Source organism: Cryptomeria japonica, chromosome 8 (genome assembly GCF_030272615.1).
Source record: "Cryptomeria japonica chromosome 8, Sugi_1.0, whole genome shotgun sequence".
Taxonomy (NCBI): Eukaryota; Viridiplantae; Streptophyta; class Pinopsida; order Cupressales; family Cupressaceae; genus Cryptomeria; species Cryptomeria japonica.
In genome coordinates this window covers 631,191,407-631,335,585 of record NC_081412.1, presented here as the reverse complement: position 1 = coordinate 631,335,585, position 144,179 = coordinate 631,191,407, and the positions used below count along the sequence as shown (strand labels likewise).

Sequence of the window (144,179 nt, the reverse complement as noted above, 5' to 3'; positions counted from 1 at the left end):
AGAGAGGAGAGGGTTGATCTCTAGGAGTTTTTGGTGTTCAAGTTGGTGGTGCTAGGGCAGAAAAGTGTGGAGGTGAGGAGGAGAGATAAGCTCCTAGGAAGGTGAGACAATAGAGAGATGAGAAAGGAGGTAGAGAGCCTAAGAGAGATCAGGGTGCAGCAGATGGAATACGGTTTCTAAGGGCCAGATTGACAGGTTTGCAATCATAGTTGATAGTAGCGCAGATGCATTTTGCAGAGTGAGACCGACAACTTGCTGAGGTCAAAGAAAAGTGAAATCAACAGCTTTCTAAGATCAGAGAAGAGCATGATACTCTTTAGCAAGAGGTTTTTCATCAGACGAGTCGGGTAGCCTCTTATGTTGTGGCTTACAGTGTAGCATTCCTAGTAGCACAACAGGTTGTCCCATATTCTTAGTATATGGCTGGCTCTAAGGGTGCTAAGGCACCCAGATAGGACGTCGGTCAGCAAGAACCACCTCCCCCTCCACCTAGCAATGAGGGAGAGGTAGAGAGCTAGCTTGTTATATCTCTTAGATTTTGTTATATACCCTATTTTTGTAGAACCTACGATTCTTGCTCTGATGAGACATTGTATATGATAGTTGATATCATTTGTACTATGAGACATTTATGATGATATATACGAGATCTTGATTTGATTTCATCGTACTTGTGTTGATTGGTTATGAGATGTCTTTCTATATACTTTATTCTCTATGTATGCATATCTCTTCAGTATGGATGTATGTAATGCAGATGAATATGGATGTTTATTTTTTTGTTTCTTTTCATATACAAATAAATGATGAAAATAAGTAATAAGTAATGAAAATGTTTATTTTTCTTATGTAATAATATGAATGTAAATAAGTAATGATAAAATGTATGGATCTATATAGGATGTTTATGTATGCAACTAACATCTCAATACACAAGTACTCGATCAGAGAAATGATGATGAAAAAGAGACCACTTAGCTGAGAAATGATGATTCTTCAAATTATCATTCAGAAGATAAAGAGATCATTGTTATCATGCCAAAATCACTCGATATACATAAAATTTAGAATGAGTGCAACATAAACCTAGTCACCGGTTTTGGAATAATTAATTTTCATCACTGAGCATTTACAAACATAGTAGGCAAAATAGAGTTCCTTCCCTTTCATATGAAATATTAATTATCTTGTCTGCAATGACCCTTTTTTTTGTTCAAATCCTTGGACAAATTATGCATGCATCTAGATTGCACATTAAATAAATTCCCTCAAAACAGACAAAGAAATGATGCCAACCTCCCCATAGCATACAAATAAGTGGAGTCGAGGTATGTGTGGAGATTTCACCTTGATGTGAAGGCACTTATCATAGACACCCAACTGATTAAATGTTTCTAAATCATCAGAGTCATTCCTACAAGCAGAAAACAAAGAAAACTATAATTCTCCCAATCCTTGCTCTTCTTAGTCAAGATAGACTTCCTCGAGTTACTCAGAGGGAATAATAATTGAAAACCAATAGAAAAGATAGCACATAGAAAATTTCATGCATATCTCAAACTGTTTAGTGATATTTTTCAGTAATCTGTTTTTGCTTGTTTACTAAGTGATAAAACTCTTCAATAGTTAGGAGATAGGTGACTGACTCAAAGTGGATGAATGAGTACCACTGATAGAAATATGAATTGATTGATAATTAGGAAATTTAAATTGATGAGTCGATTACCCTAAGACTAGGACATTGATCGGTTTCAAGCCATGAGGGTTCCAAAAGAACCGGGATATCACAAAAGCAACTTAAAGATATGTACAATCAAAATCAAAGATGCCAAAAAGAGGGAATGAAAAATGGGAAATGCCAACATTGTGTTGATAGTTGGAGCACTTGAGTACAAAAGGCGTCTGTTTACCAAGTTTTCAATTGCTTGGCAAAGATTCTTTTTTTCTCTTTTTTATTTTTTTTCCAAGACATTTTATGATTTTTATGATTTTTTTAAGGAAATTTTAGCTATACAAGTTACTGGAGCAAAGAATACTAAGTGAAGAATTTCTTCAAGTGGATGGTGTTGATTGGTTCATGGAATTGTTCTCCTTCCGATGTTGAGAGTTGATAGGCACTAGAGCCAAAGACTGCAGTAACAATGTAGGGACCCAGCCAATTGGGTTCAAACTTCGCTTTGTTATCTCAAAACTGTTGATTTTTAGGGTTTTCTCTCAAAACAAGGTCACAACCGTGAAATTCTCATTGTCAAAACTTCTTGTTATAAACTTTAGATATTCTCTTTTTATACGCTCTCAGATGATCAAATTCCACTTGCTGACATTCATCCAACAACTCGAGTTCTTGCAATCTATATATTCTATACTCCTCTTCAATAATGAGACCTTGCAAAGAAACTATTAAAGATGGTATTTCCACATCAATAGGTAAGACTGCTTTAGATCCATACACTAAATAAAAAGGTGTAGCCCTAGTAGGTGTTCTGATACTTGTTCTATAAGCCCATAGTGCAGGATTGAGTTGTAGATGCCAATCCTTTCCAGATTTATTTACTGATCTGTGTAAGATAGTCAGTAGATTTTTGTTAGATGCTTCATCTTGTCCATTATCTTGAGGGTAATATATGGATGACCAGTGTTGTTTAATTTTGAATTTTTCACAGAGCTCATCTAGATCTTTGTTTTTGAATTTTCCTCCATTTTCAGTCCTAATGGATGAAGGCATACCATACCTATAGATGATATAGTTAAGGATGAACAAAGCTACTTGTTTATCAGTTGCTTTGATGAGTGGGACTGCTTCTTCCCACTTAGTGAAGTACTTAGTGGTAGTTATAATAAACTTGTGCACGTTAGATGATGCAAAATATATTTGGCCAATGAGATCAAACACCCATTGTTGAAAAGGCCAATGTGTGATGAAGGGTATGAGATCCCTTGTTGGAGCATGTATGAGATTCCCATGTAGCTGACACTTCTCACAAGTTTTAGCAAACTTAATAGCATCTTTATCCATATCTGGCTAGTAGTAGCCAGACCTTAGTAGTTTCTAAGCTAAAGTTACACCATTTGAATGAGATGCACAAATACCTTCATTGACTTCAGATAATGCGCGTTGTGACTCTTCAATTTCTAGACAACTAAGAAAAGTACTATCCAAACCTCACCTAAATAGATCATTAGCAATGATGATGTACTATGAAACATTTCAGATTAGGTTCCTTTTCTCATTATGGGTAAGATTAGCAGGGATAATTTGGTCATGCAGGTAAGAGTAAATGTGGTTGTAGTTAGATGAGTCATGTCCAATAATAGAATAGACCATATGGGACTCAAGAGAATCATAGGTAGGATAATGTAACTCTTCTACCAATAATTCAAAGAAAAAATTAAATTCTTGTAACTCTGGTATAGATGCCAAGGTGGCCATAGCATCTGCTACTCTTTTTGTTGATCTGGCAATCTGTTGAAATGATACAAAAGTAAAATATTTCTTGAGATCATCAACCATTCTCTTATAAGGCATCAGTTTCTCATCTTGAGTTTGATATGTATCATTGATTTGGTTGATGATTGGCTGAGAATATCCATAGATGTGTCATTCAAAACCCTTCCATCTGATAGCCATCTTGATCCCATTTACCAAAGCTTCATATTCTGTAATGTTGTTTGTGCAAGGGAAGATAATCTTGTAAGCCTTCGGGATTGAATATTTTTGAGGAGTAATAAAATTATTCCAGCACTAGAACCATGTTGAGTGATGATGCAGAGGTAAAGGGGACAATTGAAAACTTTCAATTACATGTATGTTTAGGACCCAAACCCCACACTCCTAAGGTGATTCTAGTGCATCAAATGCCTCCAATAGGCTCCAAACTAGTCTTCCACTAAGACAAGTCGATCCTCTACCTGTACACCAATATAAACACTCCCAACAAAATGTATCCAAGGTTCATAAAGAATCAAGACTCCATTTATCAAAACAAGTCAAGTATTAGCCTTCAACTAGGCCTAGGCTCCTACTAGCCCTACAATCACTGTTTTAGATGAATATATCATGAAGGTTTCAAATCCCTAGAAAAATAAATCACATATCTGAATACCATTTTTGACCAGTAATAACATACCCAAAGCTCAGTTAGTGATGCTTTGAACCAAAAATCCCAAAAACCCACTATCCTTTATACCTGGTAGGCTAATTAGGCCTATTTTTCAAAGGAAGTACTTCCCAAACATATCTCCATTAAACACCCTTTTGTATAGTCATTTTTTATGATCCTAAACCAAGTATTTTCTAGGTTTTATGACTAGGTAATGCTTCTATATTCCCTAACCCCAAAACCCTCACTAAAACACCCTCTAACCTAGGGCTTCCTCAAAAACTCATCAAAATCCACTTCTAGAATCAAATGAGGGATGAATCAACATTTACTCAACATATACTTACTACATCAAACACAAAAATATCCCCTCCTTAAGGTCGATCTGCTACTTCTATAGTTGTGGCACTAAAATCATGCATTTTCAATCAATTTCTCATAGTGTACACCAAGCATAATCACCTTCCTATCATTAAATTGTCAAGAATTTATGATACATGTTAGAGATGATCCAATCCATAGGAATCAGGGTCCTACATCTATGGTGGGATCATTGTGTCAATGGAAATCAACAAAACAGTTTATGAGAAACTACAAATTCAATAATGTACAGAGCAAGGTTTGTGTTTCCAGATTTGTTGAACCCTTAGCAGATTGAAAACATGAAAAGATGCATAGACACTATCCTCATCTCATCACAAAATCAAAAGAAAGCTACCTTAGTGCAAAGGAAACCATAGACTAGCGGGAAATAAATGAGTTTTATTGTTGTTTGGGTACAATCCATACAACCTGTACTTGCTTGTGCTCACACCACTTGCTCCCCCATCCAAATGCCTTTCAGGGATTTACATAAACCTTCAACAACTTCCCCAACTGATCCATGGATTTAGTTGTGATTACAAATGCTTAACAAGCCGGTTTTGTCATTTCCCACCAAAATGGCACTAGTAGTTGATATTCAAACATTTGACTTAGAAACTCCTATTAAACACCCTATTTTTATTTCCACCACAAATGAATGACTCTTAAAGGATTAAAATTCTTTACTCAAGAGTTCTAAACACTCTTAAGACCATGGCCAATCCTATAACCTTTAAATCCCATATTTGGTCCTATGGTCTTATTAGGCCCATTAGGACAACTAACCATTACATTAGGATCATTACATTGAAATGCCATAATTGGCTTTAAAACATCAAAATTGGGTCTATTAGACCCATACATCTCCTTGTCATTCCTCCATGGTGTCCTCCAAGTGATCTTCATGTCAGGTGCTCCTACACCATACTCCCCTCCAATGAAAAATCTCTTGTCCCAAGAGAACAAATATTTTGTGTTCACATCCAGTGATTGTTTGGTACATGGTTGCACCTTATTCAACTGCTCAAAGGAAACTCTTCAACTTCTACAACTTGCATCAATATCAAACCAAGAATTAGTGCTCAAGAACTTATGTTTTTGTCCCCTCATGGGACTATCTTTTGTCTGCCCTTGCTTCCTTCTTTCATTTGCTATTTTATCTGCCCTTTGGTGAACACCAATGCCACCATTAATGCCTTTCTTCTGCACCCCAATAGGACACAATATGGATCCCACCATTACACCATCCATAGAACTAGTCCATGGTACATCTGTACTTACTAACTTTTTGTCATCAACCACCATCTTTTGCTTCACATGTGGTTTATCTCCCACCTGCAAACTCACATATATTGGATCTCCAAAACATATGACACTTTTGTGTCATTTGAGTCAACAACATTCAAAGGATTCATCAAAAAATTTAGCCCATATTTATGCACAAGGTATATATTAGTGTATCCATCATACATTGTCTTTCTTCCATACTACCAAGGTCTTCCTAGGATTAAGTGTGCACAAGTCATACGAACCACATCACACAAGACCCTGTCATGATATTTCCCAATTGAAAAACTGACATATGTGTAGCGTCCTAAAATTGCGACACTTGCAATTTCGACTGCATTTCGGTCTTCACGATGGCGACGCAACACGGAACCTGAATGGAGACCCCAAAACTTGCTCATGGCACCAAAAATTGCATTTTTCAAGCACCCTGGCTTGATCCTCCTTGCACCCTGCTATCTCGGGAGGTGGGACTAGAGCGCCCAGCGCCCTGGTCCCCCAAGACCATGGCACCCAGCGCCCTGGTCCCTGGCCCTATTTTGGGCCCGGTCTCCTTTGGGACTTCGAGTCTTTTTGTTTGCAATTTGGAAAATAACATTTCCTGGTCGGCCTAAGGTCGGGAAAATCAGTCTATCAACCCTAATTAGCAAGTATATAAACTACATTTTCTCTCTCATTTTGGGTAGAGGAAGGACATATGTGTACAAGGCGTGGAAACGATACTCAAACATTCAAGCATTCAAGCATTCCTTCAAGCAATTGAGCATTCTAAGTCTCCATTCAAGGCTAAGTGTTGCATTCAAGACAAGGATTCAACCATTGAAGAGGAGATCACTTACTACATACTACTACAACATACAACAAACAACAACATCTATACCTTCGCACATAAGGATACAAACATCCTTACAACAAGGTATTAGTACTTGTTTTACATTACAGACATTTACATTTACAACATTTCTCATTTCTTGGTTAATTCCAAAATCGGGGTTTGACCTAAAGGCAAACCCCTAATCCCTAACCCCCCAATCGTCTTCGCTTTTCTGTGTGTAGGTTACAGGTACGCGGCTGAAATTGAAGATCTGGAATCCTTGTGCAGAGACAAACAGATCCCCCTTCGTTTCGCGGATTTTTCGAAGGACCGTGTGCACGCCGGGCGCCATCGTCTCGTCAACTTTTACTCAAATTTGCAGGACAGCGCCGTATCGACATTTTACTACTAATTCCAGGTCCGCAGCTTCATCCTATATCCCTATCTCAGTTTATAAGTGAATCTTTCTCACTTTCTATGCATTCCTAGCTTAATCATTCTATCCACATTCTTTACAAAAGAGGGTAGCCTTGCTGTCTTAACCCTTGAAACTCATTTAAAATCCAATCTTGCATTGTGTGGGATCGGATCTTGTGGGTTTCAACCCCTCTTTTGAATGTAAAGTCTCCCAAGTGAAAACCGTCAACCCTAGCGACCTCCCTTCTCTCTCCTTGGAGTTGGAAGAGGGGAGAGCAACTAGGGTTCGATCATTTTCCGCTTTACATTTTGGTGAACCCGACGTGAACATCCTTTCTGATTTTTTCATGGTTAGATCTAAAAATTGGCTTCCTTGATTACATTTCCATGTTTGATCTTTTGCAAATTTTAGAGGTTAATTGCATAAAAACCCTAAATTTTCTTTTTAGTAATTAAGCTTGTGAAATGTTTAATTGTTAATGCTTGTTTCAGATCTGCCCTTCTATTACAAATTATCAATTCATATCTATGCTTTAATTTTGAAAATTAAGTGGTTAAGTGTCAAAACCCTAATTTTTGAAACCCTCTTGATTCAACCTTTGTCCGACAATTTCACTGATCAAAACATCTCCAAATCGGATGTAATTTTGGATTCCGCAATAAAATCATAATATCTTTCATCCATGAAAATTTGGAAAAAAGTTGCGAGGACCGTGTGCACTCCGAGCGCCATCGTCCCTGACATTTTTTCTGAAATTTTGGGAGCTAGATCTTACTGTATTTTTCTGCTAAAATCCAGAATTTTGGCTGATTTTATCAATTCTAGCACTTTCAAAATTAAAGTCAAAGTTGGTCTTGTGGTTGCTTGGATTAAGGCTTCTAATCATTCAAAAATTGTTGAAATTGGAATTTTGTGTCAAAATTGTGTTCTTACTATCCTAAATTTGAAAAGTGTGTTGGCATTCATTCGAAATTTCAGTACTTTATTCAAATTCTTGCAATTTGTGACTTTTGAAATTAAGTGCTTAATTACAGCAACTTTGATTTTCGCTTTCAAAATTAAATTTTGCGTGAAATTGAGTCAACTTTTGAATTTCAAAACTTGCATTTCTTTTGACATTCCCTCTAAAATCATAAAATTCAAAATTTCAGTTTCCCTCTCTTTTTCAAAATTCAAATTTTGCATTTTTCGACAATCTTGGTAGGGTTCAATTTTGAGATTGCAACTTTAATTTGGCCTATCTACAAATCATAAAATCACTCAATTTTTTTAGGTTAGCTTTAAAATCATCATAACTTTCATCCCTGCAAATTTCAAAAAAAGTTGCAAGGACCGTGTGCACTCCGAGTGCCACAGTCCCGGACATTTTTTCTGAAATTTCGGGAGACTGTCATGATTGCATTTAACAGCTTAAATCGAGAAGATTGGCTGATTTTACTGAGAATTGCTACCTCTAAAAAATCAAAATCTTCTCTCCCTCTCTAGTGCATGAGTTTTACAAGAATAAGCCCTACTTACACTATTCCCGTTAGACGAAGCCGTAGAATTAAGTCTTTCCGAGGTTTAATTACTGAGGAGATGGAACCTAATTTGAATAGCCTTTTTAACGAGGACATGGGTAATTCCTCTAATCCTCCTAATGATGAAGAAGCTCTCCATGAGGTTTCTGTAGAACAACTTTCGAAATTGGATAATCAATTTGACGATTTTCGATAATGGATGTCTCAAGAATACCCCGATAGTCAAGCTCTTCCTTTAATTGAGGGTCTGAAACATATGCTTCAAAGTGATAAGAATGGAATTGATATTTTGCGTGGTATTGCACACATTGTGGATTCGAATGTGATGCCTATAAAGAGTTGTGCCGAATCTTTAGGTTATACACAACCTCCCACTCAAGTCAATCATTCTATTCCTTTGACAACTTCTATTGCTAGCATACCTACCTTTACATCAAACTGTAGCGTCCTAAAATTGTGACACTTGCAATTTCGACTGCATTTCGGTCTTCATGATGGCGATGCAACATGCAACCTGAATGGAGACCCCGAAACTTGCTCACGACACCAAAAACTACATTTTTCAAGCACCCTGGCCTGAACCTCCTTGCACCCTGCTGTCCCGGGAGGTGGGACCAGAGCGCCCAGCGCCCTGGTCCCTCAGGACCAGGGTGCCCAGTGCCCTGGTCCTCTAGGACTATGGCGCCCAGCGCCCTGGTCCCTGGGTCCTATTTTGGGCCCGGTCTCCTAAGGGGTCTCGAGTCTTTTTGTTTGCAATTTGGAAAATTAACTTTCCTGGTCGGCCTAAGGTCAGAAAAATCAGTCTATCAGCCCTAATTGACAAGTATATAAACTACATTTTTCTCTCTCATTTGGGATGAAGAGGATATGTGTACAAAGCGTGGAAACTATACTCAAACATTCAAGCATTCAAGCATTCAAGCATTCCTTCTAAGTCTCCATTCAAGGCTAAGTGTTGCATTCGAGACAAGGATTCAACCATTGAAGAGGAGATCACTTACATACTACTACAACATACAACAACAACATCTAAACCTTTGCACATAAGGATACAAACATCCTTAGAACAAGGTATTAGTACTTGTTTTACATTACAGTCATTTACATTTACAACACTTGCTCATTTCTTGGTTAATTCCAAAACCGGGGTTTGACCTAAAGGAAAACCCCTAATTCCTAACCCCCCAATCGTCTTCGCTTTTCTGTGTGTAGGTTGCAGGTACGCGGCTGAAATTGAAGATCTGGAATCCTTGTGCAGAGACGAACAGATCCCCCTTCGTTTCGCAGATTTTTCGGAGGACCGTGGCACCGGGCGCCATCATCTTGACGAATTTTGCTCAAATTTGCAGGACAGCGGCGTATCCCAGGTCCGCAGCTTCATCCTATATCCCTATCTCAGTTTATAAGCGAACCTTTCTCACTTTCTATGCATTCCTAGCTTAATCATTCTATCAACATTCTTTACAAAAGAGGGTAGCCTTGCTGTCTTAACCCTTGAAATTCATTTAGCATCCAATCTTGCATTGCGTGGGATTGGATCTTGTGGGTTTCAACCCCTCTTTTGAATGTAAAGTCTCTCTCCTAAGTGAAAAACCATCAACCCTAGCGAACCTCCCTTCTCTCTCCTCGGAGTTGTAAGAGGGGAGAGCAACTAGGGTTCGATCGCGATTTTTTCGCTTTACATTTTGGTGAACCTGACGTGAACATCCTTTCTGATTTTTCATGGTTAGATCTGAAAATTGGATTCCTTGATTACTTTTCCATGTTTGATCTTTTGCAAAACTTTAGAGGTGATTGCATAAAAACCCTAAAATTTCTTTTTAGTAATTGAACTTGTGAAATATTTAATTGTTAATGCTTGCTTCAGATCTGCCCTTCTGTTACAAATCATCAATTCATATTTGTGCTTTAATTTTGAAAATTAAGTGGTTAAGTGTCAAAACCCTAATTTTTAAAATCCTCTTGATTCAACCTTTGTCTGACAATTTGACCGATCAAAACATCTCCAAATCAGCTGTAACTTTGGATTCCGCAATAAAATCACAATATCTTTCATCCCTGAAAATTTGGAAAAAAGTTACGAGGACCATGTGCACGAGCGCCATCGTCCCCGACATTTTTTCCGAAATTTCGAGAGCAAGATCTTACTGTATTTTCCTGCTAAAATCCAGAATTTTGGCTGCTTTTATCAATTATAACACTTTCAAATTTACAGTCAAAGTTGGTCTTGTGATTGCTTGGATTAAGGCTTCTAAACATTCAAAAATTGTTGAAATTGAAATTCATGTCAAAATTGTGTTCCTTACTGTCCTAAATCTGAAAAGTGTGTTTGCATTCATTCGAAATTTCAGTGCTTTATTCAAATTCTTGCATTTTGTGACTTTTGAAATTAAGTGCTTAATTACAACAACTTTGATTTCCGCTTTCAAAATTGAATTTTGCGTGAAATTGAGTCAATTTTTAAATTTCAAAATTTGCATTGCTCTTAACATTCCCTCTAAAATCATAAAATTCAAAATTTCAGTTTACCTCTCTTTTTCAAAATTCAAAATTTTGCATTTTTCGACAATCTTGATAGGGTTCAATTTTGAGATTGCAACTTTAATTTGGCCTATCTATAGATCGTATAATCACTCAATTTTTTTAGGTTAGCTCTAAAATCATCATACCTTTCATCCCTGAAAATTTTGAAAAAAGTTGCAAGGACCGTGTTACACTCCGAGCGCCACGGTCCCGGACATTTTTTTCGAAATTTCGGGAGACTGTCGTGATTGCATTTAACAGCTTAAATCTGGAAGATTGGCTAGTTTTACTGAAAATTGCTACCTCTAAATTCAAAATCTTTTCTCCCTCTCTAGTGCATCAGTTTTACAACAATAAGCCCTACTTACACTATTCCCGTTAGACGAAGCCGTAGAATTAAGTCTTTCTGAGGTTTAACTATCGAGGAGATGGAACCTAATTTGAATAGCCTTTTTAATGAGGACGTGGGTAATTCCTCTAATCCTCCTAATGACGAAGAAGCTCTCCATGAGGTTTCTGTTGAACAACTTTCCAAATTGGATAACCAATTTGATGATTTTCACCAATGGATGTCTCATGAGTATCCCGATAGTCAAGCTCTTCCTTTAATTGAGGGTCTAAAACGTATGCTTCAAAGTGATAAGAATGACATTGATATTTTGCGTGGTATTTCACACATTGTGAATTTGAATGTGATGAAAAGTTGTGCTGAAACTTTGGGTTATACACAACCTCCCACTCAAGTCAATCATTCTATTCCTTTGACAACTCCTATTGCTAGCATACCTACCTTTACATCAAACATAATGACTACTTCTATACAAGACATTCCCCCTGTGATCACCAGTCATGGGGGTAATCCCTCTTCTTCAATTAACCCTATTCCTCCATTCAATCCAACTTCTTCATTCATTCCTTCAATGAGTGTTCCTATTACATCTCTGCAGATGAACATGACGCAAGGGGGCAATTCATTTAATCATTCTATTCCTCCTTGTAGTGTTCCTCCTGTCCAATCATCCCCTATGACTAACTATCATAGAGTCCCACCACCTTACTCTTTGCCTTCTTTCAATAACATAACACCTCCATCTCAATCTAATACACCTAATATGAATTCTTCGACTGAAGCGACCATTAATAATCTTGCACAAACTGTCTCTTCTTTACAGCAACAAATTGCCTCTATGAATCAATCTAAGTTTAGTGTGCCCACATTTGATGTTGCGAGCCCACTTTCTCTTGACATTGTTCGAGCTATTCCTCCTAAACATGTTGAAATCCCGCATTTGGAGCTTTATAATGGTAAAGGTGATCCTCTAACACATGTTAAGACTTTTCAAACAATTTGTACCAATTTTGCTTATGACCAAAGGTTGCTTGCAAAACTGTTCACTAGAACATTAAGAGATAAAGCCCTACAATGGTATTGCTCGTTGCCTTCTTATTCTATTACTTCTTTTGAACAACTTGCAAATGCTTTCATTCAACAATTTCAAAACAATATAAGTCCTAAAGTTACTTTGATTGATTTAATGCATTGTAAACAAGGTGTTAAAGAAAAAGTGACTGATTTCATTTGTAGATATAAGCATTTGTATGCTCAAATTTCTTTTCCAGTGCCTGACAATGATATTCAAAGAATCTTTATTTCTAATTTACAAAAAGATAATCGAGACAAACTTCTGTTTTCTGAGTTTACTTCTTTCCAACAGTTGTGTGCAACTCTTCACAATTATCAACTGACTGTGAGTCAAATGGAACAATCACATCCTATGGCTCCGAGTGATAAGGGTGATAGCAGTCAACAACCATTTGGGAAGATTAAACCGAACAGAGATTCCATCAAATTCAATGAAAACATCATCAACAACAATGTGAATGCAGCAACAGGTGTGCCTCCTATTTCTAAATTTTTCAAGAAAGAAAGAAAGTATACTACTTTGAATGAATCATTGCATAGTATTATGAATAAGTTATTGGAACAAAATGTGCTTACTTTTCCTCCTGTAAGACAAATTGATCCTGCAAAGATTACTTCACCTTATTTTGATCACAAAGCTTTTTGTCACTTTCATTGTCAACCTGGGCATGATACTGAAAAATGTTTTTCTTTAAAGGGTAAAATTCAAGATTTGATTGATAATAATACTATTTCTGTTTCTGGAGTGAATGATAAAGGCAATACATCTGTAGCTCCTCCTAACCAAAATCTTCAAATTTTCACTGATCCATTACCTTCTCATACCTCTAATGCAATTGAGGCTAATGATTCCTCTCTCTCATCTGATGGTCTTGTGTCTATGACTTCGAATGTGATTAACTTTGTAGAGCAGCAAGAAATCCCTAAAGAACCTTCCATCACATTTGATTCTAGTGAAATCATTAGAGCACCTGATGGTCCTTTATACATAGTTGCAAAAGTCAAGAATACACCTTGCCGTGGAGTGCTTATTGATCCTTCGTGCATGGTTAATGTTATTACTGAAGAATTTCTTTTTACTTTGCAATTGAATCAAGTGATCTATGACAAAACAGATGTGGTTGTGAAATTATTTGATGCATTTTCTTCTCCTACAATTGGTTCTATTACATTACCTATTGAGGTCCATAACAAATCTCTTGATGTGAACTTTTCTATTATTCCATCTTCCGAACAATTTCATGTGAAGCTTGGCTATCCTTGGCTATCTTCCATGAAAGCTATTGCCTCTCCTATACATAAGTGTTTGAAATTTCCCCATAACGGTGAAGTTGTTACTGTCAATCATAGTCTCTTTAAACCAGCTGAAAGAACTTCTAGTGTTCCTATTGATTACTTTTGGCCTAAACAATTCCAATCTCTTCCTCCGCGAAGTGATCATCTGTTCAAATCTTATCAAAAGTGGAAAACAGATATGATCCTATCTCTAAGTGAACCTAGAACACCTAAACTTGACATTCCTATCATTCTTGAGAAGGAAGTTCTTCCTTTGAAAGACAAAACTAATGTCTTTCCTCAAGAAGATTCCCAACCCATCCCTATGGATGTGACTATGTCTATGCCTAAAAAGCTTTCTAAGAGTAGACCTATACCTCCTCGTCATGATGGACTTGGTCTCCTCCCTAAACCAAATATTCCTCCTTTATATGGAGCAGTTCCTCCTTCTTTTTATAGAGAGAAGAGACCTTCTTCTTCTCCTATTATCCAGCCTAAGAGACCACAACCTAAACACCCAAGTGATAAGGATGAGAACATTCCTCCTCCTCAATCTTCTCCACTTCCTACTAAGACTAGACGAAATCGATCTGCACGTGAACGCCGACGAAAGCATCGTCTTAGGGCTCAAGCAGCTGCTTCTCAAACTTTACAATCTCCAAAAACACCTTCAACAAGCATTATTCCATTTTCTCCTCAGCCGGACATTGAGCCTAAATCTCCTAAACATAAGATGAATGATGGTCTTGATCCTGTGCGAGTTAAAGATCCTATTTTTATAAATCTTGATGATGATCTTGATGAAAATGTTATTCATGATGAAAATGTTACTCCTCTTGCTTTTGATAGTGAATATGAACTTGTTGATGTTGATAACCATTTATCTAATGAATTTTCTAAAGCACTTATCCTAGCTCCTAGACAAGAACAACGTGGCTTGGAACATGAACATAGCCCTTGTTTGGATCTTGTGATAGCTCCATCTGCTATGTTGGATGTTCCTCCTCTAGCGTGTTCCCTGCCTTCCCGAAACATTGATCAGCAAGATCGGGAGGTAGATGACATGCTAGACTAGGTACATTAGCATAGCAGATTCTTTCCTCCTCTCTTTTGTTACTTCTTCTATGTGTTATTCTCATTCTTCTATTTGTTGTCCTTAGTGTTGTCTACTTGAGGACGATGCAAAGCATTGAGATCTCTTTTGGTCTCTCTCATGTTGACTCAAAAGACACATGTGTTCCCTTCTTCTAGGTGACCTTCCTTGATTGGGGAATGAAGAACAATTATAAATACATATGATATATATCCATGACTTATCATACAGTATACTGATCCCGAGGAAAGCGAAGTCACCTCGTGCTTTTTGTCTATTATCCTTGGGTTTATCTCACACTTGGGGGCTAAATCCTTGCGATAACGTGCTCCTTTCCTTTCTCATTTCTTATGTGTATCACTACGTTAAAACAATCACCCCCATTGAGGCATGTGCGATCGCTTTAACGTAGGGGGGCATACACCCTGTCTATCCCTTCAGGATACTTGAAAATCTCTTGGTGAACTTAGCTTTGCCTTGAAAATTTTTGGTATTTCTCTTGCATGACTCATAGTGAGGGAACCTTACTACTGACAGTCATGGTTCTCCCTCATGATCTTCCCTTTTACTTTGTCAATCAAAGTCGTAAGAGCCTTAGTCCACTGGGGGCTTGGTGTGTCTTGCCTCCTTGACGTGGTGAAAGTCTTTCAATATTGTTTCCTTGTACTTTACCAGAAATATGAGCATACATACTCCCGCTAAAGTGGGGGCTAAATGTAGCATCCTAAAATTGCGACACTTGCAATTTCGACTGCATTTCGGTCTTCACGATGGCGACGCAACATGCAACCTAAATGGAGACCCCGAAACTTGCTCACGACACCAAAAACTACATTTTTCAAGCACCCTGGCCTGAACCTCCTTGCACCCTGCTGTCCCGAGAGGTGGGACCAGAGCGCCCAGTGCCCTGGTCCCTCAGGACCATGGCGCCCAGTGCCCTGGTCCCTGGGTCCTATTTTGGGCTCGGTCTCCTAAGGGGTCTCGGGTCTTTTTGTTTGCAATTTGGAAAATTAACTTTCCTGGTCGGCCTAAGGTCGGAACAATCAGTCTATCAGCCCTAATTGACAAGTATATAAACTACATTTTTCTCTCTCATTTGGGATGAAGAGGATATGTGTACAAAGCGTGGAAACTATACTCAAACATTCGAGCATTCAAGCATTCAAGCATTCCTTCTAAGTCTCCATTCAAGGCTAGGTGTTGCATTCGAGACAAAGATTCAACCATTGAAGAGGAGATCACTTACATACTACTACAACATACAACAACAACATCTAAACCTTTGCACATAAGGATACAAACATCCTTAGAACAAGGTATTAGTACTTATTTTACATTACAGTCATTTACATTTACAGCACTTGCTCATTTCTTGGTTAATTCCAAAACCGGGGTTTGACCTAAAGGCAAACCCCTAATCCCTAACCCCCCAATCATCTTCACTTTTCTGTGTGTAGGTTGCAGGTACGCGGCTGAAATTGAAGATCTGGAATCCTTGTGCAGAGACGAACAGATCCCCCTTCATTTCGCGGATTTTTCGGAGGACCATGGCGCCGGGCGCCATCGTCCCGATGACTTTTGCTCAAATTTGTAGGACAGCACTGTATCGACATTTTACTGCTGATTCCAGGTCCACAGCTTCATCCTATATCCCTATCTCAGTTTATAAGCGAACCTTTCTCACTTTCTATGCATTCCTAGCTTAATCATTCTATCAACATTCTTTACAAAAGAGGGTAGCCTTGCTGTCTTAACCCTTGAAATTCATTTAGCATCCAATCTTGCATTGCGTGGGATTGGATCTTGTGGGTTTCAACCCCTCTTTTGAATGTAAAGTCTCTCTCCTAAGTGAAAAACCATCAACCCTAGCGAACCTCCCTTCTCTCTCCTCGGAGTTGTAAGAGAGGAGAGCAACTAGGGTTCGATCGCGATTTTTCCGCTTTACACAAACATAATGACTACTTCTATACAAGACATTCCCCCTATGATTACTAGTCATGGGGGCAATCCTTCTTCTTCAATTAACCCTCTTCCTTCATTTAATCTGACTTCTTCATTCATTCCTTCAATGAGTGTTCCTATTATATCTCCACAAATGAACATGACGCAAGGGGGCAATTCATTTAACCATTCCATTCCTCCTTGTAGTGTTCCTCCTGTCCAATCATCTCCTATGACCAACTATCATAGTGTCCCACCACCTTACTCTTTACCTTCTTTCAATAACATAACACCTCCATCTCAATCTAACACATCTAATATGAATTCTTCGACTAAAGCGACCATTAACAATCTTGCACAAACTGTCTCTTCATTACAGCAACAAATTGCCTCTATGAATCAATCCAAGTTTAGTGTACCCACATTTGATGTTGCGAGCCTACTTTCTCTTGACATTGTTCGAGCTATTCCCCCTAAACATGTTGAAATCCCGCATTTGGAGCTTTATAATGGTAAAGGTGATCCTCTAACACATGTTAAGACTTTTCAAACAATTTGTACCAATTTTGCTTATGACCAAAGGTTGCTTGCAAAACTGTTCACTAGAACATTAAGAGATAAAGCCCTACAATGGTATTGCTCGTTGCCTTCTTATTCTATTACTTCTTTGGAACAACTTGCAAATGCTTTCATTCAACAATTTCAAAACAATATAAGTCCTAAAGTTACTTTGATTGATTTAATGCATTGTAAACAAGGTGTTAAAGAAAAAGTGACTGATTTCATTTGTAGATATAAGCATTTGTATGCTCAAATTTCTTTTCCAGTGCCTGACAATGATATTCAAAGAATCTTTATTTCTAATTTACAAAAAGATATTCGAGACAAACTTCTATTTTCTGAGTTTACTTCTTTCCAACAGTTGTGTGCAACTCTTCACAATTATCAACTAACTGTGAGTCAAATGGAACAATCACATCCTATGGCTCCGAGTGATAAGGGTGATAGCAGTCAACAACCATTTGGGAAGATTAAACCGAACAGATATTCCATCAAATTCAATGAAAACATCATCAACAACAATGTGAATGCAGCATCAGGTGTGCCTCCTATTTCTAAATTTTTCAAGAAAGAAAGAAAGTATACTCCTTTGAATGAATCATTGCATAGTATTATGAATAAGTTATTGGAACAAAATGTGCTTACTCTTCCTCCTATAAGGCAAATCGATCCTACAAATATTACTTCACCTTATTTTGATAACAAATCTTTTTGTCAATTTCATCGTCAACCCGGGCATGATACTGAAAAATGTTTTGCTTTAAAGGGTAAAATTCAAGATTTGATTGATAATAATACTATCTCTATTTCTAGAGTGAATGATAAAGGCAATACATATGTAGCTCCTCCTAACCAAAATCTTTAGATTTTTACTGATGCATTACCCTCTCATACCTCTAATGCGATTGAGACTAATGATTCCTCTCTCTCATCCGATGGTCTTGTGTCTATAACTCCGAATGTGATTAACTTTGTAGAGCAGCAAGAAAACCCTAAAGAACCTTCCATCACATTTGATTCTAGTGAAACTATCAGGGCACCTAATGGTCCTTTATACATAGCTGCAAAAGTCAAGAATACACCTTGCCGTGGAGTGCTTATTGATCCTTCGTGCATGGTTAATGTTATTACTGAAGAATTTCTTTTTACTTTGCAATTGAATCAAGTGATCTATGACAAAACAGATGTGATTGTGAAATTATTTGATGCATTTTCTTCTCCTGCAATTGGTTCTATTACATTACCTATTGAAGTTCATAACAAATCCCTTGATGTGAACTTTGCTATTATTCCTTCATCCGAACAATTTCGTGTGAAGCTTGGCTATCCTTGGCTATCTTCCATGAAAGCTATTGCTTCTCCTATTCACAAGTGTTTGAAATTTCCCCATAATGGTGAAGTTGTTACCGTCAATCATAGTCTCTTTAAACCAGCTGAAAGAACTTCTAGCATTCCTATTGATTACTTTTGGCCTAAACAATTCCAATCTCTTCCTCCGCGAAGTGATCATCTTTTCAAATCTTATCAAAAGTGGAAAACGGATATGATCCTATCTCTAAGTGAACCTAGAACACCCAAACTTGACATTCCTATCGTTCTTGAGAAGGAAGTTCTTCCTTTGAAAGATAAAACTAATGTCTTTCCTCAAGAAGATTCCCAACCCATCCCTATGGATGTGACTATGTCTATGCCTAATAAACCTTCTAAAAGTAGACCTATACCTCCTCGTCATGATGGACTTGGTCTCCTTCCTAAACCAAATATTCCTCCTTTATATGGAGCAGTTCCTCCTCCTTCCTTCTATAGAGAGAAGAGACCTTCTTCTTCTCCTATTATTCAGCCTAAGAGACCACAACCTAAACACCCAAGTGATAAGGATGAGAACATTCCTCCTCCTCAATCTTCTCCACTTCCTACTAAGACTAGACGAAATCGTTCTGCACGCGAACGTCGATGAAAGCGTCGTCTTAGAGCTCAAGCAGCTGCTTCTCAAACTCTACAATCTCCAAAAACACCTTCAACAAGCATTATTCCATTTTCTCCTCAACCAGAAATTGAGCCAAAATCTCCTAAACATAAGATGCATGATGGTCTTGATCCTGTGCGAGTTAAAGATCCTATTTTTATAAATCTTGATGATGATATAGATGAAAATGTTATTCATGATGAAAATGTTACTCCTCTTGCTTCTGATAGTGAATATGAACTTGTTGATATTGATAACCATTTATCTAACGAATTTTCTAAAGCACTTATCCTAGCTCCTAGACAAGAACAACATGGCTTGGAACATGAACATAGCCCTTGTTTGGATCTTGTGATAGCTCCATCTGCTGTGTTGAATGTTCCTCCTCTAGCGTGTTCCCTGCCTTCCCGAAACATTGATCAGCAAGATCGGGGGGTAGATGATGTGCTAGACTAGTTTCATTAGCATAGCAGATTCTCTCCTCCTCTCTTTTGTTACTTCTTCTATGTGTTATTCTCATTCTTCTATTTGTTGTCCTTAGTGTTGTCTACTTGAGGACGATGCAAAACATTGAGATCTCTTTTGGTCTCTCTCATGTTGACTCAAAAGACACATGTGTTCCCTTCTTCTAGGTGACCTTCCTTGATTGGCGGATGAAGAAAAATTATACATACATACATATGATATACATGAATTATCATACAGCATACTGACCCCGAGGAAAGCAAAGTCACCTCGTGCTTTGTGTTTTGTGTCTATTATCCTTGGGTTTATCTCACACTTGGGGGCTAAATCCTTGTGATAACGTGCTCCTTTCCCTTCTCATTTCTTATGTGTATCACTACGTTAAAGCAATCAGCCTCGTTGAGGCGTGTGTGATCGCTTTAACGTAGGGGGGCATACACCCCGTTTATCCCTTCAAGATACTTGAAAATTTCTTGGCGAACTTAGCTTTGCCTTGAGAATTTTTGGTATTTCTTTTGCATGACTCATAGTGAGGGAACCTTACTACTGACAGTCATGGTTCTCCCTCGTGATCTTCCCTTTTACTCTATCAATCGAAGTCGTAAGATCCTTAGTCCACTGGGGGCTTGGTGTGTCTTGCCTCCTTGATGTGGTGAAAGTCTTTCAATGTTGTTTCCTTGTACTTTACCGGAAGTATGAGCATACATACTCCCACTAAAGTGGGGGCTAAATGTAGCGTCCTAAAATTGTGACACTTGCAGTTTCGACTGCATTTCGGTCTTCACGATGGCGACGCAACATGGAACCTGAATGGAGACCCAGAAACTTGCTCATGGCACCAAAAACTGCATTTTTCAAGCACCCTGGCCTGATCCTCCTTGCACCCTGCTGTCTCAGGAGGTGGGACCAGAGCGCCCAGCGCCCTGGTCCCTGGCCCTATTTTGGGCCCAGTCTCCTTTGGGACTTCGGGTCTTTTTGTTTGCAATTTGGAAAATAACATTTCCTAGTCGGCCTAAGGTCGGGAAAATCAGTCTATTAGCCCTAATTAGCAAGTATATAAACTACATTTTCTCTCTCATTTTGGGTAAAGGAAGGACATATGTGTACAAGGCGTGGAAATGATACTCAAACATTCAAGCATTCAAGCATTCAAGCATTCCTTCAAGTAATTGAGCATTCTAAGTATCCATTCAAGGCTAAGTGTTGCATTCAAGACAAGGATTCAACCATTGAAGAGGAGATCACTTACTACATACTACTACAACATACAATAAACAACAACATCTATACCTTCGCACATAAGGATACAAACATCCTTACAACAAGGTATTAGTACTTGTTTTACATTACAGACATTTACATTTACAGCATTTCTCATTTCTTGGTTAATTCCAAAACTGGGGTTTGACCTAAAGACAAACCCCTAATCCCTAACCCCCCAATCATCTTCACTTTTCTGTGTGTAGGTTGCAGGTACATGGCTGAAATTGAAGATCTGGAATCCTTGTGCAGAGACGAACAGATCCCCCTTCGTTTCGCGGATTTTTCGGAGGACCGTGTGTACGCCGAGCACCATCGTCCCGTCAACTTTTGCTCAAATTTGCAGGACAGCGCCGTATCGACATTTTACTGCTAATTCCAGGTCCGCAGCTTCATCCTATATCCCTATCTCAGTTTATAAGTGAATCTTTCTCACTTTCTATGCATTCCTAGCTTAATCATTCTATCCACATTCTTTGCAAAAGAGGGTAGCCTTGCTATCTTAACCCTTGAAACTCATTTAAAATCCAATCTTGCATTGTGTGGGATCGGATCTTGTGGGTTTCAGCCCCTCTTTTGAATGTAAAGTCTCCCAAGTGAAAACCGTCAATCCTAGCGACCTCCCTTCTCTCTCTTCGGAGTTGGAAGAGGGGAGAGCAACTAGGGTTCGATTATTTTTCCGCTTTACAATATGCTTGTTCCCTAATGAGGATATGTTATTCTTTGTTGACCCAAGTAGCATAATAAGGAAAACTATGAGGAAATATGTGTAAATGAAGTTTGTTGACAATCTCATAAGAAACCAAGTTATTATGTGAACCTCAATCTACAATCAATTTACAAATTTTACCTTGACTCAAACACTGAGTTTTGAAAAATTGATACCTTAGGCTCTTCTTGTTGCTGCAACTTACCTTTGTTAAGCATGAGGAATTCTCCTTCCAGCACTAGACTTGCTTTCAATGGTTTATTTTCTTATTTCTTTTCTTCTTCTTGTGTCAAGTCGACTCTCCTATCTTTTCCTTTATCTGATTGTTCCCACTTAGGACATTTAAAAGAAGGATGCCCCACTTCAATACAATTTAAGCATCTGCCTGTGAACATGCCTCTACCTGCCCCAAATCTTCCACTTCCTCTGTATCCTCCACTTGAATCAAAAGTTGCCTCTTTTCCTTTCTCATTGCTTTGTCCTTATTCCCAATTTATTCTACCACCTCTTCCTCTTCCTCCTCTTCCACCATTCCCTTGTCTTTCCTGCTTCCTCTTCAACTTCTCTTATGCTCTAATGGCCAACTAAAAACATTCTCCCAATTTCCTAGGCATCTACAATCCTATTTCATCTTGAAGGTTGAATCTCAACCCATTCATGTACCTTGCTATCTTCTCTTCTTCATCCTCTAGACCCCCTCTGATACTAAGCTTATGAAATTGCTTAGTATAGGACATCACATCCATGTTCTTTTGCCTCAATTTCTGCCTCATCTTCTTCACATGAATTGTATAATCAGATGGTACAATTGATCCTTAATTAAACCCTTTATTCTAGTCCATGTTGTGATATTTTACAGCCCTCTAGCCATCCTATCATTCTATATATCAGACCACCATGTCAAGGTTATACCTCTCAACTTAGTTTTAGCAAACTTCACTTTCTTTTCTTCATCCATTATATCAAATTCAAAGTAGTTATCTAAGGCATATAACCAACCTAAGAATTCTTCACTATCCATCCTCCCTTGGTAAACTAGTAGGTCAATGTTCTTCTTACCTCCACCTTGCACTTCTTTTAGCAATCTCACCAATCTCCTCTCTTCGAGATCTTCTTCATTTCTTCTAGGCTCTTCATGTCTTTCCCCTTCATCATGTGCTTCCACTTCTTCACTCACCTCCTCTCTTCTAGATTCTCCCCTTTCTTTCTCTAAGGCTTAAATCCTTTCTATAAGTTGTGGCCTCTCTCTCCTTTGTTTTCTATTCTTCCTATCCTTTGTTTCTTCCAACTCCCTCCTTTCCTTCTTCTCTCTTTCATGGGCTTCTCTCAATTCCTCTATCTCCCTAGCCATTTGATTCTTATGTACCATCTTATCAAGACCTTCCCTCAAAGATCTACTCATTTCTCTGATACCAATTTAATGCAGAGGCAAAGGGGAAAATTGCAAACTTTTAGTTACATGTATGTTTAGGACCCAAACCCCACACTCCTAAGGTGATTCTAGTGCATCAAATGCCTCCAATAGGCTCCAAACTAGTCTTCCACTAAGCCAAGTGGATCCTATGCCTCTACACAAATATAAACACTCTTGAAAACATGTATCCAAGGTTCATAAAATATCAAGACTCCATTTGTCAAAACAAGTCAAGTATTAGCCTTCAACTAGGCCTAGGCTCCTACTAGCCCTAAAATCACTATTTTAGATGAATATCTCGCGAAGGTTGCAAATCACTAGAAAAATAAATCACATATTTGATTACCCTTTTTGACCAACAATAACATACCCAAAAATCAATTATTTATGCTTTGGACCAACAACCCCAAAAACTCGGTAGGCTAATTAGGCCTCTTTTGCAAAGGAAGTACTTCCTAAAATTATCTCCATTAAAAACCCTTTTGTAAAATCTTTTTTTATGATCCCAAACCAAGTATTCTCTATTTTTTATGACCAAGTAAGGCTTATATATGCCCTAACGCCAAAACCCATACTAAAACACCCTCAAACCTAGGGCTTGCTCAAAAACTCATCAAAATCTACTTCTAGAATCAAATGATGGATGAATAACCATGTCCTCAACATATACTCACTACATTAAACATAAAAATAGCCCCTCCTTATGGCCGATCTGCTACTGCTATAGCTGTGGCACTAAAATCATGCATTTCCAGTCAATTTCTCATGGTGTACACCAAGCATAATCACCTTCCTATCATTAAATTGTCAAAAACTTATGATACATGTAAGAGATGATCCAATCCATAGGAATCAGAGTCCTACATCTATGATTGGATCATTGTGTCAATGGAAATCAACAAAACAATTGATGAGAAACTGCAGACTCAAGAATGTATAGAGCAAGGTTTGTGTTTCCAGATTTATTGACCCTTGATAGATTGAAAACATGAAAATATGCAGAGACACTATCCTCATCTCATCACAACATCAACACAAAACTATCTTAGTGCAAAGGAAACCACAGATCAGTAGGAAATAAATGAGTTTTATTGATGTTTGGGTACAGTCCGTAGATCCTGTACTTGCCTGTGCTCACACCACTTGCTCCCCCATCCAAATGCCTTTCATGGCTTTACATAAACCTCCAACAACTTCCCCAACCAATCCATGGAGTTAGTTGTCATTAAAAATGCTTAACAAGTTGGTTTTGTCATTTCCCACCAAAATGGCACTAGCTGTTGATATTCAAACATTTAAATTAAAAACTCCTATTAAACACCCTATTTTGACTTCTACCCCAAATGAATGACTCTTAAAAGATTACAATGATTTACTCAATAGGTCTGAACACTCTTAAGACCATGCCTAATCCTATAACCTTGAAATGCCATATTTGGTCCTACAGTCCTATTAGGCCCATCGGGACAATTAACCATTACATTAGGATCATTACATTGAAATGCCATAATTGGCTTTAAAACATCAAAATTGAGTCTATTAGACCCATACATCTCCTTTTCATTCCTCCATGGTTTCCTCCAATTTGTCTTCATTTCAGGTGCTCTTGCACCAAGTGAAAGACCCATCTGAAAAGAACATCTTCCATGATCATTGAGTAAGGTGCATGATGGATTCATCTAGAAATTCTATGTGCAAAGGTTAATTGTCTTCAAGTGGAGCATCAGCAAGTTGATCTGCAATGACCTATCCTTTGACGATGGCTTTGCATTCTACATATTCAGTATCAAATTCTATAAGAACCATGACCCATTTAGCCAATCTCCCTATAAGGGTTGCTTTGCTGAGAAGATATTTTAGCGGATCAATCTTAGCTACCAGCTTAACTGAATATGCTAACATGTAGTGTCTCAATTTTTGTGATGCAAAGACTAATGCCAGACAAGATTTTTCTATTATAGTATAGTTAATCTCATAGGACATCAAAGTTCTACTGAATAATATATAGCTCTTTCCTTTTTATTCTCATCATGTTGTGCCAGAAGTGCCCGCAGTGATGTATCAGTAGCTGATATGTATAGAATCAATGGTTTACCCTAAATTGGTGGTATCAATATTGGTGGATTAGAAAGAAATTATTTAATTTGTTGAAGGTGTTTCTCACATTCCTCATCCCAGTTGTATGTTACTCCTTTCCTTAATACTTTTGTGAAGGGTTTCAGTTTATCTGCTAGCTGAGAAATAAAGCATCTTATTGATTGGAGACATCCTTGTAAACTTCTGATTTGACTGATCTTCTTTAGAGGTGGCATTTCCATTATGTCTTGAATCTTCTCTAGATCAACCTCAATTCATTTCATTGAAATAATGTAACCAAGCAATTTCCCTAATGTCACTTTGAATGCACACTTTTTAGGATTTAGTCAGAGCTTGAATTTTTCCATTCTATCTAGTATGAGGCCCAGTTCTTGGATATGTGTGGATCTCTTTATGGTCTTTACTAAGGTTTTATCAACATAATCTTCCATGTTTTTGTGCATCATATCTTGGAATATAGTGGTTACTGCTCTTTGGTAAGATCCTCCTGCATTCTTTAGCCCAAATGGCAAGACGTTCTAGCAAAAGGTTCCCCATGCATAGGTGAAGGTTGTCTTTTCTTGATCCCTAGGAGCTATTTTGATTTGATTATAATCGATGATTCCATCAATTAATGAGTGCACCTCATACCCAACAATCATATCCACTATGATATCAATGTTGGGCTTGAATGGAAAATCGTCCTTTGGACATGCTTTATTGAGATCCCTGAAGTCTGTGAAAACCCTAATATATTTGTTTGCCTTTGATATAGGTACTCTGTTTGATATCTATTCTGCATAGTCTATAGCTCTGATAAATCCATCTTTTAGCAATTTTTCTAGCTCAACCTTGACTAGAAATGCCACATTAGGGTGCATCTTACAGTTTTTTTGCTTGACTAGTTTAACTCCTAGTGTAATAGAGAGATGGTGCATGATGAGATCAAGATCTAGGTCTGGCATATCAGAGTATGTCCATGCAAAGTTCATCTTCTTTTCTAAAAAGAGGTTGCTGAAATATTTTAACACTTCTGTTGATAGTGATTGAGCTAAGTGGATGATATGTGGTGTCTCTTGACTCCCAATATTTACTAGTTGAGTTGGCTCAATCAATATTGAAGACCTTTCTTTGAAATGACTTGGTAGTATATCAAGTATCTCACCTTCAGGTGCCTTAGAGAGGTTTTCACCCTTAGGTACATCCTTTATTTTCACTATTTTTTATTGTGACACTGCCATAATGTGGTTTACGCCATCAGGTCTTTTGTTTTTCTTTTTTTCCTTTTTTTTGCGACTAAGATACTTGATGTATGTTTCAGTCATGTTCCCACTTTACTCACTGGTGGAAGAGTCCATTGGTTCAACTGCATTAAGGTAGTAGGCTAACATGTAGTCATTGGAAAAGATAGGTACATTTATAGGTTGGTTTAGGAGACTACAATCAATTAGTTCAGGGTGTACCAAGGATAAATTTTGGACAGGTTCAAGGAAGTTCACGGTATTATCATCATAAATTCGGACCAATAAGTCGAGTTCCAAAAGACTACCTTGCGTAAATGTCTTGAGACCAAGAAGAGCTACAACATGATCATCAAAATGGATGTTAATATTTAGTTGACCTAATCCAACAGACCTAGTCCTAGCACTGTTCTCTATCCCAGACTGGACTGCATATCGCGGTTTGACAGTAACAAGGTCAGTAGACATATTCTCGACATTCATGACGGAGTAGTCATAGTTTGATATCGAATAGGTATTGTCATAAATAAAACTTATGTCAAAGTTATCTAAGTCATAAGAGGAAGTTTCTGACTCTTCTTCAAGTGATTGAGTAAAAGTATGTATAGTGTCAACACCTACATCTTTGATGGTGCAAGTTCCTTTGTGATTTGGTTCATCGATCACTTGTATTTGACATACATGTTGACATAACCTTGGTGGCTCTGTGAATCTCTATCATCTTTTCCATTCAACTTCTTCTAGACTAATGACTGGCCCTTCTTTGGTAGCTTCTAATTCTTCTTGTGTAGTTCCATACATGATTTGTTTTGTCTTATTAGAGGGAGATATAGTAGGTGAAGAATTTTCTTGTGTTCTTCCTTCTTTCAGTTGTTGTTCATAGTCTTCTTGTCTTTTTAGTCTGATTTCTTTTATTTTCTTTTGTATTTTTAAGCGTATCAACTCTTGTGTGTCATTTGTGATATCACTAGATTCTTCAAAGGTTTATGTAGTAGATGTATCTGAGAGATGATATGGACCCCATTCATACTCATTTGAGTTAGTTTTTGAATCATTTGTTTTTTTCTACCAGTATATGTGACGGGAATGTTCAGTGGTGCAAACAATTCTCTGATTCTTTCTACCTCTTCTCTCATATCCTCTGGGACTTCTACTCCTTGTAATGTTATTGCTGATACAAATTGAACTTGATTACCAGTTGCTTCCTCTCTCTTGATTGCCATTTTTTCTTGTTCATTTTCATACTCTTCTTTAGTTTGTTGAGTGTTTACTTCATGTGATGTTGAAGGTAGTATATTTTTCCTCCACTTAGACTGATGATGAGAAGTATGTTTCTGATCAGATGACTTTCTTGGATTATATCCCAGTCCAACTTTATCATTTGTAGACTTAGTTTGTAGCTAAATAGGTTCAATAGTACCTTCTTGATGCTTGCCTAGAGGATCAGTACCTGAATATCCCATGCATCGAATCATCTTATAGCCTAGAGCATATTGTGTTGGGGAAATCTCACAATGTCGTACTTCTTTGTTTTCTCTATCTTCTTTGAAAAGACATTTGAGAATAGCATCCTCTTCTATTTCATCTACAAGGGAAGTAGACTATTGTACAAAGAGACCATCATAAATGACATTTGGAGTTGAATTTTGTGGCCTCATAACCTCTGATGGTTTTCCCAACTATCTTGGTGATAGAGGAAGATAGATTAGTGAAAGTACATGTTCTATCTTGTATCCATCCATGCTAGTATCAGTGATTTTCAATTTATTTTCTAAATCTTTCATCAAAGTTTCTAAAATTTCAGTTGTAGAGGCTTCTCTATTATGAGTTACAAAGGTATCAACACACTTTGTTAATGCATTATAGGTGTATCTTGTATCAGCAAGAATACTAACTTCAACTCCATGGGTAAGTGCACCAAGTTGTGGTACCAAAAAGGTGCCACTTTTTACTTTTTCATAAAAATACGTCATTGGCATGAAAAGGCCATCCAAACCTACAGGTTGGATGCCCAAGGAAAATTCAACCCAAAGGGTTGGCATTCTCCCAAGCAAACCATTTGGCGAGTGCCAAATATGGCGCTTACCCTATTTGGCACTCGCTAAATGCAAATTTTTGAATTTTCACATTTGGTGCACACCAAATTTGGCACTTGCCAAATGCAAAAATTTGAATTTTCACAACACACACCAAATTCGGTGCTCGCCAAATGTGAAAATTCAATTTTTTGCATTTGGCAAGCATCAAATTTGGCGTATGCCAAATGTTCTGCATTGTCCAATGTGAAGTTTTTGTGAGTGTATATTTTCCAATATGGGTAGAAGTTAAATCCACCCTCGAAGGAGAATATATACATGAAATATAACATTTAAGTATATCTCTATAGGAATTATAATGTAGATTCTAGTTTTTAGAGGATCATATAAAATTTCAATAATCGACATGTCAAATTTCAGTAATCAACATGCTCCCATTAGCATTCTTTATCTATGTATCTCACTCTCTTTATCTTCCCCAAACTCTAGACCTATCTCTCTCCCTCTCTTGTCTCTCTCACTTCTCTATCCTTGACTCTCTCCCTCTCTCTTCTCTCTCACTCCCTTATTGTTTCTCTCCCTCCCACTCCTTTCTCTTGGTCACTACCTATCCCTTTTATCCTCTCTCTCCCCATATCTAGGGTTGTCCCTCCCTCACTATTCACCTCACTATCTCTCCCTCCCTATATTATTATCCACCTTTCTCTCCCCCTCTAGGTTTCTCACTTATCTAATTGTCCACCCTATAGTTCTCTCCCTCCCTCTCCACCTTTCTCTCCCTTCTCCTTACCTCTATCTATTTATGAACTCTCTCCCTCTCTTCTCTCTCTCTTCAAACCTATATTTCTCCTCATCCTCTAGGTCTCACACTCCCTCCATGTCTACCTCTCTATCCATCTCCTCTTACTCATCTCTTTGTTCTTCCATCTCTTCTATTCTCCCTCCCTCCCCTCTCCATGTCTCTACCTTCCTTTCTTCCTCTCTCCCTCTCTATCTCCCTCTCCCACTCTCTCATCTTCTCTCTTCTTCTCTTATTCTCTATATTCATTGTCTAGGTCATTACCTCTCCATCCCACCCTCTCTCCTCTCTCTAGGTTTATCCCTCCCTTCCTCTCCACCTATCTACCTCTGCATATAGGTCTTGTTACCCACCTCTCTTTATCACCCTCTATCTATCTCACTCCTCTCTGGCCATCTAGGTCCCTCACCTATCTATATGCCCCCTCTATATTTCTATATGTCCCTCTCTACCTCTCTCTCTCCTCCTTAACCCTATCCCTTTATGAACTCCCTCCTTTTCTCTTCCTCCCCTAACCTCTTTATCTCCTCCTTCCATAGGTCTCTCACTCCCTCCATGTCTACCTCTTCATCCATCCCCTCTTACTCCTCTCTTTGTTCTTCTATCTCTTCTCTTCTCCTTCCCTCCCCTCTCTAGGTCTCTCCCTTCATTACTTCCCCTCTCCCTCTCTACTTCCCCCTCCATACATACCCCCATATATATCTCACTCCCCCACTTTTTTATTCTCTCTTCCTCTTTTATTCTCTCTCTCTACATTCTAGGTCATCAACTCTCTCTCACCTCTCTAGGTTTATAACTTCCTTCTTCTCCACCTATCTACCTCTGCATCATGTCTTATTACTCACCTCTCTCTCCCCCCCTCTATCTATCTCATTCATCTCTCTTGTCATCTAGTTCTCTCATCTCTCCTTCCCAATATAATTCTCTCACCTATCTATTTGTCCCCTCTCTAGTTCTCTCCCTCTCTCTTCCCCTATATCTCCTTCCCCCTTTACCCCTATTTATTTATGAACTCTCTCCTCCTCTTCTCACTTTCCCCCCACCTCTCCATCATCTCCTTCCCTATGACTTGTACTTTCTCCATGTCTACCTCTCCCTCAATCCCCTCATACTCTTCTCTCTCTTTATTCTTTCATCTCTCCTCTTATACCTCCCTCCCATTTATAGGCATCTTCATTATTTTCTTCCCCTCTCCCTCTCTATCTCCCCCTCCCTCCTTATCCCCATATCTCTCTCCCTTCCTTACTAATTCTTATTCTCTCTTTATCATCTACATCATCAACATTCCATCACACCCTCTCTACCCCTCTCTAGGTTTCTCCCTCATTCCCTCTCCACCTCTCTACATTTCCATAAATATCTCATTACAAACCTCTCTCTATCCCCCTCCATCTATCTCAACCCTCTCTCTCTCTCACCCTATCTAGGTCTCTCATGCCTCTCTCCCCCTCTAGGTATCTTATATCTCTATATAACCCATCTAGGTATGTCCAGGAGAACTGTGGGTCATATGACCCCTTAGGAAATGATTACTATCTATATTAGGACACCATATGAGCCCTAACGATACCATATGGTGTCCTAAGGGGTCATATGGTATCCTAAGGGCTCATTTGATGTTTTATGACCCCTAAGGACATTATATGACCTGTTAGGACACCATATGACCCTTAATGGCATCATATGACCCATAACGACACTATATAGTGTCCTAAGGGGTCATATGGTGTTTTATGACCCCTTATGACACCATGTGACCCATAATGATACCATATGGTGTCATTAGGGGTCATATGGTGACTAAGGGGTCACATGGTGTCATTAGGGGTCATATGGTGTCCTAAGGGGTCACATGGTGCCCTAATGGCTCATAGAATACCATATGACCCCTTAGGACACCATATGATCCCTAACGACACCATATGACCCCTTAGGGCACCATATGACCCCTAAAGACACAATATTGGGTCTTGAGGGGTCATATGGTGTCACAAGTGGTCATGTCATGTACTAGGATGTTAAAGGCTTCATATGGTGTCTTAGGGGTTCATAGGATACCATATGACCTCTTAAGACACCATATGGTGTTGTTAGGGGTCATATGGTGTCCTAAGGGGTCATATGGTGTCGTTAAGGGTCATATGGTGTCCTAAGGGGTCATATGGTATTCTATGACCCATTAGGATGCCATATGACCCCTTAAGACACCATATGATATCATTAGGGGTCATATGGTGTTGAAGGGGTCATATGGTGTCATAAGGCATCATATGGTGTTCTATGACCCCTTATAACACCATATGACCCCTAAGACCACCATATGGTGTCTTGAGGGGTCATATGGTGTCGTTAGGGGTCATATAGTGTCATTAGGGGTCATATTGTGTCCTAAGGGGTCATATGGTGTTCTATGACCCCTTAGGACACCATATGACCCCTAACAACACCATATGGTGTCCTAAGGGGTCATATGGTGTTCTATGACCCCTTAGGACACCATATGACCCCTAACAACACCATATGGTGTCCTAAGGGGTCATATGGTGTCCTTAGGGGTCATATGGTGTTCTATGACCCCTTAAGATACCATATGAACCCTTAGGACATGTCATATGGTGTCTTAAGGGGTCATATGGTATTCTATGACCCCTTAGGACACCATATAACCCCTAACGTCACCATATGGTGTCTTGAGGGGTCATATGATTTTCTAAGGGGACATATGGTGTCTTAAGGGGTCATATGGTATTCTATGACCCCTTAGGACACCATATGACCCCATACACCATATAATTCGTAATGACACCATATGGTGTCTTAAGAGGTCATATGGTGTTCTATGACCCCTTGGGACACCATACGGTCCCTAAAGACAACATATGTTGTCCTAAGGGGTCATATGGTGTTCTATGACCCCTTGGGATGCCATGTGAGTCCTCAGGACACCATATGACCCCTCAAAACACTATATCCTAAGGGGTCATATGGTGTCCTAAGGGGTCATAGAACACCATATGAACCCTAACAACACCATATGACCCCTTAGGACACCATATAGTGTTCTTAGAGGTCATATGGTATCCTAAGGGGTTAGACAGTGTCCTAAGGGGTCATAGAACATCATATAACCCCTTAGGACACTGTATGATCCCTTGGGACACCATATGAACCTTAACGACACCATATGGTGTTGTTAGGGGTCATATGGTGTCCTAATGGGTCATAGAATACCATGTGACCCCTTAGGGCACCATATGCCACTAACAACGCCATATGACATGTTCTAAGGGGTCATGTAGTGTCTTAAGGGGTCATAGAACACCATATGACCCCTAAGGACACCATACAACTCCTAAGAACACCATATTGTTGGTATTTTGGTATGGTTTTGTCATTGATGTCAACACCTACTAAAACACTAGCACTCTAGAGATCCAACAACATTCACTGGCAAGCAAGTAACTATTGCATAGTTACTGGAATATGGTTCACCGATAGGATATAATGACCACCGGCACTTGGAATGATATGGAAGACACCTGGTAATGTCGAAGACATCATGTGGACACTATGTTTTGAAGAAGTAATCATTGGTATATTCATATTTGCATATTTGCCTTTACCGGCAAATAGGTACAGGGTTACCTAGGGTTACACCAGCAAGTTTATCTTTTCCAGATCAGCATGGCATGCTATGGAGATGATTTATTATTTTCATAAATGCATTAAGCTGACATGTTTAATTGGTTATTGCATCAGATATCATATTGTTTGTAAAATGTTTTTATTGTAATATCTTGTAGAGCCGACCAACTAAAATTGGTCTTAGGTTATGGTATAAATGTAAGATCTTATTTCTAAGATCGAATGTGAAATGCAAAAAAGAATTGTGAGAAGGTATATGCGAGATTAAGCAAAGCTATACACGAAGACATTATTTGAAGGTGAAGCTAGGTTTTTGTAGAAGCATATCAGCATTACACTAGTACTGAATCCAGCATATGAAGATGCTATTTTGTGCAGTACATTCTTATCGGATTTAACCATCCAACTGTAGTTAGTGTGACTCCCTTTTTGTGATTGAGCAGTGAGCTCTAGGTTGTTGGCCTTTCTGGATGTGCAGACCCCATTTATGTACACTTACTATCTGTAGTAGTATCATCTGATTGTGGGTAAGGTTTCCCACCATGGTTTTTCCCCTTACAGGGTTTCCACGTACAAACATTCGTGTTATGTGTTGTGGATAACTTTATGTTTATGTTTCATGCATTAATATTGTTACTACTTATCAAGCTGCCATTAGTTTTATGTTCAAAGTTATTCTATATACTCTAGTTGGTTACTACTACTAAGATATTCAGTCGGTATGCACAGTCTAGTCGGTTACAGAAGAAAGTAGTCTCAGAGCGTAGTCTACATTGAACTGTCTACCGAGCAGCAAAGATGACACACCAAGTTGATATAAACCAAGTTAAACATGTTACCATATACATTGAACCTAGACATACTTATGAAAACGTGTTACAAGATCGAGGCACATAGAACCACTATCACATTGGAAATTGCACTTGAAGATTGTGTATGATTTTGAGGTCATCTAACCAATGAAATATCTTGCATGGTTATTCATTTGATAAATCATATTTGTAAGATCAAAGCAATGAATGGATCACCGACATAAGAGATCTATTTATATAGCATGAGTTAAGAATTAAAAGGTGTGTGTGCATTAGTGTAAGAAGACTATTACAAAGGCACAGAGGTCACAGAGAAGGTTTTTAGAGAATAGTCGAAGAACAGAGTAAACAGAAGGGTTTACCGAGTTACTATATGGGTTACCAAGGTATGCTATAAGCAAGGTAATCTATTCTGAGCACATAAGATCTGCTATAACATTCTAGATGTAAAGTTGTAGATATTTGTAATGATTTATTGTAATATTTTTGAAGTTGTAAGAGAAACCTTTAATAGGGTAAAAGACTCTAATCAAGTCTATAAATTGTAAAGCCTCTAACTAGGTGCAACATTTAGATTAAGTGTTGTAAAATCCTTTAGCAAGGTAGATCTAACAAATCTTGTTACTCCTAACAGGGTAAGCTATTAGAAATAGCTAAACATGTAGCTCTAACCGAACACTCTTTATCATTGCAGTAGTGAAGTTGTGGGTGCCATCCCCACCACAGTTTTTCTCTCTAACCAAGAGTTTCTGCATAACCAAAATATATGTGTTATGGAGTGAATCATGTATGATTGTTATCTATTTGTTTTATCTTTATATTATGTTACTGCACTATTCAGTTTATGCATTACAGTAAATTTATTATTGAAGAAAAGTTTTGAAGTACTGATTCACCCCTCCCCTCTCAGTACATTAGCTTTCCATATTAGGCCTAACAATTGGTATTAGAGCTTCAATCTTAGAAAAGGGTTTAACTACCTAAAGAGAAAGATCTTATCAATGGAAGGCTATAAACAATCTCAGAGGATTGTATATCTGCAAGAAGAATTGGATCATGCTAATCAAGTGATTGCAGACATGCAAAGGCAAATGCAAAAATCTCTGAAAGTGAGAAGAAGATTATCTGATGATTTATAGGATTCTCAAGATTTAGTGGAACAAATTGAGACATCATCTAAGAATAGTATATCTGAAGAAACTAAAGAAATGATTGGAGTATTGAGAGAAAAGAACAAAACATTGGTTGATCAACTAAAAGCAATGAAAAGAGAACATGAACATTTCAGCACACAGATGAATGAAAATCTTGATGCATTGAGGACAGCCGAGGATAAAGTAAGAGATCTAGAAAGAGAGAAACAACAACTTGAAGCTTTAGTATCTGATAAGAATGATGAAATCACAAGGATGACTGGAATTCAACAAAATCTATCAGATCAACTAGGTTATGCACATCATGAAGCAATTCTAAAGGATGATGAGAATCAAGCATTGAAACTTGAAGTGTCAAGGTTGACCGATGAACTTGAAATAGAGAAGAAATCCAAAGAAACACTGAAGAAGAGTTATGAAGCATCAAAGATGTTGGATGAGCAACTGAATACAAGAAGACCCAACAAGGATGCAGGACTCGGTTACAAAGGAAAAGACTCTATCTTGAAGGGAATACATACTACCGAGAGAGGAGAATCATCAAAGCAAGTTGGATTCAAAAATAACATCAAAAGAAAGAAGCCTATTTGCAACTACTGTGGAAATCAAGGTCACACTACCAACATGTGCCAAATCAAAAAAGGTAAGCAATCGAATGTCACTAAGTCTAATGGTTATTATTACAATTGCAATAAATATGGTCACACATCTAGTGAATGTAGGACAAAGTCTGTAAACAATTATCAGAAGGCAAAATTCAAAGGGTTTTGTAAAAACTACAATAGATATTGACATAGCACTGAGAAGTGTTGGTTTAAGCAAAAGAACTATATGTGGTATGCACACCGAGCAAATGCTAGAGGTTACTAAACTCACATAGATCCTTACCAACAATATTCTGCAGTACCATGGGATTACAATACAAGGATACGGTGTGAATGTTGTGGAAGATATGGACATATAAGTGCCAACTGCTTTTTAAGGTTTGGAATGAACAACCGAAGATCATGGAAAAATCCCGGTATGGCATGTTTTCATTGTCGCAAAGTTGGACACTTGGCTGGAGATTGCAGAGATCAACCTAGAAAAGACACTAAGGAAATAAAAGAAAAATTAAAGATGATTTGAAAAAAGAAGGAAATTGTGTCAAATGAAGAAAGCACCTTACCTACCGAGTTAGGTGCACCTATTCCAAATTAATCGGTAAAGGTATGAAGGGACTACATTCTCACAAGCCTAAATCTTAACAGTTCCTATTTTATTATGTACTTAATTGAAAATCTACATAATTAAGATGTAATAGTAAATTTTGAAATTCTATCAAAGTCTTTTAAAGCACTATACAGGAAAACTATCAAGTTGGTGAATACAAGAAACCTATCTAGTCGGTGAATGAAGTTTGGTTACTCGGTTAAAGCAGAAAAAGGAAAGAAAGTTAAAGTGAACCGAGAGAATTTAATGTTTTTGACCTAACCTGCATGGAGCCCGATAAGGCATATTGTGTACTTAAAAGCATTTTCGCGATCATTTTCACTTACCAAGTCTTTGAGAGAGCAGAGCAAAGCGAATCTAAGGCAATCAAAACCTCCTACAAAGCAAATTCAAGGTATTTACATCAATCTTAATACATTACTAAGTTGATTTACCAATCATATCTAGTTGCCATTATCTGCTAAGTATAAAGCGTCAATCATTTGAAATCCTGAAACCCTAAGGATCCTTTGTTAGCTTTTATTTGAAATCTAAAATGGCACCTAAGATCCAAGATCCCATTGTTGTCAAGAATGTAGAGTAGCCCTGACTAAAATACTCTTTGACTCCCAAAGTTGCTTCTGAACCGGATGACAAAACCGCTTTTTCACTCATCCCAGATAGAGTGTTATTAGTCGAGGATGTGAGATTCTTCACCAAATGTTGTGTTGAAGAACTCGGTTATGTTGAAATCAAAGACACCTATGATGAGTTGTGTACCGATGGTAAATTGAACAACAAGTATGAGCACATCAAGATCAAGGGATTAACTGAAGCCCTAACCTATCCCCATGTGTTCAAACCCCAGTGGATCAAGTTTGTTCTACGAAGAGTTCATGATGATTTCATGTGGCTAGAAGAGCAACCATTTAAGATTACCAAGGAAATCATTCATCTGATTACCAGTTACCCCATTTATGATCATGCCCGAGCCCCAAAGATTTTATCACAGAAGGAATTGATCAATTTAACTGGAGTGGAATCAAATTGCAGAGGATTGAAACTGAATAATGTCACTGATGAAGAACTAAAATTTGCCATAAGAGTAATGGGTTACTGTTTCTTCCAATTAGCAAGGGAAAATAGTGTACCCTGTGCAGCAGTAGACTTGGCATACAAAATTGTGAAAAAGGGAATGAAAATTGATCTATGTGAGGTGTTGCTGAAGAACCTGTTTGAAAATCTAAACACCATCAGGAAGCTGAAGAAGAACAACTCAACTAATACACTAAAGTTTGGATCATTACTTGTATGGATATTTTTCTATTTTAAAAAATTCTTTCCATCAGTGGGTAAAGTTGTTTTGGAACTACATTGACCAATCACCCATCAGATAAATGACTTCATCAAGAAGTTAGGTGATAATTTTAGTGATATCATAAATGACTACTTCAGTAAATTTCAAGAGAAAATGCATAACAGGTACCGGATTCCACCCCAGCTAGTGGAGAAATACAAAAATGACATATGTTTTGAAGTTGATATTGATTACTGTTATGTGAATGTTGTGGAACCGAGAACTCAATCTTTGTCATCTATGGGTTACGAGATTGATCTTGACATCACACAATAGCAAATTGATGCATTTCTTACATTATCGAGGCATGCTACTAAGCTAAGGTATGGAACCTATGAGGAAGTGAAGGAAAAGGTAAAGATGAGCCTTGTAGTACCCAAAGCTACAAGAAAGGCAACAAAGATGATAAAGGCATTGTCAGAGAAATTCAGAGAAGACTCTTCCTCTACACCTGTCAAAGGCACCATTGCCATTACTGAAGAGGAATCTGAAGCCCAAGAGGCAAAAATAACACTAAGCACTGAATTGCCTAAGGGAAAAGTGTTGAAGAGAAAGAAACAGGACACATCAAAGGCCTCACCGACTCCACTCCAAAGCGACCTAACACTAGAGCGTCTGTAGCTTCATTGAGTAAGAAAACAAAGAGTGTTACTGCTCCCAAGGTAACAAAGACCTACAAGAAATCTACTCGGAGACTCATTTTGGAAAAAGAGTCTAGTGATACCAAATCAGAGGATGTAAGCAAATTTCAGATTGTCAAAAGCAAGAAGGTAAATGTACATAGTGTTGAAAACTTTTGTGCTAATCTGAAAGAATATGGAGGATTTGGTTCATTCAGATATGCAGAGTATGAAACCACAAATAATGATGAGAAGAGACAAATTGAAGAAGCTGTCATCTGCACACTTCTAAAATTTTGGTTAGCTCCATTGGAACTAGCAAAGTCACTTCCAAATGAACTTTACTTGCATATTGATAATAGGTGGAAGTATGCAATGGACTTGGAGAAATAGATCAGAGAAAGAAGTCTGGTTCATCTATTTCCTGACATGTCAGTAGCTGAAATAAAAGAACATCTGACAACCTACAACTCAAAGTTTCTTATCAAACAAAGAGCCTTAAAACTGATGAATGGGCTGTACATTGAAGTTGAAAATGAGACAAAATCAAAGTGGCAGGAAATCTTTAAAATCAAGGATGCTGGTGAGCAAGCTGAAATTGAAATTGTTGATGTCACCAAGCAAGTTCTTGATGTTACCGAGAAAGACCCTGCTGACACCATTCAAATAGATGAAGATGCCATGGATACAGAGGCACCGGAATAGGAAATGATAGAAGGCAATGCATATGCAAAACTTGTATCTAGTGAATTAGTCTTGGAACAAGTTCAGCCTTATCCACCGGTCAAGCAACTTGTCTCAACCGAAACCCCTCATGACACAGATCAAGGCACCAAAGGTCACATGTCTACAACAGGAGAAGGTACTACTCAAGAACAGACATCTCAAGCACCTTCTAGCACTAAGAATGTTGCAACTGAGACACTGAGTACCGAGACACCAAAGGAATCTATAGAGGCTAAAGAAACCGATGAAAATGTTGCCTCTACCAAGCAACCTACCGAGGGTCATCAAGCCTCACAAGCCATTGTCTTAGTTCCATTGGTGAAAGGTAAAGAAAAGAAGATGAAAAAGCATAGTTTTAAAGTTGATTTGTCAAAACCAATAGTGTTGCCCAATGTAGACATATCAAAATTAAAGGGGCAAGCACTCATTGATTTCAATGAACTATGCAAAGCAAAGGCCAAACAAGAGAAGCAAATGGCCATTCAAAAGAAAATTAAGGTACTTCAGAACATGAAAGCACTCTTAATAGATATGCTACCTGAAGCTATAGTATCAACTGATGCAGCCATCCACACTCAACTGGATGAACTCCTAACAAAGATAGAGACATCTGGAGTCGATGCATCGAAGTATTTGAGCAAGCTAAAAGACAAAGAGCTCACTGCAAAAATGATAGAAGAGGTAGAGAAAGCTATAGCTATTGGCAAAGTTAAACTTGTCAAATTTATTACTGAGTTGACTCCTCAACTCAAGCACATTCTTTATTTATTTCAGAAACTCTGCACGTTTTCTTTATTCATTAAAGACATTAAAAATAAAATAGAGGCAATTGAGAAAGAGATCACAGATCTCTCAAATAAGTTGACCATAGAGCCAAATTCAATTCAGAATTTTTATACAAAGCTACAACAGCTCATGGCTCAACAATTGGACCTAAGAAATGAAGAACACAAGATCAGGATGGACATAATGACACTTCAGACATTATTCCTTCCTCATCTTTCATCCATCCAAGAACAGATCAACCAAGCCACCTCCCTATCTATTACACAAGAGGGAAGCACTCTAGATGGCTTAATATCATTATTGGTTGATATTCAAGCACACAATTCATTAATGGATAGTGTAAAGAATGTACTCTCTGTCGCTCTCACTGAAGCATGGACCAAGTACAAATCCATTTTTGATCAGTTACCACCCCCGAATGGAAATTAAGTTTTGATGTTTGTCAAAAAAGGGGGAGTAATATAGTATTGGGGAGTGATATAGTATCAAACAAAAGGAGTAAAGTATATAGGGGGAGTATACCAAGTAGAGCAAGCAGAGTATCCAAGAGTAGTGAACCGAGTAGTGAACAAGACAGTAAGAAAAGATCAAGAGCAGCACACAGAACAGATCATCGAGCATGCAAAATCAGAGTTTTTTATAGTATATCGATAAGGGGAGTATATCTGGATATATTATTTCATTGACTATTGTATATACTATCAGTATAGTCAAATTTTGCAAGTATATAGATTAATGAGTTATAACTTTGAAATTAGCTTTTGTCAAACATCCCAACTAATGTCAAAAGGGGAGATTGTTACTACTTATCAAGTTGCCATTAGTTTTATGTTCAAAGTTATTCTATATACTCTAGTCGGTTACTACTATCGAGATATTCAGACGGTATGCATAGTATAGTCGGTTACAGAAGAAAGTAGTCTCACAGCATAGTTTACTTCGAACTGTCTACCAAGTATCATTCCATGTCTACCGAGTAGTAAAGATGACACACCGAGTTGATATACACTGAGTTAAACATGTTACTAGATTCATTGAACCTGGACATACTAATGAAAATGTGTTACAAGATCGAGGCACATAGAACCATTATCACATTCAAAATTGCACTTAAAGATTGTGTATGATTTTGAGGTCATCTAACCAATGAAATATCTTGCATGGTTATTCATTTGATAAATCATAATTGTAAGATCAAAGCAATGAATGGATCACCAACATAAGAGATCTATTTATACAGCATGAGTTAAGAATTAAAAGGTGTGTGTGCATGAGTGTAAGAAGACTATTACTGTAGCGTCCTAAAATTGTGACACTCACAATTTCAACTACATTTGGTTCTTCACGATGGCGATGCAACACTGAACCTGAATGGAGACCCCGAAACTTGTTTATGACATCAGGAACTGCATTTTTCAGCACCCTGGCCTGATCCTCCTTGCACCCTGCTGTCCCTGGAGGTGGGACCATGGTGCCCAATGATCTGGTCCTTCAGGACCATGGCACCTTGGTCCCCCAGGACCATGGTGCCCAACGCCCTGGTCCCTGGCCCTATTTTGGGCCCGGTCTCTTATGGGGCTTCGGGTCTTTAAGTTTACAAATTGGAAAATAAGGTTGCTAAGTCGGCCTAAGGTCGGAAAAATCAGTCTTTCAACCCTAGTTGACAAGTATATAAACTACATTTCCTCTCCCATTTTGAGGAGGAGGGACATATGGGTACAAGAGGCAGAAGCGCTAGGCAAACATTCAAGCATTTAAGCATTCCTTCAAGCAATTGAGTATTCTAAGTCTCCATTCAAGGCTAGGTGTTGCATTCAAGACAAGGATTCAACCATTGAAGAGGAGATCACTTACAACATACAACATACAACAACATTTACACCTTTGCATGTAAGAATACAAACATTCTTACGACAAGGTATCAGTACTTGTTTACATTACAAACATTTACATTTACAGCATTCTCATTTCTTGGTTAATTCCAAAACTGGGGTTTGACCTAAAGGCAAACCCCTAATCCCTAACCCCCCAATCGTCCTCTCTTTTCTGTGCGTAGGTTGCAGGTACGCGGCTGTAATTGAAGATCTGGCATCCTTGTGCAGAGACGAACAGATCCCCCTTCATTTTGCGGATTTTTCGGAGGACCGTGTGCACACCGAGCGCCATCGTCCCGTCAAATTTCGCTCAAATTTGTAGGATAGCGTCGTCTCGACATTTTACTACTAATTCCAGGTCCGCAGCTTCATCCCATATTCCTATCTCTGTTTATAAGTGAATCTTTCTCACTTTACATGCATTCCTAGCTCAATCCTTCTATCTACATTCTTTGCAAAAGAGGGTAGCCTTGCTGTCTTAACCCTTGAAACTCATTTAGAATCCAATCTTGCATTGTGTGGGATTGGATCTTGTGGGTTTCAACCCCTCTTTTGAATGTAAAGTCTCTCCTAAGTGAAAACCGTCAATCCTAGTGACCTCCTTTCTCCTTGGAGTGGGGGGGAACACCTAGGGTTCGATTTTCCACTTTACATTTTGGTGAACCCGACGTGAACATCCTAATTCTGATTATTCATGGTTAGATCTGAAAAATTTACTTCCTTAATTACATTTCCATGTTTGATCTTTTGCAAATTTTAGTGGTTAATTGCATTAAAAACCCTAAATTTTCTTTTTAGTAATTGAGCTTGTGAAATGTTTAATTATTAATGCTAATTTCAGATCTATCCTTCTATTGCAAATTGTCAAATCATATTTGTGCTTTAATTCTGAAAATTAAGTGGTTAAGTGTCAAAACCCTAATTTTTAAAACCCTCTTGATTCAACCTTTGACCGATAATTTCACTGATCAAAACATCTCCAAATCGGCTGTAACTTTGGATTCCACAACAAAATCATAATATCTTTCATCCTTGAAAATTTGGAAAAAAGTTGTGAGGACCATGTGCACCCTGAGCGCCATCGTCCCCGACATTTTTTCCGAAATTTTGGGAGTTAGATCTTACTGTATTTTTCTGCTAAATTCCAGAATCTTGGCTGATTTCATCAATTCTAACACTTTCAAAATTAAAGTCAAAGTTGGTCTAGTGATTGCTTGGATTAAGGCTTCTAATCATTCAAAAATTGTTGAAATTGGAATTTTGTGTCAAAATTGTGTTCTTACTGTCCTAAATCTGAAAAGTGTGTTGGCATTCATTCAAAATTTCAGTACTTTATTCAAATTCTTGTAATTTGTGACTTTTTGAAATTAAGTGGTTGATTGTAACAACTTGGATTTCCGCTTTCAAAATTGAATTTTGCATGAAATTGAGTCAACTTTTAAATTTTAAAGCTTGCATTACTTTCAGTATTCCCTCTAAAATCATAAAATTCAAAATTTTAGTTTCCCTCTCTTTTTCAAAATTCAAATTTTGCATTTTTCAACAATCTTGGTAGGGTTCAATTTTGAGATTGCAACTTTAATTTGGCCTATCTACATATCATAAAATCACTCAATATTTTCAGATTAGCTTTAAAATCATCATAACTTTCATCCCTGAAAATTTCAAAAAAAGTTGCGAGGACCGTGTGCACTCCGTTCGCCACGGTCCCTGACATTTTTTCCGAAATTTTGGGAGATTGTCGTGATTGTATTTAACAGCTTAAATCCAAGAGATTGGCTGATTTTATTGAAATTTGCTACCTCTAAATTCAAAATCTTCTCTCTCTCTCTAGTGCATGAGTTTTACAACAATAAGCCCTACTTACACTATTCCCGTTAGACGAAGCCTTAGAATTAAGTCTTTCCAAGGTTTAATTACCGAGGAGATGGAACCTAATTTGAATGGCCTTTTTAACGAGGACACGGGTAATTCCTCTAATCCTCCTAATGATGAAGAAGCTCTCCATGAGGTTTCTATAGAACAACTTTCAAAATTGGATAACCAATTTGATAATTTTCAGCAATGGATGTCTCAAGAATACACCGATAGTCAAGCTCTTTCATTAATTGAGGGTCTAAAACGTATGGTTCAAAGTGATAAGAATGGAATTGATATCTTGCGTGGTATTGCACACATTGTGGATTTGAATGTGATGCCTATGAAGAGTTGTGTTGAAACTTTGGGTTATACACAACCTCCTACTCAAGTCAATCATTCTATTCCTTTAACAACTTCTATTGCTAGTATACCTACTTTTACATCAAACATAATGACCACTGCAACACAAAACATTCCACCTATGATCACTAGTCATGGGGGCAATCCTTCCTCTTCAATCAACCCTCTTCCTTCATTCAATCTGACTTCTTCATTCATTCCTTCAATGAGTGTCCCTATGACATCTCCACAAATGAACATGACGCAAGGGGGTAATTCATTTAACCATTCCATTCCTCTTGGTAGTGTTCCTTGTTTTCAATAACATAATACCTCCATCACAATCTAACATGTCTAATATGAACTCTTCGACTGAAGCGACCATTAACAATCTTGCACAAACTGTCTCTTCTTTACAGCAACAAATTGCCTCTATGAATCAATCTAAGTTTAGTGTGCCCACATTTGATGTTGCGAGCCCACTTTCTCTTGACATTGTTCGAGCTATCCCACCTAAACATGTTGAAATCCCATAGTTGGAGCTTTATAATGGTAAAGGTGATCCTTTAGCACATGTTAAGACCTTTCAAACAATATGTACCAATTTTACTTATGACCAAAGGTTGCTTGCAAAACTGTTTAGTAGAACATGAAGAGATAAGGCCCTACAATGGTATTGCTCGTTGCCTTCCTATTCTATTACTTCTTTCCAACAACTTGCAAATGCTTTTATTCAACAATTTCAAAACAATATAAGTCCTAAAGTTACTTTGATTGATTTAATGCATTGTAAACAAGGTGTTAAAGAAAAAGTGACTGATTTCATTGGTAGATATAAGCATTTGTGTGCTCAAATTTCTTTTCTAGTTCCTGACAATGATATTCAAAGAATCTTTATTTCTAATTTACAAAGAGATATTAGAGAAAAACTTCTGTTTTCTGAGTTTACTTCTTTCCAACAGTTGTGTGCAACTCTTCACAATTATCAACTGACTGTGAGTCAAATGGAACAAGCAAATCCTATGGCTCCGAGTGATAAGGGTGATAGTAGTCAACAACCATTTGGGAAGTTTAAACCGAACAGAGGGTTCGCTAATGAAAACATCATCAACAACAATGTGAATGAAGCATCAGGTGTGCCTCCTATTTCTAAGTTTTTCAAGAAAGAAAGAAAGTTTACTCCTTTGAATGAATCATTGCATAGTATTATGTAAAAGTTATTGGAACAAAATGTGCTTACTCTCCCTCCTATAAAGCAAATAGATCCTGCAAAGATTAATTCACCCTATTTTGATAACAAATCTTTTTGTCAATTTCATCGTCAACCTGGGCATGATACTGAAAAATGTTTTGCTTTAAAGGGTAAAATTCAAGTTTTGATTGATAATAATACTATCTCTGTTTTAGGGGTGAATGATAAGGGCAATACATCTGTAGCTCCTCCTAACCAAAATCTTAAGATTTTTACTAATCCATTACCTTCTCATACCTCTAATGTGATTGAGACTAATGATTCCTCTTTCTCACCTGATGGTCTTGTGTCTATGACTCCGAATGTGATTAACTTTGTAGAGTAGCAGAAAATACCTAAAGAACCTTCCATCACATTTGATTCTAGTGAAACTATCAAGGCACCTGATGGTCCTTTATATATAGTTGCAAAAGTCAAGACTACACCTTGCCGTGCAGTGCTTATTGACCCTTCTTGCATGGTTAATGTCATTACTGAAGAATTCCTTTTTACTTTGCAATTGAATCAAGTGATCTATGACAAAACAAATGTGGTTGTGAAATTATTTGATGCATTTTCTTCTCCTGCAATTGGTTCTATTACATTACCTATTGAGGTCCATAACAAATCCCTTGATGTGAGCTTTGCTATTATTCAATCGTCTGAACAATTTCGTGTGAAGCTAAGCTATCCTTGGCTATCTTCCATGAAAGATATTGCTTCTCCTATTCACAAGTGTTTGAAATTTCCCCGTAATGGTGAAGTTGTTACTGTCAATCATTGTCTCTTTAAACCAGTTGAAAGAACTTCTAGCATTCCTATTGATTATTTTTGGCCTAAACAATTCCAATCTCTTCCACCGCGAAGTGATCATCTTTTCAAATCTTATCAAAAGTGGAAAAAGATATGATCCTATCTCTAAGTGAACCTAGAACACCTAAACTTGATATTCCTATTGTTCTTGAGAAGGAAGTTCTTCCTTTGAAAGATAAAACTAATGTCTTTCCTCAAGAAGATTCCCAACCCATTCCTATGGATGTGACTATGTCTATGTCTAATAAACTTTCTAAAAGTAGACCTATACCTCCTCGTCATGATGGACTTGGTCTCCTTCCTAAACCAAATATTCCTCCTTTATATGGAGCAGTTCCTCCTCCTTCCTTTTATAGAGAGAAGAGACCTTCCTCTTCTCCTATTATCCAACCTCAGAGATCACAACCTAAACACCCAAGTGATAAGGATGAGAACATTCCTCCTCCTCAATCTCCTCAACTTCCTACTAAGACTAGATGAAATCGTTCTGTGCATGAACGTCGATGAAAGTGTTGTCTTAGAGCTTGTGCAGCTGCTTCTGAAACTTTGCAATCTCCAAAAACACCTTCAGCTAGTATTATTCCATTTTCTCCTCAGCCGAAAATTGAGCCAAAATCTCCTAAACACAAGATGCATGATGGTTTTGATCCTGTGCGAGTTAAAGATCCTATTTTTATAAATCTTGATGATGATATAGATGAAAATGTTATTCATGATGAAAATGTTACTTCTCTTGCTTCTGATAGTGAATATGAATTTACTGATATTGATAACCATTTATCTAATGAATTTTCTAAAGCACTTATCCTAGCTCCTAGACAAGAACAATGTGGCTTGGAACATGACCATAGCCCTTGTTTGGATCTTGTGATAGCTCCATCTGCTGTGTTGGATGTTCCTCCTCTAGCGTGTTTCCTACCTTCCCAAAATATTGATCAGCAAGATCAGGGGGTGGAGGACGTGCTAGACTAGTTTCATTAGCATAGCAGACTCTCTCCTCCTCTCTTTTGTTACTGCTTCTATGTGTTATTCTCATTCTTCTATTTGTTGTCCTTAGTGTTGTCTACTTGAGGACGATGCAAAGCATTGAGATCTCTTTTGGTCTCTCTAATGTTGACTCAAAAGACACATGTGTTCCCTTCTTCTAGGTGACCTTCCTTGATTGGGGAATGAAGAACAATTATGCATACATACATATGATATACATGAATTATCATACAGCATACTGACCCCGAAGAAAGCGAAGTCACCTTGTGCTTTGTGTTTTGTGTCTATTATCCTTGGGTTTATCTCACACTTGGGGGCTAAATCCTTGTGATAACGTTCTCCTTTCCTTTCTCATTTCTTATATGTATCACTACCTTAAAGAAATCACCCCCGGTGAGGCGTGTGTGATCACTTTAACATAGGGGGGCATACACCCCATTCATATCTCTTCAAGATACTCAAAAAATTTTTGGCAAAAATTTCTTGGCGAACTTAGCTTTGCCTTGAAAATTTTTGGTATTTTTCTTACATGACTCATAGTGAGGGAACCTTACTACTAACAGTCATGGTTCTCCCTCGTGATCTTCCCTTTTACTTTGTCAATCGAAGTCGTAAGATCCTTAGTCCACTGGGGGCTTGGTGTATCTTGCCTCCTTGATGTGGTGAAAGCCTTTCAATGTTGTTTCCTTGTACTTTACCGTAAGTATGGGTGTACGCTTATACTCCCGTTAAACTGGGGGCTAAATGTAGCATCCTAAAATTGTGACACTCACAATTTCGACTACATTTGGGTCTTCACAATGGCAACGCAACACTGAACCTGAATCGAGACCCTGAAACTTGTTTATGACATCAAAAACTGCATTTTTCAGCACCCTGGCCTAATCCTCCTTGCACCCTACTGTCCCTGGAGGTGGGACCATGGTGCCCAGTGCCCTAGTCCTTCATGACCATGGCGCCCAGTGCCCTAGTCCTTTAGGACCATGACACCCAATGCCCTAGTCCCCCAGGACCATGGCGCCCAGCGCCGTGGTCCTTGGCCCTATTTTGGGCCCGGTCTCTTATGGGGCTTCGGGTCTTTAAGTTTGCAAATTGGAAAATAAGGTTGCTAAGTTTGCCTAAGGTTGGAAAAATCAGTCTTTCAACCCTAGTTGACAAGTATATAAACTACATTTCCTCTCCCATTTTGAGGTGGAGGGACATATGGTTACAAGAGGTGGAAGCGCTAGGCAAACATTCAAGCATTTCAAACATTCAAGCATTTAAGCATTCCTTCAAGAAATTGAGTATTCTAAGTCTCCATTCAAGGCTAGGTGTTGCATTCAAGACAAGGATTCAACCATTGAAGAGGAGATCACTTACAACATACAACATACAACAACATTTACACCTTCGCATGTAAGAATACAAACATTCTTACGACAAGGTATCAGTACTTGTTTACATTACAAACATTTACATTTACAGCATTCTCATTTCTTGGTTAATTCCAAAACCGAGGTTTGACCTAAAGGAAAACCCCTAATCCCTAACCCCCCAATCGTCCTCTCTTTTCTATGTGTAGGTTGCAGGTATGCAGCTGTAATTGAAGATCTGGAATCCTTGTGCAGAGACGAACAGATCCCCCTTCGTTTCGCAGATTTTTCGGAGGACCATGTGCACGCCGGGCGCCATCGTCCCGTCAACTTTCGCTCAAATTTGCAGGACAGTGTCGTCTCGACATTTTATTGCTAATTCCAAGTCCACAGCTTCATCCCATATTCCTATCTCTGTTTATAAGTGAATCTTTCTCACTTTACATGCATTCCTAGCTCAATCCTTCTATCTACATTTTTTACAAAAGAGGGTAGCCTTGCTATCTTAACCCTTGAAACTCATTTAGAATCCAATCTTGCATTGTGTGGGATTGGATCTTGTGGGTTTCAACCCCTCTTTTGAATGTAAAGTCTCTCCTAAGTGAAAACCATCAATCCTAGTGACCTCCTTTCTCCTTGGAGTGGGGGGGAACACCTAGGGTTCAATTTTCCGCTTTACAGTTACAGAGACACAGAGGTCACAGAGAAGGTTTTCAGAGAACAGTCAAAGAACAGAGTAAACAGAAGGGTTTATTGAGTTACTATATCGGTTACCGAAGTATGCTATAAGCAAGGTAATCTATTCTGAGCACATAGGATCTGCTATAACATTCCAAATGTAAAGTTACAGATATTTGTAATGATTTATTGTAATATTTTTGAAGTTGTAAGAAAAACCTTTAATAGGGTAAAAGACTCTAATCAAGTCTATAAATTTTAAAGCCTCTAACCAGGTGCAGCATTTAGATTAAGTGTTGTAAAATCCTTTAGCAAGGTAGATCTAATAGATCTTGTTACTCCTAACAAGGTAAGCTATCAAAAATAGCTAAACATGTAGCTCTAACCAAGAACTCTTTATTATGCAGTAGTGAAGTTGTGGGTGTCATCCCCACCACAATTTTTCTCTCTAACCAAGAGTTTCTGTGTAACCAAAATATATGTGTTATGGAGTGAATCATGTATGATTGTTAACTATTTGTTTTAGCTTTATATTATGTTATTGCACTATTCCATTTATGCATAACAATAAAGTTATTATTGAAGAAAATTTTTGAAGTACTGATTCACCCCTCCCCTCTCAGTACATTAGCTTTCCATATTGGGCCTAACAAATATTTATCATATAGCAATTAACTATTAACACTGTCTACCGGCATACTTAACTAGTTTACCGGTATTAAGCATTAAGTTGATTAAGTTGTTTTTGGTTTGAAATTTGTTGACAACTCACCCCCCCCTGCACTCTTAGTTGTCTCCAGGACCTAACAATTGGTATCAGAGCTTAGTCCTCTTTTGTAGAAGTTTAACAACTTGAGGAGATCCAATGACTACTAATTATTTCAGGAAGGACAGTCCTAAACTTGATGGAACCAACTATGCGATATGGAAGATCAGGATGGAGACACATCTGAATTGCATTGGTAAAGACATCTGGGAAGTTACAAAGAATGGCTATGCTGCTGTTGTAGCTAGTCAGACCGCTCCAACTACCTTAGCTAAAGATGAGGAGAATGATTGCAAAGCAAGAGAACCACTTTTGAGTGCATTATCACATCAACAAATCATGGGACTATCAAATAGGTCTACTGCTAAACATATTTGGGATCATTTGGAAACACTGAATGAAGGAGATTCCATAGTCAAGATTGCAAAACTTGAGAGCTTCCGAGTCGGGTATGAACATCTGAAAATGGAAGAAGATGAAAGGATTTCTGCTTTTATGGAAAGAGTAAATGAAATTGTTCTGGGTATTAAATGTTGTGGAGGAACCTTGAGTGAGGATGAAATTGTTTCAAAAATCTTAAGAGGATTGCCACCGACATATAAAATGAAGGTTACCACTATAAATGAGTTGAGAACAATGCCTAATACATCAGTAAGTAGGGATACATTGATTGGAAAACTTTTAGCCTTTGAAATTGAGGAATTTGGTCCTGTTGCTACTATAAAGATAGATTTGGCCTTTAAAGCATCAACATCATCTGCTCCATCATTTGACAAATCAAATTGGAAAGCCTTTTATGCAAGAGAACTTGAAGAAACTAGGAAGGAGAATGAAGAGCTTGAAGAACTTGAAGCACTATTTGCAAGGAAAATGCCTAAAGGTCCAGTTGGAAGTAAGTATGAAGGTAAAGCACCCTTTAAATGTTTTAACTACAATAAGATTGGTCATATGGCTTTGAGATGCCCTGATAGACATGCTAGACTAAGAGAAGAAGCTACAAGAACATACAAGCTTAATCCTGAATATCAGAGATAGAGATTTAAGAAGAACAAAGACAAATCTTGTTACATTTCTGATGAAGGTGTAACTGATGATTCTTATGAGGATCCAATAAACAATGGATGGGTTTTTGTTGCTATAACATAAGATCAACCGACACCTACTGCTCAACCAGTAGAACAAGCCCCAGTAGCTAAAGTTGAAGTAAAGGATGAATGGATCATTGACTCAGGATGCTCACATCATATGATAGGAGATAAAGGTAAATTCTTGAACTTTCAAGAATACAACGGAGGTTTAGTAAGATTTGGAGATGACAAAGCCTGTTCAATCAAAGGTAAGGGTACAATATCTCTTGATGGTAAGAATAACACAAACAATGTCTACTATGTTGAAGGATTAAAGCATAATCTTTTAAGTGTTGGTCAATTGGTTGAGAAAGGATTTCAGTTACAATTTAAGAATGCAAAATGCAAAATCATGAATAGAACTGGTTTAGAAATTGCAACCAGTAATCAGACTAGAGGTAATATCTTTCATTTGAATAATAATGAAAAGGCATGCTTGATTGCACACATAGATGAAAGTTGATTATGGAATAAGAGATTATGTCATGTAAACTTTGATTACATGGTAAAAATCAGTACTTCTAAGGCAGTTACAGATCTACCTAAAATTGTGAAACCTCAGAATACAATATGTAAGGAATGTCAATTTGGAAAACAAGTTATAGCTAGTTTCAAAAGTATTTCAGAAAAATCCAATAATGCTCTTGATTTGATTCACACTAATTTATGTGGTCCAACTAGAACTAAAAGCTTACAAGGTGATAGATATTTTATGCTAATTATTGATGATTATTCTAGAATGTGCTAGGTTACTTTTCTCAGAGAAAAATCAGAAGCACTTGGAAAGTTCAAACTGTTCAAAGCAATGGTTGAAAATGAAATTGGTAAGAAAATCAAATGTTTAAGATCAGATCAAGGAGGTGAATTCACATCTAAGGACTTTAATACACCCTGTGAGGTGAATGGAATCAGAAGATAGTTATCAGCACCTCAAACACCACAGCAGAATGGAGTTGTTGAAAGAAAAAATAGAACTATCTTGGATGCAGCAAGAAGTATGTTATCTGAAGCAAATTTACCACATGTATATTGGAAAGAAGCAGTCAGCATAGCGGTCTATACATTCAACAAAGTTCACATCAAAGGTGAAATTGGTAAAACCCCTCATGAACTATGGTTTGGTAATACTCCTACTCTTAAGTATTTCATAATTTTTGGAAGTAAATGTTATATTAGAAGAGATGTGTATATTGGCAAATTTGATCCTAGAAGTGATGAAGGAATATTTCTTGGTTATTCATCTAAGAGCAAGGCATATAGATGTTTTAATAAGAGATTGCAGAAAATTGTTGAGAGTACAAATGTAAATATTGATGAACAATTCAGAGGAACTTCAAGGTATATAGACTCTAAACCAGCAACAAAAATTGTGACAAATAAACCTACACTAAATCCATCGGTACAAAATGAAGATCCGGTTACCCTGGTACCATCAGAGGATTCCACGGTAATTGAAGAACAACAACAAACTAAGACACTTTGGTATGTAAAATTGAATCATTCTGAAGATCAGATAATTGGAAACAAATTCAAAGGAGTTATGACAAGAGGAAGATTGGAAAATGAAGAGGTATGTCTTATTTCTCAAATAGAACCATCATCTATTAATGAGGCATGTGAAGATAAATTTTGGACTAAAGCTATGAAAGAAGAATTAGAACAAATTGAGAAAAATAATACTTGGACATTAGTTCCCCGACCTAAAGATAAAAATATAATTGGAACCAAATGGGTATTTAGAAACAAACTTAATGAATATGGTAAGGTTGTCAGAAATAAAGCAAGACTAGTGTGTAAGGGATATTCTCAGAAAGAAGGAGTTGATTACAATGAAACCTTTGCACCGGTAGCTAGAATTGAGGCAGTCAGATTATTCTTGGCTTTTGTAGCTCACAAGAACTACAAAGTTTATCAAATGGATATTAAAGGTGCATTCTTGAATGGAGATCTTGAAGAGGAAGTCTATACTGAACAACCTGATGGATTTTTTTTGACAGATGACAATGATATAAAGCTCTATATGGATTGAAACAAGCCCCAAGAGCTTGGTATGCAAAATTGGATAAGTATCTTTTAAAAATTGGTTTTACTAAAGGAAATGCAAACAACAATTTATATTACAAAATAACTAATGATGATATTTTGATTATAGAAGTATTCGTTGATGATATAATCTTTAGAGGAGAAGATGGACTATGTAAAGAATTTTCTATTAAAATGCAGCAAGAATTTGAAATGTCTATGATTGGAGAAATAAAATTCTTTTTAGGATTGCAGATTTCACAGACTAACAAAGGTATATTTTTGAGTCAATCCAAGTACTTGAAAGAGTTACTAAAGAAATTTGGGATGGAGAACTCTAAACTGGTAAGCACACCTATGACTACAAATGACAAATTATCTCAAAGGGATGAATCTACACCTATTAATCCAACTAGATACAAATTTATGATAGGAGCTTTACTGTATTTGACACAAACCAGACCTGATATTATGAATGTAGTATGTATTATTTCTAGATTTCAAAGTAATTCTAGAGAAAATCATGAATCAACAGTAAAAAGGATTTTCCGGTACTTACAAGGCATGGCAAATCTTGGATTATGGTATCCTAGAGATGAAAATTTTGATCTATGTGCATATACAAATGCAAATTGGGTGGGAGATGTGGATGATAGAGAAAGCACCACTAGCGGAGCATTGTTTCTTGGAAAGAGATTAGTTTCTTGGTTAAGTAAGAAACAAAGTTGTACATCTTTATCAACAGTAGAATCAGAATATGTTGCAGCAGCAACTAACTGTACACAGGTACTATGGCTTAAGCAAATGTTGAAAGACATAAAGGTAAAATGCAAGGAACCTATTACTATATATTGTGATAACACTATAGCAATTGATATATCTAAGAATAGGGTATTACATTCTAAAACAAAACATGTTTCTATCAAATTGAATTTTCTAAGGGAAAAAGTTGAAGAAAAAGAGATAAAACTGGTTTATGTGAATACTAAAGAACAACTTGCAAATATTTTCACAAAACCTTTGCCTAAGGAGACTTTTGAATATCTTAGAGATCAACTTGGAGTCATACCACCACCGGTAGAGACTTAGACAGTAGATGATTGTCATCAACCGACAGAACTAATAGACAAATCTTTTACTCCGATCTTTGATGAGGAAGCTACTTCTCAAGGGGAGTAGTTGGTATATTGAATTGATTGGTATTTAGTATATGAACTTGGTATTATTATAACTTTGGCATTTGATGTCAAAGGGGGAGAGATATCTATGGAGAAACACATTATCTTTTAAGAGAACTTTGAATAACACATGTTGCTCTGAGGGGGAGAGATTGTTGTTTAGGAGAGATTGTTGGTTTTTGGTTTTTGGCATTTCTATTTTGACACTTTGATGGTTTTTCCATCTTGTGTTTCCATCAATGCCAAAGGGGAAGATTGTTGGTATTTTGGTATGGTTTTGTCATTGATGTCAACACCTACTAAAACACTAGCACTCTGGAGATCCAGCAACATTCACCGGCAAGCAAGTAACTATTGCACAGTTACTGGTATATGGTTCACCGGCAGGATATAATGACCACCGGCACTTGGAATGATATGGAAGACACCCGGTAATGTCAAAGACATCGTGTGGACACTTTGTTTTGAATAATTAATCAATGGTATATTCATATTTGCATATTTGCTTTTACCGGCAAATAGGTCCATGTTACCTAGGGTTACACCGGCAGGTTTATCTTTTCCAGATCAGCACGGCACATTATGGAGATGATTTATTATTGTTGTAAATGCATTAAGCTAACATGTTTAATAGGCTATTGCATTGGGTATCATATTGTTTGTAAAATGTTTTTATTGTAATATCTTGTAGAGCCGACCTACTAAACTTGGTCTTAGGTTATGGTATAAATGTAAGATCTTATTTGTAAGATCGAATGTGAAATGCAAAAAAGAATTGTCAGAAGGTATATGTGAGATTAAGCAGAGCTATACATGAAGACATAATTTGAAGGTGAAGCTAGGTTTTTGTAGAAGCATAACAACATTACACCGGTACTGAATCCAGCATATGAAGATGCTATTTTGTGCAGTACATTCTTATTGGATTTAACCATCCAACTGTAGTCAGTGTGACTCCCTTTTTGTGATTGAGCAGTGAGCTCTAAGCTGTTGGCCTTTTTGCATATGCAGACCCCATTTATGTACACTTACTATCTGCAGTAGTATCATCTGATTGTGGGTAAGGTTTCCCACCGTGGTTTTTCCCCTTACAGGGTTTCCACATACAAACATTGGTGTTATGTGTTGTGAATAACTTTATGTTTATGTTTATGCATTAATATTTACCGGTATATCAATTAACTGTTAACACTATCTACCGGCATACTTAACTGGTTTACCGGTATTAAGCATTAAGTTGATTAAGTTGTTTTTGGTTTGAAATTTGTTGACAACTGATTCACCCCCCCCCCCTCTCAGTTGTCTTCAGGACCTAACACATATGACCCCTTAGGACACAATGGTATCCTAAGGGGTCATAGAACACCATATGACCCCTTAGGACATAATATGACCCATAATGACACCATATGACCCCTAATGACACCATATGACCCCGTAGGACACCATATGGTGGTCTTAGGGGTCATATGGTGTCCTAAGGGGTCATAGAACACCATATGACCCCTTATGACACCATATGACCCCTTAAGACACCATATGACCCCTAAGGACACCATATAGTGTCTCTATAAATCATATGGTGTCCTAAGGGGTCATATGGCATCCTAATGGGTCATATAATAGCATATGACCACTTAGGACACCATATGACCCCTAACAAAATTGAATGGTGTTGCTAGGGGTCATATGGTGTCCTAAGTGGCCATATGGTGTTCTATGACCCCCTTGGACACCATATGACCCATTTTAACATCCTAGTATATGACATGAGCACTTCTGACACCATATGACCCCTCAAGACACAATATGGTGTTGTTAGGGGTCATATGGTTTCCTAAGGGGTCATATGGTGTCGTTAGGAATCATATGGTGTCCTAAGCGGTCATATGATATTCTATCATCCATTAGGATACCATATGATCCCTTGTGACACCATATGACCCCTAACCACACCATATGGTGTCATTAGGGGTCATATGGTGTCCTAAGGGGTCATATGGTGTCATTAGGGGTCATTTGGTGTTCTATGACCCCCTAGGACACCATATGACCCCTAACAACACCATATGGTGTCCTAAGGGGTCATCTAATGTCGTTAAGGATAATACGGTGTTCTATGATCCCTTAGGAATCCATATGACCCCTTAGGACACCATATGGTGTCGTGAAGGTGCATATGGTGTCATATAGGGTCATATGGTGTCTTAAGGGGCATAAAACACCATATGACCCCTTAGGAGACCATATAGTGTTTTTAGGGGCCATATGGTGTCTTGAGGGCTCATGTAGTGTCCTAAGGGGTCATATAACACCATATGACCCCTTAGGACACAATATGTTGTCATTCGGGGTCATATGGTGTCCTAAGTGGTCATAGAACATCATATGACCCCTTAAAACAACATATGTTCTTTCTAGGGATTATATGGTGTTGATTGGGGTCATATGGTGTCCTAAGGGGTCATAGAACACCATATGACCCCTTAGAACACCATATGATCCCTTAGGAAATCATATGACCCCTTAGGATACCATATGGTGATGTTAGGGGTCATATGTTGTCCTAAGGGGTCATAGAAAACCATATGACCCCTTAGGACACCATTTGGTGTTGTTAGGGGTGATATAGTTCCCTAAGGGGTTATAGAACACTATATGACCCTATGGGACACCATATAACCTCTAACGACACTATATGACCCCTTAGGGAACCATATGGTGTCATTAGGGGTCATATGGTGTCATGTGGGGTCATATGGTGTCCTAAGTGGTCATAGAACGCCATATGACTCCTTAGGACATCATATGACCCCTTAGGAAACCATATGACCCCTTTGGACACCATATGGTGTTGTTAGGGGTCATATGGTGTTCTAAGGGGTCATAAAACACCAATTGACTCTCTCATATATCTTCCTTACTCTCTTATTGTATCTCTCCATTCTCAAGGTCACCATCTCTCTCTCTATTCTTAAGGGGTCATATGACACCATATGACCCCTTATGACATCATATGACCCCTTAGGACATCATATGGTGTCATTATGGGTTGTATAGTGTCCTAAGCAGTCATTAGGTGTCTTATGACCCTTTAGGACACCATATGAGCCCTTAGGATACAATATGGTGTGGTTATGGGTCATCTGGTGTCTTGAGGGGTCATATGGTGTGTAATGACCTCTTAGAAAACCATATGACCCCTTAGGATATAATATGGTGTCGTTATGAGTCATATGGTGTCCTAAGGGGTCATATGGTGTAGGAAACCATATGAGACATCATACGGTGTTGTTATGGATCGTATGGTGTCCTAAAGGGTCATATGGTGTCCTATTACCCTTTAGGACACCATATGGTGTCATTATGGGTCTTATGATGTGCTAAGGGGTCATATGGTGTTATATGACCCATTAGGACACCATATGATCTCTTAGGACACCATATGGTATCATTATAGGTCATATAGTGTGCTAAGGGGTCATATGGTGTCATATAACCCCCTAAGGGGTTTTGGGGGGTCATATGGTTTCCTAAGGGGTCATATTGTGTCCTATGACCCCTTAGGACACCATATGACCCCTTACAACACAATATGGTGTTATTATGCATCATATTGTGTCCTAAGAGGTCATATGGTGTCCTATGACCCCATAGGACACCATATCACCCCTTAGGTGTCATTAGGGATCATATTATATACTAATGGGTCATATGGTATCCTATGACCCCTTAGGACACCATATGGTATAGTTATGGGTTTTACGGTGTCCTATGATCCCTTAGGACACCATGTGACCCCTTAGGACACCATATAACCCCTGATGTTTCATTAGGGTTCATATTGTATCCTAAGGGGTCATATGGTGTCCTATGACCCCTTAGGTTCCGTTAGGGGTCATATCATGTTCTAAAGGGTCATATGGTGTCCTATGACCCCTTAGGACACCATATGACCCCTTAGAACACCATATAGTGTCAATATGGGTCATATGGTATCCTCACGGGTCATCTGGTGTCCTATGACTCCTTAGGACACTATATGGTGTTTTTATGGGTTGTATGGTGTCCTAAGGGGTCATGTGGTGTCCTATGACACCTTAGGACACCATATGGTATCATTATGAGTTGTGTGGTGTCCTATGACCCCTTAGATGTCGTTAAGGGTCATATTGTGTCCTAAGGGGTCATATGGTGTCATATGACCCCTTAGGACACAATATGATCCCTTAGGTGTCATTAGGTGTCATATCGTGTCCTAAGGGGTCATATGGTGTCCTATGATGATTTAGGACACCATTTAACCCTTGAGGACATCATATGGTGTCGTTATAGGTTGTATTGTGTCCTAAGGGGTCATATGGTGTGCCCTTAGGGCACCATATGACTCCTTAGGTGTTATCTGTTAGGATTCCCAAAGATACTGAGGGGGGGGTGGGGTGAATCAGTATCTAACTGGTTGATGGATTTTTTGAACTTGTTAAATAAATTGCATTCCAAAACAGTGTACCACTAAACTAGAATTAATACAATAAATAAGAGCATTAAACACAACATAGAAAGCACACCATAACACAATATTTTTGGTGAGGAAACCCGGTGTGGGAAAAACCTCAGTGGGATTTGTGACCCATAATATTAGCTCACTGGCCAATAAGTGAATATTACTTATAGAATGGGGGCCTGCACATGCAGGAAGGCCAAGTGCCTAGAGCTCACTGCTCAATTACAAAAGGAAGTCTCACTAACTTATAAAAGAGGATTATAGAAATCCAAAGTGATGTACTACTATAAAAAGCATCTTCTATGCTAGATCTAGTACTAGTTTAAGCTCTTGCAATAATCATAAACCTTACTTCAAAATCTGCCTCAATATTCACACATAATATCCATCTATGCATATATCCTATATCACAGATGTTCTACAAGATCTGATACATATATATGAGCCTTATTAAAATATTCCATGTCGTCTTATAAAAAGATATTACAATAAAATGCATTATGTAATAAACAAAATCTTGTCAGCCAGGGTGCCAGTAATCATCTTTTCGGTGCTGGTGAACTGTATGCCAGTGTAGAGTTTGTCGGTGTTGGTGCCTGCCAGTGTCATAGGATTGTAAGGTTGCCATCAATGACAATATCTTCAATCACCTACAATTTCTCATTGGAGTGTGCATTTTCCAACAATCTTCACCCTTGCCATTGATGGAAACACTCGTGAGAAAAAGCCAAAAAGTATGTCCAAAAAGTGTTGTCCAAAACTCTTACCAAAACTGTCAAAACTATGTTACCAAAATTGTCTGCTCCAAAAATGTGTGCTCCCCCTAAGCAAATGATCTTTTCTGTCATACATTTTCTCATCCTCATTCCTTTTTCTCATCCTCTACTACTCCCCCTTTGGCATCAATGACAAAGGCTATCATTCAATGTCAATTGAGTGTAGTTCTTATTTGGTTCCTTGTAACCAGTGGGTTACAATCTGATAAAGATCTGCTAAAACAACATTCAGACTATTGTAGAATCTTTCACTGTCCTTTAGTGCTACTTCATTCCTCTAAACTATATCAGTGAGTAAGTGCATTTTCTCTTCCGGTGTCTTAAGTCCTGGAACAAGAGCCTCAGAAATCACTTTTCTCAAAGAGATGAGGATATCTAGTTTAGGACCTAGTCTACACTTCAGTTCTTTTGCCTTAAGCTTTAACCTTTCCTTATCTTTTTCAAGTTTTTCTATTTCTCTTCAAATGTTGCAATTTCTTGTTCTACTACTGATATTGAATATGATGAACTTATTAAATTGTCAGCAATATCATTGATTTCCTTCTATGCTTTGCTGATCTCATTATCTATATCTTCTACCAAAATGTTTTCTTTACATGTATCTCTGTACAATTTCTTGAACTCCAAGATTATCTTGCCTAGTATCGGTAATAATGTAGCTATATGTTCCTTATTCTTCTTGACTATCTCCTCAAAGAATTTTTCCTTCTCTTTATTCATTTTCTCTCTGAAGGTCTCCTCATTGATCTGATCAATTGTTAGTAGGTTGCATGTTATGTACTTAGACAATGTGTCTAATTGGCTCAAAGAATCTTTATTCTCTATATTACACTTGGGTGCTACTAATTTCAAAATTGGTACGGTATCATCAATAGCCTTATGTGCTAGAGAATTACAATCTGTTATCTTCTTGATTGAATCTAATAATACCTCTATCACATTGGTTGGCCTAAATTCAGTCATAGAGGTTCCGGATGACTGTCCAACTACCTTCACAATTTGTAATCCGCTGGTGCTAGTAATAGATTTTCTTTCCTCTTTCTCTAGGCAGTCAGTTTGTGTCTACATTTCCACTACCAAAGGTTTAGGTTTTTCAATTGAAGCCGGTGGCACTGTACGTGTAAATGAGCATGTTGCTCTACCTGTATCTCTATGTGTTTCTTAGTATGTGTCTCTACCAGTTTCTCTTTTCTCTCTACTAATGGTTTCTCTAATGATGCCTCAGATGATTTTAGAGTGGTATCCACTACCGGTTTTTATGATTGTGACTCTGGGTTTTCTACCAGTTTTTATTTGTTTACCTCTGTACTATCTACAACCGATGACTCTGTAGGTTTTTCAGTGTCATTAGTTGTCGGTTGCTTAGTAGATACATCAATATGTACACCTATGGTATCTACCTTTCATATATCTAGGGGATCATTTGACTATTCAGTTTGTTGGTCATCCCCAATTTCAATGTTTCCAACTAAAATATTTTCTACCAGTGGCTTTGTTGCCACATCTCTCTTTTCAGTTGTTTCCTTATCCACAACAATGTTGACTTCCTGTGTGTCAATATTCATTGTGTGCAACACCTCTGAATCAGGATTTGTGTCATCATGTGGTGTTTCCATACTCTCTATTACTAATGGTGTGTCAATAGTTTGTGTTGGTGGAGTATCAGAAGGAGGTGGGGGCAAGTTATCAGTTATCTTTATGCTAGGAGGACCACCTAATTTTCCTTTCCCCTTATCTTTTTCCTTTTGATAGACTCTGAGAGTCTTTGGTCATTTGAGCTCTTCTTGTTTTTCCTTCTCAACAAAGAATATATCCCACTTGTTTGCAGTTTCTTCTAATATCTCATTAACTCTGCCTACAATTAGTGCTACATGTTGGTGACTGGTTGAAAATATTGTTCGGTTAGCCTCACTTATTAAATCATTTGTTTCTTGTGTTGAGTTCACTGGGTGAACTACAAGTAGTTTTTCTATCTCGGTCTTTTTATCCAATTTAACAATTGCTACCCTTCTTGCTTCTAATCTTCTATACAAGTCATTGGGTATATCATCAACAATTTCCATCAAAAATTTCTTATAAATATCAAGATGTAAGATAACGCTATTTTCTATACTCTCTTTTTAATCATTTGAAAGTGTGTTATACAACTTGCTGATATTTGTCAATTTGTCATCTTGAGTTATCTCATTCAAAAGTTTGTCAAGTGGAGGAACAACTTGTTTTTCTTTCCTTTTCTTTGGTATCAGTTTCTTTGCCGAAGGCCTAACTTCCTGTTGTTTCTGTCTTGTTCTTTTTGGTGCAAGAGGGTATTGTTGAGGGTTTTCTTTTTCTTTCTACCCTTTTGAACTCTGCTAGTATTTCACTATCAGAGGAGGTAGCAACTGGTGAAAGATGTGCTTCCAGTTGTAGTCCTTCCAAGTCACTCTCCCTAATACCAGTTTTATTCAATACATCTTCTTTGATTGCTTTTGCTTGCCTTGTTCCTTTTCTAACTATCTATTCAATTTTCTTTATTCTTTTCTGAGATTGAACAATTGTTTCCACATTTCCAAATACTTTTTCTATTGGTTCTTTAGGGGCTTCTAAGAGGGATTTTACATAAGTTTCAATTATATTCTCATCTGCCTCATATCCCATTTCAGTAACCCAAATAGTCCTTGGGAATACTGCCTCCATCCAAATCTCATCCTTATTTATTATAAAGCATATCTCCTTTTGATATTTGTCAACAATAGCTTGAGATAGCCTTATACTTGTTTTCATCCTAGCTTTTAATGCCTAAAAAGTTCATTTATGTTCTTCTCTCTATCATCTCCCATGTTGTTTAGAATATCCAGTAGTTGTTTTCCTACTGATATGTCAAAACCAAAGTCCTTTTTACCAATACCGGGTACTTTCTTGGTGATATACAACATTAAACACACAAGTAAGTTACCAAATCTGAATGTCCCTTTCTTGTCACCTTTGATTTTCTTTAGATTGTCTATCGGTTCATCTTTTAGCCATTCACATATGTCAATCTTGGCACTGTTGTTTACCAAGTCATAAGCACTTTTGATACATAAGCTAGAAATAGAGTTTAATCTATTGGCATGAGTAGTCTTGTATCCAAGAATCATGCTAATGAACCTTACATTGATATCCTTAACATTGTTAACTCTCAAGGATCTCTTATCAAAGGTTGCACCGGTTAGGGTCACTACAATGTCATTTGAAACCTTTTTAGTTTTATTAGGCCTACTACCGATGGAAGGTAAGCCTGTCACTGCCCTAACTGCCTCTTTGGTTATCTTATGGATTGAATCCAACCCAAAGAACTCCCCATGTACTCCTCTTAGCACAATCCTTATAACATCCTTGGGAAAATCAGGAATACTAAGAATTTCCACAAAACCTAGGGTTTCAACTATCTTATGTTCCGGTTTAACATTTCCATTTACATCACATATAAAAGTCATGTACATGTTCTTAATTTAATCATCTCCTAGTTCTTCTATATGACAATGTATGTAGATTCTAGGATCCTCGACATATACAACTCCTTTAGGTATTTTTGAGAATGCTCCTAGGGTATCATCTTTCTTTGCAATTTCGAGAATAATCTTAAATACAGGTCTAGGGCACTTAACAACTTCAATCACAGTAGGGTTTGCAATGAATTCAGGTGCAGAGGAGGAAGCCATTGTTATAAATACCTTAATCTACCTTTAGGTATGAGTGCTTGAATGATTTGCTTCACTTCTCACTATGGATGCCTTCGCTTAGGATTTTCACGCTCTTAGGAAATTTGAATGCTCGATGAATGAAAAAGAGCCATAAACACTTGCTTTATAATGTCATTTCCTTCAACTACCATATTTAATGCTTGTCCGTTAAGTGAAACTTAACACATCTACCGGTAAAGAAGTAATTCAACTTCTCACCATCAACCAAGGTTAAATTAGCATGTTTTTCAATTTGTTGCCATACCCCCAAAGGATTTCTCTTCAGTTAGATGAAGAACCTCCTACTAGTGGAGTGATACTTTGTTCTACCGGTGAAGGAAAAGCTTCACTAACACTCTAATCTAACTTTCTAATCCATTATTTTGAAAATTCTTGCTTTACCTCTTCAAGATTTTCTTTACCTTTCAAACTGGGTCCTTTGTTATTTGCCGATGATGCCTTACTTCTACAAAATTTTGCAATATGTCTAGTTTTGTTACAAGCATAACAAGGCACATTGTTTTTCTTAATAGCTTTTCCATATCCTATGCTAGTATGTGTTCTGCATTGATTAGATAGGTGTCCAAATCTTCCACAAACATAACATCTTACATTCATTCTACAATTTTCTGAGTTATGACCAAGTTTGTTGCATCTAGAGTATTGATCAGTGGGTGCATTAGTGTTATGGTAGTTTCTAGATCTACACTGATTTGCTTTATCACCATACTTATTATAGTTAAAGCATTTCCCATTGAATTTGTAAGCATTAGGTTATCTTACCAGTTTACTATGATCATGATTGTTTGCAGTACCAGAGATTTCACCAGCTTCAAAGCCAAGACCATTTGTATCTCCATTAGGTTTCTGATTCTTTAGCATGTTATCAAGTTCCTCTGAGCTTTCCTTGAATTTCTCTTTGTGTTTATTTGCAGCAGCCAACTCATTTTCCAAGATTCCTTTCTATCTCATGAGTTCAGTTCTATCATTTTGTGTATGCATTGAATTTGTCTTCAACATATCATTTTCATGACTGATTCTTGTGTTTTCATTTCCAATATCATTTAGTCTTCTAACCAAGTCATCTTCATTCTTCATTCTATCTTCAATGTCTTTACCAAACCTCATAGTCATATCTTGCATCTAATTCTTTATTGTACTATTTTCTTGTCTTAATTTGTTCACAAGATCATTAAGAGTTTCTTTCTCATCATCATCATCACTTTGCATCTTCTCAAAAATTTCTCTTCTTTTGTTCCTTGCAATAGTGAGATTTTCTTGAAGTCCCTGAATGATTTCCCATGAAGCCTTCAGATCATCTTCAAGTTTGATATTCTTCAACTTTTCTACATCATAGTCTGAAAGAGTTGTTTCCAATTGCTTTCTCAAGTTTTCCATCTATATCATTGTCAAAATCTTCCTCAAATTGTTAGGATTTTGAAAATAGAGGACCAGCCTCTAATACCAATTGTTAGGATTCCCAAAGATACTGAGAGGGGGGGGTGAATCAGTATCTAATCGGTTGATGGAGTTTTTGAACTTATAAACTAAATTGCATTCCAAAATAGTGTACCAGTAAACCAAAATTAATGCAATAAATAAGAACAATAAACACAACATAGAAAGAACACCATAACACAATATTTTTGGCAAGCAAACCCGGTGTGGGAAAAACCTTGGTGGGATTTGTGACCCACAATATTCGCTCACTGGCCAATAAGTGAATATTACTTACAGAATGGGGGCCTGCACATGCAGGAAGGCAGGGTGCCTAGAGCTCACTACTCAATGACAAAAGGAAGTCTCACTATATTACAAAAGTGGATTATAGAAATCCAAAGTGATGTACTACTACAAAAAGCATCTGCTATGCTAGATCCAGTACCGGTTTATGCTCTTGCAATAATCATAAACCTTACTTCAAAATCTACCTCAATATTCGCATATAATATCCATCTATGAATATATCCTATATCACAAATGTTCTACAAGATCTCATACATATATATGAGCCTTATTATAATATTCCATGTCGGCTTATAAAAAGATATTACAATAAAATACATTATGTAATAAACAAAATCTTGTCGGCCAGGGTGCCGATAATCATCTTTTCGGTGCTGGTAAACTGTATGTCGGTGTAGAGTCTTCTGGTGTTGGTGCATGCCGGTGTCATAGGATTGTAAGGTTGCCATCAATGACAATATCTTGAATCACCTACAATTTCTCATCTGAGTGTGCATTTGCCAATATTGTCTTGGGTCATATGGTGTCTTGTGACCCCTTAGGACACCACTTGGTGTTTTTATGGGTCGTATGTTAAGGAGGAGGGAGAGAGAGATAGAGAGGGAGAGAGAGAACTATAGAGGGGACATATAGATAGGTGAGAGACCTAGATTTCAAGAGAGGAGTGAGATAGATATAGGGGGATAAAGAGAGGTGGGTAACGAGACCTATATGCAAAGGTAGATAGGTGGAGAGGAAGGGAGGGAGAAACCTAGAGAGGGGAGAGAGGGTGGGTCGGAGAGTTCATGAAATAGACAATGAAGATAGAGAATAAGAGAGGGAGAGAGATAATGAGAGAGTGGGGTAAGGAGATATAAATGGAGAGGGGAAGAAAGGAAGGGAGAGATCTAAAGAGGGAAGGGAGAGATAAGAGAAGAGATAGAAGAACAAAGAGATGAGTAAGAGGGGATGGATGGAGAGGTAGAAATGGATGGAGCGAGAAACCTAGAGAATGAGGAGATGGATCTAGGTTAGGAGAGAGAGAAGAGAGGGAGAGTGTTCATAAATAGATAGAGGCAAGGGAAAGGGAGAGACAAGTGGAGAGGGAGGGAGAGAACTAGAGGGTGGATAATTAGATAAGTGAGAAACCTAGAGGGGGAGAGAGAGGTGGGTAATAATATAGGGAGAGAGAGGTAGTGAGGTGAATAGGGAGGGAAGGAGAGCCCTAGATATGGGGAGAGAGAGGATAGAAGGGATCGGTAGTGAACAAGAGAAATGAGTTGGAGGGGAGAGAAATAATAAGAGAGTGGGAGAGAAGAGAGAGGAAATGAGTCAAGGATATAAATTAGGGTACAAGGAAGGGATGAAAGGTAGAGAGGGTGGGATATACCTAGAGAGGGGAGAGAGAAGTGAGAGAGACAAGAGAAGGAGAGAGATAGGTGTAAAGTTTAGGGAAGATAAAGATAGTGAGATACGGATCTAAAGAATGCTAATAGGAGCATGTTGATTACTAAAATTTGACTAAGTATGAAAGTCAATATGATCCTCTAAAAACAAGAATCTACATTATAACTCCTATAGAGTTAAAACCACTCTCAAACATCCCTCCAATATATACATGAAATATAACTTAAAGTGACTTATACTTAAATATTATATTTCATGTATATATTCTCCTCTCAGGATGGGTATAACTTGTGCCCAAGTTGAAAAATTTGCATCACAAAACCTTCAAACTGCACATTACAGGACATTTGGTGCTCGCCATATGAAAAAAGTTGACTTTTCTCATTTGGCGCACACCAAATTTGGCACATGCCAAATGGGAAAAGTTAATTTTTTTCATTTAGCGAGTGCCATATTTGGTGCTCGCCAAATGATCTACATTGGAAACCACCAACCCTTTGGGTTGGATTGTACTTGGGCATCCAACCCAAAGGGCTGGACGACCATTTCAGGCCTGAGATGTGTTTTTGATAGAAGATTAGAAAAATTTCACATATTTTTGGCTATGCTCTCCATCAGGTTTGCACGTGTTTCAATAAAACTAAAAAAACACCATAGAGACCTTGATCTCTCTCTTAACTATCCAAGCATGTAATTATTTTAAAATTTTGATTTCATTAAGGCTTTCATCTATAATTTCTTTTGTTACTGTGTTTGTTTTTGGTCAAAAACCAACATGCGCTATTTTGGGTATAGTTTTTTACACGTTCATCAGATTTTGAAGAAACTTACATTTCTAGAAACTAGACTCCATTCTACACAATTTTTTTAAAAATATGATTTTTGATTTGTTATCAATGATTTTAGGGGGAAGCATGCTCAAATTTCTATTTTTAAAGATGTATCCACTTCAAAAATTAGTAAAAAATCATATACTCGTTAAAAAATTAGCTAAAAATCTAGCATAAACTACAAGGTGTTAGCTAATTTCTCATCAAAGCCATTTTAAAAATTCAAAAAAAAAGTTAAAATTTTAGGGGAGCCACAACAAATGCTATGTTATGTTTTTTGCATAAAAAATAGGACCACTTTTTGTGGCCCCCCTTTCTGAAGCCCTTAATCTACACCATTTTCAAAACAAATTAGTAGTTTAGAAAGTAGACTCGAAGAACTCTGACCCTTGTTCTTGTTGCATCTTCAAATTTGGAGTCTAACTATCCTCAATTTGTCATTGAAGTTCAAACTTTGTTGATTTCAAAAAAAAGTGGCATCTTAAGACCCCCTTTTGGTACCACAACTTGGTGCACATACCCCCATTATAAGGAAATTTCAAGCATTGATGATATGTAGATGGTACGGCCTTCATTTTGTGAATCTGTGGCTTGCCCAGTAAGATGTTGTATGAAGGAGGAAGATCAAGCACCTGAAAAATAACATCTCTTTCCACAGGTCCTACTCTGATCAGTAATAGTACTAGACCTTTAGAGGTTCTTTCTTCTTCATCATAGGCTTTGATTGTTATTTTCTTTGTTAGATCAATGACATTTTTAGAAAATTCTAGTTGTGTCAGTAGATTATAGGTACAAATATTCAACCCAGTGCCTCCATCTATCAAAAAATGTTTAACTCGGTGTTTATGGATCATAGCTTCGATGCGAAATGGTTGGTTATGTGGGTGATTCAATGAGTTATAATCTTCTTCAAAGAAAGTGAGATAATGAGGTGAAGTTAGGTGACTCACAATAGATTGAAACAAATCGACATCTAAATATTTTGGGACATTAGTAGTGAGAAATGCTTTGTCCAGGATCTCTTTATGAGCAAAAGAGATTTTAAGCAGTTCAAAAATGGAGATTTCAGCATTCGTTCTCTTCAACTATTCCACAATGCTATAACCAAGAGAGAATGATGTATCCAGTTGTTTAGATTTAGCCATGATTGTATTAGTTTGTCTGTTTGAAGAAGTTGGTAGGTTTGATGTTGTTTGAGTAGGAGTTGAGGAACTAGCTCCTTGGAGAGTAACCTTCTTTTGAGCATGGGTCATAGCATTTGCATTTTGTGCTTCATTTTGTTTATCTTTGATTATGATCACATTACAATATTCAAGTTGGGAAGACTCAATCATGTTGATCACATTTTCATTGTTAGTGTAGGTGTTGTATACACCTAAAAATGGTGTAAAGATAATTAATTAAATAAGCAATTATTTAATTAACCCCCCTCCCCAATTTAATTGAATTCATTAGAAATTTAATTAAATTCTCCCTTTCATCTACTTATTAATAAATCTAAGGATTTAGTTAATAGGTTCATTTCAAAAGTCTCCTTTGATTAATTAATTCAAATTAATTAATCCTCCCCATTTAAATTCATTCATTCTAATCCCCTAATTAATTAAAACAAATCAATTTATGAGTTGTTGAGAATTAATTAGTCTTTTCCTATTATTTGAATTTTTAAATTCAAATATCCTAACCTCCTATGGTGTGGATATTCTTCCCTTGAGACACATGACACTTTGGCCACATGTCTCCTCTCTTGGACACTTTCCCTTTTATGAGAAAGGCTCCTTGACACTTGTCACCACAGAGATGACAAGTGTCCCATCTTCCAACCTCTTCTCCAACCTCCTCCAATTTCACCCTTGACATCTTCAGACTCAATCTTGACAGTTGATTCCTGCCACCTCATCCTTGGCCTTGGAAATCCTATAAATATCCCCCACTTTGGAGCACAAAGGATCCCATCTCATTTCATCTTATGCATTGTTACTATAAGCATATATCTTTTAGCATATCATTTGAGCATTGTTATTATAGGAAATTGCATCTTAGATTTGGCTTAATTTGATCATTTTTCCTAGAATAATTGTTGAATCATGTAGGTTAATCAATCTCTTTTCTAGCATAATTGCATCATCATCATAGCTTAATCATGCACATCATTAACTTAATTAGTCTCTTGGATCAATCTAGATTAATCAATCTTATCTTTTCATATCATTATCATTTCAAATCCTCCATCTAGGTGTAGTCAAGTCATTGGGATTGCTTATCCCGAGCTGAGAGCAAACCCATACTCACATCTCTTAGGAGGCGATAGGTCACTTTGTCATGGTTTTATCTTTCTTCTACTTATAATTTTATAACCATGCTTGTAATGATCTATTGAGTGTTTTGTGTTGCAGCTGTAGGTATCACACTTCACAGGCACAACATTTTGGCGCCCACCGTGGGGTGAGAAATCTTATTTTTGGCCTCTCAAGCATCATCAAATATTCATTTTTGGCTAGGTCTGAATTAAAATCTCGTATGAGTCCCTTTTCAATCTCGTATGAGCTCCTTTGTGCACTGATACGATAATTCTTTCTTACTTGTATGAGCTTTTAAGGAGAACAAATTATCGTACGAGCTCCATTTTTCTCTCATACAGTCACAGAAGGATACTTGTATGGTCAGGTAAATAGTGTCATATGAAATTCTGCTTCTGTGTTTTCAAAGCTGATTGCATTTTAGGGTTTTCATGCTTCAATTTGATTATTACTAATGCTAACCCTGTCTGTTTCTGATTTTTTTGGTAGCCTAACTAGTTTTTGTAGGACAATTGTCGAAGATTACACTTGTCAAAGCTTCATTTCATCCAAACATCATGACTACTAATACATCTATTTTGCAGGTTTCCTAGGAGGACTCAACCAAAATTTATGTCTTCTTTAAATTTTCTAGGCATACTTGATTGTGCTAATGGAAATGAACAATCATGTATTATGTGTTTTGATGATAGGCGAATATGCTCTCACCTTTCTTAGGTGATCAAAAAGCTAGACTCGTCCTTTGCTTTCATTAGTGCATATCTTTAGCGGGCCTGCCCTCCTAGTGAGCTAATAACTCTTAGCCATTAAGGTTGGTGAGAAGAGAACAATCTAAGTGGGAACGGCTAACGCCAAGTAATCCAACCCACTATAAAATAAATGTGATTTGATTAAAATATGTCAATGGCAGTGCTCGGAATAGATCTCCTTTATACCTTCGGGTATATCATAGCTTAGTTTTCAAGGCTGGGAGACCTCTTAATTGAGTTTATACCCCGATGTGCTAAATGGATCACTTACTAGTTCCAATTAAAATTAGAAGCTACCTGATTCACCTTCAAAAGGGTGATAATTTTTGTGCAAGATAAATAGTAACTCTCCCAAGACACTTTCCATATCGTGCCCCCATTAGCATTTGGAGTTGAATAATACAGTGTTGAGAATCCATTGTGTGAGACTCAACAGCCATAATTTGATTAGCCAACTTCCTTAGGTAGCATAATGTGCTTGATATCACTTATCATATCACGTGTTTTCTATGTCTTCATACCTAAAAAAAGAAAATTAGACATTCAAAAACTGGAAAACATAAGCAAAACATCAAACTTCAATGATAAAAAATCTATCCAAACAACACTTTTTACCTCTGTTTTATCTTGAGTCGTATGAGCTTGTGTTTTGTCGTACGAGCCTTCCTATTTGTCATATGGTTTAGAAAGTTTTGTCATACGAGCCTGCTTGTTTTTCATATGGTTTAGAATTTTTTTTCATACGAGGCTTCTGGTTTATCATTTTGTTCAATGGGAATTGTCGTACGAGCTTGTGCTTTGTCATATGAGATTCCTGATTTGTCATATGGGCCTATATGTATTGTCGTCTGAAGTTGGTTAAACTATCATACAAATTTATGTCTTTGTTGGTCCAGAGTTGTCTCTTTGCACATCTTTTTCAGGTCTAGCATATTTGCTTGGTCAGTTTGCAATGATCATAAGCACCTATTATTTGTCATTTTATGCTTGGATTGTCTCCTTTGTTCGCTTGGTCAAGTTATCATCTATCAAATCAGACTCTTGAAGATAAACACCTCAATATTTTCAAGTACTCACCCTCAACAAGTTCAAGATCTAAACATCTCAAAGTGCATTATCACCCTCTTTGATAAACTGGTCACTCCAACATAGTTTCTCATCAAGATCTATCATCCTCTATCACGAAACTACAATGCTTGGTCAGGACAACCTTGTCCCACATCATAGGATATATTGTTCCTATTGGACTTGGTTTTTATCAAAATCATCATCATTGCACTCTAAAACTGAAGATCAAAAAACTTGCAAACTTTTAAACACTTGAATTATCTATTCGTATCATATCATTTTATCACATCTACATTGACAATTGATCACTTATCAAAAAAACTTTTAGACAATCGAACCCTTGAAACATAAACAAAAAAATTTGAAATAGCTGAAAATCATATTAACATGACATACTAAAGCAAAATACAAGTAACAAGACAATATATCAGAAAAATCAAACAAATCCAAAATCAAAATCCAACTATGTCAAAACCTCACAAGGATTCAAACACATCTCCAAAGAAAGGTGGCTCTTTTATGCAACTCTTAAAGAGATCCCTAAAATATTTGGCTTAGAAAGATCAAAATCATGCACCTATGTCTAGCAATGGCTCATCCCCCCATAAGAAAATTGACTCCCCAAAGACATATATTCCTACAACTCTTGAAAACTTGCAAGAACCTTCCATAGCATCCTCACCAAACAATACACCCAAAGATGAAGTTCCCCAAGGGATATCCATGATTGCCATAAAACCTATTTTAGAGGATCCTATTCAAAGCTCATCTCCTTCATATCCAAGCATTGATTCCTTGCAAATCGAAGTCCTCATTCATATAATGCTCATTAAGCATGTCCTAATAGATGGAGGAACTAGCTTAAACATTTTTTCTTTGGGTCTAATCCGTGCTCTAGGCTATTCAAAAGACGCAGTTGATCCTGGAAAAAAGATAAAAATCAAAGCATATGGTGAAGAAGAGCGTTCCTCTAAAGGAATTGTGATATTACCAATCAGAGTGGAACCTTTGCAGAAAGACATAGCATGCCAAGTTCTAGACTTGGACTTATCATACAACATACTCTTGGGAAGACCCTAGATACATGACATACAAGTTGTTCCATCCACATATCATCAGTGTCTAAAGTTTCCCTACAATGGGCAGGAAATCACAATCTCAGCAGATTCAAATCCATTTCAGTATTGTAGTAATCTCAAACCATCTCAAGAAGTCATTGTTCCTCATAATAGGGAGGCATCATCCTTGAACACACAATCCAAAGAAAAATCATTTTCTTGAATTTTGTCAAGTATGGAAAAACAAATGCAGCTAAGAGATCGAGGTAATGAAGAATATTCAATCTCCCAACTACCACTTTCTCCTAAATCCTTTGTAAAACCATCAAACTCTAAACAACAACCAATTGTGAAACATCTTCCGATATTTGATGGAGCATTCATTAGTGCTAGGACCTTATCAGAGGAAACAAAAGACAAAGTTGTGCCACAATGGCTATAAAAAGATGAAGAAGTTCAAGAAAATGTCAACAATGTCAGAATACCTATAGAAAAATATGGAAAAGGATTTAACATTCTTCAAAAAATGGGACACACTAGAATAGGTCCTATAGGAAAAATAAAATAAGGTATCTCAGAACCTATTCAACCTCATACTCATCAAGCTATAGACAAAATAGGCTTAGGGTATGGACAAGTCAATCTACCAGAAGACACATCTTTTAGCCAACAACAAGAGGAATATGAAAACAGACAAGAACAACTTGCAATTGAAAGGGAAGAAACATCAGCTAAGCAACAAGCAATAGCAAACATGAAATGGGAAAAGAAGTAGGTTTCAAATCAACAATAAAAACAAACTAATGGTACCTCTCAGGTAGCAGTAACTCTCAATCAAAACAAGCACGAACCTAATATTAATCAAAGAGAGCTCATAGCAAGATTGACAGAACTCAATCTCAGTCCCAAAGAAGCTAAATATGAAAGAAGAAAAGATATAGAAAGAAATGGAGAATAAATACTATACGACCAAATATGTAGATTACAAGTTGCAAGTGAGATAGATTCTAATGAATGGGGATGGGATTTCTATCATTCTAAAGAATCAGATGAATAAAATTTCTTTGAAGAAGACATAGAAGTCGACATAGTTCACACGTATGTAGGGCAAATATTAGAATCTAGTTCACTTGAATTAGAATCACATTCGGCTAACTTGGACTTAATCGAGGACGATTAGGAACTCCTTCTACGAGGTCATTCTGTTGAGGGTACCATTCTAGACATTGACATACATATCGAAGACTTCGACATATCTATCATGACCCTTGATACCCTTGAAAAATCTCAACCTAAGGACCCCTTACCTCTAATCCATCCTGAACTTATTGATTGGGAAAATGAAGGATATACTACCATTGATACCTTTCTGAATGACCATGCTATATCTGTATATCTTAATGCAGTAAAACCCATAACAACTCTCACCAGGAATTTCAGCAATGCATCTTCTAGTCAAGTGGGTGCCAAATCTCCTAGTCGCAAAAAGAAAAATAACGAAAATAATATCAGGACTAATGTTGAAAACCATTTATTGGCAACATTAGATTTGGGAAAAGTAAAATGAAAGGATGCATCTAACGGTGAAAACCTCCTTGAGGCACTGGAATATGGTAGATTTGACACTTTACCTACGCACTATCAAGAAAGGTCATCCATTTTGATCAAACCAACAGGGGCAGTTAACATTGGGACAATAGAGCAACCAAAGATCCTACATCCAACAACTTCTCTATCAAAACAAGAAATGCAACAATATATGGTATTCTTCAAATGATGGCAAATCAATTTCGCCTAGTCATATGCAGACATGCCAGGGTTGGATCCAGAGCTTATTATGCATCACTTAAATGTTAGTCTAGGAGCCAAACCAGCCAAAAAAAAATTAAGGAAAATGCATCTGTATATTTCTCTTCTAGTCAAAGCAGAGTTAAAGAAATTATTGGATGTTGAATTCATTAGACTTGTAGCTTATCCTCAATGGGTATCCAACATCGTTCCTGTTTCCAAACTAGATAAAAGCATCAGAATATGCACATACTTCAGAGATCTTAATAATGCATGTCCAAAGGATGACTTTTCTTTGCCTAACATTGACATCATTATAGATTTAACTATTGGACACTCCATGTTTTCTTTAATGGATGGTTTCTCTGGATACAATTAGATTAAAATAGCACCTGAAGATCAACAAAAGACAACTTTCACATGTCCGTGGGCTACTTTCTACTAGAACGTCATGCATTTTGGACTAAAGAATGTGGGTACTACATATCAGAGAGCTATGACAACGATATTCCATGATATGATGCATACATTCATGGAAGATTATGTGGATAAAATCTTGGCCAAATCATACAATAGAAAAGAACATATAGAGATAATGGAAAAGATCTTTGACTGATTAGAATAGTACAATCTATGACTAAATCCTAATAAATGTGCCTTTGGTGTCACTTCAAGAAAGATCTTGGGATATATTGTTCCATCTAGAGGTATTGAAGTAGTTCTAGCTAAGATTAAAGCAATCATGGAAATGGCATCTCCCAAGAATATCAGTCAACTAAGATCACTTCAAGGAAGACTACAATCAATCATAAGATTTGTTACTCAACTAGCAGATAAATGTCAACCATTTACTCATCTATTTCATAAAAATGTTCATTTCAAGTGGGACCATCAATGTGAAGACGCATTCAACAAGATCAAGGCCTATCTCATGCAACCACCTATTCTAATGTCACCAATTCCAGGAAAACTGATATTACTTTATGTATTGACCACTGAAATATCATTAGGAGTTCTACTTGCATAAAAAGATAATGAAAGAAAATAATGAGCCATCTACTACATCAGCAGAACATTAGTGGGATATGAGATCAACTATTCACCAACAAAAAAAGCATGCTTGGTGGTTGTTTTTGCTTCTCAAAAATTAAGACACTATCTATTATCTCACTCCATCAAGTTAATAGATAAAATTGATCCACAAAAATATTTGCTCATCAAGGCAACATTAACGGGACGACTAGCAAAATGGATTATGATCCTAAGTGAATTTGATATTGAGTATATAGATAGAATAGCTATCAAGGGACAAGTCATTGCAGACCAACTAGCTAAGACATAACTTCAAGATGATCATCCTTTACACATTGATTTTCTCGATGCTGATATCCTAACAGTCACAACAAAAACATGGCAATTATACTTTGATAGCTCATATACACAACACGGATCAGGAGCAGGTATTCTATCCATCACACCACAAGGTCATACAATTCCAAAAGCATACAAATTAAGCTTTCCATGCACCAACAATACAGAAAAATATGAGGCTTTGGTTACAGGTATCAAAATGGCTACAGAATGGAACATTACACAACTTCAAGTCTTTAGAGAATCTCAGCTCATCATTAATCAAATTAATGATTAATCAAATTAATGATGATTATCAAACAAAATATGAAAAACTAATGCCTTATAAAAAGATGGTTGATGATATCAAGAAATACTTTGTAGAAATAAGTTTTCAGTAGATTCCAAGGAATGACAACAAAGCAACAACCATGGCTAAACTTGCTTCTCTCCTTTAGACACAGGAAAATCAACAACATTATGAATTCGTAATGGAAGAGTTGTTTTACCTTGCTCATAATTGTCCTCATTCCTAAACTATTTGTCACCTTGTTGGGCATGATTCCTCCCTCTATGGCCAAACTTACACATACCTAAAAGATAATATCCTCCCTCTTGACTTATCAAAAAATCAAAGGAAAAACTTTATTCACCAATCCTCCCCTTATACTCTTGTCGCAGAATCCCCTGTTTAAATGAGGTCTAGATGGTACACTTTTAAGATGTCTCAAACAAGAAGAATTTGATAAGGCCTTACATGAAGTCCATAACGAAATTTGTGGCACTCATTCAAGTGGTCTTACCCTTTCGAAAAAACTCATACACTTGGGCTATTATTGGCCAACTATGGAATGAGATTTTTTTCAGATAGCTAGAACATGCAAACAATGTTAGATCCATGGTAATTTCATTCATGCACCAACACAAGAACTTCATGCTTTGGCAACATCTTGGCCTTTTTTCCAATGGGGTCTTGATCTAGTAGGAAAGATAAATCCTTCTTCATCTAATGGTCACAAATTTATCCTTGTAGCTTCACAAAATGGATTGAGGTAGTACCTCTCACAAATATCACAGGAAAACAAATTGTTGCATTTATCTTGAACTACATCATCTATCGCTATGGAATACCAATGACCATTATCACTGATAATGGGAGACCATTCAAGAATTAGGATGTACAAGAACTATGTGAGAAATTCAAGATCCGACACAAATTTTCCATACCCTACTATCCACAAGGGAATGGGCAAGCAGAAGCATCAAACAAAACTATTTTGAAAATCCTCAAAAAGACAATGAATGATGTTGGCAAACATTGGCATATTCAATTGAACCTTTATCTATGGGCCTACTGTACTAGTATCTGAACACAAACAGGTGCCACACCTTTCTCTCTTGTTTATGGATTAGAATAAATACTACCAATAGAAGTACAGATACCTTCTCTACGAGTATGATTAAAAGGTCTTATCCCAGATGAAGAAGAGCAAGTATCTAGATTACAGGAGTTAGAATTGATGCATGAACGAAGACAAAATTTCTTTGATCACTTAAAGGTATATCAAAAAAGAATGTGCCAAAGGTATAATCGCAAGGTCAAACCAAGAACATTTCAAGTTGGGGAACTAGTACTAAAGGAAAATCCACAAAAAATAGTCAGATCGAGAAAAGAAAGGAAAGTTTGAACCAAACTGGTTAGGTTTGTTTGTGGTCACAATCATATTTGGGTCAGGAGCATATCAGCTATCAACGCAAGATGGGGATCAGCTTGAGGAACCTATCAATAGCATACATTTGAAAAAGTTTTATGTCTAAAAAAGCAGAAACTCAAAAAAAAGTGGAAAATTAAAAAAAAAAGTGAAAAACTAAAAAAATCCAAAAACAACAAAAAAAAATATAAGAAAAAGTGCAATAAAAAACCACAGTGAAAACTTGGCAAACAGGCGTTATCTATCTGCTATCTCTTCCATCTATTAGTTCATGCATCCTTCTACTTGCATTCATTCATTTTCCATCAGCGATGTTCATATTCATAAAAAAGCCTTTGTACATACGCAGGCATCACTAGTGGCTTCTCGCAATGGTTTAGATCATTAGGTCTATTGTAATGCCCCACCAGGAAACCCCAAAGGGATTAAACTAAAACACAAGAGAAGAGTGCAAATAATTATTTTTTTTAAATTAAACACAACACAATGATACAATGAGATATCAAAGGATAGATTACACAGTGGAAGACTTCAACTAACAACTAAAGAGTTTCCCAACATGATTACTTAATTCCACATTTAACTTATCTCATGCTAATTAATCCAATTAAGCTAATAAACTTAATGACAAGATAATACTTAAACAAAGGATAATTTTCTTTCAGAAGATAAAATATAGACAACATTATAAGGTTCATCCAATAAAATTTATCCATACCTTATGTTCCAACTTTCATTAAAACTTAAGTCATGCATCTAATTTCATTACATACTTTAATTTCATTATAAACTAATAAGTTCTTTCCATGCATACTTAATAGTATTATCAATAATTGAATACATTCTATTATTCAAAATTATATTCTTTCATGATCCAATTTTCTGCATTTAATATGATGACTAGACCCATGCATTTAAAATTAATTCCATCTAGTCCACTCGATACATTCTAACATAATGCCATCCATACATGTTAAAAACTAAAAAGGAACATAAGAACATAAGCACCACATAACACCAAATTGATATTTGAGTTCACCCCTAGAAGGCTACATCTCTAGGTTTGCTCAACTACAAGACCCCTCTAATCATTAAATAAGTTAAGAATACATAAGGTTCACATCATTTACAATCCTGTCATCAAGGTGAACACAACCAATATACAAATGACCACTTCAGTCAAATAAATACATAAATGATCCCTGAATAGGAAAGGATCCAACTGAACATAATAGAAGCAAATACAAAGGTCCACTAGAGCGTCTACAAAACTAAGTCATCTCAACCCAAGGTCTAGCATGAAATAGGGTACTCACAAGGGCATAAGCAACAATACAACCCACAAAAGTGCTCTTATCAAGAAAACACAACAACACACTAGCGAACATAAGGGACAAGTATCATCACACAACCTGGTATGGTTACCATGGCAGGTCTTCATAGGTTCCGACCCCATCCACTGGGTTACCCTGGCAACCTATTCTGAACCTCCGACCCATCCAAGCCTCATGTGGACCCACACATCCTTTAGTGAAGACAAGGATGATGGTTTTCCATTTCAGGGCTTCTCACAGCATGTCAAGTATGTGTTAGCACTCATCCCATGTGTGAGGCATAATTATCTTACTTAGTGATTCATTAACTAACTCTCTAATATGCTATTAGATTATCACTTATTAGACACACTTCTGATGGGTTACCCAGCAACCACTTTCCCATACGACACTAGACCATACTCAATAAACTCCTAAACCCAAACACACAAGGTCAATCAAACAGAGTTCAAAATGGAGGGAACAACCATTTGGTCAAACACGGCTTCATATGAGGTGCACTGACTGACGGTACTCAAACTAGAGACCTAACCAGCTATGGTCAACCACACATAATCATTCGACACCCGCATAAAGGATATGACCAAATACAACAACACCACATAACAATAGTCAAACTCAAGATCAAGGACAAAAATAGGGTACCCAAATCAACCATATGATAGGGTCCAATCAAACAAATCAAAGTTTTGCCATAACTTAAGCAAATGCGAATACAAAAAATTAAACTTGCATAGGCAATAACTGGTAGAGACAATCTTTTACATATTGATTTAAACATTAAAAGTCGATCAAGTTTTCTAAAAGATCTAAGTTTGATTGCAGTTATCTACCTCATCTAGGTACAGGTCATTCTTGGTTTTCTAACTCACTGAGTTCGTTTGCATCAAAACATAACATAATTACTGCATCACGAGTTTTAAACCAAATTCACATTAACATAAGTATTCTATATGTAGAACACCCAATGATATAAAATTAAATATTCTAATTAATCAACTAACATATGATATTCTTTTTTTCAAATAAAACATCATTTCATCCTGAGTCGAATGCAATAATCTAATCTCATCTCTAGCAACACAAATATACACTTTCCAAAAATTGAAATATAAATAAAAAGAAAACATAGAAATGGATAAACATTTCCGAGTGAAATATAATTCCCTTGCATATATTAAAACAAATACACGATCTAAAGATATTAATTAGTACATATATCTCTATATACATATATGCCTAAATTAATAAATTAATGACTGAAAATCATTTATTATATATTTGAAAATATGCATTAATTAGGAATCGACAATTAATAAATAATTAATAGTATATATTAATATAAAAATTATCACTATTAATTGGTGGTTTGAGGCATTATTTTGACATAGAGTATTTTTTTGCTTCTTTTTCCGGATGGTCTCATGGTGTTTAATTATCATTTTTTATTATGCCTCTATGTTTTGATGTCACTTCCAAAAAGCTTGTTTTATGTATGGTGGCGGGAAGTCCTATCATACGTATGCACTTTGATTTTTTAGTCACACAAATTGGACATTATTGTTAGTAATGTTAGTAAGTTTGGGGTACGGGGGAATTATTTATGTACGTGGTTTATCCTTCCCTCATTAGTTTTATATTTGTTTCACCACCTTTGAGTTAAGTGCGGTTCTGTTTTCCTCCATGTTTCTTGTCATGGCAAATGTTTGGGGATCCTTGTAATATGCTAGTTCGTGCGGATATCTTGAGCAATTAATGTCTGCCATTTTTGATATCGAGCTATTTTTGAAGCTACCATCATTACTTGGTTAGGGTGGCGGTTTGGACAATGACATCATTTTTGTTCAATGTGTCATCCTCTTGTGATTGTTTTTACTGTCTTATGATGACATTGGGTTCTTTTAAGTTCTCCTCGGCTCTTCTAGTTTCATGTTGCTTTTTTGATGGAACCAGTGAGCTATCGCATTCTTTTGCCCCACAAGCACTATGATTCTTAGGATTCTTTTGCATTGGATGATGAGAAGCTTGGGCGTTTGTTTCAAATTCACTCGATGGATTTTTCTCTAGCTATTCGCAAGGTGTTGGGAAAGAGATGGCTTGTGGATAATCTAGGTTGTTTTCTTGCTACTATTGCATCTCAGTTTCTCACTATATGTATGGATGTGCTTTTGGATCCTGCTATGGTTAGGGCAATTGGTGATGCATTTTTCCACCCACACATTTACTCTTTGGTTGATTTGGATAATGCTCTTGCTAATTACTGCTTTGATTCTAGTAATTTTGCATTTGCTGGTTTTATTTCTCGCTCTCAGCTGTAATCCTTGGGATGGTATGGGGAACTACTTTCGGTTTTGAGAAATGGGCAAGCTTATATCTAACATATATGATGACACGATATTTGCATTGGCAGCACTTTTAGATCACATACCTCCAGATGTTTTGGCTGCAGCAGTTAATGTTTTTGTAGGTTTGCATTTTCTTTTGGAAGCATTGCCTAATACTCAAGCTGTGCCAGTTTGGATTCCTCCTCTATAGATGGTGCCCCCTTCCTCTCTACCATTAGAAGGGCCTAGCTCATGGTCCTCAGTTACATGACAACATGTCCCGGTGTCTCTGTTTTCAGAGTAACAGGTTTTTTGTGCAGGGAAATGCTTCCATATGGTTTTACATCCCTTGACATGCAGTATTGTTGAAGGTTTTGAGAGATGGTGTCTTCTCTTCACACATTCGGGTCATATCCGCTAATGGTCAGGTGCTATAAGTTCTTTCAAAACATGGAAGTGGATGGCTTTTTCCTCTTTCTACAATCATGTAATGGGTTATGGGGTTCTTTTTGGAACATATCAGGTTTATTCTGAGAAAGCTTTGTAAAGGGAGGGTGTTCAAACTGAGTTTTTGTAATTGGCGAAATGGGGATCAAAAGTTTAGTTTTTCTTCTTTTTTTGGGCTACAACCAGAGGTTTTCTTGCAAGTTCTTTCCTGCCGGTATGCCCCTTTTTGAACCCATTTTTGTATCCTAAGCTTTTAAATCTAATATAATATAGTTTAGTGGCTTGTCCACTTTTATCTAAAATAAAAATAAAAATTATCACTATTAACATATATTTAAAATATACATTAATTAATAATTAATAATTAATATATAATAATAAAATTTATTATTTAAAATTTAATAAAAATAAAACATTTTAAAAACCACATTAAATTTAACATATTATATTTTTTTTGTTTATAAAAAAGATAATAAAAAATAAATAAAAATAAAACATAGCCAAGGGCAAACCCACGTGGAGACCACATGGGCCTCCCTTTCCCCGAGGGAAGGCTGGGGAGACCATGTGGTGCTCTTCACCCAGTCTTGGCTGAGTGGAGGCCACAACATGGCCTCACCACAGGCCTCTCCCCATGGTTTGGGGAAGCCTTGGCTCTCCCCAACCATGGGTCAAGGGCCTCGGCTTCATGTCGCCCCTCCCCCAATCAACCAAAACCAATGCTGATTTAAATTTTGTTTTATGCTTCATTTATTTTTTTATATATACAAAAACAAAAGATAATCCAAAGCCCGGCTGTTGGGTATTCTCAAACTAGAAAGTAAATATATATTTTATATATATATATATATATATATATATATATATTTAACAATACTCAAAAATTTTCTGAGAACAAACTAGGAATATTTCCAGAATCAACAAATAATTAACATATACATATTTTCAAACTGAGAACACCAGAAAGTCCCAAATATTGAGACTAGTAAAATTTCTATCATTCTTCCAATTCCATTTAACCAAGCACAAATAGATTTCTCTGATTAAAGCCTAAATTTGAAAGCATTTATTTGGAATTTAAATAAATTTTTATTGTAAACAGCCAACCCAAGTTTTTTTTAATTTTAAAACAACCTAAGCAACCAAAATCTAAAATTGGAAAGGAAAAGAAGACAAGGAGGGTTTGGATTGGAGATTTAATTACAACTATTTCATTTTCTCCAAATAGATGAGATTTTTTTAATCTTCACAAACAAATTTCTTCAAAATCCAAAATAATTTCTTTAAAACAAAGAAGTCAATGAAATAAACCAGAGGCCTACCTGGTTCAACAATCCTAACAAGATTGAAGGAGAGCCCAACCTGCAAGCTCCAAAAATCCTATTTTTTGCAAAATCCCCAAATTTTCATTCTCCCAAAAATATTTTTCAAAATACTCTTCCAAAAATATCCTCCCAAAATTATTTTCAAACCTAGGTTAAATGGGGAAAAGTTTGACCAAAATTTCATTTTTGGATTTAAAATATTTTTATTTAAAATAAAATCTCCAAATTCATGCTTTTCAACAAATCAAGATATTAAACTTGCTTTTCAAATTAAAAATTAATTTTCTCAAATAATTGAAATTAACCTTTATATTTCAAAATGCCCACAAGATTAAATTAATTGTATCTTAATTAAATTTAAATCTTTCATTTCAAAAGCATAACTAAAAAATATTCATCATTAAAATTAACCATTTAAACGAACTTGCTACCAACCTGAATTGAGCAATTCTAATTAACGATTAAACACATAAAAAGGGAGCCTATTTAATTTAGTCCCCAAAATACTAATGCATAAACACACATTAAATCAAATTAAATACTAAGGATTAATTACTCAATTTAACCACACACCAAACATGCAACCCAAGAAAGCCAAGCAGACAGACGACCTACATACCCACCCAAAGGGAACACTGACAACAACTGACGATGCTCATTTGAGCACGCCTAGGGTCAAACGAGTGTCTTACGACCACCTAATCCAAATTCTAAGGACCAAAGAGGTACACTCAAACTTGTGAATCCAGGTGGAGACGAACCTCGCACCCATGCGGTACTGTACCTAAAATCTCTTGCAACCAAGAGTCATACTTGCATACATATATAAACTTAATGAAAGTGTTAGCCTGAGATAAATAACACGAAATAGGAGAATTAATAAACTTGTATACGAATTGGTTGGAAGACCACATTAAGAGGTATGCACAAAAATACAAAACATCTGACTATAACTTTATAATATGATAAACTAACCAAGGTCAAACTGAGATTAGAAATTGATTAGGGCAGGGGTACTACATTCTCCCCCCTAGGTTCCGACTTACTCTTGGAAGTCGTACGGCTAGATGGAGAACATGTCGCATGCATTAGCCCTGAAACTCATTCAACAAATATCAAATTGCACATAGGAATATTTCCATAAATAAATGAAACATTATTGCTAAATCCTTTACGAATGCCATTATCCATTGGTAAGATACATCTAAATCCATACATTTCTTAAAATATTATAAGAACTATCTATAATCATAGTAGAGAAACAAGAATTTTCTCCCTTCCATCACACGAAATTAAAGCATAAAAAGAGGTAACCAACAATTATCATACTCATCTATCAATATGACAAGAAAACATGCCATCATGATCAATTTTCTTTACCAATACATCTTTTTCTTAAAACTTTATCGCACAAAACTAGCTTCAAATATCAATTTCTACAACCAAGTTAACTTTCATGAAATAAGAACAATGTAAATAACTCAATTGTTTACACTTGTCAGGCATATAAAAACCTTTCCAATGACTATGTCCCATAACATAGTGACAAGTTAACACAATTTACTCCATGATTACACATAATAACTATCCACTTAATTGGAATGCACAACTCAAAAGGCCACATGTGAGCATGTCTGAAGCTCGGTCAAAGATAACATGCATGATCAACATCTCTATGTGTGATCTCAGAACAATAATATGATCATAAATATCCAATATCTCACTCAAAGGCTTGATGGTGCTAGGGCATACCACAGCGGTACTACCTTCCATACAAGACCTTTGTGAACATCCCTTGTGAGTAAGGTGATTAGCCTCCAAGAGATAGTCACCACACATAGGTAGGTAGTGGACCCTAGATGTATCACAAACTCACAAACTCCCATCCTCAAGGTTCCCTACATCTACTTCCACGTACACACTCAACCAAGACCATCTCATACGTCCTTGGAGAGGAATTTCACATTTCAACACAAGACCAACATACAAAAACAATAAGGATAAATCAATTTAGCCACCAAAGTACAGATGAATAAAGATAATAAATCATCAATTCCAATAGTAAGGCAAGAAAATAATCTAGAATTTGCAACACCAAATCAAGTAAGAAAAAGATCACAAGGTCATGGCTAAACCTTCAAAGTCAAAGTAGAATAAATTGCTGGTCCAAAAAGAAATAAATAAGAATATCACAACTGTACATAACATCACTATGTGACTAGCATCTAGCCACTAACGAGGAAGGAAGGAACAATCGTAAAGTTGTCGCAATAGCTCATCAAGTGGTATAGCCTAGTCACACATCCACATGTCATGGTAGTGTGCACCTTGACATCACCCCACATCACATCATCACGTGGCATGGTAATAATCCAAGGGGAGAAGACACACAATGGATGTATCCCACATGGTAGTGTACCTCATGGAAAAAGGCATGCGCAAGTCACATCCCGCATAGCGAGGTATCTATCAGGATACTTGTCATAAGCCAAAGGTATACATGACTAAGGTCCACCCACATGTCCACCAACACCTACTAACTAGCAGCTCATGTGGATAAACCTACCTTTCATGAAGATAAGGCAAAGGATCCTTTAAAATACACCATCACTATGCTCAAGAATCACCAACAAAATGCTCAAATAAAAGAGAGGAATAGGTTGTCACACATAAACCTATAAATAGATTCATCAAAAGGGAAAGTATTGAGTACACCTTTGATACAGTTTTATTGTATAGCTATATCATTCCTCTAAATAAAGAAGCTAAAGTCACTTTGCACTGACATTACTCATACGTCGATCCATACTATTCAAGGAATGGTGACTTCAAATACTACCCCTTAACATATTGAATTTCCCACAACCTGAGGTTTGGTACTTAGTAGAGAAACAAATAAGCAACATCACATAAACGCTATGGTTTCCCATACTCATAAGCAACATATCCTCCATGGTTGATTACTTCACCAATCCATGGGCACATATAATAAGTACTAGTTTCTTACAATACACATGAATACACCAGTATTGGTTTATTCACATTTACGGGGAGTACTTTTGAGTATGCTATCATCTAGTCTAGGAAGGTTTTAATTATGCTTTCCACATGAATAACTGAATCAAGTTTATTCTAGATACAAGTACTGTAATTCTTAGCAATTCACCATTACATAAGGAAATAACATCATTCCTATATCTTTCTCTAATTCCACTAAGCATTCGTAACCACTTTATTAACTATGCAAATTTCTTTCCCAAAGCAAAAAGATTTCATCTTTCAATATGAAGCCAATTGCAAAAATATAGTTTCACATGCTTAATAAACATTCTATTTAAATCAATGCATTCTTTAGTATCATTTTTAGACACCTTATAATCTAGGCAAAGAGAAGGGAAAGAGAGTCTGGTAACCAAACTATTTTATACATAGACACAAGATCAACAAGGTCACACTACATTATAAAATTTCTCACTATAAGTCTATCAACTTAATTGCATGGTTTTCATTTCACTTTCATTTTTAGAATAATTTCAATTGGCCTAACATGACATCTCCAATTACTATGGTTGCAACAGAATGTTCTAGTTTTTCAAACAACAGAGATCAAAACAGGCAATCTTTTCGATAATACAAGGCCTCTTGCGAACACTCACTACTTTTAATTCAATGCAAAACATATCATAATCTACATCCTATCATTGAAAATGAAAATACGATAAGAAGGTAAATGAGGAGCTATCAACCAAATAATACATATTATGCATGCACAACAAACAAGCCTTTCATTTGCACTTTCTAATCATAATAAGTCAAATATATATATGTCCAAAAGCAAGTTCAATGGAGTATTGTAAAATAGGTCCTCAATCAAATTGGTTTAATGAAACACATAAAACAATCTCTCATGGAACACATTAATACACTCTCGAAGCTACTATAACATGTTCCCTCTTTATACTTATTTTACAAACAAAGGAGTTTCACATAACAAATATTCGCATATTAATGCACATTACTTAAGATAGAATTTAATTATGTTACTCCTACAATACACATGGAGAATTATTTAATGTAAACATACATTTTTCTCCCAATAGCCAATATGAACCTTCAACCCATAGCCCCTTTATTATCTAAAAACACAAAAGCATCATAGCTTTCACACAAGGGTTCAAGAAGTCACAACCTTTCTCTTGTAAAAAGAAACCTCACATAAGAGACAATTATACATATCACAAACATTTTAATTTCTAGAGAGAGAGTGGAGGAAGGGTGATAATCATTCAATTTTCTACAAAATGAGCATTCAATATCTGCCATGCTAGTCCTTCAAGTGGACAACACTAAACTAGATCATAATCTTAAAACAAGCACATTTCGTACTTTCAAATTCAAAACAAGCACTCACCAACCCAAATGGATTAGTCTAAAGAGTACAACAATCAATAAGGAAAGTGCATACGACTTTCTTTCCAAATAGGAGTAATCGTAGACCAAGACATCAATAAGAAAACAAAGCACATATAATCACTCAAAAACACCAACATCAAGAAGGTGAAAAAAAGGTGTGAACACGCCCAGTACACAAAGTTAAGGTCTGCTCAATCACACACATACAAAAAGGAGGACAAACATACAACATAAGGTCAATACACTCACATCAACTAAGGGCACAAGCGAAACCAGAGATCCCAGTGTTTACAACATGGCCTCTGATACCAAATATAATTCCCCTATAGGAAACCCCGAAAGGATTAAACTAAAACACAAGAGAAGAGTGCAAATAATTTATTTTTTTAAATTAAACATAACACAATGATACAATGAGATATCAAAGTACAGATTGCACAGTGGAAGACTTCAACTAAGACCTAAAGAGTTTCCCAACATGATTACTTAATTCCACATTTAACTTAACTCGCGCTAATTAATCCAATTAAGCTAATAAACTTAAGGACAAGACAATACTTAAACAAAGGATAATTTTCTTTCAGAAGATAAAATATAGACAAGATTATAAGGTTCATCCAATAAAATTTATCCATAGCTTACATTCCAACTTTCATTAAAACTTAAGTCATGCATCTAATTTCATTACATACTTTAATTTCATTATAAACTAATGAGTTCTTTCCATGCATACTTAATAGTATTATCAACAACTAAATACATTCTATTATTCAAAAGTGCATTCTTTCATGATCCAACTTTTTGCATTTAATATGATGACTAGAGACATGCATTTAAAATTAATTTCATCTAATCCACTTGATACATTCTAACATAATGCCATACATACATGTTAAAAACTAAAAAGTAACATAAGAACATAAGCACCACATAGCACCAAATTGATATCGGAGTTCACCCCTAGAGGGCTACATCTTCGGGTCTGCTCAACTACAAGACCCCTCTGATCATTAAATAAGTTAAGAATATATAAGTTTCACATCACTTACAATCCTTTCGTCAAGGTGAACATAACCAATATACAAATGACCATATCGGTCAAATAAATACATAAATGATCCCTGGATAGGAAAGGATCCAACTGAACATAATAGAAGCAAATACAAAGGTCCATAGGAGCGTCCAGAAAACTAAGTCATCGCAACCTAAGGTCTAGCATGAAATCAGGTACTCACAAGGGCATAAGCAACAGGACGAACCACAAAAGTGCTCCTATCAAGACAACAGAACAACACACTAGCAATAATAGGGGACAAGTGTCATCACACAACCTGGTATGGTTACCATGGCAGGTCTTCATAGGTTCCGACCCCATCCATTGGGTTACCCTGGCAACCTATTCCAAACCTTCAGCCCATCCAAGCCTCATGTGGACCCACACATCCTTTAGTGAAGACATGGATGATGGTTTTCCATTTCAGGCCTTCTCATAGCATGTTGAGTCTGTGTTAGCACTCATTCCATGTGTGAGACACAATTATCTTACTTAGTGATTCATTAACTAACTCTCTAATATGCTATTAGATTATCACTTATTAGACACACTTCTGATGGGTTACCCAGCAGCCACTTTGGGTACGGCCCCCAATCGAAAGCCACTTTCCCATACGACACTAGACCATACTCAATGAACTCCTAAACACAGACACACAAGGTCAAGCAAACAAAGTTCAAAATGGAGGGAACAACCATTCGGTGAAACACGACTTCATATGAGTTGCACTAACTGATGGTACTCTAACTAGAGACCTGACTAGCTATGGTAAACTACAAATCATCATTTGACACCCGCATAAAGGATATGACCAAATACAACACCACCATAAAACAACAGTCAAACTCGAGATCAAGGATAGAAACAGGGTACCCAAATCAACCATACGATAGGGTCCAATCAAACAAATCAAAGTCTTGCCATTACTTAAGCAAATGTGAATACAGAAAATTAAACTAGCATAGGCAATAACCGATAGAGACAATCTTTTTCCATATTGATTTAAACATTAAAAGTCGATCAAGTTTTCTAAAAGATCTAAGTTTGATTGTAGTTATCTACCTCATCTAGGTACAGGTCGTTCTTGGTTTTCTAACTCAATAAGCTCATTTGCATCAAAACATAACATAATTACTGCATCACGAGTTTTAAACCAAATTCACATTAACATAAGTATTTTATACGCAGAACACCCAATGATATAAAATCAAATATTCAGATTAATTAGCTAACATATGATATTCATTTTTTCAAATAAAACATCATTTCATCCCGAGTCAAATGCAATAATCTAATCTCATCTCTAGCAACACAAATATACACTTTCCAAAAATGAAAATATACATAAAAAGAAAACATAGAAATGGATAAACATTTCCAAGTGAAATATAATTCCCTTGCATATATTAAAACAAATACACGATCTAAAGATATTAATTAGTATATATATCTCTCTATATATATATATGCCTAAATTAATAAATGAATGACCGAACAATCATTTATTATATATTTGAAAATATACGCTAATTAGGAATCGACAATTAATATATAATTAATAATATATAAATTATCACAATTAACATATATTTAAAATATACATTAATTAATAATTAATAATTAATATATAATAATAAAATTTATTAATTAAAATTTAATAAAAATAAATCATTTTCAAAACCACATTAAATTTAACATATTAGATTTTTTTGTTTAAAAAATAATAATAAAATAAAAATAAAAATAAAACATATCCAAGGGAAAACCCACGTAGAGACCATGTGGGCCTCCCTTTCCCCAAGGGAAGGCTGGGGAGACCATGTCGTGGTCTCTACCCAACCTTGGCTAAGTGGAGGCCATGGAATGGCCTCACCACAAGCCTCTCCCTAATATAGGAGTTGAGAAAATACAACACCACAGGAGCCTGAAGATCTTCTGCAAGCCGAATAACCTGTTACAAGGAGAAGCAATGAAGCAAAATCTGAAGAACATACAAAACATAGAGAATATGCTCAAAAAGAGAGAGCTCAATATTCACAAAAATATGTAATGTGATTCTTACAATGAAAAGAAAGAACTCAACCTTTAATAGGTCAAGAAACCCTAAAAAGGGAAAACCTAGGTTTGCACATAATAATTAATTAAAACAATTAATTATTTGCACTTAAAGTTAGCTTAAGTGTAAAAGAGATAAAGGGAACTTAAATAATTAAACAAAGAATGTTTAATTAATCAAGTAAATACCGGAATACTCTAACACCCCCCCTTAAGCTAGACTTAGGGAGAAGCTAAAACCTAGAACAGCTACTGAAAGCAATAAAGATGGGTCCCGGCAACAAGGCCTGATCAGGTACCCAAATACAATAAAATCTCTATGAACTCGAGAAATAGAGAAAACCACATGGGAACAAAACTCTACTCCAAAAAGAGATGGAAAAGAATATCACTGAAGCATGAAGACCCTGCAAACTCTATCGAAGAATAACTGCTGATCTAAAGAACATCCACTGAACTAGAACATGACCAGGTAGAGAAGACTGTAATCTGCATGAGTGACCTCAAATGACACTACTCGAATCAGGAGGCAAACAAGGCAAAACAACTGAAATCGAAGATACAGATGGCATGAGAAACCAAAGCCTAAAGAGCTGATCAATCGAACCACGGAAGCATTAGAACCAACAGGATAAACCTCCCCATAATGCGGAAGTGGGAGAGGGATAGGAACACTGAAAAGGACAGCCAAAAACAACTGCATGACAAAGAACTAAGAACATTAAAGGTGCTGAGACACATCATCATGAGGTGAATGTCGTGGAAGGAACACTCACTTGACAAAGGAAGATGGCAAACAAAGGCAAACATCAACCCCCTCATGGCACTTGATCAATAGTGCATGTACAACAAGACACAAGATATGCAAGATTCCAAGTAAACACTGCATGATGGCACGTTATCTCAGTGCATTTGCATAATTACAAGCTACAATGATAAGAAGACTAGAAATAGAAACGAGAATCAAAACCGAGACACCCCACTCAGAAAAGAGATCCCAGGACCTGAAACAACCACGATATCCACCAAAGTGCTGAAAAGAAAAAAATTGAATAAAATATGCATGGAGAAGAATCTAGAAAAAAAACTCATATTTCTGGAAAGTATACAGAACACGCTTTCCGAAAATATAAAGTTTTTGAAAAATGGAGTTCGGATGCTCATTCTACGTCTCCCGGAGTGCAAAAAAGAGACCTCACTTTGACTATAAAAAAACATAGTCAAATAGAAAAATTAGAAAAAATTACCAACACCATGAGGTCGGCCTCGGAACCAGCTTTCTGACGCCTATTCGTTTGCAAAAAAATTACTCCGTATGCCCAAGATAGGACCAAAAAACCAAACCCCCCCTAAAAAAGCCAAAAAATTGAGTCTGGTGGCTTGTTTGGGCGTCCGATGGCCAGTGGGTGGCTAGTGGGTGGCGGTCGGGTGGCAAGGCAGTGGCCGGGTGGTGGCTCGGTGGTAGAGCAGTGGCCAGTCGGGGAAAAAAAAGTGCTCGGGGAGCGGAGCGGAGGGCGGCTGGAAGCGGCGATGGGGGCCAGGGAGGAGGCCGGGGGCTGCAAGCGGCGGCGGGTCAGGCAGCTGGCAGCGCAGGGAGGCGACGACCGGTAGGAAAGCGGTGGCTGGGCGGCGGGAAGGCTAGGGAGCTGGGCGCCTGGCGGTGCAACGGGGCCAGGCTGGGCGGCGGCAACAGAGCCAGGCGGAGCGGTGGGGCCAGGCTAGGCGGTGCATGGGGGACCGAGATCTGCATGGCCGGCGGGGGCCAGAGAAACAGCAGCGGTAGCCAGAGAAGGATGGAGGGGCCGCCAATAGGGGCTGTAGGGGCTGGACTGACAGGTCTGATAGGCTTGTCAGTCTGGTACCCTACAGTACCCACAAAAAATGTGCCCCCAAAAAAAAATTTTCTTAAAAAGAAACAAACCTCCCCTTTTTTTTCGCTTTTTTGAAAGAATTTTTTTTTTTTTTAAAAACAAATTTCGGCCTACATGCCGTAAAAAGGCAAATTTTTTTATTTTTTTGAAATTTTTTTCTTGATCTGTGTGCCAAGGTCGTACGGCTTAGATCTGAGAAAAAATGCTCCCAGAGGCTCAGGGACCAAAATAGGTCAAATTTTATATGACCATAGGGGTTTTTAGGCCTTTTGAGCACAATGGTGAGGTCCGTTTAGGGCCAAAGTGCTCAAAAAAAAATCTCAAACCCTAGGTACATAAAAAATTCCTGAAACCCCAGATCTGCTTCCAAAGCAAAAATTCTCAAAACAAGAACAGGCAGCTGCAGATCTAAGCTCTGATACCATATAGGAGTTGAGAAAATACAACACCATAGGAGCCTAAAGATCTTCTGCAAGCCGAATAACCTGTTACAAGGAGAAGCAATGAAGCAAAATCTAAAGAACATACAAAACACAGAGAATATGCTCAAAAAAAGAGAGCTCAATATTCACAAAAATATGTAATGTGATTCTTACAATAAAAAGAAAGAACTCAACCTTTAATAGGTCAAGAAACCCTAAAAAGGGAAAACCTAGGTTTGCACATAATAATTAATTAAAACAATTAATTATTTGCACCTAAAGTTAGCTGAAGTGTAAAAGAGATAAAGGGAACTTAAATAATTAAACAAAGAATGTTTAATTAATCAAGTAAATACCCGAATACTCTAACACCCAACCATGGGTCGAGGGCGTCGGCTTCATGTCGCCCCTCCCACAATCAGCCAAAACCAACACTGATTTAAATTTTCTTTTATGCTTTATTTTATTATTTTTTATTTTTTATTTATATTAAAAAACAAAAGATAATCCAAAGCCCAGGTGTTGGGTACTCTCAGACCAACAAGTAAATATATATTTTTATTTATTTTTATTTTTAACAATACTCAGAAATTTTCTGAGAACAAATTGGGAATATTTCCATAATCAACAAAAGATTAACATATACATATTTTTAAACTGAGAACACCAGAAAGTCCCAAATATTGAGACAGGTAAAATTTCTATCATTATTCCATTTCCATTTAACCAAGCACAAACAGATTTCTTTGATTAAAGCCTGAATTTGAAAGCATTTATTTGGATTTTAAACAATTTTTTATTGTAAATAGCCAACCATAGTTTTTTTTATTTTAAAACAACCTGAGCAACCAAAATCTAAACTTGGAATGGAAAAGAAGACAAGGAGGGTTTGGATTGGAGATTTAATTACAACTATTTCATTTTCCCCAAATAGATGAGATTTTTTGAATCTTCACAAATAGATTTCTTCAAAATCCAAAACAATTTCTTTAAAACAAAGAAGTCAATGAAATAAACCAGAGGCCTACCTCGTTCAGCAATCCTGACAAGATTGAAGGAGAGCCCAACCTGCAAGCTCCAAAAATCCTTTCTTTCACAAAATCCACAAATTTTCATTCTCCCAAAAATATTTTTCAAAATACTCTTCGAAAAATATCCTCCCAAAATTATTTTCAAACCTAGGTTAAATGGGGAAAATTTTGACCAAAATTTTATTTTTCGATTTAAAATATTTTTATTTAAAATAAAATCTCCAAATTCATGCTTTTCAACAAATCAAGATATTAAACTTGCTTTTTAAATTAAAAATTGATTTTCTCAAATAATTGAAATTAACCTTTCTATTTCAAAATGCCCACAAGATTAAATTAATTATATTTCAATTAAATTTAAATCTTTCATTTCAAAAGCATAAGTGAAAATATTCATCATTAAAATTTATCATTTAAACGACCTTGCTACCAACCTGAATTGAGCAATTCTAATTAACGATTAAACACATAAAAAGGGAGCCTATTTAAATTAATCCCCAAAATACTAATGCATAAACACACATTAAACCAAATTAAATACTAAGGATTAATTACTCAATTTAACCACACACCAAACACGCAACCCAAGAAAGCCAAGCAGATAGACAACCTACATACCCATCCAAAGGGAACACCGATGATGACTGACGATGCTCACTTGAGCACGACTAGGGTCAAATGAGGGTCTTACGATGACCTAATCCAAATTCTAAGGACCAAAGAGGTACACTCAAACCTGCGAATCCAGGTGGAGACGAACCTCACACCCATGCGGTACTATACCTAAAATCTCTTGCAACCAAGAGTCATACATGCATACATATATAAACTTAATGAAAGTATTATCCCGAGATAAATAACATGAAATAGGAGAACTAATAAACTTTCATATGAATTGGTGCAAAGACCACATTAACAGGTATGCACAAAAATCTAAAACATCTGACTATAACTTTATAACATGATAAACTAACCAAGGTCAAACCGAGATTAGAAATTGATTAGGGTAGGGGTACTACATATATCATAATAAAAAATTTTATAGGCTTGGGACAAAATCCTACACCTAGCTGGGGGCAAACTTTTTGATCATTTTTTAGCTTAATCAAATAGGAAGAACAATAGTCAAACAACTCTTATCAAGCGAAAACTGAGACACATCCAACATTTAACACGAGATCAAATTATCAAGTATCAAACTATCACAAAGTCAATCTAAGCACATCACACACTTTTCAATGGATGGTATCTTTTCGATAATGATATTAACATGATTGTTCAACTTTTCTATCTTGATTTTCACTATCATGATTTTTGAGTGACTCCAGGATGACTCTGACTAAAGGAACTCTGACTCTGATATTTTTCTTGTCTATTGTCTGTAAATTAATCATTAATATGTGAAAATTTGTCTAAGGACATGATCATTGGAGTATCATCGAAAATATTTCCAATTTTCTCATTGAAATGGTTAATACTATCTATTTTATGCAAGCAACACTCAGGTCATCTTGGTTCAATTATACCTCGACGCTTGTGCTAACTTGCCCTCTCAAAATCCAAGAAAATAGTGCTTAGGTTATCATGGTTTAATTATATCATTGATGTTTGCACTCATTTCCCACATTTTAAAAATCTCAATGATGATAAAACACAATAACCCAGTGACTGGTCTAATCGTAGCTTTACATTTCATTTGCATTTATCTTACATTTCTTTCTTGCATGGGATCCCACATGATCATTTTATCCAAGGTTAAATCTATCGTAGGAAGCATCAAGGTATCATCATGAGTGTATACACAATTAGACTGATGACTCATCTCTCTCCAGATATTGTTGACCCAATGAAAATCTTATATTCCCATCTCAACCAACCCAACATCAGCATATTTGAATCTTCCTGCATCTGGATATTAATGAATCTATCAGTTCTTTGCTCAATCAACCTTATCAATTCTATCAGTTGGTCGTATCTAATTTATCTGATTATGTCTTATACAGGATGTATCTTTCCTGAAACTAGATGTTTTGATTTTTGTCTTAAATAGGATATATCATTCTTGAAACCAGATGCTTTAATCATCTTTGTCCTATATAAGAGGTGACATTCCTGAAACTAGACTAAATCTCGATCTTATCAATCTAATCAATCAAACTTTATCAATAATCAAGAACCACATCATCGTGATTGTAGAACTCGCATTTTCATCCACCATGGTTGCAGAAAGAAAATCATTTCTAATCGGGATATCAATTTCAAAAAGTTCCAAAAAAAAACTCCAAAGGTCAATTATCTCAATTGATCTCCCGATGGAGCATCATCGTATCGCAATTTATCAATCAATAGCTGGGGCATCCTATCAAACCAATATCATCAACAAAATGAGATTATTCTTTGAATCAACGTGTCATCACACCTCGCTTCAAAGAGGGGCAAAATGTATACACCTAAAAATGGTCTGAAGATAATTAATTAAATAAGCAATTGTTTAATTAATCTCCCTCCCCAATTTAATTAAATTCTCCCTTTCATCTACTTATTAATAAATCTAAGGATTTATTTAATAGGTTCATTTCAAAAGTCCCGTTTGATTAATTAATTCAAATTAATTAATCCTCCCCATTTAAATCCATTTTTTCTAATCCCCTAATTAATTAAAACAAATCAATTTATGAGTTGTTGAGAATTAATTAGTCTTTTCCTATTATTTGAATTTTTAAATTCAAATTACCCACATGCTTCCTTATCCAAACCTCCTATGGTGTGGATATTCTTCCTTTGAGACACATGGAACTTTGGCCACATGTCTCCTCTCTTGGACACTTGCCCTTTTATGAGCAAGGCTCCTTGACACTTGTCACCACAAAGATGACAAGTGTCCCTTCTTCCAACCTCTTGTCCAACCTTCTCCAATTTCACCCTTGATATCTTAAGACTCAATCTTGACCATTGATTCATGCCACCTCACCTTGGCCTTGGAAATCCTATAAATATCCCCCATTTTGGAGCACAAAGGTTCCCATCTCATTTCATCTTATGCATTGTTACTATAGGCATATATCTTTTAACATATCATTTGAGCATTGTTATTATAGGCAATTGCATATTAGATTTAGCTTAATTTGATCATTTTTCCTAGCATAATTGTTGAATCATGTAGATTAATCAATCTCTTTTCTAGCATAATTGTTGAATCATGTAGATTAATCAATCTCTTTTCTAGCATAATTGCATCATCATCATATCTTAATCAAGCACATCATTATCTTAATTAGTCTCTTAGATTAATCTAGCTTAATCAATCTTATCTTTGCATATCATTATAATTTCAAATCATCCATCTAGGTGTAGTCAAGTCACTGCGATTGCATATCCTGATCTAAGAGAAAACCCATACTCGCATCTCTTAGGAGGTGATAGGTCACTTTGTCATGGTTTTATCTTTCTTCTGCTTATAATTTTCTAACCATGTTTGTAATGATCTATTGAGTGTTTTATGTTGCAGTTGCAAGTATCACACTTCACAGGCATGATAGGTGTAATTGACTTTGGCACCTCCTTTTGATTTTCAGGAATCGCCTTGTTCATAAATAGGTAAGGGATCTTTAAACACTTTGTGATTGGCATTAGTCATGTGATTTCCAACAATAATTTTGCCAGCATCGATGAGGTCTTGAATCTCATGTTTGAGATTCATGTAGTTGTTTGTTGTATGACCTTTGTTTCAATGGTATTCACAATATTTGTTTTCCCTCCACCATTTAGGTTTAACTTCTCGATCATATGGCCTAGAGTTGTCTAATAATGTTATCAGATCATTTGCCAATAAAGTCTTAAAAGAGGATTCATATGATTCTTCCAAAGGAGTGAAGTCGCATTTAGGTTTTGGTAGCCAAGATTTCTCTTTAAACCACACTTTTGATTTCTTTGTAGGATTTTCTGCTGCAGTTTCAGCTGCTTTGAGTGCTTGTATACCACTAGCTAACTTAAATATCATAGATTTTGATTTTTCTTTAATAGTGTCTACCACTCTATCATTAACAATGTTTATGTTGTTATCTTTGTCATATTTCCAATATTTGTTCTTTTCTTTGGAACTAGAACCTTGTTGTGTTTCTTTCCAAAGTGAGATATCTCCTTTCTTTATAAGCACATCTTCCATTCTGAGGGCACTATCTACCATTTTGTTGAATGAAGGGTACACTTTCACTTGGATACTGTATTTTAATTCAGGGTTCAAGTTATTGACAAAGATATCCATCTTCTCAGAATCTAGAATAGGCTGTGAATATCTAGAGAACATATTTCTCCAACATTGAAGAAAAGTGAGAAAGGGTTCTCCCATTTTCTGTTTGGTATTGTAAAGCTCAATTATAGTGACTAGATGATGAATCTTATAGGAGTATTGTTGTAGAAATAATTGGATTAGTTGTTCAAAAAAATTTATTCCCATAGGTAGGCTTGAGAACCATTCTATAGCTTGCCCTCCTAAACTTCTCGGGAAAAGGCACATGAGATATGTTTGTTCGTGCATGAATTCCATACATAAAGCACAAAATTCTCTAACATGATCTTGAGGGTTTGTATTTCCATCATATTTTTCAAACTTAGGAGTCTCCACTCTTGAAGGAAATGGAGGCATGTAAAGGTTTTTGTCAAATGGAAATGGGCATATTGTGTCCAGAGAATATTGCTTTGATGATTTATCCTTGTTTTTCAGTTCTATGATTTTAGTCTGTAATGCTTGAAATTGTTTGTTTACCATTACTAGGGGTGTCTCTTCCTCGTTAGTGATAAGGGTTTCAATGGTATAATAAGCAGGAATTTTGACACCTTGTTTTGCTAGTTCTAGAAAATAGTCTTCTTTTTCTCTAGCCATGATAATCTTCATCATATTTCAAAAATATTTATCATTTAGAAATTTAAATTTATAACAGCTTATATAGGTTCAGAAGCTTCATAATCTCTTGATAAGGAATCACTGTGAGTAGCATAGATATTGATATTCTCATAAGTATCATGTTTAGCAACTCATCTTTCTTGCCTTGCTCTAGACATTGTGGGAGATAAGGATTGATCAAAAATTGGTATACCCGATGATGAAGGTTTATTAGTGATAGGGTCCTCTACATAAAATGGGTTATCCTGATATGAAAAGGATGATCCTTTGCCTTTGTCAGCATTCTTCCTAGAACTTTTGGTTTGAGTAGGAATTTTATGACTGATGTAGAGTTGTGTGTGATATAGAAGTCAAGATCAAGTTGGAGCTAGTTATTCATTTAATGTATTGATTGAGAGAATAAACTAAGATTTAGTCTAGTTTCAAGAAAGATCTATCCTATGTAAGATGTCAACTGAGCAACTTAGGTGGGTTAGTGCAGGATCAAGGGGGGCCAAAAAGTGGCGATGTGAAAAAAATAGCCTTCCTCACTCGCCTAAAAATGCAAAAATCCGATTTTTATTTGTAATTTAAATTTAAAAAATATATTATATGTTACATATTATATAATATATAATATATTTAATGTATTAATATATTATATAATATATTATTACATTATATATATTATATAATACGTATTATATAATATATTATAATATAATACAATATTATATTATATATAATATAATATTATATTATATTATATTATATTATATATTATAATATATAATATAATACAATACATACTATATAATATGTATTATATTATAATAATATATAATATTATATAATACGTATTATATAATAAAATTTTATATTATATTATATATAATATAATATAATATAATATTATATTATATTATATTATATTATATTATATATAATATAATATAATATTATATTAAATTATATATTATAATATATAATATAATATAAAATATATTATATTATATATTATAATATATATATAATATAATACAATACGTATTGTATAATAAAATATTATATTATATTATATATAATATAATATAATATAATATTATATTATATTATATATAATATAATATAATATTATATTATATTATATTATATTATATTATATTATATATTATAATATATATAATATAATAATATATTATATAATACGTATTATATAATACAATATTATATTATATTATATTATATTATATTATATATAATATAATATAATATAATATAATATAATACAATACGTATTATATAATATAATATATTATTATATTATATATGTTATTTAAAAATAATTTAAGTATAAAAATCAGGTATCCGATTTTCTAAGACTTTAATATTTTGACAGTGACAACCCATGAGTCATTTTTAACTCACAGGCCGCGCGATTTCATCAAAATCCGATATCCACTCCATCCAATATTTGGTGTTTTGACAAAAAATTGCTAAAAAATAGATTCAGAGGTAAGAATTTTATCGTTTTGAATCATTTTCATTCATTTTTTGTATTTTTTGTTAATGTTTATTTGATTTTTCATTGAAAATATGGTTTTTTTAAATCAAATACCTAGTTGTTTAAAATTTTTAACTAAATTTAATTGTTTAAATTCAATTAGGTTAAAAATGGGGGATAACAATGAAAACACTGACCAACCACAACTGCAACAACCAAACCCTCATTTACCAAACCCCCCCTATATTTAGGATTTGATTGCACAAAATTTGAATGAATTCGGGGAGATTGCAAAAGTATATCGTAGGATCCCTCGTCTAAACCCAATGTTTGACCCTCTTACGTCGATCATAAAAAGTATGGAAACCATGACTGAGGAGCACGATGCCACCCTTTTGTGGTGAGATTCTATGAGGTAAAAATATGCAGATGGCTTGTCGTATAAGGATATCAAGGATCTTGAGATATCCAAAGCCAAAATTACCTCATTGTTTGTCAATCCCCATACTAGTCAGCTCGTAGATCCCAAAAAAATAAAACTTTCTATTAAATGGTGCACAAATGATGGGACTGTGAAAAACTTTTGGGATCGTTGGTGGATGGTTTTCGACAAACCACCCAACAAGAATCTTGATATCCCCTTCTATTTCATAAAAAAATTGTATGTTGAGTTTGTTTTACACAAACATGTGAACTACTTTGACATCCAACCTTTCTAGGGTGTAGGTGTTAATAAGATGAGAGGGGAGGGGTGAATCATAAAAAATTAATCTTCAATATATTCAACAGATTCAACCTCGATAACCTTATCAGAAAAACTATAAAACATGCAAACTCATAAATAGATAATATCACAAAACATATAACACCAGATTTAACGTGGAAACCCAAATAGGGAAAAACTACTGTGGGATTTCGGACCCACTAAGAAATATAGTCTTCTAGAGTATGCTCAGTTACAAGCAAATCCTATTAAAGATTACAAACACATTGCTAGATGTGACCTAGTTAAGGGATTTCCCTCAGATCTATTAGGATCTTCACTTTGTTATAAGTAACCTTGTCAAAGGGTTTCAAACACTCAATCAGAAGGTCACCTTGCTAGAGGATTTACAAATAAGACTGTTAAGTCCACTTGGTTAAGAGATTTTCTGTCACTTACAAAATAAACAATAGTAAAAATATATCTGCAACTTTGCTTCTAAAATGCTAAAGCAGATTCCTATTTGCTCAATACTATCAAGTCATAGGAATTATCTTGTCCCTCTGCTAGGCTCCTTACTCTATTATTCAAATAGGTCTTCAAGCTTCTGTGCTTGGTAATCACTATGTAGCATCTCCATGCTTACACTTTCCCAAATACATTGTTTATCAACAGTTCCTTATTTATAAACAATTTGCTAACCGCTTAATCTCCTTGATCACATTTCCCATGATCAATCATAACCATCAGATCTTCAATCTTGACCAGGTTCAATGTATCCTTTGATCTAAAAATGTTTTACCTCGCCTTGGGAGTTGCATACATTTCTTGGAACTTGTGCTAGGGTATTGTGGTTCAATCTAAGCTGTAGATCTTCCTGCCGATCTTCCATTGCCATAGATCCTTAACAAACTTCATGCGCGGCATACCAATCAGTTGATCATCTCCATCTCATCAGCTTTCTTCATTAAATAATGCATTTTGTTATTACTCGGTTGCAACTCGGTAAATACTAAACTTCACTTTGTAGACATTCCGCCTTCATTAACCGATAGCAATAACCTTAGGGTTTACCGACTAGGTTCCTTAGGGTTTACCGAATAGGTTCTTTGCTCAATGACATAGTATAGAATTAACCTTACAAACAATTACATATGTAGGATATCAAAACAATCTAAACATCATGATCTCATCATTGTCTAACTCGGTAATAGTTGCCCATTGAATAACTTATTCCTCCCCTTATTCATCACATACTTTCTGTGTCTTTTACTGACATCTTAATTCTCTTCAAAACATACTTCTTAAGATATGGCAACATCATACTAAATCAAAAAATCAATTTCTTAACATCAATGAAAAAATAATATTGCTAAGACAGTAAACATCCTTAATCAATTATATCCATAATCATCAACAACCTTCTCAATATCCTTATTGAAATGCCAACAATCTCCCCTTGTCTATTGTAATGCCAACAATCTCCCCCTTTGGCATTGATGGCAAAACCAATTGATTTGACCTAAATGATTCGGATTCAGATTACTATGAGATGCTGAAATGCTCTCCCCCTGTCATTAGTCTTCTCCCCCATACATTAGTCTTCTCCCCCTCTGACAACAATGCCAAAAAGAAAACTAATACATAATTTCTTCTTCTGTGAAGTAATTCCCTTGCTGTTAGGTATCAACTCAGTCTCAGTCAGAGCATTTTGTCTTCAATTCATGTTCCCTATTTTTGTTTTTTGTACACCTTTAGAAAACCTCCTAAAGTTTGTAAATCAGCATCAACTCATTAAAGGTATTCTATAGAGTCATCGAATTGATGCTTTCACCGAACTCTATTAATGAGTAGAAGATAGGGGTAGGACCCCTAACTGACTTCTGAGATACTCAAAAGTGTCCCTTGGCAGTGGCTTGGTGAAGATATCTGCTATTTGTTCCTTTGAGCTAACATATTCCAATACCACTTTCTTTTCTTGGACTTCTTCTCTAAGATAATGATACTTGATAGAGATGTGCTTTGTCTTAGAGTGCATAACAGGATTCTTTGAAATGTTAATGACACTAGTATCGTCACAAAATATAGTTACTGGCTTGGTAACTTTCTCATTTATATCTTCCAATAGTTGTTTGATCCATGCTATATTGGTACAATTCAATGCTGCGACAACATATTCAGCTTCTGCTGTTGACTGTGAAATACATCCTTGTTTCTTGCTAAGCCAACTTACTAGTCTTTCTCCTAAAAAGAAATCTCCTCCACTTGTGCTTTTCCTGTCATCAATGTTGTCTGCCCAATCAGCATCAGTATAAACTTTTAAATCAAAAACATTTCCTTTCTGATATACTAAGCCATAATCTTTAGTGCCTTTCAGGTATCTGAAAATTTTCTTGATTGTTGTCATATGTGTTTCCTTGGGATCTACAGAAAATCTTGCAACTATACCTAATGCATGTGCTATATCTGGCCTGCTGTGAACAACATATTGCAACTTTCCAATCATAGATCAGTAAAGTGTCTCACCAACAGATGCAGATTCATCATTCTTTGATAGTTTACAGTTGGTAGTCATAGGAGTACTTATAGGTTTAGAATCCTCCATTCCAAATTTCTTCAAGATTTCCTTTATGTACTTGGATTGAGTAATGAAAATCTCATCTTTCATTTGCAGTATCTGTAGACCTATAAAATACTTTATTTCACCGATTAATGACATCTCAAATTCTTTACACATTTCATTTCCAAAGTTCTTACATAAAGAGTCATTTCCACAAAAAATAATATCATCAACAAATATGGCTAAGATCAATATTCCATTGTCTTCATCATTCTTCATGTACATATTACTATTTTCACTAGTTCTTATAAAACCAATCTTGATTAAATAAGAGTGCAATCTCTCATACCATGCTCTAGGTGCTTGCTTTAGATCATATAAAGCTTTGTCCAGCTTACATACCTGATCTTTATTCTCTCCTTCAACAAATCCTTCAAGTTGTTCAATAAAAACTTGTTCTTCTAATATACCATTCAGAAATGTAGATTTGACATCCATTTGATATACCTTGAAATTCTTGTAAGCAGCATATGCCAACAATGTTCTTACTCCTTCAAGTCTTGCCACAAGTGCAAAAGTCTCACCATAATCAATTCCTTCTTCTTGAGCATAACCTTTGCAAACTAGTCTTGCTTTATTTCGAATGACCTCACCTTTTTCATTTAGCTTGTTTCTGAAAATCCAATTTGTATCGATTACATTTTTGTCCTTCGATCTTGGGACCAATGTCCATGTGTCATTCTTCTTGATTTGATCAATCTCTTCTATCATAGCATTTATCCAATCTTCATTGTTAAATGCCTCTTTCACTATCCTTGGTTCAAATTCAAATATCAGACATGTGTTTTGTCTTAGTTTGTTCCTTGTCATCACTGGATCATCCTTATCTCCTATAATCTAACTTGATGCATGATTCCTTCTTACATACTTGGCTAAAATAGGCTCAATATATTTTGTATGATCTTCTTCATCACTCAGTAACTGGATATTCTTTTCATTTCCTTCAGCAACTTTCTTGGTAAGACTTCTCAGTTGAACATATACAAATCCTTCATAATCTTCTGGTTCTTTGGAGTTTCCTTCATCATTTCTTTCTGCAAATTCATCAATTTTCACATTTGCACTTTCTACTATTTTTTTAGATGATTTGATCAGACATTTAAATGCTTTGCTTCTAGAAGAATAACCTAGAAATGTTCCTTCTTCACTTTTTTGATCAAACTTACAATTTCTATCATCTTTGTGAACATAGCATCTACTTCCAAATATTTTAAAATAACTTACATTAGGTTTCTTGTCATACCAGATTTCATATGGTGTCTTCAAAGTTCCTTTCTTCAGTTGTACTCGGTTCAAGGTGTAAACAACAGTGCTTATTGCTTCTCTCCAAAATTTTTGTGGTACTTTCTTTTCAATCATCAGGGTTCTGGTACAATCCATAATAGATCTATTTCTTCTCTCAACTATCCCATTTTTTTGTGGAGTTCTCGGTGCAGAGACTTGTCTTTTAATACCATGATCATTGCAGAATAAGTTGAACTCATCAGAGGTGAACTCTCCTCCTCTATCAAATCTAAGACATTTTAGTTGTCTTCCTGTTTCATTTTCATCTCTTGCCTTGTACCATTTAAACATTTGAAAATGTTTTGATTTTTCTTTTAAAAACATAACTGACATCATCCTTGAATAATCATCCATAAATAATATGAAATATTTATCACCATAATAACTCTGAACTTTCATAGGACCACAAAGATCAGTATGCACAAGATCTAAAATTCCCTTAGAAGTGCAGGACTTACTTGTAAAGCTTGATCTTATCATCTTACCCATCTAGCATCCTCGGCACACAGCATTCTCAGGTTTCTCCAAACTCGATAGACCTCTTACTCGGTGCTTCTTACTTATTTTGATCAGATTATCAAAATTTGCATGACAAAACCTTTTATGCCATAACCAGGTATCATCTATCTTTGCATATAGACACTTGTTCTAAGTTGAGTCAAGGTGAAATGTGTTACCTTTTGTTTGTGTCCAGGTAGCTGCTAACTTACCATGCTTGTCATGAACTTTGACAATTCCTTTCTGAAATTCTATTCAGTATCCTGTATTGTTTAGTTGTGCTACACTCAACAAATTGTGTTTCAAACCTTCAACCCAATAAACATCATTGCATTTAGCATTGTCAAGAAGTGTTAAAAATCCTTTACCTCTTACTGGACATGGTGCATCATTACAAAATCTTACATAACCTACATCATAATCTTCTAATATAACAAACTTGTGTTTATCACCTATCATGTGATGAGAGCATCCACTATCTATGATCCAAGAATCATTAGTATTTATGTGAGATATTGAAGCTTTTTCTTCATACCTTTCTTCATCTAATCCATCTTTGATAGCCACATAAACAACTTTCTCTATATCAGTTTCATCAGATTTATCATCATTTGATTCCTCATCAGCTATTAGGCATGTCTTTCTATCTCTTCTTCTGAAGTCTCGGTGTCCTCTGTAATGATTATCTTTCTGTCTGTCATCTCGGTAATATCTCTTTTCACTAGATTATTTGTCAGGATAGTTAGAAGCCATATGTCCTATTCTATCACAGTTAAAACATTTCAAAGGCAACTTTCCTTTGTACTTACCTTTTCCTCTTGGTAGCCTTCTAGCTAATAGTGCTTCAAACTCTTCTTGCTTTCTAATTTCTTCATATAGTTTGTGCACCTCTTCCATGTTTTTGCGAAACCTTTCACTTGCTCCATTGTGATTCCCTTCAGAATACTTATACTTTCTATCATTGTAATCATCAGATTCATCAAGATGAAAAGAATTGAATGCAGACTCAACTCTATTTATCGAAGACCCACTGTTATCAAAGTTACTTAACTTAAATGCATGTAGCTTACCAATAGTAGCATCCAAAGAAACTGGCATATTGGGTATAGACCTCAATTCATTGATTGCAGAGACTCAAATTGCATAAGCAGGTAGAAGGGTTCTCAATAACTTACTTGTGACATCCTTTTCTTCAATGGTTCCTCTCGCTCCTTTGATTTGATTGACAAACTCCTTTAACCTTGTACTGTACTGGATTATGTTCTCACCTTCATTCATTCTCATAGATTCAAGTTGTCCTCTTAGACTATCCACTTTTGCTCTTTGAACATGTTCATCACCACCATACACAGATATGAGCTTGTCCCACATTAATTTGGTATCACTGTAGCCTTCTAGATCATTAAACTCTGAGTCAGTTAATGTAGATGTTATTTCAATCATTGCTTGAATATGTTCTTGCTTTGCTTTTATCTCTTCCATTGTCAATGGATAGGTGCTAGGTGTAATGAAATCATTCTCCGAATAATATACAGCATATTCTGCAATTATTGATAGGTGCAGCTTCATCCTTTTCTGCCATGTAGAGAAACTTGACTTGTTCAGCTTCAGTGCATCCCTCTTATACATCTTTGGATCTTTTCCTCAAGTTCCTTTAAACTTTACTTCCAATGTCCAAAGCTCTAATACCAATTGTTAATAAGATGAGAGGGGGGGGTGAATCATAAAAACTTAATCTTCAATATATTCAACAGATTCAACCTCAGTAACCTTATCAGAAAAACTATAAAACATACAAACTCATAAACAGATAATATCACAAAACATATAACACTAGATTTAACATGGAAACTCAAATAGGGAAAAACTACTATGGGATTTTGGACCCACTAAGAAATATACTCTTCTAGAGTATGCTCGGTTAAAAGCAAATCCTGTTAAAGATTACAAACACATTGCTAGATGTGACCCGATTAAGGGATTTCCCTCAGATCTGTTAGGATCTTCACTTTGTTAGAAGTGACCTTGTCAAAGGGTTTCAAACACTCAATCACAATGTCACTTTGCTAGAGGATTTACAAATAAGACTGTTAAGTCCACTCGGTTAAGAGATTTTCTGTCACTTACAGAATAAATAACAGTAAAAATATATCTGCAACTTTGCATCTAAAATGCTAAAGCAGATTCCTATTTGCTCAATACTGTCAAGTCATAGGACTTATCTTGTCCCTTTGCTGGGCTCCTTACTCTATTATTCAAACACATCTTCAAGCTTCTGTGCTCGGTAATCACTATGTAGCATCCTTGTGCTTACACTTGCCCGCATACATTGTTTATCAACAGTTCCTTATTTATAAACAATTTTCTAACCGCTTAATCTCCTTGATCACATTTCCCATGATCAATCATAGCCATTAGATCTTCAATCTTGACCAGGTTCAATGTATCCTTTGATCTAAAAATGTTTTACCTCACCTTGGGACTTGCATACATTTCTTGGAACTTGTGCTAGGGTATTGTTGTTCAATCTGAGTTGTAGATCTTCTTGCCGAGCTTCCATTGCCATAGACCCTTAACAAAATTCATGCGTGGCATACCAGTCAGTTAATCATCTCCATCTCATCAGCTTCCTTCATTAAATAATGCATTCTGTTATTACTCGGTTGCAACTCGATAAATACTAAACTTCACTCAGTAGACATTTCGCCTTCATTAACTGATAGCGATAACCTTAGGGTTTATCGACTAGGTTCCTTAGGGTTTACCGAATAGGTTCTTTGCTCGATGACATAGTATAGAATTAACCTTACAAACAATTACATATGTAGGATATCAAAACAATCTAAACATCATGATCTCATCATTGTCTAACTCAGTAATAGTTGCCCATTGCATAACTTATTCCTCCCCTTATTCATCACATACTTTCTATGTCTTTTACCAACATCTTAATTCTCTTCAAAACATACTTCTTAAGATATGGCAACATCATACTGAATCAGAAAATCAATTTCTTGACATCAATGACAAAATAATATTGTTAAGATAGTAAACATCCTTAATCAGTTATATCCATAATCATCAACAACCTTCTCAATATCCTTATTGAAATGCCAACAGTCTCCCCTTGTCTATTGTAATGCCAATAGTAGGTTTAGGTATGCCCCAAAATAGACCTAGGGCAGCCAAAGTAGTCCAATGCCCATATGTCCCCCCACCTGCAGTTTAGCATCTTGATATCATTTGTGAGACGGCTTCACGGACCATATCGGCTATTCGCTCTTTGAGTAGCCTTTTGGTTTCTCAGGCTGCATCAGTAGCTCATGCTACTCTTGATGGTAGCAGTGCATCCGGTGCCGATGACATGTCATCCTTGGCTCCACACATATGCATGCCCCATAGTTGTGTCATGTGTGGGCACGTATGCTTGGGTCCAGTTGGACAACCCGTTGATCCTCCTATGGACAGTGCAGATTATGAGGTGCATGATATGCATGATGCACCAAATGTTATTACATAGACTGGAGGATACCCTGGGGAGTCCTCACGTGCTAGAGGCGAGGAGGCACCATCATCATACATTGATGATGTAGTGGTAAGATTTGAATTTTCACAGTTCATGTTATATTTTAATTAAATATTTATAAATTAGATAATATTAAGTACTAATTTTTATTTACATGGTCTATTTAGCACTTGATGACTGAGGATGAGTTGAGATAGATTCAAGAGGGCACCTTGTCAACCATTTCATTTGGCCTTGATAGCTTGACGGTACATATATTATTGCACCTAGTCATTTGTATTTTATTGTACATACATGCTCATCATTTATATTGGTATTAATTAGATTATGTAGTAAGTTGCATGTATATCTTATTTTACTCTTGTAGGGCACAAGTAGCACGAGTGCGGGGCAGTGTGATTTAGGATCTGGTAGTGCAGTTGGAGACAAGGGAAAGGTAATTGAATGCAAATATGATTGAATGAATAGTTTAAATAACTTATAGTGATTATACATGTCTAGACATAGATTGATAGTTTCGTATACTTGTTGTGTATATATACAGAGAATTCTTGGCTTCACATCCTTGATGACTACACCCAGTATACCTGAAGAAGAAGAAGAGATGCCTCAAGTAGATGTGTGTTTATTTTATTTTTTGATTAGTAGATATAATTTGCTATTATTAGTGACAATGATATGCTAACTTGTATCAATGTCATGTTTCTGAACATATGTAGGTTGTGTATGAAAATATTCAAAACATACCTTCTCTACCGAAGACATACATCAAGAGTCCTGCAAAGCTGAAGAGAAAACATGGAGATGAGGTAAACATGAATAGTTCAATTTTAGTTCATTTTTATGTTAACTTTTTGAATGTGAATTATATAATATAACTAATATTAATCGTGGTTTGTTTTTCTTGTGCAGGATCCTTCAGAGCCGAGTAGTGCGGCGAAGAGGATTGATTTTGATAATCCATCAGCAACTTAGGATGTTATAGATAGTTTTGGGATGCTTACATGTCTAGTTGGCATGTATATTTTGTATATGGACATACATTCACGTATTTAGACATACATTTTGTTTCAGTTGGCGTTTATGCCATATTTGTGTATGGACATACATTTGTAATCATTTGACATTTTTATATATACAGAAGTTGATATTCGATCATATAAATTGTTTCTCATATGTGTGTGGTGTTATCATGGAAATCTTTAATCTTAATTCCAATAATTAACAATGGTCAATCATGGCTATTTAATCAACAATACAGTTCATTTCATTTCATCGTAAGTGTTATTTTTATAATGAACAATATAATTCATTTAATGAACAATACAATTTATGAACAATACAATTCATTCAATGAACAATACAATTCATTTAGTGAACAATACTTGATACAATTCATTATTACCCTATGCATGGTCCTACTTTCCCCCCCACTCGATCGAACGCTCGGGGTCATACCCTACCGACATCGTCCCTTGAGCGCCCTAAGTGCTCAAAATTATCAAACTTTGACGGGCCCTAACTCAGAATTTGTGGTACCTACAAATGATCTGTTTGAACCTACAGGTCCACGAGAGGGGTCCCTACAAAAGCCTATCTTGGTTTTTCAATTTACCCTACGATTTTATTAGGGAAGCAATTTTTCGGTTGGTGAAAAAATTGTCAATCTCACTCAATGGAATGTTGTCGCATGGCCGATTTCTCGTTGTGCTCATCGCAATGATGAACCATCGGCTCTGACATGTCTAGTTAGGCATTATTACCCTATGCATGGTCTTATTTTTCTCCCCCACTTGATCAAACGCTCGAGGTCATACCCTACCGACGTCGTCCCTTGAGCGCCCTAAGTGCTCAAAATTGTCAAACTTTAATAGGCCCTAACTCAGAATCTGTGGCACCTACAAACAATCTATTTGAACCTACTGGGCCATGAGAGGGGTCCCTACAAAAGCCTATCTCAATTTTTCAAGTTGCCCTACGATTTTATTAGGGTAGCAATTTTTTGGTTGGCGAAAAAATCATTAGTCTCACTCAATGGAATGTTGTCGTGTGGCTGGTTTCTCATTTTGCTCATCGCGATGACAAACCATCAGCTCTGACATGCCCAGTTAGGAATTATTACCCTACACATGCTCCTATTTCCCCCCCCCACTCGATCGAACCCTCGGGGTCATACCCTACCGACGTCATCCCTTGAGCACCCTAAGTGCTCAAAATTGTCAAACTTTGTCAGGCCCTAACTCAAAATCTGTGGCACCTGTGAATGATCTGTTTGAACCTATGGGGCCATGAGAGGGGTCCCTACAAAATCCTATCTCAGTTTTTCAAGTTTCCCTATGGTTTTATTAGGGCAGCAATTTTTCGGTTGGCAAAAAAATCATCAGTCTCACTCAATGGAATGTTGTCGAGTGGCCGATTTCTCATTCTTCTCATTGCGATGATTAACCATCAAATCTGATATGTCTAGTTAGGCATTATTACCCTGTGCATGCTCCTATTTTTCCCCCACACTCAATCGAATGCTCGGGGTCATACCCTACCGGCGTTGTCCCTTGAGCGCCCTAAGTGCTCAAAATTGTCAAATTTTGACGGGCCCTAACTCGAAATCTGTGGCACCTACGAATAATCCACTTGAACCTACAGGGCCATGAGAGGGGTCCCTACAAAATCCTATCTCAGTTTTTGAATTTTCCCTATGGTTTTATTAGGGTAGCAATTTTTCTGTTGGCAAAAAAATCGTCAGTCTCACTCAATGGAATGTTGTCGCGTGGCCGATTTCTCATTTTTCTCATCACGATGATGAACCGTCAAATCTAACATGTCCAGTTAGGCATTATTTCCCAATGCATGCTCCTATTTTGCCCCCCCCCCCACTCGATCGAACGCTCAGGGACACACCCTACCAGCGTCGTCCCTTAAGCGCCCTAAGTGCTCAAAATTGTCAAACTTTGAGGGGCCCTAACTCGGGATCTGTGGCACCTACAAATGATCTATTTGAACTTACGGGGCCATGAGAGGGCTCCCTACAAAAGTCTATCTCTTTTTTTCAAGTTGCCCTATGGTTTATTAGGGCAGCAATTTTTTGGTAGGCAAAAAAATCGTCAGTCTCACTCAATGGAATATTGTCGCGTGGCCGATTTCTTGTTCTGCTCGTTGCGATGATGAACCATTGGATCTGACATGTCGAGTTAGGCATTATTTCCCTATGCATGCTCCTATTTTGCCGCCCCACCTGATCGAACGCTCAGGGTCATACCCTACCGGCGTCGTCCCTTGAGTGCTAAAATTATATATAAACAAGCATTACACTGTAGACACATAATGATCATGAATATTTCCATGTATTGTATACACATAATTACCATTACACTTGCATGTGACATCCATGAAGGGATATGCAAACATGATTTTTTTTTTCATTATCAATACAACTACACCAATGTACTCATGTACAAATACATGAACATTATCATCAATATAACTAAACCAATTTGCTCATGGACATTGTATATCACCATAACAATGTTACATCAATTCACATCCATATACAAATACAACATCCCACTTCATCTGCAACAAACATCCTCATGTCCTAAGAGAAAAGCTTGTGTACAGCAATGCCTGTATATAAATGAAGACCAAAATAAGTAACATTTTTATGCAAAATGAATGTGCTACAAGAAACAAATTATAACACTAATACAAATTAGTTTGGAAAATTATAAATAGATAATTTAAAACATTTTTAAGATGCACAAGATTTTATCATTACGAAACTTACCAGTTTCTTTGCAAAGTATACAAGCATAACTTTGAAGAAAGATGCATGTTGATTAAAGCCCTTATCACTGCATTTCTCTGCATGGTTGAAGATGATGGTAGATATGGTCATTTCTAAATAGCAATAAATTCACTTGACTTAATGTTTATACACAAAATTTTATCTCATTAATGCACAAAAGAATATGTACCATCACCAAGAGAGGGTCTTGTCAATGGTGAATGATCTAGCATGAACCTGTATATCATCAAAAATCATAATGTGATGTACTATTGTATATCATCAATAAAGACCTGCATGAGCATAAAGGTTTTGTGATAATTATATCATCAAAAATTGTTAGATAGCGTTCTCTAATAACAAAAATTGTAAAGCTCATCAAATGCATGATAATAAGTCATGTTGCAAAAATACGTCCCTTCCAATTATATCGTGTACCCGCTATGTGCATGCAAAAATCGTGTTGCCAAAAAAAAATGTTCATCAATAGACCTGCATTTTCAACACATCCTTATAAATGCGTAACAAACTTGATCATTGAGGTTTAATGATCATTGTTTGAAATAAAATGCATGATAAAAAAAATAAGGCACCATTAAAGACCTACTACTCAAGTGTGCCTGAAGGGTCATCTCTTTGTTTAAGAGTATCTAGTATTGCTTCATGATCAGTAGTAGTCACTATCCATAGCTCTTTGGTCTTCGGTTTTGCTTGATGCTTCAATAAGGTGTGAATACATTATAATGGTTTTGTGTCTCTCGTAGTCTTCAAATGCAGTTATGCCATTCCTTCTAATCATGTATGTTTGCAACCAAGTTCCCACAACAACAACTAAACTTGTAGGATATGTGAACCCATCATCATCTATCACTGGTTGTGTTAGCTTTTGTTTTCCCTATACACATCATGAAAACCAATATTCTGATCTCTCTTCATTCCCTTGCGGTGCAACAACTACAAAAACATGTCCTGGCTGTACAAGATCTAATAGACGATCATACTCAAGTGAACTTTCCATGTCATCGTTTGACAAGGATATTGTTTGAGATAAAGGAGTTAGATAGTGGGGAACCCATGTATCAACCCACTCACTTGACTTGCACTGATCCCAATCACACCGAACACAACTTTGACAAAAACAAGCCAACTCTCGTGTCCAAATGGTCCATGTACTTGCATCTGAGCTAAGAAATGAATGCATTTTTGAAGAATCTTAAATTGTTTGACAATCCAATGGTTGTTCCCTCCTCAACCAACCAAAAGAATCTACTCACTGCTGAATCAAGAGTACCTCCATGTGACAATGTTGAGCTACACCAATCAACAATAGAACATGCATCAGAGAAATTTGCACCTAAAATCCTCAATTGCTCCTTAACTAGAGCTCTCTTCAAACATGCACCTGCTCCATCATGCTCTCCCTTCCCATGCCCTGCCTCAAAAAAACACCAAATATGAGGTACACGCCTCTCCACATGCTTTCTACTCAACCAATAAAACATATGGGCATTCTTGAATTGACTCGTATAGTTATCTGACCATATTATATGTGAGTCAATTGCAATATCTTTCTCATGCAAGAACTCAAAAAAATTCTCAAAAGAATGTTGCACATACTCGGAGGAGTGTGATCTATCATCACTCATATAAAAATGATACTCTCTAATTATCTTCCTATCCTTTTCTATACTATCAGGAGCATGTCTATATGTAATGTGAACAAAAATAGCAATTTGGACTGAATTGTAGTACTGAGATTGTACCTCGTTCTGTGGTTGCAATGTATAGTTCTCTGCAAAATCAACCACCGATACAATAGTGCCAATCGGGAAAGAGTTCTAACACATCCTGAACTATTGATCCAACCAGTGAGACCTATGGGTGTGCCTTGCATACTTGTATAAAATATTTTCCTTAAAATCCAAAATAAAATCAGCAATACTCACTTCTCTTGAGACTAATTTGCATCTAGAACCTTCACCTCCACTCTTCAAAGTATATTTCACTGTCTTGTATCTTTTTTTCTCAATGTAATTATTTCCAAACTCATGTTCCCTGCCCTCATGAAAACATGAAACAAACTTTGACAACCCACCACATTCTGAGCACTTCTCATTCAAACAATCATTTCTATAGAAATAGCAACCATCATCTCTAGGGCATAAAAATAGATCTTGCAAGTCTCTTGATGATCTCAGAAATAGCATTGCACCACACTCCTGCAACATCTCATTAGTATGCATCATAGAATGAATATGACATAAAACTTCATCGTACATTGAAAAATCCACATGGTACTTGCAACAACAGGTATTGCGAATCTCAAGAGGAACAAAATAAAATGGTTTCAAAGATTCAAAGGCCCTTTGTGATATTTGCAAAGTTGGATGTAATTCACAAAAAAATTTGTACAACATTGTTTGGCTTGATTCCAAGAAATGTTTGGGATGCGGTGTGTGGTCTCGGTTGTCAATTCTTAATTTCAAAACATCCTTTACATTGGGTGACATTATTAGGGGTCCCACAGATACTGAGAGGGGGGGCTAAATCAGTATCTGACCGGTAATAGGAATTTCTTAACCTAAAACATGCAGAACATAATATAATAGTGTACCGGTATGCAAGAAATAATGCAATAAATAGAATCAAGAACATCCACATGAAAAGTACACCATAACACAAGATGTTAACAAGGAAACCCGGTGTGGCAAAAACCTTGATGGGATTTGTGACCCACAATATTCACTCACTGGCCAATAAGAGAATATTAATTACAATAGGGGCCTACACATGCAGGAAGGGCAACTACCTAGAGCTCACTGCTCAATGGGAAGTCTCACTAACTTACAATAAGGATTATACAAATCCAATATCTTGTACTTCTTTACAATAACATCTTCAATGCCAAATTCAGTACCGGTTCCTGCTCTGTTCTTTACATATACCCCTTGACCTATATTTCACACATTAGGTCTGCCTAATATTTTCCTTAATGCTTCTACATCACATCACATCAATGTCTACAATGATCTCTTTTATATATAAGAGTCATTTTACAATTTGCCAAGTCGGCTTACACATTTTTACAATAATAAACAAAATGTAATATAACAAAATCCTGTCGGCCTCTGTGCTGGTATACTTCCTTTCTTCTGTGCTGCTGTTAGTGTCCTGAGTGCCGGTGTGGAGTGTGATCTACTGATGCCAGTATAATGCCTTTGTTAGTGCCATAGGATTGCAAAGTTGCCATCAATGACAAAACCTTCAATCACATCCAATGTCTCATTGGAGTGTGCATATGCCAACAAACACTCTAGAATTAGAGTGCCAAAATTGTTGAATCTCTTCCTTCACATTGTTAGTCAACTTTCTATCAACACGTGGAAGCCTCCCACCAAATGCCCGTGTATCTTGTTGAAGTGGATCGTCAAGTCTTTGTCTTCGTGCAAGTGCTCTATCCAAAGTTTTACGGTTTATGTTAAAATCAAAACAAGTTTGTCTCATTTGATGAGCCTTCCTCAATTCATGGCTTACTAAGGAGGTTGTAATCACTCTTCAAGTGGATCTCTTATCTCTTTCTTTGGTATTCTTTCCAATAGAATTGAGAGTGTCAAATAGATTTTTTGCAACAATAGAATTTCTCTCCATCTTCTTGTTCATATGAATCTTCAATTTGTTTAGTAATGGTCTCATCTTTATCATCTTTAGCAATGAACAAAGAGTTGGCATTGCTTGGTCAATGTCTTATTGCTAAAATTTTGGTTGAAAAGTTGTGTAGCCCACAACCAAACGGTTCTTGTTGACCTCTTGCCTTCAAGATTCACAATAATGTTCTCATCAATTTCAAATAACCATTTTGGTGTTCTTGAAGGTCTTGGATTTGTATTTGTCTTTCATCCATGAGAGGGTCTTCATTTCTAAAGTAATTAGGTGTTACATATGGTTCACTTGGTTGAGCAATTCCACCTTCAATGTAAAATTTTTCCACATTTTCACCTCCTATGTCAAAATTTTCCACATGTTGAGCATTTTCATTATCACTTTCAACATTTTCAAAATTTTCAATATTTTCACTTTCAAAATCTACATTTTCATTTTCAATAACTTGTGGCACATTTTCAAATTCAATTTCCTCTTCAGTTGAAGTAACATTAGCAATATTTAACATACCTTGTCTTCTCCTCCTATGACATTCTCTATCTCTTTATCTATACACTTCAATTTGGTCATTTGAAAGTTTTCTTTTGCGTTTAGACTTCCGATGACTACTACTCCCCATTTCCCTCCACACATATGCTCCTTCATGATTGACAATGTAAGTTTTCACTTTAAGAATCTCCCAAAAACACAAATTTGTCTCTAGCTATCTAAAAACCCGTGATCCTTGATAGAAAACATAATGTGCAGACTGTGGGCCACTAGAATCTACAGAATGGCCCACAAACCCTTCTTTCCTTGGTTTTTTCTACTAAAACCGAGATTTTAGTACAAAAATTTGTGGTCCCCAAAAAATTTCCTGTTGCCACCATTTATTTAGTAAACTACCACATGGCGGAAATCCAATATCCGATTAAATCGGATATCGGATTTTATTAGTCATATTTTAGAGACACAGAGAGAGAGAGAGAGAGAGAGAGAGAGAGAGAGAGAGAGAAGGAGAGGGAGAGAGGGAGAAAGAGAGAGAGAGAGAGAGAGAGGGAGAGAGAGGAGGAGAGGGAGAGAGAGAGAGAGAGAGAGAGAGAGAGTCCATATGACCCCTAACGACATGATTTAGTGTCTTAAGGGGTCCTATGGTGTCGTTAGGGGTCATATGGTGTCCATAACGGTGTCATAACGGTTTGTATGGTGTCCCAAGACACCATATGACCCCTATGCACAACATAGGACCCCTTAAGACACCAAATCATGTCGTTAGGGATCATATGGTGTCCTAAGGGGTCATAGGCCACAATATGACCCCTTAGGACACAATATGACCCAAAGCGACCCAATATGGTGTCATTAGGGGTCATATGGTGTCCTAAGAGGTCATAAGGGTTCATGGGACACCATATGACCCCTTAGGACACCATAGGACCCCTAACGACATGATTTGGTGTCTTAAGGGGTCCTATGGTGTCCCAAGACACCATATGACCCCTAACGACACCATAGTACCCCTTAAGACACCAAATTGTGTCATTAGGGGTCATATGGTCTCTCTCCCTCTCCTTCCTTCTCTCTGTCTCTCTCTCCCTCTCTCTCTCTCTCTCTAAAATATGTCTAATAAAATTTATGCCATGTGGTAGTTTACTAAATAAATGGTGGCAACAAAAAAAATTTTGGGGACCACAAATTTTTGTATTAAAATCGGATATCCAATTTTTGTAGTCAAATTTTCAAATTTCAAATTTTGGCTAGGGAATGCTTTGGTATTTGGCTTGGAAGTGACAATCCTGGAAAGTTAACTAAAAAAACGTGTTTTTCAGTATTCCTTGATTTTCCAGACTTTACATTGGTGGCTGACGACTTTTTTTGTCGCCAAAATTGATAAAATGAAAAGGGTTTTTTAAGGACATTCCCATCTTTCCAACAATATAAGGCTTGTCTTATTTTGACTTTAATAAATAATTATTATTTATTTTCTAATTCAATTCTGACAATAGTCCTGATTGATATTTTGATTGAAAAACACTCATAACTTTCAAATGGTATAACACTTTTTGAAACTAAAACATGTGTCGCATCCTATGCTTCGTCTACTATAGGGAAAAATTAAAAAAATTTAAATTTCATAAGGTTTTGACCAAGTTAAGGTGGTCAGACGTAGGAGTTTCTGAATTTCTGAAAAGCTGTAGTAAAAAATTCATAAATAATTATTTAATTTATAAAAAAAATTTTAAAAATGTGTCACATCCGGACATGAGTCTAATACTTATTTTATAAATATTATAAAAAAAATAATAAGATTTGATTGTGATTAGGGTGGTCAGACATACGTCTACTTCTTATTTTTTTCTGAAATTTTAGTACCACTGCATTGAAATTTGAAATTTTCGTCAAAAAGGATTTTTTTTTTCCAAAAAACAACTAGTAGCTTAGAAACTAAATTCAATTTTCTATATATTCTCTTCTTACATATTTTAAAAATAATGTTCACAACTTATTCAAATTTTCATGTTAAGTTGCATAACTCTGATTTTCTGAAATTTCATTGCCACTTAAGGGCCTGTTTTGGCACATCATGATCCTGCACATACCTAGGTTTGATAAGTAATTGTTTTGAACTAGCTAAAAGATGATTGATAAAATCGTGCAACAAAATGGCAAGGGTACGCTATCAAGATTCGTTTATGCTCAAGATTATGATAACTAGTTTTATGCTCGTTGTAGACTAAATTACACAAGTTTGACTATTCTAGATTGACAAAATTAGGAATTCGTATGACAAAGTTTACAGACCCAGATGATAGTTTCATGACTTTTGAACGATGAAGATAATTTTTCATATGAGTTGTTGCCTAGATTCGTATGACAGGTTGGTAGCCTCCAAACGATAATCTGATGGGTACGATGATTATTTGTATGACATAAAATAGAGGATTGGACAACAATTTTGTAACCTGAATGACAATTCTAACAGGGTCAGACGACAATTTCTCAGACCTCATATGACAGTTATAAAGGGCTAGATGGCAAACTGAGAGGATTAATGAAATTTCGTACGACAATATCTATGCAGTAGGATGATAATTCGGAAGACTTGTATGACAGACTACTGGACAGAGATGATATTCTGACAGATAGAGTTTTTAATGACTGACAATGACCAGTTTTGGACACAGACAAAGTTTTGACGACTGAGGTAGACTAGTTTTTGACATAGACAGAGTTTGGATGACTGAGGTAGACTATTTTTTGATACGGATAGAGTTTTGATGACTAAGTTGTTTATTATTTTCTCTAGTTTTAGTATTCCAGTTTCAATTTCACGGATGAAAACACAATAAACACGTAAGATGTATAATGACTTCAATCAGAGCAAGCTAACCCTATGGAAGTTGTCTTAGAGAAGAAAATATTTTCTTGCTGACTTAGGTACCCACCCAATAGCTAATCAGAATACGGTCATTGAGTCTCATGCAATGGATTCTCAATGTCGTATTAGACGAATCCAAATTTCAATGGGGACATGATATGGCAAGTGTCTTGGGAGAGTTACTATCTCTCTTGCACAAAGATTATCCCCCTTTCAAAGGTGAATCAGGTAGCCTCTATCTTATATTTCTTAGTCAGGAATTTCATTCGAAATTACCCCTTGAAGTCATGCAAGCATGACTGAGGCCTATAGCCTGACAAGGTATTGAAACAAGTTGTAGTCACATAAACGTGATTGAGACCGTGACACCCTACAAAATGCTCGATATGAGAGATCTCAAAGAGAAAACTCAAATAATCCCATCCTCTCAGACTTTGATGACCACGGGCCTATTTATTATAGTGAGTTGGAATGCTCAAGTCCAATTGTACTCACTTGGGTCTTTCTCACAAGGTGATTACTTTTTCCCACTGTGACAAGCCCGCTAAAGGTACACAAATCTCAAATTTAGAAAAGCCTCAAAGGGTCTAGATTTTTTATTGTCCGTGCAAACAAGAGCATAGTCTCCTACCTCATAGAATTTTCATAAAACACAAAAGACAGATTTGTTCATTAACCAAATAGCAATTTAGGTGCCTAAAAATGAATTTAAAGAACACACAATGTTCACTTGAATCTCCTCAAGCAACCTGCGAAGACAACGAATCAGTAGACATATTGTCTTTGTGTGACAAGCATATTCTTCGAAAAGTGTTTTGAAAAAACTGATTAGGTTGTCAAAAAATTTTAGAAAAAGAGACAAAAAGTCAGGGTTGGCAATAGTATCATCAAAATTCAATAAAGGGATTTTAAGAATGTAGTCTGTTTTAACATAAAAATATAGAATACTATACGACAATTCTCACCAAGCCGTACGATAATTAGCATATGACCGTACGATACCTGCAGTTTGTCACTCGGGCCTGTAAGAAAACTCATACGAGTTTTGGCAGTAACTGTACGGACCAAAATGCAAAAAATAAATCTGAAAAATAAGATCAAGTTAATCTGCAAGACCGAAAGATGTAGTTTTTGGCCCCACGGTGGGCGCCAAAAATGTGTGTGTGAAAAGTGAAATGAGTATCTACAAGTTGTAAGACATAACACTTCAATTAAGTCATTGCATGCATGGTTAGAAAAATATAATCATGAATATGAAAACAATAAGAAATCAACCTATTCTCTTCTAAAAGATGTGAGTATAGACTTTCTCTTAGATTTGTCTAAGCAATACTAGTGACTAGACTACACCAAGACAAAGGATTTAATCTATATGAGCATAAGAATAAGATAAATGGATGCAAGATTATGCTAGATGGATTCAAGATTATGCTAGATGGATGCAAGATTATGCTAGATGGATGCAAGATTGTGCTAGATATGAATTCAATCAATCATAATTAAACTAAATATGCAAAAAGCTAAACTAAGATGCAATAATCTCAAAAACATAATATTTTTAATGATTCTAGAGCAAAAACTGCATAATAACAATAAATCTTCAGGGTATTTTGAATGAGAGATGAAGGCTGAATTTATAGAGATTCAAAAGAGAGACCAACGATCAAGATCGATTAGCAATGAGTGGTTAAGATTCCTCAAGAAAAAGCACAAGTTAGGATAATTGAAATAATTGAGAGATCAGATTAAGTTAACCTTGAGATAGATTCCAATTATAGCTTGATTGAAATGCATTCAAATTATAAGTTCGAGTTTGCATTGGAGATAAAATTTAGTTAATTCCATGCACTTGAGATAAAAATAGGTGATTTCATCCACATTCTTTAATTTATTCAAGAAAAAAGTCTTTTCAATGCAACTGAACTTCTTTTCTCAAAAGCTTTGAGTTTTAATTTTAGAGAAGATTATTAATCCAATTTAATTTCTTTTCTGGTTTTAGTTATCTCAATTTAGAAAAAGAAATATCTCAAGTTTGATTTCTCCTCTCAATTTAATTCTTTTCTTTATTTTCAATTTAAACTCTTTCTTTTGTAGATTAATTCCTCTTTTTGTGATAAATCTCTTTTTTTGGCAAATTAATTCCTTTTTTGTTGTGATTAAATGGCAAATATATTAATTAATTAAATATGCTAGGATATTTAATTAAATAAATAGGATAATTGATCAAAATGATTTCTTGGAATGATTTAATTAATTAATATAGAGATTAATTTTCCATGTGACGTTTGATGATTTAAGAATTAATTAATTGTGCTCAAGATTGATTTAATTGCCTTTGGTTAGGACCTTGGTGATGTTGTCGAGATTAGGGGCCCATGGTTTAGGTGACCATTTTTAGGGTATTACAGTAGATGGATTGTGTTGCATCAATCTGGTGGATCTCACAGTCTTATATGTTTATCCACATGGATGATTTGGTGATGTTCCTCTAGTGGAATAGTCTGGTTATGTGTTTAAGGGGGAGATATTCATGTTTTATGAGATTCATGTTTGGTTTTTTTTTTTGAAATCTTTGGCATTGTTGCAAAAGGGGGAGAGAAGCATGTGAAAAACTATTTTATTTGCTTGATCTTAGAGGTAGTTTGTTGGAGTTAATTTATTTCTTTGCATTGATTGTTTTTCAGATTCATATGTTGCCATCAATGCCAAAGGGGGAGATTGTTGGACATTGCTACTACTAGGATACGTTGTTGTCATTAATGTCAACATATTCATGCTTTGGTGATTACAGATTGTTCTTTGCGATCATGGTTTGGTGTATGGAGTATTTCTTGTATCATTATATTCTTTTGTATTGGTTTTGGTGTTTCAAGAAACTTAATTTATAATATCAAATGATCTGATTTTCTAGTTAATTTATCTTATCAATGTTTTGTAGCTCGTTCAGTATTTTCTTTGGTATATTTTGGTGTCATTAGATCTTGATCTATGATTTTGGGAGATGTTTTGGGATGGTCTTGTGTATATTATTTTTAGATGGTTCATGATTTGGTGCTCCGTAAGTTATCTTTCTTCATGACAGTTGTTGTTGGTCGAGTGTTCTTGAGTTTTAGATGTTGATCGATGAAGATTTGATAAGTGGTGTTTGTGCAGCTATTGTTGATGATTCTAACGTTCTTGTTGGTGTTTCCTAATTGTGATCTATTTTTTTGATGATAAACATTGATTTTTATGCGATTTATTGGTGATTTTGTTGATACGATGATGTTTGTCATGTTATGTGGTTTTCTTGGTGGTGTAGCATGTTGCAGTTGATATTCGCATGATTTTTGGTGGTGATGAGTGTTTTGGAATTTGATTTAGGTCCATGCTATATCATGTATATCATTGTATTGGTCTGGTGGTCGATCTTTGTATCGTGTGATGTAATTTTGTAATTGTGAGTTGAGGGTTTAGCTGACCTTGTTGTCAAGGTTGGTGAATTGTATAAATAGGTGATATTGTCATGTAAATTAGGTGTCGTGGTTATGTCTACATTATTAGAGAGTGGTGTGTGTGTGATCAAGTGATTTATCATTTGTCATTGTGATTAAGAAGAGATTTGTGTTATAGAGCAGACAATTGTGCTTAACTAAAACTATCATCAGGCATTTGGAGATGCTATTATTGCAGTTTATTTCTTTCAGATTGTAATTTGAATCTTGTTGTAAGTCAATAAGACTTCCCTAAGGGTTGTAGCCTTATAGGTCATTATCTTTTGAGTAGTGAGCTCTAGTATGTGTGCTTGAATGCATGTGCATTTTCCATTGTAACATTTTCACATACTATTGTAGAGTATCATATTATTGTGGGTAGGTTCAGATAGTTTTTCCCTTAACTGGGTTTTCCACGTCAAAATCTTGGTGGTGTGTGTTGCTCCATGTATTTGCTTAGCTTTATTATTGGTGCAGTTTATCATATCTATTTTTGTGGTTGAGTTTGTAGATCTGGTGAAAACTAATTCGCACCCCCCCCCCCCCTCTTAGGTTTTCTTCATTGTTGTTGCCAACATAGACTCTAGAATTTTATCTAGGAAAATCTTATGATAATGCCAAGTTTTTCTTATAAAAACTTCAACTTGTAGCAAGCTTGCTTACTACACACCAAACTTAAATAATTTTAATAAATGCCTCAAAGGATGAGGATTTGAATTTAGACTTGATTTTCTAATGAATTTGACCCCTATGGGCATCACTAAATAGGTATGGTATAGCATGTTTGTTTATAATATGATATTTAACATATGGAGAAACTACATAGATAATCACTAGGTATTGGATGTAGAGAGGATAATTATATATTTGTTTCTTAGGTATTGTGCATAAGAATATGGAATGCGTTGGGGTTTGGCTCTACTGGATAGTAAGTTGCAATAAAATAATCTCTTGACTTTTGGCTTTCATGGAGTTGAAAAGAAGAACTAGTTATGCTATTTATGTGGGCATTGAGTGCTAAATTATTTAGTCCTAAGTGGTTGAAATAGTGAAGGAATCGTGTACACTATACAAGGGATACATTTTTTATTTATGAATAGGAGTTTTGGCAATGTACAGTTTGTGGGATAATATATATACTAAATGATAAATGACTCTCCTTATGGGCATCCACCACTTGAGGGTTTCATATATCATCTTTTCTTACTTGGTAATGATAGGAAAACATTATGTACCTTTTCTTACCATTTGACTTTTTATTAAAGAAGTTTTTGAATACTTTATTTGAATGCTTGCAACATGATAACATGCAATTTCAATAGTTAGATATGACATTTATGAAAACCTATATCTTTATTTTGTTGTGGTTTAATGTATACACAACTATTGGTTTATTTTCTCATCCCAAACATGTAAAGGAGGTTAGAAAATAGCTACATATTCACATCAAACAACTACATTTTCAATAATATTTTCCATTCTAAGGATTAACATTAAATCATTGTAGTATACTTTTTTATTGTATTTGATTTTAATATTAAATTATAAAAGAGATACAAGAATTTTCATTTAGAGATAGGTGTCATAGTGGTAGAAATTAAATGCTAGTTAGACTTATGAGGGATATAAATAAGCAAGGGCTGAAAATGTCATTAAGAATTAGGTTCCTAAGATATATTAAAAAGAGAAGATATTTTAAAAGAAAGTATGTATTAAAATATAGTACAATATCTCAAAGATGTTGGAATATAAATGAAATTACAGATATTATTTAAGTCTACATAATTATGAGTGAAACAAGAGACACAAAGAATCATGTTCCTTCCATTAGTTTAGAGTGTATAAAACTTGAGATGAAGATAGATGGGGAGAGGAAGAGAAAGAAATAGATAGAGAGAGGGAGAGAGGGAGAGGGAGAGTTAAAGACAAAAATAGAGAGACACAAATAAGAACATTTATAGATTAAGAGAAAGAGGTAGAGGAAGAGATAAAGATAGAGAGAAAGAGATAAAGAGAAAGAGGTAGAGGAAGAGATAAAGATAGAGAGGGATAGAGAGAAAGAGATAAAGAGATACAAATAAGAAGATTTATAGATAAAGAGAAAGAGGTAGAGGAAGAGATAAAGATAGAGAGGGATAGAGAGAAAGAGATAAAGAGATATAAGTATATATCAGTGTCAGGATGGTTATTTGTGTCTCTTGTTTAAACTAGATTTTTCATGAACACGTTGACTTAAAAAAATTAAGAGAAGTAAATACAATTAATGTATATAATTTAATTAATTGTCAATTTGGTCAATTGTGCATCCATCATAATCGATAAACATGAGCTACTTTTTATATCATGCTATACATTTAAAATAATAAAGTCGGTTCACATGGACATATTAACAACTTTGGATTCGTCATCATGTGTTAAGATAGTGACATTGTTTTAACCTTCTCACAGATCTCAAAAAAGAAGACTTCTCTTCTCCTTACCACCACATGTAAACTACAAGAACTTTCCAAAAAATAAGCTAAAAATGCTTACAAAGCTTATTCCAACCTAATGAGAAAATGGACACCTATTGTTAGTATATGATTTTCCTTTATGTTTGAATTGAATAACTCAAATACACCAAATGCAATGAATGCTTTATTGTCTGGTCAAAAAAATGCAAAGTGTCAAATTCTTGCCAATAGTGTGGCTAGTTTAGTTGGGAGAGATAGAAAGAGGGAGGGAGAGGAGAAAAAGAGAAAGAGATAACTAGAAAGTGAGAGGAGAGATAGGGAAATAGATAACTAGAGGGTGATATAGAGAGATAGAGAGTGATAGGGAAAGAGATAGAGAGAGGGGGGGTAGAGGGGAAAAGGTATGGACAATAAGAGAAACAAAATGAGTAAGAGGAAGTTAGAAAGAGAGATAAATTGTGAGATAGAGATAAGAGGAGAGATGGAGTGAAAAAGAGGGATGTAGAGATAATGAGACAAATAGTCATAAATTAAATTAATTTGAATTACATTTGATTAAATTATTTGTAATTTTATAAAAATACATAAATGATTTTCATATTAAGTGAAGCGATGTGTGTAAGAAAAATGAGTACCACTAATGTGTTGGAATGAGGGAACTATTCATAAATGTGGACTCTATGCATTTTCAGATTTGACCAATCAAAACAAAATTCATGGTTTGAACAAATCAAAATAGAACTCCTTGGTTTGCAACACCTCTGGAGCCTCCAATGCCTCTTCATATGAAGAGAAAAAATATTGCAAAGTTATTAGATCATCTTCTTTATTATTAATCTATTTTACTTTCAGAATAATTATAAAGCCTTTAGATAGCTCATTAGCCTCAACCTAAATAATTCAAATATTAAGGTGATCTCGTTAACTTCAAATTTTAAATTATTATCATGTAGGTATTTAAAATATTGTGTTTATATTCTTCTACAAATAGGATGAGGTCTTTTCATTTTGACCTAGCTTTAATCTTCCATCTACTATAATTAAAATATTGTATCTAATTTATTTCAAAATAGAAATGAAATCTTTCCATTGTACTTTCCCAATGTTAATCAATTAAAAATAAAATTAATCATTATCAAAATGAATATTAATTAAATTTCCTTTAAATAAGTTGAATTATTTATCATGAATATAATAATTCATACACTAAAAACTTTTTTTATTATATTAATAAATTAAGTATAAAAAAATATTTTCAAATATTTTAATTTGTAAAACTTAAATGAAAATCCTTGACCATGTCCGTGTAATCCATACTAGCCAATAAGATTGTGGCATCCCACAACATTAAAAAATATCTCAATTACTCATTTATTAGGAAAAAATGTTTACTTAGATATCTTTATTTACCAGAAAATCAATATGATGTATTAAATGTTAATAGTCAATATTTTTTACCAGATATAAAATATTTACAAAATGTTTTAGTGTAGTTTTTTATTATATATTTTATTTATTCTCTTCTTGAATTGGAAAATGACTAGTCTATATATATTTAATTTAATAATATATATATATAATTCGCCGAAAGATATCTTTCTCTAGGCACTTATTCAACTTTAATGTATGAGAATATAAGAATTTCAAGAATATCTTTTCCTAAATTTTATATATTATTAATTAAATATGTAAATTAATTTTATTACAATAGAAAGATTGATTAAATTAAACATAATACAAAACCTAAATTAAAATCAAATTTATGCTTGCTGCTCTGAAGAACAAACATGTTTATAACATCTACTATTTAAGAGTCGCCAGAAATCAAAATGTTTTGGGCGATGCTACCAAGATTCTTAATCCAGGTTGGTTATGCTTTTAAATTTTTTTACAAGAATATCACTGTTCAAGATCAATTTATTCCGTCTATTCATGGTGCCTCTACTTTCTCATGATCTAGTGTATTTATAACTATAAAATGTAAGAGTCAATATGCAAGTTCATGGACATTTTTAAAGCAATAGTTAGAATATAAACAAACAAAAAAATACCACCATCTTTCCTTTCATTATTCATACGATGTAGTTTTGTTTTTTTTCACTGAATCTAAGACCTGGAAATTGAGTTAAAATTAAACATATATTATTAATTATATATTAAAATATAAGATGTTGAATTTTCTCTATTCAATTCACAAATACAGAAGCACATACCACTAAATGTGAAGATTTGAAATTCATTTCTAAATTTAAAGAGATCTATTTGAAAAGGGGAAAATAATAAATAATAATAAAGCTTAGTAATAAAAAATATTTGGAGATTGCCAGGGAGACACCATGCTATCAAGCATTGGCAATGTTGCCCCACCTCCTGCTACAGCTAGCACCTTTCCATGTAGCCAGTACCCCCTGAGTTAGTCCTTTCAAAGCCCTTATTTAGCACCTTGTCTCCTCTCGTGACTCTATTTCTTTCTTTGTTCGAATCCTGTACATTTTTGCCTAGACTGTATCCATAATCGCCCCTCCATTCCCCTGCTTTCGAACTGCTCCTTTGTTACTTGAAATAGACAACAACCACAACTCCAAAGAAATCCTGAGATTCAATGTTCTTTTCATAAACTTGGAAAGAACTAAAATAAAATGAGAAGCGTAAATTTCAGCAACATTGTCCATAGCAATTTTGTAAAAGTTTCCAATGCTTGTAAAAGATGAATGTTCAATATTCATCCATGTTTTAAATACAAAATCTTCAAATATTGGATGCATACTCTTGTAGGAGGAAATACCGACAATAAGTTTATGTGAACCTATAAAGAGCATCTTGTTTTAAAGGATGCTCAACAGTTTTGCCTAACCCTAGATTAGACCAAAAAGTTAAAAATGGCAAACATGAAAACAACACAATTTTGAAGTTACAATAAAAGCCCTAAAATTTGTAAATGAATGAAAAAATTATAAAAAAGATAAGCATAGATCAGCTGATATTAGAGTGCATTAACAAGATCAAAGTAGTTGCATTACAAACATGCAAGTGAGTAAAATTTAAAAATGAAGTCCAAATAAAGAGATCATAAATGAAATGAAACGGCATAAATTTTGCAGAAACCTTGCTAGTGGGCATTTCAAAACACAACAATGCTCAGGAAAACAGATTAGATTATGCTCACTTTGACATGGAGTGGGATATTCTATCTGCAACTAATGGGGCAAACCTCTTCCTACGAATATGGAGCAAAACCTTAATGTTGATTGGTTGCGCTTTGCTTGCCAAATCTTCTTTGGCCAATCTAGTAACAAATGATAAGGCTCCAACAAAGTCTCGCGTTGCCTTGGGTGTTGCAAAGAAATATAGTGTTGCACATTTTGGCATTAGGGATGCCTTAGAAAACAAAGACAAAAATTCAAAAGCTAGGAAAAAAGTTTTAAAGGAAAAAATGATAAAATCACTTCAATTCAAAAGATAGGGAAAAAGTTTTAAAGGGAAAAAAAATAAAATACATATCATCTCGTGGGTACGCCTTGCTACTGTTGGTGTTGGTGGTGTAGAGGATTTGGGGGCAGCCGCATCGCATCTTCATCCAATCCTGCCTCCATCGCCAGCATGCCTCCATCGCCATCATGCTCCCGTGCAAAACTCAGGGAGGGTTTGGACCATACCATTTAGCTTTCCTTAGTTCATTTCTATAAGCAGCTTCACACTACGACAGGCCATGCTTTAAATATTTACGTTACTTCATGTCAGTTGCTCATAGTGCGTTGTCCTCTTCCACTACTTGCTCGGGGATTCTGATAAAATTAAATACCACTGTAGGCCACTACTCTATTGGGTGAGACTTATGACCAGAGAATGCACATCAATTTAATTTTTTTAATTTTTTTTGGTTTACAAACAACATTGATTCCATTGTAGATCACCTATCATCGAAATTACCAGTCACTGAAACATTTAGAATTAGAAAACACTTAATTGTCTGAAATGATAGCATGAGACTCAATAGTTAAAGGATGAATATGCAATTAAGTGATGGACAAAAATCTTCACATGCTTATGATCTGATAGTTGAGACTTGAGGAGAAATTCAACATATCCTTCAATGCAAAATTCTTAAATTGAAGGGACAAATCTATGTCAATGGATGTCATAGGAAGGACGGCCACCCAAAAGTAGGTTCAATCATTAGAATCATTTAGATATTAACTCTTAAAATCACAAGAATAAAAACACACCGAACATAAGAAGTCTACCTAATGGAAATATGGATAGACTCATTAAACTCCCAAGTGTCTCTTCATATCTCCTTTCTGTCTAAAGACCCTAGATGTAATCTATAATTTGATTGTTGAACCAGTCCTGGTAGACTCATCAAGCTCCTTATAAAAGAACTTTGCCCCATGATTTTCCTTGTATCGCCTTTGCGTTGGGAAGTTTTCGATGGGGCAGATGAATGTTTTCCTGATTGCATGTATTTCAATCCTATGCTTTTCCATCCATGGAGGTAAGTTATCAGTTGTGTTGTTAATGCTAGTCTCAATACATTTATGTATCATACATTCAATCAATATAACAATAATATAACAATAAATGCTTCTACATCCATGGTATCGTTGTATATTTAAGTACTCCAAAAGAATCTTGAAATTAGCTGAATATAACAATAAATAAACAAAATGAGCTTGAAGATTTTCCCCTTGCCAATGTAAACACAACCTTTCCAACATCCCTTGTCCTTCTTTTCACCTCAGTTGCTCTCCTTTCCCATAAATTCACAACCAGTCTAGCGTAATCAATTGTAGAGTCAAGAATATACACTTCATCTTCAGATAGGTAAGCTTAAGAACAAATTCAAGTGGATACAAAAGAACTCATGCAAATGTAAATGCAAGATTTAAATGATTGAATTGTAGATGATAACAACCTTGAATGTCACTGAAGAATTGGTTATGGCACCCAAACTGCGAATAGTTCTATCTCTTCCAAAGCCAAGCTGCAAATTTGGGGTTAGACAAATTGCTCAAAGATTTCAATTTTTTTTTGAAATACATGCAGCTACAATATTGCTTATTTGAATCTTCCTCGAAAAACATTTTGTTAGTGCCCTTTATGGTGCATTTATTGTGCATTCTCTTTTATTTTCTATTTTTAGTTTCACCATTTACTTGACTAAATGCTCCACGTATTGCCTTTGGTTTTCTTCTAACAAATTCGAGTTGGAGGCAATGAAAATTTATACCAGTAGCTAACAATTTTCTATCTAGAGAAAGTGAGCAATCAATCCAGCCATTTCAGGAGACGTTTTAATTCAACTCCACTACCACCTCATTAAGAATTTGCATGTTCTTTAAATTATTTCTTCACAAAAGTACTATCAATAGACAACATAATGCTTCCAATAGCCAAGATTTCTGTGCTGCTGCAAAAATGTGGAAGCTAATATCAACAGCTGTAGCCGCCCACGCTCTTGAAGGGAATGTATTACCTCCAATAAGACCATTTCATGTGGATTCATTTCAACTCCACTACCTTGTCAGATTTGTGTAACGTTTATGCCACTGCCACTATACGGCCAAGTTAGCATGTCAATTTTTTTTTAAAATGTATTTTTGTTTACGAATAGTATTGATTCCACTGTAGATAGCCTCTCCGCAAAAATATATTCTATGATATGCAACTTTTGAATTTGAAAATATATTTATATGAAAAAATATTATATTTCCTATAAAGTGCACCTTATAGTTTTAGAGTTTCATGTTAGGATAATATTCTATTTTTTATTTGAAATATAATATTTATCTTTAAATTTGAAAGAAAAAAGTATCAACTAATAGTAAATTTAGAATGTAAAATCTGAAACAAAATGAAAGTTTCTATTTTGAACAGAATTTTTCTAAATTAACATTTCGAACGAAAATTTCTAACTTTTTCATGATTTCTATTTTTTTTTAAATTAAAATTCTAAATATATTCTATGATATGCAACTTTCTAAAATTTATAGCTTTACATTTTGATTTTAACTTTCTAGTGGTCCACAATTTATTAAAAAACGAAATTTCTAGATATTATAAAAATATTATATGTAATAAAATATTATAATATAAAGAGATTTTCCCTGCTTAATTCTGAGTTTATTTATCTGCACTTTGAATTCAACAATATATGAAATAGATGGCGAAAATATCCCCTTTTAAGCTCAGGGTCTCCTTCACCAAATTGGTGTTTCCACTCCCCATGACATATTTCTTGAACAATTTTGCTGCTACCTCCATGAAATTGGAATTGCTAATTGTGGTTACTGTTCTAATCAGACCTCCGTAGCTAACAACTGCACTATTGGGTACAGTTTTCAGTTGTGGGAAGATATCATTATCCTTCCATGCTTTTCAATTTGTGTTGTCCATTGATCACTTATTTTCTCTTCTTTTTCCTATGAAATGACTTGGCTTCTTAGGTTTTGTCGGCATATTTCAATCTAATCCACAAACTATCTGGCTCTTTATGTGTTGAGTTCATTTTGATTCTTCATAAAGTGCTAAATGATTGAGTTACACAAGTTCACTCGTGTATGGTTCCCATCAAGCTAAGCCCACATTCTTCTTGAATCACTATTCTTGCCTGTCTACACTTTTACTTATCATTCTCTTGTATAAACTGGCTTAAATGCTGTTAAAAATAAATGTAACACAAATTGATCATCTTTACTCTAAATTTTATTGTTTTATTTAGTACTCTATGCTGGATATTTCCTCTGTTGTTAGATAAAGCTAATTTTTTGCAAAAATCGAGTTTTTCATTTCAAGAGGGCAAAATTTAACAGAGTTCCTTTAATGACAAATGGTTAAGCCCTTTACATGTTTTCTCTAGCAGTGTGGGTATTCGGATTCTTTTAATTTTTGGAAATAGTCATGTCAATTTAGGAATTAAATTAAATATCATATTATTCCAATCTATGCATTTTAATTATTAAATGAGTATTCCGAATAAATTTTTGGAAGAGGAGGTGCGCGTATGCTTTTTTTTCAAATTTTGACCTCATCCCAGAGGGAAGCACACGCCAACAGCTCTGAACCCATGCATGGAGAAAATGGTTGTTATTTTGTATAGTATCATTTAAAACTGCATGAATTCAGCTCTTATATATGCTTTTTTCAATTTGCCTGTGTTATCATTTTATGTTTGTTTGAGAAGGACGTCGAAGCCCTTCCTGTGGGTTGTTGAATTGCACCGGCTGCTCCTAAAAATCTTTAAGATCGTAAAAATCTTTTGTTATTTGCTAATCACTCCAAAGCTTTACGTGAATCATCACTTCCAAAACTTCCCCGTCATAACAGTCTGGCACGCCACTGTCTTTCCATACAGTACATTTCTTTAATTTTCAAATACAACTCTACTAAAGATCAATTAATTTTATAAGAACATACCTGTAAGTAACAAGAATATGCAGTTGAAGATTGTGATTTAGTCCTTACAAACCAAAAGGAAATTGTAGCCTGCGTACTCTTTCTCCACCCTGCATTAGGCAAGTATTGCTCAAAAGTCATGTTCGTCGGTAAAGAAAGTCATATTAAAGAAATCTTGTGATCATGAATGATTTTCATGCAAGTCGAAATCTAGTCCTACATACCTGAAGATTCTATACATATCATGGCCGCAGAGATATACAGAAAAAAATATATGTTAAAATTGCTATGGAAGCTTCAAAATCTACTGTGTTTACATACCTGAAGATTCTATACAGCGGTGCCTTTCTCTCAATGATGCCAAATAGAATTTTTTTAGAGAAATGTTGTAAGCTCCATTCTGTTCGCTTTTAAAGATGCAATACCACAACTCTTTCCTTGGCATCCACTTTTCTGACATATTAATGTGCACTCTTCTGTAACGGTTTTGACAGATTTATTCTCTCTTTCACCAGTGCCATTGTACCCTGCCAACTCACCTTATGCCTTACTCATCTCATCCATTACTCACCTTACGTATTTCATTTATTGTTAGACAAGGATTACTCTGCCAACTCACTGCTATCACCTTTGCTTTATTGGCAGACAAGCATAGTCGATATTTGTTACTTGTAACCAACGCATAAGAAATTAGAGTTTGTGCAATGTCTGTAAACATGTTTTTTTCAAATATTTGGTGACCCCTTTGTAGACTGAAATTCAACTCTGAGCATTGGTAGTGGTGGACTATTAATAGGCTACTTAAACCCTCTTCTCTATAATAGAGCTATTTGACACGTCTACCAACTTTATTAAGGACTTTCGTTACTTTTAATTATTTTGGCGTTGTTTACAATTGAATTTATTATCTTAAATAGGGCCAGCTTAGGCTCTTCATCGTAGGCTATAATTCCAGACAATAACTAATGCCAACAAAGAGAGGTGTAGTGCATGGATGTGACAATCAATATTCTGATTTTCAGATATTTCAAATTCCTTCATCCGCTTATTCGAACTTTGAAATTATGAATGCTAATTAAATGTAGAGCGGAGCACTCTAAATTTGAGAATCTGGGGACAAATTTTTGCCGTGATATTGGCAGATTTGAAATTCAAAATACAATATTGTGATCATTGTGAATAAATTGGATGTTCGTAAAGAATGTGCATTTCTTTTTTCATCTACCATGTGGTTGTTCTGTTAGGAATGTGTAACGTTTCTACCCACTTTTTCATCGGCTTCACTGTACTGCCAAATCAGCATGTCAATTTTTTTTCAAAAAGCCTTTTTGTTTACGGACAACATTGATCCCATTGTAGATCGCCTCTCGGCGAAATAATATGAAATATAATTATATTATAAAATTAAAAAATCCCCTCTCAAATTCAAAAAATAATCATTATGTTAAACAAAAACATAAAAACAACACCTTACATAAAATAAAATACAAACCACCCTAAGAAAATGAAGTCTCTAAGTACATTTAATTAGCTTTTTTATTAGAAAGGTGCAGAGCCAAAATAATGTTCAGTTCCTGTATACAAAGTTAATATCTCATTTCAGTGGCACGTACATATTAAGTATGCCAATTCAATTCAAAGGAAGTAAATGCATATTATAGTATGTCATTGTGAAAATATGGTTGACGGTTGTCAGTGAAATGTGTTTATATTGTCAATGGTCTTTTGGTCTACTGGTGAAGTTGAAAGGCTCAAAATGATTAAGATATTTATCTTTAGAGATCACAAGATTTGTCCTAATTAAACCAAGATATTTTGAATTTTGTATCAAATAAGATTTCAAAAACTACAAATTAAATTTGAATAAACATCATACAACATCAACAGTAAACTTCAATAGACATCATACAACATCAATAACCCATGAATCTAATTTTTGAAAACATTTGACATGCAAATGATGGGTAAATGCATGAAATATACAACTCTAATATCATCCATATTTTTGAAACTCTTATATACTACTAATATTCTTGCACTCCTCAGATTTCTATTATAAAATTTCTTTGAACATTTAAAGCTCTACTGAGAAATCTGATTTCAATGCCATGTCATATAAACCGCTGTATCGAGATATTTTCTCACCTCTACGTGTCAAATTCGTAACCAGACAAGTCTTATGTGACATGAGAGGCATATAAACCAAGTTTCTTGACATTCTGGGTCTACATGATATCCAGATGTGACATTGGGTAAACATTGAATGTAAAAACTAATCAACTAATTTTTTTTCTACAGGAAAAACTTGAGCACAAAACTAAAATGACGTAGTAAGCTATGTAATGTTGAGCATATCAGAATTTATGGAGATCTCAAGCCTGAACATGACTGACTTAAACATTAGAGACATGAATGTTCCTACTCAAAAAAGGATATACATACAATGGTTAATAAGAAGTTGGCACAGATAAGTCTACTCAAGGCTCAAGCAACAGACCACAAGCAAACCTGAAGGCCAGACCGTAAAGCATAATAGATAACTAGAGCTAAGGTTTAAACTAAGAATCTGCAAGACATAAATGACTCCTATATAGATTGAAATCAGATTATAAATATTGTCATAGATTATCGGTTGATCATATAAGCTTTAAAATGTGTTTTATTTGTGGGTCATAATTTTTATTTAAAATTTTCTATATTTTATATTTTATAATGTATATATGATTAAGAGGTAACTTGATTGAAGGAGATTATGTCAAATTATCTTGGATCAAATTGGTTTAGAGAGAAATCCATATATTTAAATCAAACTCTTAGTAGAGTATCTTTTGTGTCTAGCAAAATACTTAGTAAAGAATACAATTTTATTTTACTTTTTAAAGGATCTAATGAAATTATATGAAAATGTCATTTTACATGTATGTGTATCTCTTATTATTAATTTTTGAGGGGACAATTTATATTATGTTTTTATCATATGTTGTTTTTTAAATTACAATGAATCTAAGTCCATTATAAAAAAAGAACAACTTTGATTCAAAGCACTAGAGAAAATAAGAAATGTTGTTAGAAATATATTTAAAAAGTTGTTTTCTTTTACATGGATTGTCTTTGTTGAATAAAAGAGTGATATATGTGTTAAGAGATGCTAAGAAAAATGAGACATTGATAGATCAATTTTTTTCATACTGATTAAAAAATTATTAGTCTAGATATAACATTCCATAGAAAATTATCAATTCTCCACTTATTTTAATAAAATATATTCAATAGAAAATTACCAAAAATATCCATGCTAAAAAAATAAAGTTACTTATTTAATTCTAACAAATTGTGAATTTTTTTAGTTATAGTGAGTATTATGTGATATGGTAGAATGTCCCTCTTTGAAAAATAATATAATTTTTTTAATAAAAATAAAAAATAATTATAAATTGACTCTAATAAAGTTTCACAACTTGTTAGATTACATCCTCTTTAAATTCTTATTCATATTTATGGTATAATTGAAAAAAATTAAGACACATTATTGTGTTGTCACCTCATGAAATAAAACTAAGAAATTTAAGAAAAAAGGTCTCATATTCGTTAGAGATAATCTATGAATATCCACCACAGTGAAAAGATAAAATACAATTTAAGAGTGTCAATAACTCAGAATCCAAATTGAACTTTGATGTGTTGAAGCATGAGATATCGCATTAATAATTATAAAGATAAAATAAATTTCATTATAACCTACCTATATGATAGATCGTTTATAATTTTTAGACAAGTTAATATAATAAAACACTACTTATTTTCTTCCAAGGCTATCATTTAAAAGAAAAGTCTAAATTCAAAATGATTTTAAAACATACTTTAGTGTTTCCCACAACAATAATAACAAGATATTCAAATTCTAATAATGAAATTAAGATCAAAATCCTTGAAATTCTAGCTTAATGAATAAATATGTATTCGTGTTGAAACCATTTACAATTAACATTTATTTTTTTCAATATTAAAATATATTTAAAAGAATGTTAAGAACCTGAAAAGAAAAGAAAAAAACTAATATTGTAATTACGATAGTTATGGGAAAGAAATGTTAACTAAATGTATTATAAATAGATAGAGACAAAATAAAATATCATTAAAAAATTAGATACCTAAGATATGAATCCGGTTTTTATCCAGTCAAATCAAGCTCTTTTATGAATTCTTTTAGCGACAAGATGAAATTTAGAATTCAGACAAATGTATTGGTAAAGTAATCTTGACATTTAAGTTGAATAAATTAGCTTTTCCTAAATAAATTTCATATACAAATTACAACTCCACTGAAAAATCTGATTTGAATGTGATGTTTCCTTTGAAATGCCTAAATTCTTCACCTCTACGTGTGAAATGACAGGGAAATAAACCAAATTTCACGACTTTCTGGCTCTACAATATAGAATTGACTAAATTTTCTCTAGAAAGAAACTTTCATGACTTTCTGGCCCTACAAGATAGAATTGCCTAAATTTTCTCTATTGAAAAACTTGAGCACAAAAACAGAAATTGAAATTTAGGTAATGATGTTAAGAGGCAAAGTCTTGAGATTCTTTATGAATGGGTAATCAGATATCATGCTGAAGCCAATTACAATAATTATAAAGCGGAACTACATTTTGAAAAACTTATAAATCTAAGATTGAGATTTCGGCTATCATACACTCGTTGAATATGGACAGACGTTGTTGTTGAATATGGGCAGACGTTCCCGCTCGCCTTCAACAATATTTAATCATAGAAAGGGATTTGTTTATTCAGCATTCATTTCCCCCGACTTTTGATCAATCTCTTTTTCAAAAGAGTTTTAGCCTGTGGAAGACATGGAAGGTATATTTTCATATGGCAGAGTTACATTTGCAGTCATAACAATATCATGCTGCTGCTTCTGCTTAACCTCTTCTCCTGCAATTGCATGCCCCCTTCCTGAAAGAAATCACCTCTTCAATTTCAAGGCAGCCCTTGTAGATGAGAATAACACACTAAGTTCCTGGCACGGATTCAATTGCTGCATGTGGAGTGGAGTCAGTTGTAACGTCCGCACTGGCCATGTTTCTGGACTGGATTTGAGTGGATACTATTTGAAAGGTAACATCAGTTCATTGGTGTTTCAATTTGAACAGTTGCAACACCTCGATCTCAGTGACAACCTCTTCAAAGGTAATTTCAGTCCTCCCCATTATGAAAAGTTGAAGAGTCTCACTTTTCTTGACTTGTCATCTGCTGGTTATGTAAATGAATTCTTTGTGAATTTGGAAAGCTTATCAAATCTGGCGAGGTTGGAATACCTCTCTCTTGATGGAGTGAATATATCTGTAAGCAAAGAGTGGGGTGAAGCTGTTGGCAGACTATCTAACCTTCAACAACTCCACATGTTTTCCTGTGGGCTTGGAGGAACAATTCCCAATTCCCTTCTCAACCTTAGCACTCTCCTCCATCTCAACCTTTCTTCCAACTATTTGTCAGGGCAAATACCAGCTTGGTTTGTAAATGTGACAGTCCACCTGATCTCACTTGATCTCTCTAAGAATGAGAATCTAGGAGGAGACATTTCTTTCATTGGACAACAAAAGTCTTCCTCGTCCCTAACCAGCATTGATCTTTCACATACAGCTGTGAAGGGCCACATTCCATCTGCTATAGGGAATATCTCATCCTTGGAGAGTCTTGCTCTTTCATATACCCACATTGAAGGTGAGATTCCTCTCTCCATAGTCAATCTCTCTAAACTTGTTTACTTGGATCTGTTCAATAACAAGTTAACAGGGATAATCCCACCTTCCTTGGGATCACTTTCTTCCCTTTCTTATCTTGACCTCGGTTACAACCTACTGAATGGCACATTTCCGTCCACACTTTCAGATCTTGTTAACTTAAAAACCCTTTATCTAGACTCCTCCAATTTAAGAGGCTCCATTTCCTTCTCTCTATTTGATAATCTCACAAAACTTGAGTTACTGGTTCTTTCTTTCAATCAATTGACTGTGAGCATTGATTCAGACTGGATTCCACCCTTCGAGAAGCTCTACTTTTTGGGACTAGGTTCTTGCAGCTTAGATACAATTCCATCGTTTCTTGTGAACCAATATGAATTGAAACATCTCGACCTATCCCTTAACAGTATGACAACTATTCCATCCTGGATATGGAAATTACCCAGTCTTGATAAATTGAACCTTAGTTGTAATCAATTAACAGGTTCACTACCGTCTAGCCTAACATCCAGAGCTTATTTGTATCTGGATTTGCACAATAACAGCTTACAAGGTGCTCTTCCGCTTCCTCCTGCTGGTGTAAAAGTGCTGGACCTGTCGATGAATCAGTTCAATGGTTCTATTCCTACTGATATCGGTGCATATCTTCAAGAAACAGATTTCTTATCCTTGTCAAGTAACAATCTCAGCGGAGCCATTCCAGATTCTGTCTGCACTTCAGATTTGCAGGTTCTTGACCTCTCAAATAATATGCTAAGTAGTATGATTCCTCCTCATTTAACAAGGAATTGCTCTTTTCTCAGAGTTTTAGATCTGGCAGAAAATAATCTGGAAGGTAAAATGCCAGCAGAATGGGGAAACCTGAAAGAGATTAATACATTGAAGCTTGCCGGTAATCAGTTGAGAGGAGTTATTCCCTCATCCATTGTAAAATGTCAATCTCTGCAAGTATTGGATTTGGGGAATAATAATTTGGAAGGCACAATCCCCCACTGGATTGGGAACCTATCACAACTGCACGTCCTTATACTGAGGTCCAATAAATTTCAAGGTAGTGTTCCACCCCAGGTCATTGACCTTCCAAATCTACAAATTCTGGACCTTTCTAGCAACCATCTTTCAGGACCCATTCCAAGCAACCTCACAAACTTGCTTGCAATAGTCAATGCATCACAGAATAATCCAAATCATCTGGAACAACACACTTCAGAGAAAACTGTATTTACAATAAATACGGTATATACAAATAACATTGCAATTTCATGGAAAGGTGGGCATGCTGAGTTTCTGAAAGTTCTTTTCATTCTTAAATGTATTGATCTTTCAAACAACAATTTATCGGGGAGCATTCCTCTCAAAATGGGATCCCTTCAAGGCTTGATAACCCTTAATCTTTCTAAGAATCATCTCAGTGGTCGAATTTCAAAAACATTAGGGGGCATGGATCAGCTAGAGTCTCTGGACCTCTCGCTAAACAGGTTGCATGGTGAAATTCCGTTAGAACTTCAGCTGCTGAGTTATTTACAGTTCTTGAATCTGTCTTACAATATGCTTGATGGAAAAGTACCCCTTGGAGGGCAGTTTCTAACTTTTGGGGAGTCATCCTACTTAGGCAATCCTAAGCTAAGTGGAATTCCTTTTAGCAACACAACAGTCTGCAACAACTCTTCTGGCTATGACAACTGCACAAGCATTGATACAGGTGGTGAAGCAGATAATTCAGATGCTGATATGATAGGATGGGCAGTCGGACTTGGATTGAGTTATGGTTTGGGGTTCTCTATTGTGATTGGAGTATTGACTTTAAATAAGAGGGTGAGAAAGAGAGCCTTCGATTTGTATGATTCTATAATTTTAGCTGTTGATCGATCTATAAGAGGGAATAGATGAAAATAGATAGCAATATATGTTAATGTATGGACAAGATAATTAGCAATAATGTATTTATACTTTAATCATAAGTATAAATAGATTGTAGATAAACCAAAAAAAATCAATTCATAATGGATAGTTACAAGCCAAAAATAGATTGTGGCCAGAAAGGAAAGGAAAGGCCATCAATTAGGTAGTGGGCCCATGTTTTTTATTTGGCAGAATTTTACATTAAGTGTTATTAGTAATTTTGAAAAGAGATGTATTTCCACATCCTATCTTGAAATTGCTATGTGGAGAAGACATACTAGAAAGAATTTTTCATCATAAATGTCTTTTTATAGTGTGAGAATTTGATCCTTGTACTATGTCTTAAATGTAGTGTAGAGAAGACATATTAGAAGTTTGATCCTTGTACTGTGTCTTACATGTAGTCTATCTTTAGGTTGAATTTTGCAAACATCGTTCATATAATTTATTTTTTTCAGCTACATGATAATTTTGTCGTAATAGCAAGTGTTATCTTGTTGGACATTGATTGTCAAGATTTTTAATCAATATTTTCATGCCATGTTACCACTACTTACAATTTGGTAATGGGAACTAATACGAAAATTCATACAATTTTTTGTAATGTATGAATTTTATACTGATAGCTATAGAAGTGTTGAAATTAGTAAATTACTATTAGCTACAAGGTCTCGAATGAAATTCATGAAGGGGTTGGGAAATGTTTACTTTGAAAGAACCTAATGTGACACATTTTCTTGAATGTATAATAATTAAATCATTTGTCATTCCAAATGATTGATGATTTGTGTTAGATTATAGTATTACAATTTCGAAATATGGATTTTAAAATTTTTAATATCATTTTAAATTTTTATTTTAATTAATTATTTATTCTATTAAGAGTGTAGTGCAATTGTTGTGGATGCCATTTTTGTTGTTGTTTTTGTCGTGGTTTGTGAAGTGTACCTGTACCTGCAAATACAAAACACTCAATAGATCATTACAAGCATGGTTAATGAATTTAAATCAAAGAAAGATTAAACCATAACTAAGCGATCTATCGCCTCCTAGTAAATGCGAGTATGATTTTTGCTCTCAGATCTTGTTATGCAAATTCCAGTGACTTGACTACACTTAGATGGAGGATTTGAATGATGAAAATGCATGATCTAGCAATTATAGCATGATTAAGCTACATGATTTCATGAGTATTCTAGAAAATGGGCTAGAATGAAGATGCAATTAAGCTAAAATTGAACATGATAACAATTCTAAGATGATAAACTAGAAGCTAGATGCCTATAGTAACAATGTTTGAATGCAAAATGAGATGGGATCCTTATTGCTCCAAAATGAGGTCTATTTATAGGATTTCCAAGGCTAGGAGTGAGGTGGCAGGAATCAATGGTTAAGATTGATTTGAAGATATCAATGGTTAAATTGGAGGAGGTTGGCAAAGGGGTTGGATTAAAGGGAACATCTGTCATTTCTATGGTGACAAGTGTCAAGAGGCTTCTAGAAGAGGTTGGATGAAAGGGAACACTTAGTTCAACAAGTGTCACAAAGCTTTGCTCGTGAGAGAGTAAAGTGTTCAAGGAAAGGGGACATGGGGGTAGGTGAAATGGGTTAGGTTTAGGAATGGTTAGGTTAGGTGGTTAAAAGCTAGGAGAATTTGAATTTAGAATTTCAAATAATAGGAAAAGGCTAATTAATTTCAACAACTCATAATTGATTTGTTTTAATTAATCAGAAGATTAGAAGAATGATTTTGATGGAGAAGAATTAATTAATTTGAATTAATTAATCAAAGGGGATTATTGAAATGAACCTATTAAATAAATCCTTAGATTTATTAATAAGTAGATGAAAGGGGGGGTATTTAATCAAATTGTTGATGAATTCAATTAAATTGGGGAGAGGGAGATTAATTAAATAATTGCTTATTCAATTAATTATCTTCAGACCATTTGTAAGTGTATACATTTTGCCCCTCTTTGAAGCGAGGTGTGATGACGCGTTGATTCAAAGAATAATCTCATTTTGATGATGATATTGGTTCGATAGGATGCCCCAACTCTTGATTGCTAAACTCCGGTATGATGATGCCCCTTCGGGAGATCAATTGAGATAATTGGTCTTTGGAGTATTTTTGGATCTTTATGAAATTGATATCCTGATAGAAATGATTTGATTTCTGCAACTGTGGTTGATAAAAATGTGTGTTCTTCAATTAGCTTGATTGATTAGATGGATAAGATCAAGATTTAGTCTGGTTTCAGGAATGACACCTCCTGTATAAGACAAAGATGATCAAAGTGTTTGGTTTCAAGAAGGATTCATCTTGTATAAGACATGATCAGAACATCTGGTTTTAGGAAGGATACATCCTGTATAAGACACGAATCAGAATAGATAGTCTAGTTTCAGGAACGATACATCCTGTATAAGACATGATAGATTGATTAGGTTTGATTGATTGATTTGAATTGATAAGGTTGATGAGATACAGAACTGACAGTTTGTTGATAGCAAGTTGTAGAAATATTTGGATATGCTGATGTTGATTTTGTTGAGAGAGATAGCATAAGATTTTTGTTGGGTCAACAATATTTGAAGAGATGTGAGTCATTATTTTGATTGCATATACACTTGTGATGATACTTTGATGATTCCTGCGATAGATTTAACCTTGGATAAAAGGAGCATGCGGGATCCCATGTGAGAATGAAATGCAAATGAAAATGAAAAGCTACAACCGGACTAGTCACTAGATTAGTTTGTATTTTTTTTCATCATTGAGCTTTTGAAATGTGGGAAGTGAGTGCAAACATCGATGGTATAATTAAACCATGATGACCTAAGCACTATTTTCCTGGATTTTGATATAGCAAGTTAGCACAAGCATCGAGGTATAATTGAGCCGCAATGACCTAAGTGTTGCTTGTGTAAAATAGACAATATTAATCATTTCAATACACAAATCAGAAATGTCTTCAATGATACTCCGATGATCATGTCCCGAGACAAATTTGCACATATTTAATGATTAATTTTCAAACAGCAGACAAGAAAAATATGATGTTCCTTCCTTGTTCCTCTTGTCAAAGACATCCTGGAGTCACTCAGAAATCATGATAGTGAAAAGCAATATAGAGAAGTTCAACAATCATATTAAAATCATTATCCAAAAGATATTATCCACTGAAAAGTGTGTGAATGTGCTTAGATTGACTTTGTGATAGCTTGATGGTTGATAGTTTGATCTTATGTTCAACATTGGATGTGTCTCAGTTTTCACTTGATAAGAGTTGTCTAACTTTTGCTCTACCTGTTTGATTAAGCTCAAAATGATAAAGAGTTTTGCCCCCAGCCAGGTGTAGGATTTTGCCCCAAGCCTAGAAAAAAAGTCGTTATGATATATCCAATAATCCAAACCATGGCAAGAATCCACCTAGGATGATTGTGTATGTATAAAGGCTTCATGATGGTCAGCGCTAATGGAAAACGAATGAATGAATGCAAGTGGAAAAATGCATGAACTAATAGATGGAAGAGCTAACGGACAGATAGCGCATGTTTGCTAGGTTTTCACCGTCTATTTTGTTAGGCCCAATATGGAAAGCTAATGTACTGAGAGGGGAGGGGTGAATCAGTACTTCAAATCCTTTTCTCAACAATATCTTTACTATTATGCATAAACCAAAAACTACTATAACATAACATAAAGCTAAAAAAAATGAGTAACAATCATACATGATTCACTCCATGACACATATATTTTGGTTACATAGAAACTCTTGGTTAGAGAGAAAAACTGTGGTGGGGATGGCACCCACAACTTCACTACTGCAATAATAAAGAGTACTCGGTTAGAGCTACATATTTAGCTATTTCTGATAGCTTACCCTATTAGGAGTAACAAGATCTGTTAGATCTACCTTGCTAAAGGATTTTACAACACTATATATATGCTGCACCTGGTTAGAGGATTTACAATTTATAGACTTGATTAGAGTCTTTTACCCTGTTAAAGGTTTCTCTTACAACTTCAAAATATTACAATAAGACTTTACAAATATCTGCAACTTTACATCTGAAATGTTGTAGCAAATTCTATATGCTCAAAATAAGATTACCTTGCCTATAGCATACCTTGGTAACTCATAAAGTAACTCGGTAAACCCTTCTGTTTACTCTGTTCCTCTACTGTTCTCTGATAACCTTCTCGGTGACCTCTGTGTCTCTGTAACAGTCATAATACTCTGTGATTTCTCATGTATCACATAAGTCTTGCTTCATACACATATGCACACACATTTCTCGCATTCACATATATATCTAACCCTAAATTCATGT

At 35.7% G+C, this 144,179-nt stretch overlaps 1 protein-coding gene across 1 annotated transcript; it reads left to right on the top strand.

Moving 5' to 3' along the window:
* The first annotated feature begins 80,468 nt into the window (after positions 1–80,468).
* LOC131043838 (receptor-like protein 7) lies at positions 80,469–139,829 on the top strand. The gene is made up of 3 exons (XM_059210604.1): positions 80,469–80,624; positions 91,132–91,564; positions 137,089–139,829. Exons 1-3 carry the CDS (start codon positions 80,469–80,471, stop codon positions 139,827–139,829), a joined length of 3,330 nt encoding a protein of 1,109 aa, XP_059066587.1.
* Positions 139,830–144,179: the final 4,350 nt, after the last annotated feature.

Excerpts from the sequence above, each read along its gene's own strand:
- LOC131043838 (XM_059210604.1), top strand. The coding sequence starts at position 80,469 with ATGGGCAAGCTTATATCTAACATATATGATGACACGATATTTGCATTG. Across the intron at positions 80,625-91,131 it reads CTAATACTCAAGCTGTGCCA|TGGGTGGCTAGTGGGTGGCG; the intron begins GTTTGGATTCCT and ends TCCGATGGCCAG. Across the intron at positions 91,565-137,088 it reads TGTAGGGGCTGGACTGACAG|TCATAACAATATCATGCTGC; the intron begins GTCTGATAGGCT and ends TTACATTTGCAG.